This window comes from Kogia breviceps, chromosome 6, assembly GCF_026419965.1.
Source record: "Kogia breviceps isolate mKogBre1 chromosome 6, mKogBre1 haplotype 1, whole genome shotgun sequence".
NCBI lineage: Eukaryota > Metazoa > Chordata > Mammalia > Artiodactyla > Physeteridae > Kogia > Kogia breviceps.
The window spans coordinates 81,674,400-81,818,578 of record NC_081315.1 but is presented as its reverse complement, the minus strand read 5'-3'; the positions used below and the strand labels follow the sequence as shown (position 1 = coordinate 81,818,578).

The following is a 144,179-nucleotide window of genomic DNA, read 5'->3' as shown; positions in this document are numbered from 1 at the left end:
TGAGAAGATCTCTCTGAGGGTGGAACAACTGAGCTGACAGTTTACTCTTAAAAAGAGCCATCCATGAGAAGAGCAGTCCAGGCCGAGGGACAACGGGTGTACGAGCCATAAGGTGGGAACAGACTTGATGTTCTCAGGGAGCTGAAAGAAGGGCCAGTAGTCGGAGTGTCCTGGCAAGGGGCAGAGTGTGGAGATGAGGCCTGAGAGGCAGGCTGGGTCCTGGCTGGGCAGGGCCTTGTCCATCTGGGGAAACGTTTGGGATTCATTCTAAAAGCAGTGGGAAGCTAGGAAGCAGTTAAGCTGGGGAGTGACGTGACCAGATTTACGTTCTTGAGAGATACTTTTCAGAAAAGGTAAAATCACGACTCCTATATTTAAAAATGAACAGAGGGCTTCCCTGGTGGTGCAGTGGTTGAGAATCCGCCTGCCGATGCAGGGGACACGGGTTCGTGTCCCGGTCCGGGAAGATCCCACATGCCGCGGAGCGGGCCCGTGAGCCATGGCCACTCAGCCTGCGCGCCCGGGGACTGCGCTCCGCAATGGGAGAGGCCGCAACAGTGAGAGGCCCGCGTACCGCAAAAAAAAAAAACAAAAAAAAGAACAGATGTTAAAGATTTTATTTAACTTGCTCAATGCCCTCATAGTATTCAAAGGACAATTTGATGTGGAATAAAGGAAGGTTGAATTGAATGTGTAAATGGATTTTTCGTGTGTAAGCTGGTTTTCCCATGAGGAATGTGGGTGAGGGCTGCAAGGGAACCTCTACCAGCCAGGACTGTTTGTACATCTCTCAGTTATCTGAGCTTTCAAAGTTGTAGAAATAGTTCGAAGACAGTGAAAGAGTCGAATCAGGTAACTGGGGACGGTGAGCTGTATGTAGACGATGCAGTTTTCCGATGAAACACAATTTCTTTACTACAGAACTTTAAAAAATAAAACCTTTTAATTTTGACATAATTACAGATTCTAAACTTATTATTTTGAAATAATTACAGACTCACAGGAAGTTGCAAAGATAGTGCAGAGAGGTGCCAGGTACCCTTCATCCATTTCCCCAGTGGGTACGTTTTATGTACCTTTAGTTATGTAAGTGGAATCATGCAATGCACGATCTTTTGAGAGTTTCCACCTACTTTAGTGCCCTTGAGATCCATCCACGTTGTTTTTTTTTTTTTTATTTTTTTTATTTTTTTTGTGATATGCGGGCCTCTCACTGCTGTGGCCTCTCCCGTTGCGAAGCACAGGCTCCAGACGCGCAGGCTCAGCGGCCACGGCTCACGGGCCCAGCCGCTCCGCGGCATGTGGGATCCTCCCGGACCGGGGCACGAACCCGTGTCCCCTGCATCGGCAAGCGGATTCTCAACCACTGCGCCACCAGGGAAGCCCCATCCACGTTGTTTTATCAATAGCTTGATCCTTTTCATTGCTGAGTGGTATTCTACAGTGGATATCCCACACTTTAACCATTCACCTGTTGTAGGATATTTTGGTTGCTTTCAGTTTGGGACTATTGCAAATAAAGCTGCTCTGAGTAGTCCGGTACAGGTTTTTGTGTGGATGTAAGTTTTATTTCTCTGGGAGTAAATGTACAGGAGTGGATTGCTGGTCTTTCTACAATATTTTAAAAGGTTCATTCTGCTTTGTGGACAATGGACTGTAGAGGATCAGACTGGCAGCAGGGTAACTATTTATTTTCTAAACAGTGACTGAGTAAACTTTTCAAAATATAATCATGTTTCTCCACCACCCTCCATCATCTTCCTCCTCTGTAGAGTAAAATCCAAAGACATCCAATTGCCTACTTAAGGGCCCTCAGGATCTACAACGAGGATCCCTTGCCTCTCCGGCCCCATTCCTTCAGTCGCCTCCCTCCCTCACTCCGTTCCAGCCTCGATGGGGTGAACAGGCTCCAAATGTCCTGTGTCAGGATTCTTACTCTTAACGTTCCTTCTGCTTAAAATGTTCTTTCCCCAGATGTCTGTGTAACTTCCTACCTTATCTCCTTCCAGGCTTTGCTCTAGTGTCTTTCTCAGTGAGCCCTTCACTAATCACCGTATTCACAATTGCAACCCAGCTTCTCCTCCCCCATACTCCCCATCTCCCTATCCAGCACCTATCACGGTCTGTCATGCTATACAGACTACATGCTATACAATGTCATGTACATTGTACAGCCAGCCCTGCATGTCCTTGGGTTGTGCATCTGTGGTTTCAACCAACCATGGATTGAATTTCAAAATTTGATCTGCTGATACCTAGGGCTGACTGTACCACTGCCATTTTATGTCGGGGACTTGAGCAGCCATTTGATGTGGGGACTTGAGCAGCCATTTTATGTGGGGACTTGAGCAGCCATTTTACATAGGGTCTTGAGCAGCCATTTTGTGTAGGGACTTGAGCAGCCATTTTATATAGGGACTTGAGCAGCCATTTTATGTAGGGACTTGAGCAACCATTTTACATAAGGGACTTGAGCATCTGAGGAGCTTGGTCTCTGCAGGGCTTCCTGGAACCAATACTGAGAAATGACTCACTTATTTACTGTTTGCTTCTGGGGAGTAGAATGCAAACTCCTTGAGGGCAGGGATTTTTTTTTTTGTCTATTCTGTTCCTTGAGTCTGCAGCTTCTAGAATAGCACCTAGCACAGAGTAGAGGCTCAGGAAACATTTAGTGGATGAATGGGTGACTTTAGGAGGCTCTGGCAGTAGTCCAAATCAGAGCTAAGACTGCTTGGACCAGTGCAGTGGTAGTTCCAATGGAAGAAAGTAGATAAATGCAGAATATATTCAAGAGGCAGTCTGCTCCATTTTATACAGCTTCCAACAGCAGAAAGTTTATCCTTATGTCAAGCCCAAATTTGCTTCTTTGCTTCTTCCAACTGTTGGCCCTTGGGGCTATTCGGAAGAAGTTAATCCTCTCCTTAACCTGGCTTTAGAGTGAAATCTACAACATTTTTTCTTTCCTTCCTATGACGGTTTCTAGGACCTTTTTGAAATGGCTCCATCCTTTTAAACAGCAGAATAGGACAGTCCTCTTTGCTCTAATTACTGTTTTCCTCACTAATAAGATTCTGTGTTCATTAGGACTCTTTCAGTAGCGAGTGACAGAAACCCAACACGAATGGATTAAGCATAAAGAGTTTACAGCTGACATATCCCTGAAGACTAGAGGTAGGGCTAGTTTAGAGCAGGCATGGATGCTCATACGGTATTATTAGGAATCTACCTCCCTCCATTTCTCACCAGCAGTTTTCCTTCTGTTGATCCATTTTCTGGCAGGTTCTTCCTTTGTGGTGTTCATCTGGCCACCAGCAGTTGTCACCTGTGTGAAAAGAGAGCACCTCTTTCCCATCAGCACCAGGAAAATACCAGAATTAACTATCATTGTCTAATTGTGCCTTGATAATGGATTAGTTAGTTTGTTGACCCTTCCAATATTGTGATGTTGAGGCTATTTCTCTTAAGGTGAAGAGAACTAGAGAACAAGGAATTGAAGGAATTTCCCCAAAGTCACAAAGCAAGTCACTGAAGAATTTAACTCAAGTCAAGATTCTTCTGTTTAATCAAAGTAGCACATATAACTTGTCAAGCTTAGTAAATTTAATATTTTATTCTCTATCCTCACTTCCCTCCAATTTCTGAAAGAACATTCCTACCAAAGAGCTAAAATCACCCTGGACAGAAGTATGAGCTTGAGAAATATAGGAGAATCAAGCTGGATATTAAAGCTGGGAGGGAAAAAGGAGGAGCAAGTCATTAAGAGAAAGTTGATGAGATGTAGTAACAGCAAGTTGAACTGTGGGTGATTCAGTTTCTAAAAAGAGTTTGCAGTCTCAACCAGCAACATCAATTTCCTTTCTACCCTCTCTTAATTTCTTTATATAAGTATTGTATTGCAACAGGACACAATCAGTTCCTAATGTTAATTAGTATTCAAGCCAGAATTTTATTCCATAGTACCACAGGAGGACCAACTTCCATGGAGAAAGTTCTGAAATGAGCCAGTGAAATACAATCTTAAGAATTTTCAGTTAAATGTTGAGGTTTTATAACATCACTTATACGCTTTATTGGATTTTTACAAATTAATCTATACCATATGTCCCCAACCAAGAGAGCAACTGGATTTGTCTGTTGTCCTGGTTGCTTGGAGTATTTCATGGTTTGCTAACAGAGCTTCTTTATTTATTTTTAAAATTTTATTGAAGTAGAGCTGATGTACAAAGTTGTGTTAGTTTCTGGCGTACAGCAAAATGATTCAGTTGTACGTATATATAAGAGTTTGCATTTGCTAATCCCAAACTCCTAATCCATCCCTCCCTCACCCTCCTCCCCCTTGGCAACCACAGGTCTGTTCTCTATGTCTGTGAGTCTGTTTCTGTTTTGTCAATAAGTTCATTTGTATCATATTTTAGATTCCACACATAAGTGATATCATAGGGTATTTGTCTTTCTCTTTCTGACTTACTTCACTTAATATGATAATCTCTAGGTCCATCCGTGTTGCTGCAAGTGGCATTATTTCATTCTTTTTTATGGCTGAGTAGTACTCCATTGTATATATGTACCACATCTTCTTTATCCATTCATGTGTTGATGGACAATTTAGGTTACTTCCATGTCTTGGCTATTGTAAATAGTGGTGCTATGAACATAGGGGTGCATGTATCTTTTTTGAATTAGAGTTTTGTGTGTATATATGCCCAGGAGTGGGACTGCTGGATCATATGGTAATTCTATTTTTAGTTTTTCTGAGGAGCCTCCATACTGTTTTTCATAGTGGCTGCACCAATTCACATTCCTACCAACAGTGTAGGTGGGTTCCCTTTTCTCCACACCCTCTCCAGCATTTGTTATTTGTAGACTTTTTGATGATGGCCATCTGACCTTTGTGAGGTAGTTCCTCATTGTAGTTTTGATTTGCATTTCTCTAATAATTAGCAATGTTGAGCATCTTTTCATGTGCCTATTTGTCATCTGTATGTCTTCTTTGGAGAAATGCGTACTTAGGTCTTCTGCCCTTTTTTTTTTTTTTTTTTTTTTTTTTTTTTGTGCTAGGCGGGCCTCTCACTGCTGTGACCTCTCCCTTTGCGGAGCACAGGCTCCGGACGCGCAGGCTCAGCGGCCATGGCTCACGGGCCCAGCCGCTCCGCGGCATGTGGGATCTTCCCGGACCGGGGCACGAACCCGCGTCCCCTGCATCGGTAGGCGGACTCTCAACCACTGCGCCACCAGGGAAGCCCTTCTGCCCATTTTTTGATTGAGTTGTTTGTTTTTTTCTCTTATTGAGTTGCATGAGCTGTTTGTATATTTTGGAAATTAAGCCCTTAGCAATGCTTATTTAAGCACTCATTTTTGAAAACCAGTAGAAATATGTTTTTGCTGCAGAAATTGTGATAATTTTCTAGCTGACTTCTGTAATGCGCAGGCACCTGGGCTTTTTGTATCTGTTTTCTAGGTTAGGAAACAAAAAAGTTTTATTTTTCCCCCCTCTTCTTTTGTCTTCAAAAAGCAGCTGGTAATAAACATTATGTGTTGTATGAAGATCAGCAATAACCCTTTAACTTACTGTTTTCAGGTTAGTCAGACTTCTAGGTCCCCCCTTTCCCCAACAGCTTCAAAGGTGAATGATTACAGAATCATAGACTTTGCTTTTCTGGAAGGGACTATATTAGTTTCCTAGGGCTGTCGTAACAAAGTAGCACAAATTAAGTGGCTTTAACCACAGAAATTCATTGTCTCACAATTTTGGAGGTTGAAAGTCTGAGATCAAGCCAGATTGGTTCCTTCTGAGGGCAGTGAGGAAGCATCTGGTCCATACTCTCACCTAACTTCTGGTGGTTGGCTTGCTGGCAATCTCTGGTGTTCCTTGTCTTGTAGAAACATCACCTCCATCTCTGCCTTCATCCTCCCATGGCATTCTCCCTGTGTGCCTGTCTCTGTGTTCAAATTTCTGTTTGTGGTACTTTCTTACCTCAGCCCTAGCAAACTAATACATATACCATATAGGTAGATTATATGATAGTCTCTAGTAACAAAAATGAATTATGGCAGAAAGGTCAAATATCTGATTTTTTTAAAACAAATCTACCAGAACTTGTATGATTTAATATACATTGATAGAAGACTTATTTGCACACAATAGATATGCACACTTGGGCACAAACAGTGGCTCCCCATGAGGTTACAGATCACAGGGCCAATGTGTAAGTGACGTTAAGAGCAGGGACCTTTGATCATTCCTATCATGCTCTTTGAATTTAATGAATTCAAGCACATCCCCGGAAATGCTGAAGGAGAGTTACACAGGGCTAATGCCTCCGTGCCTTCTCCAACCCAACCCCCAAAAGCATAGTCAGAAAACAAGTTTAATTAAACATAAAAATTATTAAAAGCATGTATAAATATATTTTTAGTCAGCCAATCTTAATGTTGGCTGTCTTAACTTTGCTGGGAGAATCTTCAGATATACTGTTGCCCAGATCCTTCCCCAGACCAAATAAAACAGAATCTCTGGTGTGGGACCTCGGCCTTGGTTTAAGAATCTCTTTGGATGATTTGAATATACGGCTATCTTGAGACCCACTGACTGAAGCAATGGCAGTGTCCCTAGAATAAACACATCATTGTATCAAGGTAGCCATATGGAAGACCAGTATACATTGGGAGGCTTGAGCGTTTTGCTGTTAATTGGAAAACAGGGTGTCTCCCTGTCTTTTCCAGCATAGATAAGTGGCTACAGTTAGAGAGCAATCACATTGGCCTGGAGTTCGGGCTAAGCAAGGATTAAAAAAGGGAAGAGGGCTTCCCTGGTGGCTTGGTGGTTGGGAGTCTGCCTGTCAGTGCAGGGGACACGGGTTTGAGCCCTGGTCTGGGAGGATCCCATGTGCCGCCGAGCGGCTGAGCCCGTGTGCCACAACTACTGAGCCTGCTCTCTAGAGCCCGCGAGCCACAACTGCCGAGCCCATGTGCCGCAGCTGCTGGGGCCTGCGCGCCTGGAGCCCATGCTCCGCAGTGGGCGAGGCCACCGCGGTGAGAGGCCTGCGCACTGCGGCGAAGGGTGGCCCCCGCTCGCTGCAGCTGGAGAGGGCCCACGCAGTGGCGGGGACCCAATGCAGCCAAAAGTAAATAAAATAATTTTTTTTTTTAAAAAGGGAAGAAATGGATTGAATGCAGAAGAGGACTGAGACTAGCAAGACAACAGGTTTATTGGGTATGAAAGAAACTCAGTCCTTTGTAAGAGGGGAAAATACATTCAGCTCAGACAGGCACCTTCTGTGAGAGGTCAAGGCAGCGATTTAAACTTTTAGTCTTTTATATTATGACCCTTTTGGTTGCAAGAGACAGAAATCCAACTCAAACCAGATTAAGCACAAAGGGAAGTTTGCTGGCTCATTCAACTCAGAAGCACGCTAAAATATCTTACAGGAAAGGTGAAAGGACTGCAGGAATTAGAGTCTTTGAGATTAGAAAAAGGGGCTCACTGATTCTCGAATTTTCTCCCTCTCCATCTAACTCTTATCTCTCCATGTTGCATGATAGGTGGCCTCCAGCAGACACAAAGTGTCATCTTCTCAGCTTAAAATCCACAACAGAAAGACAGCTGGCACATGCCATTCTTGGACCAGTCTTCATTGGGAGAGAGGGTTCCAGTATGGCCTAGGCCTGGGTACTGCACGTGGGGAAGTGGTTCCCTGAGGAAGGGATGCAGGTAGACAAAAGCAACTGCTCTGTACTGCATCTTTGAGAGTGAATCAATAGCTCCTCTTTCAACCTTTCATAAAAGCCATTTCTGTGGGCTAAGAATGCTTCCTAAATCAAGGAAAAAGCCTTCTTTGGAAATTCAAGGAAAAACATGAAATGACAAGGGAAGACAATCATCAATGTCAAAAGTGAGAGTCAAATGGTTTTATGCCTAGCTGTTTCTCTTTTCTAGTTAGTGAAATTTAGGAGGATTGATCTGGACGTGTTTGTTCATGGACAGATACACCTGTGCAAACAATGACTTGACTTGCTGTCGGCACACTCTGCTCTGTAAAGCAGGTAATGCATTTTCTGTAACGTGCATGACAACAGCTGTTACTTAGGTTACTTTCTCTTTAAAGAAAGAACCTAGTGGTTTTGTTTTGCTTTTATCTCCCAGTGGGACTCCAGGCTTCTCAAGAAAGGTCATCCATGAATTTGGAAGATAAGAAACAGACCCATGGGTGTGACCTCCACCTCCGTCTTGAACCTGGGGGGCATGTGTTTTCAGCCTGTTGAAACTATCATAGATGTTTCAGATTTCCAAGAGCACCGATATGGTTTCAAGTATATAGATTTGTTTTTCTATGGAGTAAAATTGAAAGAGATGCTATTTTTTTTCTAGAAAACTGTAAGCCTCTCCATGCCCCATGTGTCTCATTTTTGCTAGTAGAAGGGTAGCATGAGCGTTGTTCTGAGTAAAAGTCTGGGAGATACAATGCAGAATTTCAAAGTTGTGGGCTGTGCTAACCATCTATTATCTGTGTGTCTGAGAAGTAGAGAGCATAGAATAGAAGTTAGGGCTATGATGAGCTCTGGAGCCAGTGCCTTGGGTTTTATCTTGGCTCTTCCACTTACCAGCTGTGAGTTCTTGCACCAGTTACTTAACCCTCAGTGCCTTGGTTTGTCCATCTATAAAATGGGGATAATAATAGTGCCCGCTTGGCAGCATAGTTCTGAGGATGAAAGGAATTAATACGTGGCACATAAACAGAGCTTGGCACACAGAAAACATTCGGTAAAGATTAGCTCTTATCATTGTCTGTATCATCACTGGATATAGTCAAGTGAAGTCTTTTGGGTGTATCTTAATCCCAAAGGGACACCTGCCCCGGAGAGGGAGCTGTGAAGCTTACGCTCCTCTGCTGGCCTCTCCCCAAGCCCCGTGAAGAGCACAGACCTTGGAACCAGCAGCCCCGAACCCAAATTTAGGCTCCGCCACTCACTGGCTCTGAGACATGGGCAAGTTGTGTGATTGCAGGCAGGTTTGGCATGCCTGTGAGTCCCATCGTCCTGGGTGGTGAAAGCAGGATGGTCGCACTACACTCACTGCTCTGCTGGGTGGACAGGTCAGGGAGACGGTGTTCGCCAGCTGCCCCAGGCCTGAGGTCAGCAGTGGTGAGTGGCCAGCGGCTCAGGTGCACTCCGTTCTCTCCTCTTCTCCCCACTGGTAATGTTTCAGGAAACGGAAGGCACCTACAATGCACTGTGACTCGTTTTTAACAGTCTCCCGTTTTGTCTCTCTCTTGCTCTCAAGATTTTGCTATTCCGGATTTCAGAAAATAGTTCAGTTGCCAAAACTGGTTGAATTAGCTACTTTTAAAATTAGTCAAGTGATACGAAGTATTGCTTTGCAGAGTGGTTCTAGCAATTTCCCTTCACAGAACAATCCAATAAGAGAGTGTTTGGACAAAAGGTGAGGATTTACAAAATTCCCTTTATGAGCACGCCTCTTACCATCCACACCCGGGAAACTTCGTGTCATAGAAATCTCTTCCCTTCCCTAACCAGAGCATCACGGGAAATCAAGACATGGATCATCATCAAGTAATCTCCATGGGGGTATCCAAAGGTAGACACTTTACATTTATTATCATTATTCACTTCAACGGTGAGGTCCTTCTTGGGCTACTCGTTTGGTCCTATCTGGATGGCCTCAGGTTTTAACCTCAGCTATTTAATTTCAACTCAGTTCAGTAGCTCATGTTTATGGATAAATGAGCAAAACAGTAAAGATCAAAAGCAAAAAATAAAATTACTATGGAATTCAATATTTCAGAAGCTGGAGCCGGGTAAATGTTAGTGAAGTGTGGTGTTCAGAACGAAAGGCCCACACTTATGATAATATGCCTAACAAGGAAATGAGATTGACACAGCAATTCTCTGTTTTTGTTGTCCCCTGAGGTTAGAGATTATGCAGTGCATGTTTCTGTTTTTAGCTTCTTTGGTAATTCCTATGGTGAGAGACTACTCTCTGTATATTTGTCAAGGTTGCACTCCTGCAAGGTGATGGGTCTTTGAGGTAGTGCAGGAAACACTGTTCTTATCTGAGCCTTGAATTCTATCCCTCCCCACCCTGGTTACCCCGTGATCCAGGGCCCCCTTCCCGTGGCTGATTTCTTTATTTATGCTCAGTTGCCAGGGAATTCCAAAGAGGAAACATAAGTCTATCTTAACCACATTGTTGCTGTGAGAAATGTTGAAATGGGTGTCTGGAAGACAAAATGTTTATGTTCTTTATTTGATATCTCATTGTAATCCTGAGGACTTTTAATGCCAATTGAAGGTAGCCTAAGAACAGGGAACTATGGAACATCAGTATGGATTTGAATGAAAAATAAACTAGTTAGCTTTCTTTCATGACAAAGAAACGTGGGTTTGGATCCAGTGCCTCTTTGGTAATAGTTATTGTAGCTGAGTCCTTGGGTTGAAGTGTCATCAATAAATTCAACTCAGGCCAGCTGAAGGAGCAAAGGGCTGTATCAACTGACATAGCTGGTAAGGTTACGGGGGTAACAGACTCAACGCAGCAGTCAAGGCTGTAGTCACTGGCACCAGAGGGTCGGTGCTGGCAGAGCTCCTCCCTCCTCATCCACTCCTCACCGCTGCTTCTCTTGGCTTCTTTGTGAGTCGCCCTTACTCTCTCCTATTGAAGATCTACCCTGTGCACATGTCAGAGCACACAGCCACCCTCAGCCTCAGCTTAGCAGCCAGGCAAAGGGAGCTCCTTTCATCCAGTGCTTGTATGTAAATCCCAGGCAAGGAAGCAGATTCCCTCTACTTTGGGACATAGGCCCACCCCTAGACCAACTAATCTCTGTGGATGGATATTATGATTGGTTGACCCGGGTCTGACGCATACTATTGTAGCCAAGGCAGAGAGTGAGTTCCCAGGAGAAGAGAGATGCAGTAGTTGTCGTTGGAGTCCAGGACAGTCCATCCCTTGGCTGTCTGACATGCATATCTTACAGTCACGAGATGTATTCATTTATCACAACGGTACCCATGTTCAACCAGAGCACACTCACATACTCCCCTGAGAGAAACAACCTATTGTCACATCCAGTGATTACATCTACCTCCAAGGGTGGCATTTCTGGGCAATGCCTTTTCCTCTAGGTCAGGTTCAAGCGTGGCTCTTTATGGTCTGGCAGCCTGTGACTAACCGTCTCCAAATATCCAGCAGATAACAATGGAGGTAAAAGAAGATAACTGCAGTTAAAACTCCTGGTTAGAAAAAGGGGAAAATGGAAAGCAAAATGCAGCAATCACTGGTCCTTAGCCTTTTTCCATACCCTGCTCGGTTGACAAGGATAGCAAGCAGTCCTTTCCCTAGCAGCGAAGCCTCTCCAAAGATCCAGTCACTTCAATTGAAGTGGTTTTACTGACAAGCTTATAGTCAAACAATAGGATGGGTATGGGTGCGTTAGCTTAGGGAGATGCCGAAAACATACTCTGATCTCCAACATCCATGCCATCCTCAAACCGGTCTGTTTATGGGTTGGGTGATGGGCTGGTCGTATATTCCAAAACCCTAACCGAGTTTCCTGGCCTGTGATTCAGGATTTAGATGACAAAACATTAGCTTTGCAGGTACTTTCTTTTTCATGTGAACCATTTGTATTGGAACCTTTCTACAATATAAAACATACTTCTCTGCCTCTTAGAAAAATACGGGCAATCTGTATTCATTGTGAAAAAGGAAAAAATACAGATGAACAGCAGAAATGTCACCTGTAATACCACTATCCAGAGAGCGACTGTAAACACTTGACTTACATTCTTCCGGATGGTCTTTGTTAGTATGTGCATTGTGTTTGTGTGTATGCTTAGCAAAAATGGAATCATGTCAGACAACTTGTCTAAAGCCTGCTTTTCTCCTCCTGCTTTGCTAAAAGGTGAGAGGATGACTCAGGAGAGGAGGGAAGAGAATTGGTCTTTGTAAGCCTGGGTATATGCACATTATCTCATTTAATCAGGACTGGTAACCCAGGAACATAGGAATGAATAGTGGTCCCAGCCCAGGGCTCAACCACTGTGCCCTGCCTGGGCCTCCCTCTCTCCCCTTTCTCATCACTCCTAAGAGTTAGTTCCCCTTGGAAGAAGCTCTCTTCCTCCAGCCTTCCCTTCTCTTTCTTCTCTCTGTGACAGAGACCCTTGATGCTTTCTGCTTGCAGCTTTGTGGGAAGCTCTTTAGGAACATTTTAATGATTTGTGGAGCCAGTGGGATACAATATGTGGAACCATGACTGTCCTGGAACTTCTAGGACCAAAGGTAACACTCAAACATCAGAGTAAGTGCTTAGGTCCTGGTAGATAGGGCATACTTCAGTAATCCCTGGTTCTTTCATCAAGACTGAAGTTTAGGATTTGGGTCAGGTGCAGTCTTTTTGTTTTTTCCTTTCTTCTCCCCTCAGGTTCCCCTTGGTCACTGTACCCCCAAACACTTGCCTGGACCAAAACTGAGTTCTGAGTATGGGCCAGAGGCTGTAGACTCAGACACATGTAGAACCTTGACTTCCTGTGGAGAGGCAGCTCTATACTCCTCCCCGTTCTACCCTGGGCTTCTCTGTAGTATGTTTAAAAAGACAGAATGGCTGTTTTCTGCATCTTTGCAAAATGACCTCCCAACCCAGTCTCGAACATCTCAGTGGGAATATTGAAGTTGAATTGGTGGACAGGTCGGAACTCTGGAAGTTTATCTTCATCTATTTTTGGGGAACTTCAGGTCAAATATACCCAGTGCCTGTACTGCTGCCGCCAGAGGGATGTTTTTTAAAGGGAAGTCGGGTCATGTCACCACTCCGCTCAGATCCAGAGCGGTTTCCCCTCTCACTCAGGCCAAAGACCACACCATGCCTGCCAAGACCCTTATTATCTACCCTTCTTGTTCCCCCTCTCTGTCCCCACCCTCCTGTGCTCACCGCACTCCATCCACACCAGCCTTGCTGTCTCTGGGGCACTTGAGGAGCTGCCCCAATGCAGCGCTGGCTGTTCCCTCTGCTAGAATTCCCTTCCCTGCACATCCACACGGCTTGCTTCTTCAGCTTTTGAAAGTCTTTGAACAAATTCTCCATGTGAGTAAGCGGGCCCTGAGTGAGAGCAAAACCTCACTTCTCGCTGAAACCATCCCCAGCCTGCCCGCACACCCACTGACGTTCTGCCTGCTTTCTCTCCAGACTTTACAACTACTTTTTTCTGCTTGCTACCTTCGTTTGTGGCGTACCTGCCCTCACTAGAAAGGAAACTCTATGGAGACAGAGAGTGTTGTTCATTGCGGTATCTCCAGCACCTAGAACACTGCCTGGCCCGATAAATATTTGTTTGAATGAATGAATTGAAGGCAGTTTCCTCAGAGGCTAAATAATCATCACCTAGAAACCCTTCCCCCACTTTAAAAAATAAATACAGATGTCCACTCATTAATGGAATAGATATCTTTTTGTAAGTTGGCTATAAAATCAAATCTGTTTGCCTCTTGATTTTCATTATGAAATTAAAGATGCATTTCTATGAAAAAAAAAAAAATCTCCCTGGAGATTAAACAAGGATTAGGAAAGCTTCCAAGCCTATGACATTCTGGGTATCATTGTCATGCCGTGTTTACTTGCTGCCTTGGCATTCACCAATCCGTTCCTTCCACTTGCAGCCCATAGTGGCAATTCTAATTAATGCTGCCTCTCTCTCTCCAAGGAGGGTTTTTTTTTTTTTTTTTTTTTTTTTTTTTTTTTTTTTTTTTTAATGCTAGGCTGTCCTCACTCCATGTCATGCAATGTTCTGAGCTTTCCTTTCGTTTCCTTCTCCTAAAGCCTAATGTATAACGGTATTGTCCAAGGTTATCAAGCATACCATCTTACAGTTACAAATGAACAATAGCATCAGTTTAGATTCCCTGTGCTTACCTTCACTTGCACTGCAGAGACCACCTCACCTAACCGATGTTTCTTGGAGTCCTCAAAGGTGAGCCCCACAACTTGAATGTCAGCCATAGACACCATTTGGTGTCCACCATATCCTTTTTCTCTTGCTTTGGCTCTTCTTAGTTGATATGCAATGCCAAAGACATCTCTTGGAGGACTCTCAGCATCATCATCAGTGCAGGTGGTGTCCACTGGGGGCTGCTGCTTCCTGATGCTTCCAAGGCTACCAGTCCTCTAGGGTTCTCACCTCTGAGAAGTGGAGGAACGACCCGGTGCCAAGGGTATTGCTGCATTTGGTCCTCTGGGCATTGTAAAGCACTGCAAGCACTGCTTGGGTTTTTCTTTTGGGTTGCTGTTTTTTTTTTTTTAAATATAGATGTTGGGGGTAAGAGTTTATTAATTAATTAATTTATTTTTCCTGTGTTGGGTCTTCATTTCCATGCGAGGGCTTTCTCCAGTTGCGGCACGCGGGGGCCACTCTTCATCGTGGTGCGTGGGCCTCTGACTCTCGCGGCCTCTCTTGTTGCGGAGCACAGGCTCAGTAGTTGTGGCTCACGGGCCTAGTTGTTCCGCGGCATGTGAGATCTTCCCAGACCAGGGCTCGAACCCGTGTCCCCTGCATTAGCAGGCAGATTCTCAACCACTGCGCCACCAGGGAAGCCCAGGTTGCTGTTTGTTTATTGTCTGCTTGAAGCTTTGGAGTGATGGTTGACTTGACTTCTACCATTCCTACCAATGTTTCAAAAATCTTAAGGTCAACTTTTAATCAGAACTCAAGCCCAAGATTCCACGAGCTTCTTTTTTTTTTTTTTTTTTTTTTTTTTTTTCTCATGGGCCCAGCCGCTCCGCGGCATGTGGGATCCTCCCGGACCGGGGCACAAACCCGCGTCCCCTGCATTAGCAGGCAGACTCCCAACCACTGCGCCACCAGCGAAGCCCTATGAATATATATATAGATTTTTTTTCCACGAGCTTCTTGATGCTATAGGTGCTTGCAAGGATTTGAATTATCCCATTGGGGAGGTTTGGGGAATGAGAGCCTTGAGAAAATGATGCCCATCTTGCTCTAAGGATTGCTACTTTTTTCTTGTGTAGGAGAACATGTTACCCCAATGAAGCTGACTGTTGCAAATATCCATGGTAGTGTCAGCACATAGTTCACATTGTGTTCCATTCATTCCTTTATTCACCAGATCCACTGCGCATTTACTCCATGCTAGAGGTAGGGGAGACAACAGTGAGTGATACAAACATGGCTCCTGCCCACCTGGAGCTCACCTGTGGTCCAGTAAGGGAGGCAGATAGATAGTACACAGGTAAGTGCACATTGATTGCAGATGAGTTAAGACCATTAAAGGAAAAGCCCAGGTTAACTGAGATTGTATGGGGAGGGGTTAGTAGGACAGCCTCCTGGGTTGTGGGAAAGGGGTTCTGGGACAGCCCCCCGAGGACTGACAGAGAGGGAATCCGAGACCTGAAACATGGGTCAGAGTTACATAGGAGTAAAGAGGAGAACAATTTTCCAGGCTGAGAAAAAAAAAAAACAACAAACAAAAAATTTCTTAATATCAAGTTTTCAGGAATCTATAAAATATGTAAAACATTAAATCATCACTAGCAGAGTGGCTGACTGAAGCATATTAACTTCAATTTAAACATGGGTTGTAGTAATGTTCAAAATAACCCATCTAATTCCCAGTGACTCGGGACACATTTTCTTTGCACCTGCTTCCTGCTCTGGCAAAACCTGTGTTAAGTAAATATTAATGAGAATTCCAGGACTCTTTGGTTGAGCAATTTTTTGGTCTAGTTTTGTTTATTTAAATCATTTCCAGGGAATTCCCTGGCAGTCCAGTGGTTAGGACTCTCACTGCCGAGGGCCCGAGTTCAATCCCTGGTCAGGGAACTAAAATCCCACAAGCTGTGCTGCACGCATTTCCCAACCCCCGCCAGAGAAAAATCATTTCCAGAATCTAGTCCTTTGCTTAAGCCATGGAATTTTGTGGTATGTTTCTTTTTTTTTTTTTTTTTTTTAGTGGTACGTGGGCTTCTCACCGTCGTGGCCTCTCCCGTTGCGGAGCACATGGCTCAGACGCGCAGGCTCAGCGGCCATGGCTCACGGGCCCAGCCGCTCCGCGGCACGTGGGATCTTCCCGGACCGGGACACGAACCCGTATCCCCTGCATCGGCAGGCGGATTCTCAACCACTGCGCCACCAGGGAAGCCCTTGTGGTATGTTTCTTAAAGTGGTCATCAGCTTTGTGCTTTGGTTGGCTGGATCAGCCCATGGAAAGTCCCTAAATGTACATATAAAGGAATCTCTGGATCTGACACACAAATGAAGAAAAAAAAGATGTTGCATAAGGAAGATGCAGCAAGAATTTCAGTATGGAGACCTTGGATATAAGACCGCGGTGATGCAGCTTGATGATAAGCACATTTAATGCTCTGTACACGGGTATAAACTGTTTCTGGGAACTGACATGGCCTTTTTGGAAGAGCATGAGGTAGAAGCAAGAAGCCAGGGATCCCCCTTTGTGTGGAGCCTTTGGACCTGGTGGGTTTTTCATGAATCATGGACCACAACCTTGGTGGATGCCGGGAAGAAACATTCAGCAGTAGCCTTTGCTTTTTAAAATTTATTTTGCTTTATTTTATTTTTTTAAATTTTTGGCTGTATTGGGTCTTCGCTGCTGCGCACAGCTTTCTCTAGTTGTGGCGAGCAGGGGCTACTCTTCATTGTGGTTCGCGGGCTTCTCATTGCGGTGGCTTCTCTTATTGCAGAGCACGGGCTCTAGGTACGCGGGCTTCAGTAGTTGTGGCACGTGGGCTCTAGAGCACAGGATCAGTAGTTGTGGCGCATGGGCTTACTTGGTCCGCAGCATGTGGGATCTTCCCGGACCAGGGCTCGAACCCGTGTCCCCTGCATTGGCGGGTGGATTCTTAACTACTGCGTCACCAGGGAAGTCCCAGCCTTTGCTTTTTGATAGTTCCTGAGGCTTGTGAGTAAAAAAAAATAATCTGCATTGATGAGATTCATTTCCACCATTCACAAACCCATCTCTGTTTCTTCTGAATCTAAGCCTAAGACACAAAATTTGGATGTCCAAGCAACTTGTACTCTTGGGTGTTATGTAAGTGATACCCTCCGTGTTGCTTTTTTATGCCAGTTTTGACAAAGTTCCCATATTTGTCTATAGAATAGTATTGACTTACACATCCCAGTTTATTTTATTTTATTATAATTTTTAAACATCTTTATTTGAGTATAACTGTTTTACAATAGTGTGTTAGTTTCTCCTTTACAACACAGTGAATCAGTTATACATATACATATGTTCCCATATCTCTTCCCTCTTGTGTCACCCTCCCTCCCACCCTCCCTATCCCACCCCTCTAGGTGGTCACAAAGCACAGAGGTGATCTCCCTGTGCTATGCGGCAGCTTCCCACTAGCTATCTAATTTACATTTGGTAGTGTGTATATGTCCCCGCCACTCTCTCACTTCGTCACAGCCCACCCTTCCCCCTCTCCATATCCTCAAGGCCATGCTCTAGTAGGTCTGTGTTTTATTCCCGTTCTACCACTAATCTCTTCATGACATTTTTTTTCTTAGATTCCATATATATGTGTTAGCATACGGTATTTGTTTTTGTCCTTCTGACTTACTTCACTCTGTATGACAGACTCCAGGTCTATCCACATCATTACAAATAACTCAGTTTCATTTCTTTTTATGGCTGAGTAATATTCCATTGTATATATGTGCCACATCTTCCTTATCCATTCATCTGTTGATGGACAGTTAGGTTGCTTCCATGTCCTGGCTATCGTAAACAGAGCTGCAATAAACATTTTGGTACATGACTCTTTTTGAATTATGGTTTTCTCAGGGTATATGCCTAGTAGTGGGATTGCGGGGTCGTATGGTAGTTCTTTTTGTAGTTTTTGAAGGAACCTCCATACTGTTCTCCATAGTGGCCGTATCAATTTACATTCCCACCAGCAGTGCAAGAGGGTTCCCTTTTCTCCACACCCTCTCCAGCATTTATTGTTTCTAGAGTTTTTGATGATGGCCAATCTGACCGGTGTGAGATGATATCTCATTGTAGTTTTGATTTGCATTTCTCTAATGATTAATGCACATCCCAGTTTAAAACTACCTCATGAACCATGCATAGGTGTCTCATTCATTCATTTAATCAACACATGTTTATTGAGCACCTCCTATGTGTCAGGTGCTGTTTTATGAGCTGGTGGTGAACAAAACAAATTTCTTATCCTAATGAGCTCATATTTAATTGAGAGGTGCAGTCATTGAATAAATATATACATAAATAGAGAAATATGTCAATAATATAAGTGCTAAGAAGAAAAAATGATAGGGGATAGAGAGTGACGGGGGCAGAGGTGTACTGCTTGGTACAGGGCAGCCAAGAAGATCTCTCTGAAACGATAACATTTTAGCAGAGGCCTGAAAGAAATAAGGGAAGAAACCACGTGGTTTTGTGGGGGAAGAGCATTTTGCACAGAGGGAACAGCAAATGCAAAGGAGCTGAGGATCGAGTATGTTTCACTTGTTTAAGGAATAGTAAGCACAGTAGTGGGAGTGGGGTGGGGCACCAAGGCCGTGGTGCGTAGGAGGGAAGATGTGTTAGGACATAAAAGTCTGAGAGGTAGTCAGAGGCCAGAACAAGTCGGGTGAGGTATGGACTTTGGCTTTTAACCTCTGTGTGAGGCAGCCGTTGGAGGGTCTTGAGCAAGGTCTGACATGATCCCACTTAGGTTCTATTCAAGGGATCCTGGGAGTGGCAGAGACTTTTGTTGTCAGGCTGGGAGTGGTTGTTCCTAGAAGGGCTCCAGGTCTCCCACGTCTCTCTAACCAGGGCAACCTCGCTTTGATCTATTTCACATATTTGGCTTCTGGGTAGATTTTTTTTTTTTTAAAGAAAGGTTCTCATTGTTTCAAAAACTTCCAAAAATTATTGTTTTATATTGCCGGTGATATTTATAAAAATGGGTGGCAAGTGGAAAAATTAAAGTAGTAGGAAATGAGTATCTCATAAATTTTACTCTATTGAGAAGACAAAGATGGAACCTACTTTGAAGACAGGGGTGGTCAATCTGAACCTCAACTGGACCATCTACATTAAAACAGTTGAATTGTTCCTCTGTGTTAACTACAAAGGAAGAGAGCAAAATTAAAAGTGAGGATTATATAGGATATTTATAATACTTTTTAGTAGGGTGGGAATAGAATTCTGTTCAAAACGAGTGGCTTCCTCACATCCATCTTTAAGAACACATGTGTAGTCAAGACAGGGATTCCCTGTGCAGTGCAAAACTGAGGTTTAAAGACATATGCTGTATATTTACAACATTTTAAATAGAACTTGTCATTTTTGCTTCTTTCCCTTTGTATTACACTGATGAATGGAAAAAAATGTAATGTTTGAATTTTTTAAAATTGATATTTCAAATTGATATTTATTTTCATGAATTTTAAAATTCATTATCTCGGAGAGGTGTTGTTAAGTTGTTACCTGACATTTATTGAGTGACAACAATATGATAGGGTCTGTGTTTTTAATGCGATTGATTTAAAAAGACATAAATTCTTTAAAACTCAAAACCTCAGTAAAAGTACGTCCTTATTTAAAGGAAGCCAGCTCTCTGCTAGCCTCTGTGTTGAACATTTTGCGTGCATTAAATGTTTTAATCCCGATAACCACCCAGATCCGGGCATTATTTTACCCACTCCACAGATAAGGAAACTGAATCACAGAAAGGAAAGCGATTGACCCCGAGTCACGAAGCAAAGGGGTGGTAGAGCTGAGCTTGGGAGGTGGATCTGTCAGCCTCACAGCCGGCCCTTCTGCTGCTGCAGGGAACCATTCTCCCAGGAAGGGAAAGGTGGTTTGTCTGGAATACCCTAGATGGGGTCTAGATCTAGGTGGCAGAGAAATTTCACATGCTCCTTGCCTTTGCGAAAACGTATCTTTACTTGAGCCCATGGTCCAGTGACCACATAAATGCTGTTTCTAATGTTCTGGGTTATGGAACCTTAACATATCAGCATTTTGGGGTTCTTTGGGGGATGGAAAATGAAATTTGAAATAGATTTTTTTAAAGTACATAATAAAACCTCAGAGCTTTGATATCCATAAAATAATGCTAATCGTTCTTGCCAGCAAAGTGTGTCGCTGGATGTGAATCCCTGATATTGAGATACGTTTGTCAAAATCTTTCTCCTCAAGGAATCAAGACATCTAGGAATATCAGTCCTTAGGATGTTCATTGCTCTAATAAAGTTATTCCATGGTTCTGCAAACATAAATGCCTAGTCTATAGTCTTTGGATTTTAATGTGTAATAAAAATGGAAATGGATTAAAAGTTAGATATTAACACTAAAGGGGAAGGAACAGACATAACTGTGTGAATGCACTTAGGTCACAATGTGTTCATTAAATGTTGATGGAAGCTGAAGTTCTTCAGATGGAGGAATCAGTCTGAGAAGGGACTAACATAGCCCCAGGGTCAGTTGCCTTCAGTGTCCTCTCTCTGCCTTCTCTGTCTCTGCTGTCTGTCTGTCTGTCTCTCTCTCTCTGTGGCTTTCCCTTCATCTTAAAGAAAAAGAGTACTAGGGTAAGCAACAAAATTACAAGAAGTAGGATAAAAAGTGGGGACTTAGCCCAGTAATTTGAAAACATATTGTAAGACTACAAATAATAAAACAGTGCTTGGCCAGGAATTAGGCAGCAGATAACACATCAAACTAGAAGGTTAAGAATCAGATTTACTTCCAGGTGGGTAAAGGAAATCAGAATCAATCAGGAAGTGACTGGATGGATTTTTCAAAAAATAATTTTTTCTATCATTTTCTAATTCCTTAGAAAAAAAATGACAAAGTATTTTCTCATTGCTTACATCAAAATAAATTCCATTTGGAGGAGATTTTAATGTAAAAACAAAACTCTGTAAAATATTAGAAAGAAAATAAATATCTTAAGATGGTAAAGGGCTTTGAAAGCATAACTCTGAAGTAAAATCAGGAACAGGTTGATCGATTTTATTAAATTTTAATTAAGAACTTGTATATGATTAAAAATATAATACCCAATTGAAAGACATGTAAACTTGGACCAAAATATGCAATTGCATAAAAGTTAGTACCTTTATTATATAGCGAGGCCTTATAAGTTGGAAAGATCATTACCCCAATATCATAGTTTAACAGCATGATGAACATAATGAACAGAAATTACTCTGAAAAAACAACTTTTTAGTAAGTGCTTAAGAAAATACTTTTAATGTCACAAGTAATCAAATAGATGCATGTTGAAATGAAGACTTTTTTTTTTTTTTTTGCTTATCAGACTCTCAGAGATTACAAAGCATAATATTTAGTCTTTTCTGGGGTATAGGAAAATTGACACCATGGATAAGAGCATTATATAATATTTCTGGTGAAAAATTTGGCAGTGTGCATCAAAAACTTTTAAAATGTTTATAGCTTTCAACCCCTTAATTTCACTCAAAGTATTTATCCTAAGGAAATAATTAGAAATGTGGACAAAAATTTGTACAAAATATTTATTTTGGCATTAAAGATCATAAATATTGAATGCTATAAGAAATTGCTCATGAGAAAATTATATGTAAAAAAGATGATCTCAATTTGATTAATTTTCTCCACAGGGATACTGGAAGAAAATATATCAAATTGGTAATAGTGATTATCTCTGGCATTTTAGGTGATTTTTGTTTCTATCTTTAAACTTTTGTGAGTTCTCTGAAATGTCTACAATACTCATGTATTTTCTCCACACTTAAAGGAGAAAAGATTAAATGTTAAAAAAAACAGTTCCTTCTCTTTGGCGTCAGACAGATTTTGAGCAAATCCTCCTTGGATGGCTACCAGTTAAATTATCAATCTTTCATGTTGCAGTGTGAATTAATTTATGTATCTTTTCCTTTGTAGCTAAGAGAAAGGTCCTTGACAAAGTAGTCAGAGAGGGGAGGCAGACTTAGGCAGGCTGCTTTATCCCCTAAGTGCTTTTGCTCTTATGGACCCTTTCTTCCATAAAAAAAAAATCAAAAATTGCATTTTAGAATTGGGTTGATATGTAGAGGAATATAACCCAGGGTAGATTATATTCATTTTTTTCTTCTGATTTTAAAAGAAATTAAAACAATTTTGTGGGCTCCTGAAAGCATCATGGCCTTAAGTGCTGTGCTAACTGGGCTTTAATAGAGAAGTCGGCCGTGGGCCCTGGTGTGAGGCTCAGGGGTGCAGGAACCTGGGGTGGGGAGGGGTGCACAGAGGATTCTAAAAGGCACATTCTACTCCACTAAGTGGCCTTGAGCGTTTCCAATTTATTTTTTGTCTTTGTGAGAAGAATCCAAATTTCAGGCTCCCAGGGAATGCTTTCTAAGCCCTGTAGTGAATTGTGCATGACATGTTCAAGGCCTTTAATGGGAAGGCGTGCTAGACTTCTATGTGACTTTCTGATTGGGGGTGAGAGTGGTTCACAAAAGGCAGGGCGACTCCCAGACTTCTGACCAGGACACCTGGCTCCGTGGTGGTACCACTCTTTGATGTAGAGGTCATGAAGGAGGAAGATTTCTATTTGGATTTGTTGAGTTTTAGTTGACTTGGGACACAAGAAAGAGGTGGAAAGTAAAGTCGTTGGGATGTCCTAGAACTCAGAGGGGAGAGGTGTGCTAGATTCATGGGCTTATGACACCAAGGGACAGGAGGTGGATGATGACACGAGCATGGGTGAGTGACTGGGAGAGCAGTGAGAAGAGAGGTGACATAAGAACAGAGTTCCCAGAATGCTTCCAGAGGATTCGGTGGAGGGCACCTGGGGGTAGGAAAGAGGAAAAGCTCAGGCTAGTGATGTTGACACTGAGAAAGAATATAGTTCCCAAAGGAGGATGTGATTCACAGGTTTAAAAGCCACAAAGAGGCTTAGCAAGATAAGGATTAAAAAGTAAGACGTTTAAAGGTTAGGCAGTTGTTGGCGACCTCGCTCAAAACATTTGGTGCCAGGCCAGATTAAAGTGGGTTTAGGAATATACAGATGGAGAAATAGAAAGATGACTCTTTTGAGAAGCTGGCTGTGAAAGGGAAGAAAGAATTCAGGGCATAGTAGGGTTATTATTGTTCTTAAGCTTTATTTATAAGACAGGAGATAGTAGAGCATGCTTATATACTGAGGGAGTAGGAGAACGTTATGGATTGAGTTGTTTTGCCTGAGATTCATATGTTGAAGTCCTAACCTCTAGTACCTTAGAATGTGACTTATTTGGGTAAAGGGTCTTTGAAGATGTAATTAGTTCATATGAGGTTATACTGGTGTAGGATGGGCCCCTCATCCAATATGACTGGTGTCCTTATATGAAAGGGAAACTCGGACACAGGTCTGCAAACAGGGAGAACTCCATGTGAATACAAAGGCAGAGATTGGGGTGATGTGTCTACAGGCCTAGGACCACCAATGATTGTCGGCAAACCACCAGAAGTGAGGGGAGAGGCCTGGAACAGGTCTTTCTCTAGCACTTTCAGTGGGACCATGGCCCTGGCAACAATTTGATTTCCAACTTCTAGCCTCCAAATCTGTGAGACCGTACATTTCTGTTGTTTCAACTAACCTGTTCATGGTACTTTGTTTTGGGAGCCCTGGGAAACAGAGAGAGAAAAGAGGAGGAGAGGGGAGGGAGGGGGGAGAGGAGTCCTAAATAAATCCTAACTCGAATGCTCTGGCTAGGTGGTATTGTCAGAGCAGCATTCTGCTTAGGGACCACCATAGGAAATATGTCAAAGAATACATGGAAATGCCTCTGAACCAACTAAGTGACATGAAGAGGGCTACATCCGGTGTTTTGGTTGTATCTCTTCAGTTAAATGACCTAGAAGTCATTTCTACACACTGCTGCTGGAGACAAAAATCCTTGTGAGTTTTTTTTTTTCTAATTGATCATTTCTCTATTATATAAGTTCAATAAAATCTAACATCACATAGCATAATTCATAGTGCTCTTAGAGATAATAGTTACAGGAACTTGGCAGTATAAATCTTGGTAGTATTGACAAAAAGTGTTTATGTAGATATTTCCAAATACCTCAACTTGAGCAGAAAAGTGGGAGTGAATAAGTAACAAATTGCACTCAAATTTTAACAAATTGATTTCCACTAAAATCAAAACGAAAAAAGATTCATATCTTGGCTGAATATTAATTCTTATGCTCTTTATAGAGGGCCAAATTAATCTTTAGGGTAAAATTCATAACTCAACCAAGTAAAAACTACATATATCAAGAAAAAGAGCTAGAAATTTATTCAATGAAATGCAGCTGTTTCTCAACTCGATCTTCACTTATTTACTTTTGGGGAACAAATGCATTATCAGACATTTGCTACCTTATTCACTTTGTAAATGACTTTTGATAATGTTGTTTGTGCTAAAAGGATATGAATGCTATGCTGAGCAGGAGAAAGGCTGTTTCATGTTTATGGATTGCCTAGGAAAAGCTGCATCTGAGAAGAGGGCATGTTCCATGCTGGAGTATGAGGTGAAGAGGGAGAGAAAGGAGCAGTAAACAGACAGGGTACAACTTGCTAAGCTTTGTGGCCTTGGGCAAGTCACTTCTCTGGGCCTCAGTTTCCTTATCTCTAACACAGAGTTAATCAGACCTACTTCACTATTGTATGGGAAACATCTAGAGTGTCTGAGGCAGAATAAAAGTGCAGTTGATGTTAGTAGCGTCTCTTTTATACCAGGATCTGTAATGGGAGACAGTGTGGTAGAGTGGGAAACAGGTAAGTTTTGGAATAGGCTGGCCTAGATACAAATTTTAGCTCAGCTTCTTACTAGTGTGTGGTTGACTGTTATCAAGTTACCGAACTTCTCTGAGTCTCTTTTTCTTCATCTTACCAGTCTTATTTTGTAAAGTTGTGTATTGATTAAATGAGATAACCTAAAAGAAAGCATTTGGCATAGTGACTCTCAGGGTCACGGCTGGCCTGTATGACATCTTTATGTGAACTGCAAAAATCAACCCCTTCCCCAAGTGATTTGACTTCTGCCCATTAGAAAGTCTTCCTAATATACTGATAATTAGAACAAAACACTTTACTGCTTACAGTAATTTTCTAGAGCCGTAGCAGAATACCACAAGCTGGGTGACTTAAACAACAGAGGTTTATTTCTCACAGTTCTGGAGCCTGGAAGGTCACGATTAAGGTGCCGACAGGGTTGGTTTCTCCTGAGCCCTCTCTCCTTGGCTTGCAGACTGCCGCCTTCTCACTCTGTCCTCACATGGCCTCTCTGTGTGTGCTCACATCATTGCTGTCTCTTCCTCCTCTTATAAGGACGCCGGTCCTCTTGGATTAGGGTTCCATCCTTTTGACTTTATTTAACTTTAATTACCTTGTCAAGGCCCTATCTCCAAATACAGTTACATCGGCGGGGGGCGGGGTTAGGTTTTCAATATATGCATTTGCAGGGGACACGGTTCATGCCATAACACTACGGTCTAGCAGAAAATTGTCAGGATAAATATGCAAATCTATGGTATCTACACATTGAATGTGGTGCCTTTGTGCAGAGTGCAACTTGGGGAGCCTCCCACAAGGCTGGCACATAGGTGCTGATTTAACGCATATTTCCTCCTCTTCCCTCTGTCTCCTGTCTCGGTCTTCCTTTCTTCCTCCCAGGCATCTGCAGATCTTGCAGCCTTACCTGAGTACTCCTCATCCTGAATAGGGTTGTACGACCCCCTAACGAGGAGTCTCCTTTGGGGGCAAATGTCACTCGAGTTTTCCTGCCTCCACACATACCCAGAGCCAGGGTTGATATTTCTACCCTGTGTTTCTCTTTATCCCGCTGCCTCCTCATCTCCTCAAGCCAATCTGTGAGCATGAAGCTTGAGGAAATCAAAAAGGAGCCCCTTAGCAGGAAAAAGCAAGTGAGGTCTAGGGAGCAGTAGCTAAACAGGGAAGCAGTTGGTGAAGAGGAACTGATGCTGGACAGGTGCTAAAGAGTCTGCCCTTTCAGCTTCGTTCCACCATTCCTACTCACTCGTTGAATACTTTTGTCCAGCGGTCTTTCTAGTCACCTCTATGCTTGTCATCACTGATGACTTCCACTTCTAAGAGCTGATGCATCCAACCCCTGAGCCAGTGACTTTCATCTCCATTCCATTGCAGCTACCAGCCCAGACACCTGGGAGTCATTCTTGATTTTTCTCTGTCCCTTACCTTCCATATCTAATCCATCACTAAGATTTTGGGCTTTATCTCCAAAGTATCTTTCCAGTTAGTCAACATCTCTCCATTTCTACTGCCATCAGCTAAGTGCAACCACTTAGCTGCACCTGGACCACTGCTCTTAACCTGTCTTCCCAATTATATTCTTGCAGCTCTCCAAACCACTTCCCACCCGGCAGCCACAGTTGATGTTATACAATGTGAATTTCATCCTCCCATTTCTCTGATGAAGACTGTTTAGAGACTTTCTGTTGCTTTTGGAATAAAAGCCGAATGCCATCCCATGTCCACACAAGCCTGCCCTGCACGGTTTAGCTCCTGTCATATTTATCACCCTCACTTCATGCCCCCTTTCCCCTCACTCACTTACTCACATCACCTTTCACTTTTCTTCAACATGTGTCCTTTCTTTCTGAACCAGGAAGCAGGCTCTCACCTGCAGACACTGAATCTGCCAGTGCCTTGACCTTAGACTCCCCAGCCTCCAGAACTGTGAGAGAGAAATTTCTGTTGTTTATAAGCCACTGTGTTTATATGCTTCTGTTGTTTATAAACCATGATGGCATTCTGTTATAGCAACCCAAACAGACTAAGGCAGAAATTGGTGCTGAGAGAGAGGTTGCTGTTGTAATAGAGACCTAAAAGTGTGGAAGAAGCTTTGGAAGTGGGTAATGGAAAGAGGCTGGACGAGTTTGGAGATGCACGCTAGAAATACATCTGATTCTGATGAGGATTCAGAAAGAAAAGAGGAGAGCTGTAGAGAAAGCATCAGCCCTCCTAGAGAATACCTAAGTAGTCATGAACAGAATGTTGATAGAAATATGGACAATAAAGGCCTTTTGATGAGGCCTCAGATGGAAATGAGGAACATGTTATTGGAAACTGGAGGAAAGGCAATCCTTGTTGTAAAGTGGCAAAGAACTTGGCAGAATTGTGTTCCTGTTCTAGTGTTTTGTGGAAGGCTGAACTTGAAAGTGATGAAATTGGGTATTTAGCTGAAGCAGTTTCTAAGCAACGTGTTGAAGGTGTGGCTCGACCCCTCCTGACTGCTGATAGTAAATGCCAGAAGAGAGAAATAGTGGAAGATGGAATTGTTAAGCAAAAATGAACTAGACTTACAGATTTGGAAAATTCTCAGCCTATCCATATCACAAAAAGTGAGATAGCATGTTCAGGAAAGAACACTGTGTGGCCAAGTGGCCGCTGGATTAGTAAGTGTTGAACCACGGACCTAAATCAGCCTTCTCGATAGAAGCCAGGTGTTATTCTTCAAGACGAGGGGGAAATGACCCCAAAGGCGACTCAGAGGTCGTTAGGACTGCCTCCTTGGTTTCAAAAGGGGGAACCATCGCCTTGCTTTCAAAAGGCCAGGTGACCTCTTCCCAAAGCTATGGGGGAAGGGCCATCCTGAACCTGGGAGGCCCAACCCCTGCCTGACAAAGTTTCAGGGGTAGGATCACTAGTCCAGTGGGTCCAGAAGGTGGGACTCCTGCCCCAGTGGGTTTGAAAGGCGGGACTTCTGTGCCAGTGGGCCTGGAGCACAGAGAATTGAGCTAAAGAGGATTATTCTTGAGCTTTAAGATCTCATGGAGTTTGCCTTGTAGTTTGGACTTATTAACCCTTTCTTCTTTCCTATTTCACCCTTTTGGAATGAAAATATCTATCCTATGCCTGTCCCACCATTATATGGTGGAAGCACACAACTTGTTTGGTTTCACAGGTTAGCACATGAAGAGTAATTTGCCTCAGGATGAGTCATACCTCAAATCTCACCCATATCTGACTTAGGTGATATTTAGATGAGACTTTGAACTTTAGACTTTAGAGGTGATGCTGGAACAAGTTAAGACTTTTGGGGCCGTTGAGATATAATGAATGTATTTTCATGTGAGAAGAACATGAATTTGGGGGGGCCAGAGGCAAACTGCTATAGTCTGAATATTTCTGTCCCTCCAGATTCATATGTTGAAACTCTAACCCCCCACTGTGATGGTACTAGGAGATGGGGGTCTTTGGGAGGTGATTAGGTAATGAGATTAAAACGGACCCTCGAGAGCTCCCTCACCCTTTCTGCCATGTGAGGACACAGAGAGAAGACAGTCATCTGTGAGCCAGGAAGCAGGCTCTCACTAGACACCAAATCTACCAAATCTGTCAGCACTTTGCTCTTGGACTTCGGCCTCCAGAACTGTGAGAAATAAATTTCTGTTATTTATAAGCCACCCAGATATGGTATTCTGTAATAACAGGCGGAACAGACTAAGACACCTTCCTTGGGGTTTGATACATGCTGTTCCTCTGTCTGGAATTATCTTCCCTTCAATCTTTGTTAGGCTGATTCCTTCCCAACTTCGAAGTCTCTTTGTAAATGTCCACCCTCTGGTGGACAAGAAGGTCTTGCCCACTCTTTGTCAAGCATGCCTCCACCTCTCTTACTCTCTCTCACAACGTGCTGTTCTTTGCCTTCACAGCATTGATCACTATGGTAATTTCATATTTATGTCTTTGTTCTTGTTTATGTCTGGCTCTCCCACTGGACTGTCAGCCCTGTGAAGGCAGGAACCGTGTTGGGTCATCCTCCGTAGTGAGCCCAACACTTAGCATAATGCTTAGCACCTAGGAGACACATTTGTTGAAGTTTTGAATGAATCAGCTGTTAGATTTTGGTTAAGTCAGTTATCAGTTCTGAACTTAAGCTTATTCACCTGCATTCCCTAAGGTATCACCCTAAGATTTATAAAATGATTATGGGAAACTTTATGAGTCATTATGTTTTTAAAATGACATGTTTCCATTTTAATTAGTAGCTATTAATTCCCTGCTAGGAAAAGTGAGGAAATTAGCACTCCCACTTCTGTCTACTTTCCTCACCCACCTCCAGTTTTTGTTAGTTATATTATTTTATTATATATTGGCAAAGTTTGTAACATTTACGCCTGATTTGTATCTCGAATTCCCTCAGTTACTTAATCTTAGCTCTCTATTTAAATGGATTAATTGCTCACCATCTGTATCAATTTACATTCTTGGTTTCAAACAACAAAGGCCAACTTTTGTTAATTTAAGCAGAAAAGGAATTGATCAGAAGGATGTTGGGTGACTCACAGGTGGGAAGGCTGGGGACTCCTGCTCAGAGTTGGGCAGGAACTAAGGGAGACCTGAGCAATGAGCAAACTCAGCTGAGGCCCTGCCATGTGAGCATCGGGTTAGGATGCACCACAGAACCCCCTCCCTCCCTGGACCATCCCTCCCTTCCTTCTTTCTTCCCTCTTCCTTCCTCCTTTTCTCCCTTTGTCCCTTGCATTTCTCCCTCCTCCTTTGCTGTAGCGTGCATCGAAGCTTTCTTGTCATCTCTTTTCATTTTACTTATGCTTAATCTGAGAAGCTTTTCCAACCGGTATCTGCTCTCGTGTCATGTGGATGAATTCCCCTGGACCCGTTCCTTCTACTGTGTCTGAAACCTCATCATTTCCCATTCTGTGTTGTTTGAAGGCTGGGTGTTTTTTCTTTCCACTTTTTTTTTTTTTTTTTTTAAGACTTGGGAGTGAACAAAAAAAAAAAAAAAAGAGGGCAGATGGGGCTGAAGATGTGGGAAATCTCCACCAGAAAACCCATGCTTTGTTTTGTATTCTAATTTTGTCAAGTGTACTTTATGAGAATTCACCCCAGTTAGTTGGGGTAGATCACATTCTCATGTGCGGGGTCCCTGAGCTCCAGATTATTCCACCCGCACAGGTCCTAGATCCACTGAGTGGTCCTAAAGCCTTCATTTCTGGCAGAGAAAATGGGCCCTGGGTGTCTCTTCCTATTTCATTCATCCATCTATTTTCTTTTCTCTCCCATTTCTCTTGGGAGACATTTCTATTCCCTCCCAGTAAGAAGAGGGAAAATATGAAGGTGTACCCTCAATTCACTTCTCTCCTGATTGAGAATAAAGGAGTTGCAGTTTACAATTTTTTTGATTCTCTGTTACTGCATCTGGTGGGCCAGGGGTGGGTGATGGTATGGCTGGAGGGGTTGGAGGCCAAAGGTCATATTTGGGAGCTATGCTAGGTCAGAAACTTCTGCTTCATTTATTCGGTGTCCTCCCCTTGTTTGGTTGATATTGGTGAAATTTCTGCTAATTGTTTGACTTTAAGGATTGAAGGGGGAAAGTCTGTCTATCTTCATTGGTTCCAGCACCCTGATTATATACCCCCTATTTGCTTAATCTGGTTCAAGTTGGATTTCTGTCACTTGTGAGCCAAACTCTACTAACACATGCAGTGCCATAGATGCAGGAGGCAGCCTTCTGGTCAACCTGAGAGACCCAACTTCTATCTTATCAACTCTCTACCCTTTTCTGCTCAGAGGTGGTTCATAGGGAGCCTATGACCAGGAGCATCTCTTTCTCCAGGGGCAACATTGGGTTGTTTCCTTAAATACTCAGTTTGCAATCACATAAAACTATAATGTTAAGCATTAACAGACCCAGTTTAGACTGGATCATTTTAAGAGTAGCTTGACTGTTAATTTTATGTGTCAACTTGCTTAGGCCGTGATAGCCAAATATTGGTGAAGTATCAGTCTTGATGTCTCTTTGAAGGTATTTTAGAAATGTGATTAACATTTAAATCAGTAGGCTTTGAGTAAAGCAAATCCTCCTCCTTGATGTGGGTGGGCCTTATCTAATCAGTTGAAGGCCTTAAGAGAAAAAAGACTGAGGTCCCATGGGAAAGAAGGAACTCTGCCTCCAGACAGTCTTCAGACTCAAGCTGCAGCATCATACATCCCCTATGTCTCCAGCCTGCTGTCCTGTCCTACAGATTTCACAATTTGGGGTTTGCCAGTCCCCACAATTGCTTAAGCCAATTTCTTAAAATTCCCCATATATATGTGCGTGCACACACACACACACACACACACACACACACACACACACACACACACACCCTAATTCAAGTAGCAATTACTGAACACCTCAGTCACCACAGATTTTCAATGTATCTCCTAAGGAGCAGCTAATTTTGCTTGTTGCTGACTCCTGTAGGATTTGCCAAGATGAGTTTGCTGCAGAGGAAACAGGCAGGCTCTGGAGTCAGACCGCTTCAGGCAGGTTTCAATCCCCAGACGCACCACTTACTTGCTGTGTGACTTGACAGCTTCTTCACTCTCCCTGTGCCTCAATTTTCTCATTTGTAAGATAGGACAGATGTTTGGATGTACCTTGTAACGTTCTGTGAGGATTAACTGAGATAATAGGTGCAAAGCATTTATAACAGGTTCTGATACGTAGCAACTTCTTAATAAGTTTTGGTAATTATTACAGGTCCACTGTAGTCCCATATCTGAAGCCTCTACAGAATGTATACTGTGTGTTCCATAACACCACCAGCAGGGGCTGGGTGGCCCCTCTTAATCCAATACACTCATATTTCTGCAGTGAAATCCACTAAGAGGAGTAAATAAAGACCACAACCTATTAGTTCAGGGTCAGTTTTTGCCACCAAATGAGTTCAGGAAATACTTGGTTTTCAGAGCTCTTTAGATTTTGGAATTGTGGCTAAGGAATTGCAGACCCACATCATACGATAATGTTTTCAAGATCCCCCAAAACAAGTTGGCTTGCCGGGTGAGCTTGTTTAATATTTTCCACTTAAACACTGGAGCATGTCTATCATAAAAATAATTTTTGTTTAGGCATAATTGATAAAGAGCTATTTTTTAGGACTCAGCACTGATATGAGTTGCTTCTGGAGACTGCTCCTGGTTTGCCAGATGAAAGCTGTGCCCTCAGGGTAGAGAGGATGCTTGTCTCCATGCTGTGCTGTTCGTCATAGGGTGGAGGGTGTCCTTCCACTTCACACCAAGTCCTCCCTGTTCCTTACACAAGCTGCTAGACTGAGAGACCAGACCTGCCATGTGCTGGGAGGAAGCCAGGCTCTTGGTGGGATGTGGGAGAATTAGAATCATACTCCTTTATCCATTCAACATATGTATTTTTGAGCACTTGCTCTGTGCCAAATATTAGAAGCTCTGTCTATAGAGCATTTTATTATTTATCAAGGGCTTTCACATTCATTGCCTCTTTTAGTAATCTGATAAGGAAGATATAGTCAATGGGGTTATCCTTGTTTTATTGGTGAAGAAGCAGAGTCTTAGAATGTTTGTGTCACTTTAAGGCACAGATGTAGCTGACCTGAGACATAAAACCCGGTTCTTTACTTTCTTCTTGCACTTTGTGAAAATAGGGGTGAATATATATTTTTGAACTCATAAAGAGTAAAATGCTTGGCAGCTGTTGGTGCCCACAGTCAAAATAGGATTTGAAGAGCTTTGGCAAAACGTCTCATGGAACCTGTTTCAGCTTAAGGTGGATAATCAGATATTTCATGTTATATGGGGTTTCCTTGTGCTTTGGCTGGTGTGCTGCATCACCCAGATCGCCTCTTCAGGACGGAAGGGCTTAGTCCCTTAGCTACTGGGAAGGTTGCTGGCTAATGTCTGCCTCTGGGAATTGCCATCAGGTGGGGAGAGAGTCCCACTCCCCCTTTGGGGGCATCCTGCATCCCGCGATGCTGATATAAAAGCCCCGTCCCCTTCCCCTGACTGGGGACAGCTCTGAAAGGCCATTCCTGCTCTAGATTTCCTGTGGGGTTGGCTGAAACCTTGCTGTGAAAGGTACTTGTTGTATGAGAAAATACCCACTTCTGAGATTTCCTGTCTTTGTTCAATAAAAGCGAAAGAAAGGGAAAAAAAAATGACCCCTCTTGAAACTTACCAGGTCTTTTGGTTGAACTAGACACTGCCGTTTGTTGTCTCTTTTTATTTATGAATATTCACTCTAGTTTTAATTTAACTCAAAATACAAATAGCCAAGCCTACCTGAACCAATGTCACCACTGAAATTTTTGCAGGACAGAGAATGACAGGAGGAACTTAAAGGACAAGGCAATAGTTGGAACAGGAAACACAGAACATAATAGCAGACTGGGATACTTTCGGTGATGATGCATGGGGTTGAAATGATGTGAAAGGGAAATCATTTAGCCATGGAAATTGAACAAAGGAGAATTCCATGATAACGATTCCGGACCTCAGTTTTCAGGAAAAGAAAATGGTAGGCATCAGAATAAGGTCACCCGGGCACATGTGGCATTTTGGATCCACTAGTCCATGTGCGTTTGGCAACCTGGTTTATTCTCTGCCGGAGCATGAGTCAGTTTTGAGGGTAAAACACAGGCCCATTTTATAATATACTGCAAGATACCTCAGGGTAAGAGCTATCTTAGGGAAGGACCATTTTCACAAACAAACTGGCGACTCAGTCTGAACCGGAGTTTCCAGGTTAAAACAGTTGCATTTGCTGGAGAAAAGGAAGAGGAGGCAGGGCTGTTCTTGTGATTGTTTTTTCTAATATCTCCTACCAAGCCACTGCTTTGGGATAATAACAAAATGATTTCACTATGGAAAAATGCAGAGAAAAGAAACTGGGGCTGTTTGATTGGCTAATAATGAACAGAAAGGACTTCATGCTTGTTGAATGGCAGATTGAAATCCAGTGTGTATTCATGCAGATCTTATGGGGGTGGTTATTGGATTGGACCACAAATTAGTGCTGGCATTAATGAGATGAAAGCTATAAAATACCGAGAGTTCCACTAACCATGATCTCTGATAGGGCCCAAGTGAAAGCACCCAGACCTTTCAGACAAGTCTTGTGTGAAAGCAGAGCAATCAACAACAAAGAGACATTCAAAATGGGGGAAAACTGGGGATTATATAATGGACTGAAGTGGTGTTAGAAATCTTGGTTAAAAGAACAGAGTGCAGCTGAATGACAAACATAGCCTTGCCTAGAATAATGATTTTTAGAAACAGACACTGTTTAGATGCTCCTCAAATGATCAGGGAGAAAGATTATGCCCCCTCCTTGCAGAGAAGTTCGTCTAAACAGGAACCTCTCTGTGATAATACCACTATTGCTACTACTACTACCTGTACATCTTACATGTGATATGTATTGTGATTTAGTGTTTAGTGCACCCTTGATATTTGTCATCCTGTTTAATCCTCACTATATTTTCACATTGATAGTTGAATCCGTGTCTGTGCACCCAGTTAGCGTTTGAATTCCACGACTGCAGGAACTGGGTCTTACTCATTTTACGAAAATCTTCCTCTTTCCGTTTAATTTTTCATGTATAGGTAATCTGTTTCAAAGAACACTGCAAGGTGGAAAATCTCTCTTTCCCAGAATTTTTGGGATTATCTGGCATATAGAACAAATAACGTTATGACAAAATTATGTCATATGATTAAATGAAGTTGATAAATGAACAGAAAATACCATGTCACGTTAACACAGGTGGATTGAATTTGCACATGGAATTCTTGGATGACCTCAGTCTGCAAAACTCATCCACAGCAACTGTCACTGTATTTCCTTTCTCAAGTGTGCTAACAAGGCCTTGGTGAACATGTGTGCATCTTTATTCAACCTGCTGGTGTCCTAGAACTCCATCAGTAAGTTTTCAGGAATTCTTCTCAGTTTTGTCTCAGGTGAACCACATGGGACCTCTCCTGTTGGTGCTACCCATGCCTGTTTGTTACCCGTCATCCAGTGTTTTATATCCTGTCCCTCTAGGGAAGCCCTGGGTCCTGAAGTAGCTATTGCCTGTCCAGCATGCTTTTTGTCCAAGGAACACATAGTGGTTGCTGTGTTGCTGTGGGGGACGGGGTTGGGTGGGAGAATTTATTTCATTTCCCCGATGGTCACCATCTTGGCTGTGTCCTTCCACATCATTTTCCCATAGAGCTTGAGAGTTATTTCAGTGCCTGTAAGTCCTTCAAGGGTCTTACACCATCCTTTAACCTGCTTTTTGTAGTCTGTCCTTTCTACTAAAGTTTGATGTATTTGTGCCCAGCACAGGGCCTGACATGACAATATATGTTTATTCAGTAAATGTTGAAATGAATGGGACTACTGCCCAGTGAGAGAGAGGCCCTTCCATATTCATTGTACATGTGAGGAACAATTAAACCACGAGAAGTTATATTAACAATCTGAGATAAAAATTTACAGCTGGGAAAACCCTTAGAAATGAACTAAGCCTCCCAATCTCATCGCCACTGTTTATATTGATAAGAAAATTAAATTAAAAGGGAGTTGACTTGCCCAGTATCTAGTAGTTTAGGGGGTGGTTTAGTAAAGTCTAGAACCCTGAGCCATGATCAGTGTCTGTCTCCCCACATGTCTTTCTCAAGGGTAAAGACAGTAGTCGTAGAGATGCTTCTGTGTGCATCATATCAATCTTATCTCAACATCTTTCTGCCAGATATGGAATGCCGATAGATTTGTATTTACGTTCCTTGAGGACTGCTTGTCCTTCCATACAGAGAACTTGAGAAATGTCAAGGAAGCAGAGGCTGGAAGGCTTGCTGAACTGGCTGGTACAGAATCATAGAATCTAAAGGTCAGAAGAGGCTTTACATGTTCCTCAGGCCAGTCATGCTATGAAGTTTGAATCTCCATCTATGACTTTCTGCCAACTGGTGAGCCGGACTCTGTTGGAGCGTTCATGGCCTCTCTCTTTGGGCAGAGCTGACTCTTGAGATCTGACTGAAATTCATCTGCCCGGAGCCTTCACTTGAGGTACAAGTCTACGCCCCTGGGGACACTCAGAACAACTGAATTTTTGGCCCCCAGGGCTGCTCTTCTGATCTGGTGTATCCGTGATGTGCCTCCTATATGAGCGACTTTTTTCTACCAATGTTTCCTAGGCTTTTGAATTCCAAGGCAGATGTTGAAAATGATATTTGCATGGCACCCTGGGGTGAACCCGAGGCAAATTAGGGATGTCTGTCTGGGGAGTAATGAAAAATTCATTACATTTTCTTTATAGCAGTACATAATTATGATAAGAAAATAAAATATAAAATATTAGGAAGGATGTTAAATATTGAATTGATACCTAGCTTCCAAATAAAATCTTTTTGCACGTTTGACAGCAAAACTTAGCTTAATTCCATGAATGTAACCTTCAATATCATGTTTTATGTTTGAAATGGCTACATGTAATTCCCGATCAAGACTTGTTAATGACGGTTTCTTCAAATTTTTGGTAGTCGTGATGGACAAGAAGCTGTGATTTAAAATTTAATGCCCTTTTTACAACCTTCAAAAGTGTGTAATAGTTGAAGTTATAGTTAAAGACTCTCATAGCTTTTCCTTTACTTTCATTGACAAATATAATGTTGACGTTTCTAATGTTGGTGAGAAAGGACTTCTAATCCAATTGAACTTTTTAAGTATTTCAAAATATGCTGAAGCTGTACTTTGCAGAATGCAGGTGCATTGTTAGAGCGCCCACCCAGTGGTATGGATGTCTCCTTCAGGGGTACTTAAGCTACCCGGGGAGGGAAGAAGTTGTTGTATGTGAAGAAAGGCTCTGAACAGCACCAGAACCACATCCACAGGGCACCTGCCAGCCTCCCTCCCCCACCTCTAGCTGGCAGCACCTAGGGTCACACACTGTGCTCTTTGGGCATCTGGAATATGAACGACTTCAGCAGGAGGTCCTCGGTCCCTCTTTCAGGATGGGCAATAATGTGCTCTGCCTCTGTCTGCCAAGGTAGATGTCTCAGGTGGTACGGCACCTTCTTGTCTATGCTCAGTATATCCAGGCTGAGAGCCAGTGCCAAGAGTCACTTCTTGTGCTTTCCCCTGGGGGACTGTGAAAGACATCCTCAGGCCCACTGTGCTTGAACAATGCAGAGCCCTTACCAGGGCTGTCTTGGCCACAGCTGGCTGGCATGGGGCTTTTAGCTGTCCCAAGTCCTGCTCAAGGGCTGAGTGATCCATGTCCAGGTATAGCTTTAAACGATTCGGAGCACACTGGGATGCCAAGGCACACGGATTGGGAAGATAGGCTTTCAGCCATTGATTACATGATGTAGATTCAAGTTCTTTCATCATCGTGGCCTCTCTCTGATGGTTATGTCAGGCTGACTTCCATCCTTTTCACAGCATGATGCCCAGACCTGAACTCCAGGTGCCGTCTAATCCACAAAGGAGACCCCCAGGGACCTTCACCGGTCTAGACAGAGATACCATTAAGACAACACATCTGGTGTCTTCATCATGCCATTGACTTCTATGAAGCTTCTTGTAGCCTTTAAATGAAACCTAAGCTTATTTTAGCCTTTAAATGGCTTAACTTGTTTCAAACCAAGCCTGCTCCCCTGGCTACAAACGACTGGGCCAGTGATTATTGTGTGAGTCAAAGGCAGAAACCATGGTTGAATACAGGGAGAGCAGCTGTCTCTGAGGTGACAAAATTCTTCCACATAGATGGTAGCATCTGTCTCCTTACCTTGATGGAGGACAGCGAGTACAAATGCTAGTTAGATGAAGAGAAGGCATGTTACTCCTTGCAAACTTAAAGGACCTTCTGATATTCCATGCTAAGGAGCTTAAACTTGATTCTATGGGCAATGGGGACCATTACAAGTGTTTGAGAAAGCAAGCAATGCAATCCAGTTGTGCACTTTTATTTCGCTTTGGGTTAGGATTCTTTCTTGCAAATTCTCTTCTTAATGAGCCATTTATATTTGAAGTATGTATAGATAAAAGTGCACCGATAATAAATGTACACCTCAATGCATTATTACAAAATGAACACACAAGTCAATATATAGACCATTACCAGGAATCTAGAAGATTTCTTACTTCCCTTTCCCAGTCACTTCCTCCTTCTCCCTGTCCAGAGGTAAACCACTCTCCTGACTTCAAATGCATAGATTAGTTTTGCCTCTTCTAGATTTTATAAATGGAATCATATAATATATGATTGGCCCTGACAATATATTAAAACTTTTAGAGCAACTCCAGATATTCCAAATTGGTTGCTCAGTGTCGACGATCCAGTTGAAGGATAATATCAGCATCCAGAAGCACAAAATGAGTTAAACTAATAAAAACCGTATAGCTAATGCTAATTTAATTTTTCTATTAGCCAGGCAATTCTATGTTTTTACATTTAGTAATTCATCTCATCCTAATAACAGTCTTGTAAGGTGTTATCATTTCCATTTTCAGGTGAGGAAATTAAGGCTCCAGCAGGTTAAGTAACTTACTTAAAGTTAACCAACTGGAAGGGCAAAACCAGGATGGGAACCCAGGCAGCCTGGTTGCAGAGCTTGTATTATAACCATTGCTTTACACTGTTTCTGCTGAGAGATTCATAGGAAAGAAATACCTGTTGATTATTTTCAGTGGGAATTATTCCCACCTTGCGTCCTGTTAAGGAAAATTTCCTATGTAAATTGTTCTCTGGGTAAGTCCACACATATTCCTAATGGAAGCCTTGCATAGTAGTTGGGTGCAGAATCCTAACCCATGGTGGAGAGGTTGAGAGCATGGGTTCTGGAGACAGAGGCCATGGATTTGAAGCCTTGCTCTGCATCTTATTCCTTGCAACTTTAACAAGTTACATAACATCTCTGAGACCTGGTTTCCTTATCTGTAAATTAGGGATAGTCATTTTTACTTTTACAACATTTTGAAAGTGAAAAAATGTAGAGCACAGGGAGATCAGCTCGGTGCTCTGTGACCACCTAGAGGGGTGGGATAGGGAGGGTGGGATGGAGGGAGACGCAAGAGGGAAGAGATATGGGGATATATGTATATGTATAACTGATTTAGTTTGTTATACAGGAGAAACTAACACACCATTGTAAAGTAATTATACTCCAGTAAGGATGTTAAAAAACGTATATAAAATACTTAGCGTGGAAAGATAATAAATACTCAATAACTGGTAGTAATAGTAGTAGTACTACTAGTGGTAGTGTTAGCTGTGGCACCATGAAGTATCTTCTCTTTTTAGATATATTTCTTTTTTGAAAAACTGTTCATCTCTAGCCCTCTACAATCAGAACCTTTTCTCTTTGGGGCAGTCTTGAGAGAAAACAGACTCCTTTTTCTCCAATACTTACTTTTTTTTTATTACAGTAAAATGTACAAAACATAAAATTTACCATTTTAATCATTTTAAAGTCTACAGTTCACTGGCATTATGTACAGTCACATTGTTATGGAACTATCACCACCATCCATCTCCAGAACACTTTTCATCTTCCCAAACAGAAACTCTGTACCTATTAGACAATAACTCCCCGGTCCTCTTTGCTCCTGGTTCCTGGCAGCCACCATTTTGCTTTCTGTTATTATGAATTTGACTACTGTAGGTATCTTATATAATTGAAATCATACAATATTTGTCCTTTTGTGACTGACTTATTAGCATAATGCTTTCAAAATCTGTTCATGTGGTAGCATGTGTTAGAATTTTCTTCCTGTTTAAGGTTTAATAATATTCCATTGTACGTACATACTACATTGTGTGTACCCATTCATTCATCAGTGGGTTGCTCCCACCTTTTAGCTGTTGTGAATAATGCTTGCTAAGAACATGAGTGTAAAAGTATCTGTTCGAGTCCCTGCTTTCAATTATTTTGGTATATACCCAGAAGTGGAATCCTTGAATCATATGTTAATCCTGTGTTTAATTTTTTTGAGGAAACACATACTGTTTTTCACAGTGGCCACACCCTTTTATATTCCCACCAGTAATGCTCAAGGATTACCAATTTCTCCACACCGTTGTCAACACATTTTAGTTTCTGGGGTTTTTTTGTGTTGTTGTTGTTGTGATTGTTTTTAAACAACAGTCATCCTAATAGGTGTGAAGTGGTATCTCACTGTGGTTTTGATTTCAGTTTCCCTAATTGCTGGTGACATTGAGTATCATTTCGTATGCTTTTTAGCCATTTGTTCTCCAATACCCATTTTTTATTATTTATGAAAAGCACATGCTCCCACTCAACTCTAACATTTCATAAATTCATACTAGGCAAGTCACAATGTAATATACCAGTAATTTCCTTTATATTTTCATGACACGTCCATATCTTCCTAATCAGCACATTTCTGGACTTGTTACGTGTGAGTTACGTGTGATAGATGTCCAATCTCAAATACTAGATGTTGATCTTTTCTACCTTCAGTTTCAGAGGGTGCTTTTTCTTCCGTCATGTTGCCATAGTCTGATGAGCAAGAAAGCTTCTGGTAGGGCTTACAGTGTGAAAGTAGACCCCACGTGTTGAATGAACTCATGATGCCTTCTCAGAAGAAATTTAATGAGTATACCTCGAGCAGCCCTTGACAGTGTTGACCACTTTGTTCTTTTTTTTTTAATATTTATTTATTTGGCTGCATAGGGTCTCAGTTGCAACACACAGGATCTTAGTTGCGGCGTGTGGACTTCTCTCTAGTTGTGGCGTGAGGGCTCTAGAGTGCGGGCTTAGTTGCCCCGCAGCATGTGGGATCTTAGTTCCCTGACCAGAGATCGAATCCCCTGCATTAGAAGGCGGATTCTTAAACACTGGACCACCAGGGAAGTCCTGACCACTTTGTCCTTTTTTGAACCTTTCTTCTCCTTTGGCTGTCCTGACACCATTCTCCCTGGTTCTCACCCTACCTCTCCAACATTCTTCCTGAGTCTCATTCTTTCCTCATCCTTTGTCCATCCATTACAAATGGTGTTTTCTGTTTCTGCTTTGGTGCTCTTTTCATCTTCATCATCTTTCTCCCACACCCACCATTTTACCCTCCATTTATATATGGAGAATTCTCAAACCTGTCTCCTGCCTAAAACTCTGAGCTCCAGGTTCATTTATCCCATTGTCCATTTCTGCTTGGAGGTTCCCTAAGCACTTCAAACTCAACATGTTTAAAATTGAACTCATGATATATCCCCCAATAGTATTTCTTCTCAAGTCTTCCCTAAATTGATGAAAAACACTGTCATCTAAAGTCACAAAACAGGGGTATCGTCCGGCCTTCTCTCTGTCCCTCACCTCCCCACATGTGGTAAGTCACTGTTGATCCTGTCTCCTGTATATCCTTCAGTTCTCCCCTCTGGTCTTGCCCTCTGTCTCTGAATTCAGTAAGATAAGGCGTGCAGTGTGTTGGCTCCATTCCTGGCCGTCTGTAGCATGTCATACATGGTAGCTATTCCTGTTTGTAGGAGTTGCTTCAAACCCTTGTTACCATTTATGTGGACTGTGGCAATCATCTCCTGTTCTCTTGCATCCAGTCTGGTTCCCATCAAATCCATTCCTTAAATACTTTCAATCAGTATGGATTTTTCTCACAGCACAATCTTATCATCTCACTCCTCTGCCTAAAACATCTTTGTGGCTCCCTATTGCCCATTGATTACGTTTCTAAGCTCAGCACACAAGGTCCTCCTGGCTCAGTTGAATCCATCTTTGGCTGCTTCCTCACTGAGTCCCATGTTCCAGAGCAAATGCCTTTGGTCCTCTGAACATACCACCCAGGTGCGTGAGTCTGCGGCTTTGCACACACTCCTCCCTGTACATAAAACGTGTTCTTACCCCTTGTCCTATGACCCCAGTTCATCCTTTGAGACTCACCAGGTGACTTCTACCCGTTGCCTTCCCTGACCTCAGGTTTTCCAGAATGGTTGATCATCCCCTCATTTGTGCTACTGTAACTTACACATTATCACAGGCAATTCAGGTCTCCAATCAATAAGACAGTAACTGCTGACAGCATTTTAGATGGACGTTTTTCCAGCATTGAAAATAACATAAAATTGTAAGGTCCGGTCCTTACTGGCAATTCTGTCACAGTACCATTTTTTTTTCCCAGATTGCTTTATAATTATCTTTTAAAATGTCTGCCTGCTGACTAATGTGAAATACGAAGAAAGGCCTGGGTCAGAGTCTTCTTTGCCTTTGCAGTGCCTGGCATGGCACCTGCTAGCAGGTATTTATTGAGCACCATCTGTATGCCAAGCACTGCTCTAGGGGCTGGGGGTATCATAAGGAACAAAATTCCTGCCCTCCCTTAGGGGAGCCTAGACATTGCTCATCATTTTCCAGTCTCTTTCCTACCCAAAAGGTGATGTTATTCCCCGAGTTTTCTGTGATTAATAATATAAAGGGGGGAAAAATCACTCAGAGAGAAAATATGAACTGTCAGATGAGAATGAAATTATAAGTGGTAAGAGGAGAATTAAATTAAGAGCAATAAACATCATGGATTTATAAAAACAAGTCATGTCAGACAAACTTAATTGCTTTTCCTGATGGAATTGCCAAATTAGGGGATGGCGGTGTACAATATCCTGAGAGCAGTTTCCTTCAACGACCAGGTAATGAATATTATTTTTGAAGTTAGCAGAGCCCTTTGAAATAGTATCTGTTGAAATTGTACAAAATGAATTCAAACTGACTTTGATGTGAGTCTGGTTCTCTGACTTGATGGCAGATTAAAGAGGAGAAGAGCTAAGGCAACTACAAGCAATGTGGCAATAAGCTTAAAGATCTTGCCTAGCAGGAGCTTGGGGGCCTTTATGCAGATGTGTTTATCATGATCATTGTCAGGGTCAAAGTATGATTTTATGGCATTTAAAAGACAGCAAGAGAAAATCACAATACTTCGGGGAAACCATTGCGTGAGGCACAGAAATGAGATGGTTCTATGTCATCATTATAATGGTATGGCCCTTGGAGTGATAATACTCAATATTTTGCATAGTGCTTCGAACCCTTGCTACTCAAAGTGCGGTGTGCAGACATCAGGAGCCTAGGGAGCATCTGGGAGCTTGTGAGAAATGTAGGATCTCAGTCTCCACCCCAGTGAACCTGAACCTGCATTTTAACAAAATCCCCACGTGATTCGTGTGCACATGAAGGTTTGAGAAGCACGGCTGGGTTTATTTCATATTATACTACATCTATGACTTGACTTTTAGACCCTTCTCAGAGGTACAAGACATTAGGTTGTCCCCGTAACCAGGATTAAGCCCCAGTCTCAGTAATTCCACTATTTGCCCCCCTTAGTTTCCTTAAGAGCAAGCATATGAAGCTGATGAAGTTGAACCCTCAGGGAAGTTATTTCAGCTCAGCGGGCAACCCTGTCTTCCTTTGTAAAGAGGGACTGACAACCACTCCCTCCTCACATAGCATCTTTATGTGCCGCAATGCTCCTCATCTGAGAAATATATTATTATTCCCATTTCATAGATGGGGACATTAATGTTTGGAATGTTTATGTAGTTGGCCTAAATTCGTTGTTTTAATAAGTGGCAGAGCCAGGATTTAAACCTAGGTTCTGTGTGACTCCCCCAAGCTATTTCATATCTAACTGTGACGAGGGCTCTAATACACTATGTGAAAGGAATTTCAGAAGCTGGGACCAAGAAGGGGATTCAGTTAAGAAATTTTTATTGAGCACCTATGACGTTTTAGGAACTACAGAGACTATTCGTTAGGGAATAAAATACACCTGAGACCTGCCTTTGTGAGGTTTATAGCAGGGATGGGAAAGTGTGTGTGTGTGTGTGTGTTGTGTGTGTGTGTGTATTGAAGTGGGGAGAGTATGGGGACATTGCTTACAGACTTGTACCATTTGTTGGTATAATGCAGATATCAAAGGTGTTGGAAAATTGCTCTAAATCTAAGGTCAACTGGATGATCGGAAGACATGAGAGTATGGAAGCATATATTAAGATATGTAACATACTATTGGGCTATTAATGATAAACTTTTAGTCAAACATTTTGCCTTTTTAGGATTTATTCCAACCTTGTAAAGAACCTTATTGGGCCCTTAGAGAATTCTGTTATTCAGTGTATGTCGATGAGAGCTTTGGAAAGGAAAGGTGAAAGAGGAGATTAAAATGCCATCTCTGTTATCACTGACCTTGGCCTAGTGTCTAGGTCCCACTCTCTTTTGGTATTTGACACTGAACTAAGAGAAAGATACTTGTTTTCGGTGTGAATCTGGTCTCCAGAAAAGTGCTGGGTGACAAGTATTACAGAAATCCAGAGCCCAAGGGTCCTTAGTGGGGAGATGGTACACTGAGAAATGTGGGGTCAAGCATCCCTCGGATGTTTTTCTTCTAGGAACTCTCCTTCATTCCTCAAGTTTCGCTAAACGTCTCTTCCTCAGTCAGGAAAGGCTTTTCTGTTCCTGCAGTCCAGGTCAGGGGGATGGTGTCCGCCAAATGGTCCTGCACAGCTTTCAGTTTTCCTTCAAAGTCCTCTCATCAATCTCTCCCCACTAGGTCTCAGCTCCATGGGCACGGAGCATGTGTCTCTCACAGTAAATACTGTATTCCCAGGACCTAGCAGAGTACAAGGCATAGAGTGGGTATTAAATCAATGACTCCGTAGTTGTTCTATTAGAATTTGGAAATATGATATTTTTGAAGTCTTTACAGAATTTGTTACAGTACTGCTTCTGTTCTATGTTTTGGTTCTTTGGCTGCGAGGCATGTAGGATCTTAGCTCCCTAACCAGGGATCGAACTCACACCCTCTGCATTGCAAGGCGAAGTCTCAACCACTGGACCACCAGGGAAGTCCCTAAATATGATATTTTTAAAAGTTCTTTTTCCTTTAAAAAATGTGGCTCAATAAATATCTTTTATTATTTTTGTGGTAAAATACACATACCACAAAATATACCATCTTAACCATTTTAAGTGTACAGATCAGTGGCATTAAGTACATCACAATCTTGTCCTACCACACAACATCCATCCACAGAACTCTTATCTTGCAAAACTGAATCTCTGTACCTATTAAACAGTAACTCCTCATTTTCTCCTCCTTCCAGCTCCTGGCATCCACCATTGTACTTTTTGCCTCAAGGAATACAAGGTACTCTAGGTACCTCACACAAGTGGACTCTTCCAGTATTTGTCCTTTGAAAACCTTTTTACTTTTATCATCCTGAGTTAGCAAAAGGGACACAAACTATGTGGTCGTGTTTGTGGGAGTGAGTCTTTTTCCATCAAATTTAAAGAGAAATATGCTTATTCCTGGCCTGCTTATATTGCTAGAGTCAGAGAATAATAGAGAGGAAGAGTCTTCTTCAGGCTCCTGGCTTTTCAACCTCAGGCATAGGGTTTGTTGCTGGACTAAAATTCGAGTGGTGCAGGAATAGACCAAGTATTTCCTCCCTGAATGTCAACCTACTGAATGTGAACATCCAAGGCAGTGTAATTAAAACAGTGTTTCCCCTACACTGCTTATTTTCACATCTTACTCAGACGTCCAGCATAGTATTGGAGGGAGAGCATAGAGTCAGCCTAAGAAAGGCAAATAAGAAATAAAGACAGAATGAATATGGCAGAGATCCTTGGGCGGGTGTTTAATACCTGAATCTGGGGGACAATGAAGGTACGGGCTCTAGTCTCTTTTCTCGAACAATGCCGGGCAAGTCACACGATTCCAGTTTATGCTTTGACTGGAATATACTTAGCGGAAAAATCTTGACGGTTTGGAGATGACAGAAGGGGTTTGCCAAAGGTCAGATCTACACATGCAACATCTCTTGACAGGACAGTGAATTGAGACCCATGTTTAGGTTAGCTGTCTGTATTACTCAAATTGCCCTTTCTGTGGTACTGGGAGGAGGAGGGAGAGAGGGAGTGGTTGGTGGTCTCAGTGCTCCATGGGCTGGGGCTGGAAACAGGAGTCTTCTCTGCGGCTTTGGACATCATGAGATTCTCGGGGACACATGGAACAAAGAGCCGAATAAGACACCAAAGTCCAGTGAGCCGGTTTAGGAGGTCTGAAGTGTTGCAAAATGCGAAGGGGGTCAGAGATCATTGTCGGAACCAAGAACTTGAAAGGTGAGGGTTTATAAGCAACAGTTAAAGCACAAGTGAGCTGAGGTCTGGGGCAACATCGAGGGTGGGGTGATTCCTGTGACCATGGCCCATGATGAGGGTAATCCAGGCCAGCGTAAAGGGCTAGGAAAAGTACAGGCATATAGTGCCCAAATTGCTAAACAGATTGCGTTTATCTTACTTGTTATTTATTTTATTATTGTCCAAGGTGCCACGTCACCGTGTCCTTTCCCTGAAACCTGCCTCCTCCACATCTGAAACCTTAGCCACAGTTTTGTGGCCAGCCTCACACCCCTGTTATGGATCAACCACCCGGACGCCAAACAGTGTACTAGTTTAATGGGGGAGGGGTGTTCTAGCAAGATAGGTTCTCTACCTGCCACGATTCTGCCTGGAATTATAAATGTGCATCCCACTTCGAGAGCCCTGCAGTTGTCGGAGAAGCTTTGGGTCTTACACAAAACCATCTTCATGTCTTTAACACACACATTTAGCTCTTGTGCAGAAGTGATAATGGGCTTCTGTTTATTCTTTCAACTTCCTTTGACTATTGAAAGAAGTAGTTATAGAGTTTGCTGAGAATCTTTGCAGCCCAAGTGCAAGTAAAAATATATATATCATGAATAACATATATATATATATTACATTTATGTTATCCATGATAAGATGGCTTCAGAAATCAGCAGACAAATGTATCTTAGCTTTTGCAACCTCAGGTCCTACTTCTGGACCAGGTGATGCTTTTCTTCTTGGGTCATATGATATGTGCTTCAGTCTGAATAACATTAAAAATATTTCTCTTAGCAGGATGTGGTGGGTTGTTTTCTTTTTTAATTTCAAATAACACCACTCCTTGAACTGGGAACAAACAATTCACTTGCAGCTCAGCTCTGCATTTATTTGTAATTTTCACATAAATCAACTTATATGAAAATGTATTCATAATTTGAGCTTTCTCTATAGCGATAAAATGTTTCTGCTTCTGTGGTAGAAAATAGCTTATTATGCAAACAACATTGCCACTCTTACATTATGCATGGGATTTACCTGGAGAACATCACAAAAGCTTCAAAAAATAAAAAAGAATAGAAAGGCCAGGGGAGGGTGAAGAGTGCTTCATTTACTGCACCATTTACCTATAATATTAGCTACAAATGAGCTAATATCTGTATTTAGCAACTTATTTAATATTGCTTTGGTTAATTCAGTGAAACAATGGAAGGAAAAGAAAAAAATACAAGGGAGGTCTCATGACAAATGGTGCCTTTCAGGATGTCAGCCCAATGAAAAATGAGATCTGGTGGTCTCAAACTTAGGCCAGTGGTGGAGAGTAATTAATGGCCAACTCATTTGAACCTGGGTGCTTGATCTAATTTGGGATATTGAGAGTTCACAGTGATTTGCCTTTAAAAAGAATGTCACTGTCAAATAAGGTGATTGTATAAGATTGATATGGAGAGCTCTGACTTGGATGTATAGCACATTTTTATATTTAGAAAGGCAGCAGCAAACAGTATTCTTCCTAACTGTGTGTGCAGTGGGACCACCATTTCTGGTGGGAAAGCTGGTGTCCTTTCTATGTAGGATCCAAGCAGGGATCACTCCGGGTGTAAATGGTGTATGGAATTTATTTTTTCAGTCACATAACAAACATATTTTGAATGTCTTTTCACTGTGTTCAGGCCTGTGGATAAAATAATACAATATGGCCTCTTCTCTTATGTTACCTCCATTGTAATTGGGGAAGGCAGTGGGTAGGAAAGAACTTGTAGCACAAATAAGAGTGATAAATGCTATGAAGGAAACATACAAAGAGCATGATTTAAGGAGCATGGGGTGTTCCATCACCTTTAAGATATAGAGTATAATCTTTGACAAATGATTAACCTCTTTAAACTTAGTCTTTGTAAATTATTAAAGAAGATGTGTACATGAATTATCATTACTTTACATAGTTATATACAACCCTACACAGTTACCCCTCATGGATCTGCCATCTTGAATCACTGTTCGCGTGGTCCATTTGCTCCATCTGGATGATCCCATTTCAAAGGACCAAACACCAAGGAGATCATTCTGTGGTTGTGGCTTCCCAGCACTTCATAGCTCTTCTTTGTAAGGCTTGTGACTGTTCTATTGGGTGTTCTCCAAAGGGTGACTCTCTTTTGTTGGTCCTGCTGTAGGATTTCTGCTCTCTTTTGTTTAGGTCAGGATTTCAGGCTCATCCCTCGAGAGATGATGTGGTACATGGTAGACCAAGGTCCAGGCCTGGAATCAGAAGACTGGTGTTCCATTCCCAGCTTCATACCATAATAGTTACTTGACTTTAGTCAACCTGTACATCTACTCCTTGCCATGTTTAAAAGTTGTATAACAATAATACCCTCCCTCCAAAAAGCAAACAAACAAACAAAAAATACCCTCTATCATAATATCTAACAATACCTTTCTTAGTTTATAAAGTAAAATTATGAAGTAAAATGAAAATTCCTATGATATTTAAATAATTTCAGGCCGTAGGAAAAAAAATGGGCAGTTCCTGAGTTCATTTTATAAACTAATGTAAACTGATAATAATATATTGATTTCACTTATAAATATGGATGCAAAAAGTCTAACTAAAACATGGGTTTACCAAATCTAGCCCTGTATAAAATGAATTACACACCATGACAAAGTAGGGTTTATTTCTGTAATGTAAAGGTGTTTTAGTATCAGAAAATCTACATGAAAGTTCTTTAAATCAACAAACTAAAAGACAAAAAAAATCATAGGATTAAATCATTAGATACTATAATATAATTTTATAAAATTAAATAATTATTCTTGACAAAACTATAAGCAAAATAGGAATATAAGGATATTTACTTAAACATGAAAAGACTATCAAATCATTTTAGCAAATATAATAAGCAGTCCAATGTTGCAGTTATTTTGTTTCAAATTAGGAGCAAAATAGGGCTCCCCTCCATGAACACAATTATTTACATCAATTGGAGATACTAGCTAATGTAATAAGATGAGAAAAGTAAGTAATGGATATAAATATTAGGAGAGATAAAGTTGTTGGGTGATATGATTGGTTAACAAACCCAGGAGACTAAAAAAATACTAGATTTGATAAGAGCTTTTGATAAGGTGTTTGGATATTTGATAAATATACAAAATCTGTAATTTTTCTTTTTACTAGTGTCAGTCAGCTAGAAACAGACTTTGAAAAAAACCCCATTTATAAGAGCAACAAAATTTAAAATACACAGGAGTAATTTTATAAGATTTGGACCCCCCCCATTAAAAAAACCTAAAACAACTATTTAAATAAATGGAGAGATGTACAATCATCTATATGGAATACTTAACGCTGTACAATTTTCTGTTCTTTCAAATGCAATAAACACATGTTTGCAATTTCATTCAGAACTTTAATGGGTTTTTTTGAATAAAATAATTTAACTTTAAATGGAAGAATAGTTATCTTAAAGTACAAAATGCAAAAGAATAATAAGACATACTTACCTCGCTAGATATTCAAACTAACTTTAGAGCTGTTGTAATCAAAATGTCTTGTTATTGGCATCAAATCAGATGAATAGATTAGTGAAACAGAGTAGAAATTCCAGAAAAAGATCCAGGTGTTTATAAGAACTTCCCATATGTCAAAAGTGGCATTGCAACCTATGAAAAGGGTGGTTTATTTAATAAATGATGCTGGAAAAATTGGCTAAACACGTGGCAGAAAGCAGAATTTGTAATCCCTACCTCCTCATACAAAAGGTAAAATCCAGATAGATTAAAGAAAGTAATATGTCAATATCTATTAAAATGAGTAATGTACCTAAGCTCTGACCTTGCAGAGTGAGTGGGATTCTAGCCAATAGAATTAAAGCACCAGTATGTAAGGACATGTGTACTAATATTTATTACAGCAGTGCTTTTATTGGCAAACAAACAAAAAACTGGAAACAACCTCACTTTCCATCAACAGAACTATTGAATAAGAAAATCCATACATTGGATTTTGATGCAGTCATTTAAAAGAATGAGTTCCACTTCTAACTGTTGGCTTGGAGGGATGTCTACAATGTAATTAAAGCAGAAAAGCAAACTGCAAAATTATGTGAAGGGTATGATTCAATTTTTGTATCTATATATTATATACATACAAAAAGGTTTAAAAGTGTATAGCTGGCTGTTAATATTGGTTTTCTCTAGGAAGAGAGTGAGAATGGAAGAGAATGTAAAGAGAGATGCATAATTTTTTCTTTATATGTTGTTAGATTGTATCATTTGTTACAATGAGCACATGTTCATTTCAAAATTTAAAAACTGATTTAAAGTATTTAAATGACCAAATGAAATAGTGGATGCGAAGTGCCCTGTCTGACTGGCATTATTTCTTGCCTCTGCCTAATTTTTTTCCTCCAAGAATAGAAAATCAGCCTATTGAGAATGGGCCAATTCTCCTCTAATTAGGTTATATTTTTCCAAACACAGTCTATGAAGTAAGACTTCCCAAAGAGTCCTAAAATCTCAGATCCTCCAATCCCGATTACTTCCCTTCAGACTCAAATTACTAATGTTAAAAAAAAGTACACTGGACAGTAAGAACAATTTATAAAAGGTATAAAAGCCCTTTGGCTGGAAAATGATGTGGGGTCAGTCTCCAAAGGGATGAATCCTAGGACCTGCGGAGTTCTGAAAGGACGCTGGTGTCCCAGGCCATAATGCTGGCCCCCCTCACGCCTGACTTAGAATATGGTGTTCTTTCCACAGCTCCACGCTGCCTTTCAGTCTGCACAAAGGGCACCAAACCTATTCCAAATGGAAATGTTTTTATCTCCCACCAATTTTAGAAGACCTTTGAACCGTAAGTATCACGCAGCTCTGAGAATGGTCGGCTTTTTTGAATTCTTTGGTTTTTGAGACACTGAGTAAACAGAAATTTTCACAGGCTGGCCCTGACCATTTCCTTCCATACATGGCATGACAGCTACAGTCAAATCGATGCCAACTTCTGCCTGTCTTGTTCATTTTACTGCCGACCCAGGGAAAGTTAGAGACGGTTTGCAACCTGGTGAGAACTGAGAGCCTCTTGGTCCAACACCACAATTCCCTAGGTTTCTGACGTGGGCCAAGTTAGCTAAGAGAGGCAAGCTGGTGGAATGATTGAAACACATGCCTGGGAATTAGAGAGCACAGCAGCCCAGGCTTGTGTGTGTGTGTGTGTGTGTGTGTGTGTGTGTGTGTTTGCAAGGCTTCGAATTGCCTCGATAATGATCACAAGCACTTCCTGATGTTTGCAACCTGTGAACAGATGCCAACAATTGACTGACTGGCTGAGCTAGATGAGTGTCCCAGAGGATGGGCCGCTGGCAGCTGTTCTTGGTGTACCTTCAAGCATAGTTACTTGTGAGAAAAGAAAGAAAATTGGATCAAGAGAACAGCTTGGCTTCATTCCTTTAGCGGTGGGAAGGGGTGGTGACTCAAACTCATCTGCCTGTATCCTGATGTTAAGAGTAGCTCAGATGTAAATTTCAAATTAAATAAGAAAGTCTGAGAGAATGCCTTATGAGCTCAGTGCTCAATGAACAAAATAGAAAAACTCCCTTGGCCAAGGGAGTTAATTTTATCCTGGGGATGAGTTTCTGTTTTTCCTCTTTAAGCAGGCTTGGAATTCAGTCCTGAGGGTCAAATATTGGCATTTACAAGATGACTTCTTGTATTATACAGCATTGGGAATGAATAACTGTAAGTACAGTCATCCCTCCGTATCCACGGGGGATTGGTTCCAGGAGCCCCCTGCCCTCGCCCCAGCTACATGCAATATTATGAACAAATCGCACAAACATAATGTTAGCCACAAGAAGCCAGACACAAACGAGTACACTCTATGATTCCATTTAAATAAAACTCAAAAACACGCAAAACTCATCAGTGGTGTTGGAAGTCAGAAATGTGACTGTCCCTGGGGGCAGGAATGACAGGAAGGGGCGTGAGGGGCGTGCTGGTCCCAGTTTCTCCATATGAGTGTGTTCAGTTTCTGAAAATTTCATCGACCTGTATACTTTTTTTGTGTGTGTGTGGTACGCGGGCCTCTCACCGTTGTGGCCTCTCCCGTTGCGGAGCACAGGCTCCGGACGCGCAGGCTCAGCGGCCATGGCTCATGGGCCCAGCCGCTCCGCGGCATGTGGGATCTTCCCGGACCGGGGCACGAACCCGTGTTCCCTGCATCGGCAGGCGGACTCTCAACCACTGCACCACCGGGGAAGCCCTGACCTGTATACTTCTGATGAGTATATTTTTCTTATATGTATGTCAATAAAGAGTAAAAAGAAAAATCAATTTCATGTGTCTTTCTTACCTGCCCTTCCTTAGTGTCCTTGGTAGATGGCAACTGTTCTTCTTTCCCCATGACACTCCCATCCTATGAGTAAATCTTTAATGAGGGCTACGATTGACTAGTGTTACAGTCGGCCTTCTGTATCCTCTGCATCCGAGGAGTCAACCAATGTCGGAGTAAATACATTTGGGGGAAAAATTCCAGAAAGTTCCAAAAAGCAAAACTTGAATTTGCCCCACACCAGCAACTATTTACATAGCATTTACACTGCATTAGGTATTATAAGTAATCTAGAGATGAGTTAAAGTATTCAGGGTTCGGGGGGACTTCCGTGGCGGTGCAGTGGTTAAGAATCCACCTGCCAATGCAGGGGACATGGGTTCGAGCCCTGGTCCGGGAAGAACCCACATGCTGCGGAGCAGCTAAGCCTGTGCGTCACAACTACTGAGACTGCGCTCTAGAGCCCGCGAGCCACAGCTACTGAGCCCATGTGCCACAACTACGGAAGCCTGTGCACCTAGAGCCTGTGCTCCGCAACAAGAGAAGACACTTCAGTGAGAAGCCCGCGCACTGCAAGGAAGAGTAGCCTCTGCTTGCCGCAACTAGAGAGAGCCCCCGCGCAGCAACGAAGACCCAATGCAGGCAAAAATAAAATTAATTAATTTAAAAAATGAAGTGTTCGGGATGTGCACAGGTTCTATGCAAATTCTTACACCATTTTATGTACCGGGACTTGGGCATCCTTGGCTTTTGGTATCCGTAGGAGTCCTGAAACCAATCCCCTGTGGATACCGAGGGATGACTTATAAACTGTTTTGAGCCGTTGACTACTTAGAATGAGTTCATTTATTACAATCTTTTCCACCTTATATTTTACTGAGGGGGCAGTCTAATAATAGAGAGAACAGGTGCAGACAGCTTGAAATAAATGTTAGGCATGAGGAAAATAAGACCCATTAGCTTCACACAGTGAAGGGTGCTGGAATTGTAGATAGAAAGGCAGCTTTCATCCTGTTCACAAATTGCCTAGGGCCTGGTCACCTAACGAAGCTCTTAATCTTTGTTCTGGGTAGTTTGTTCATTTACTCTCTGTAGAGGCACGGGCATCGACTGGGAACCCTCTGAAGATCTTTTCTGCTTTTTCTTTCCGATAATTAGTCATCAGGGGCAATAATCATGAATGGTAAAGCTGTAGAATCTTTCAAGCAAGGTTAGGAGATGAGGATAACACTCTCATAAAAGTAAGACCTCCAGCATCCCAGGGCCGTGAGTGGACTGCTTCTGCTGTGGGTGGTCCCAGGCAAGAACCACATAGGAGTGAATGAAGGCGATGATGAAATCTGGTTGGCTGCTAGGTCAGGACATCTTGCCTTCAGCTCATAGCGTTGCTTCAGCGCCTACCCGAGCCCTTTCCTCCTGAGTCCACCCAAGCTGCCATGGCCACACTCACCTTTGGTTTGTTTGCAAATCTTATTTAACCCCTACTTGCGTTGAGATCTCCTGGTACTCACTCTGCACGAATCCATCTCTCACCACTGAATTATGTCCCAGGCATCATTTTGAGTGGCTCCTGTCTGTGCGGGATGGACATCCACTTAGCACTTGGCTAACGTTATGCTCACCTCTTTTCTCCAAGAGGACTCCACCCCAGCTTACCTTGGAATGTTTCTTCACTGGAGCTTGTACTGTCCCTTCCTCATCTATCAATGACCCTTAGCGGGCACTAAACAGACAAAAAGGAGAAGGAGGAGGTGGGGAGAAGGAGAAACTGATACAGGTGCTTGAGGGTGCTTTAGTTCAAGTGTTACTTTCTTACTGAAACATTCTCTAACCTCCCTTTCTAAAGTGACTCCATCATTTTCTATTATATTACTCTCTTTTGTGTTCTTTGTTACTACCGAAATTATCTTGTTCATTTGTTTACTTGTTTGCTGTCTAATTCTCTACTTCCCCATGACTGTGATCTCTGTAAAGAGATACTTACCTTTCTCTTTCACTGTGATATTCTAATGTGAACAGGTAGGACTTAACTAATGATATTAACTTAACTAATAACATTCATTTTTGAATGAATAGATGAATCACCTGATTCACTCACCCAGAAACACTCTAAAACGTGAAGAAAGTTTGAGTTACTCTCACTCTGAGTATAATATATAAAAATTTAAATAGCCTCGATCAGTGAGGTGGTCTTAGTGATTTTGTCTTGCAATATCCAACTGGCCAAAGACTGTAGAACACTCACTTGGGTTATGATGCTGATGTAGAATTTCTTGGGATAAATTGTAGATTATTGGCCTATGGTGGGGAGGTTGCTTCTGACTTTGGAGGAGAGTATGGCTTTCAGTCACCGAGTTGGGAAAGCATGCAAGGTGAATTCTGAGTTAACTTTAGGATTTGACTCCCTAGGGAGACCTAGAAATGGCTAAGATCTTACATTAATATGTAACCAAAATTTAAACTCGTCTTTCAGCAAGAAGGAATAGTAAATAATGCATTGCTTCATGAAGATTTGCTTAGTTTATTTACTTACATTATTTATAGGTTATGTTGGGAATAGACTTGGCCTGCTCTGCTTTGTTCACAGTAACATTCCATAAATATAACAGCAAGCAATAAAATAGCATTGATTCAGAAGTGAGCTCATAGCTTCATATAACATCAAACATAAAAGTTGTGTTACAATGATAAATACTAAATCTTTAAAATATCTTTAAATTATCATTGGCTTTTTACTGCCATTACTTATGCAGTGTGTATTTCAGATTTTCCTATTCAGTATTGTATATGAAATGTACAATACTATGAGTTATATCCTGAGCTTTTGGTGCAGCCTGTACAAAATAGGCATTTTGAAGTTGTGGATGGGTGGCAGAACTTGGTTCAGGTTCAAAAGACCATCCTAGGGCTTCCCTGGTGGCGCAGTGGTTGAGAGTCCGCCTGCCGATGTAGAGGACGCGGGTTCGTGCCCCGGTCCGGGAAGATCCCACATGCCGCGGAGCGGCTGGGTCCGTGAGCCCTGGCCGCTGAGCCTGCGCGTCCGGAGCCTGTGCCCTGCAACGGGAGAGGCCACAACAGTGAGAGGCCCGCGTACCGCAAAAAAAAAAAAAAAAAAAAAAAAAGACCATCCTAAATTGTCCAGGAAAATCTCAGGAAGAGAACAAATGGCAATAAAATATATTGGCTTTTTTCCCCCCTCTGAGTGTGAAGTTTAGATTCAGGCAAAAAAAAAAACGAGAGTTAATAGAAGTCTTTCATTCTTCCTGTGGTAGGAGATGTCCTTGTTTTCCTATTTGGTGTCTCCTTGAGTTTTCTCAATATTCTGGAGTCTCCACGTGGGCTCCTGTTGGTCTGAGGTAAGCCAAGATGGTGCTTTGCAGACCATGGGAGATGGGTTTGTAGTAGTGCTAAGATCTGGACCTTGCAGTCAGGTAGATCTGGTGCTGGCTCTGCTATTAACAAGCTGTGTGTTCTTGGGCAAATGACCATTTGAGCCTCAATTGTCTTGCCTGTGAAATAGAGATAATACCGTGTTCCTAATAACGAGATTATCCAATAAGGTAATGTTTGTAGAGCATAGTGCCTTACACATAGTGAGGGTCTGTAAATACTGCACTGCCTTGCAGATGTGCTCATGGAGAGGAGATGAAGGTATTGTGGCTGTGTAACCAAACTAGAATTTGCAAATTACCTGGTATTTATGACAGAAATGAATTCTATGAAATGGTCATAATTATACACTGAAACCTCACCTTAACACTGTTTGGCATAAGGCATGTCTGTCTTGGACCCTTTTTTTTTTTTTTTTTTTTTTTTTTTTTTTGATACGCGGGCCTCTCACTGTTGTGGCCTCTCCCATTGCGGAGCACAGGCTCCGGACGCGCAGGCTCAGCGGCCATGGCTCACGGGCCCAGCCGCTTCGCGGCATGTGGGATCTTCCCAGACCGGGGCACGAACCCGTGTCCCCTGCATCGGCAGGCGGATTCCCAACCACTGCGCCACAAAGGAAGCCCTCTTGGACCCTTTTTAAGGGAATTTTTAAAAACTGGTATAACAAAAAGGCCTGTCATGCAGTGGATTTATGCATGTCTATTTCCGTGACAAAGGCCTGAGGGCAGTGTGAATGTATTTTAAAAACACAATCTGTGGTATAGCTGAATCTGAGTGTTGCATAATTTTGTGATTTTTTTCAAAGCCCTTATGAAGGTGCAGCTGTGTTTTTGATGTAGTGAAAGACTGAAGTGGGGATGGAGAGGATGGAGTGGAGCGAGCCCAGGGAGGGACGAAAGGTGAGGAGGGCTGACAAATGGCCCCCAAACGGAACCAGTCAGAGCAAGCCTCAATATCTATGGGGCACCCCTTTCTACCCTGCAGTCGGATAGGTCTGTTTTTGACATGCAGATCGGAGAACAGTGGCTCCGGTGGTTAGATCCCCTTGTGAGGTGATCTGAATTATAGCTTCCGTACACTGAGACATGAGGGATTTATTACAAAATTATCTTCTATCTCATATGGAATCCTCAAGATTTACTTAATCCCCTCTCAAAGTTTGAAGAATACATAAGAATTATGATATCTTGTTGGGAATATCTTTGTAAAAAAATTTCACCTTTTAATTTGCAAAGTTTCCTCTACTGCAAAGTTCAGGAGTGATGCAGTGAACTGCCACGTCTTCACCTGGGTCAACCTGTTGTTATTATTGTCCCACATTTGCTCTGTCTATGCATATCTATATGATATATGATATGTAATTTATTTTATATATTTGTTTCTTGCTGAACCCTTTGAGAGTAATTTGCAGAGGTCATGATGGTGGCAGCAAATGTTTCCTAAGGACATTAAAGTGCATCAGTATCATGAACCCATCATCTAGGGGATTTCACATTGATCCAAGGCTATTATCTATTACACTGTCCATGTTCACATTTTTCTACTTGTTCTAAAAGTATCCTTTCTAGCAACTGTTTTTCCGCTCCAGGGTCACACATTGTATTTAGGCATCATGTTTTTTTTAGCCTCTGTTAATGTGCAACTTTCCTTGGACTTGCTTTTTTATTTCCTGACATGGACATTTTTTGAAATGTACTGGCTCCTCATTTTGTGAAATGTCCCCCAATGTGGGTTTGTCTGATTGTTTCTTTTTTAAAAAAATATTTATTTATTTATTTGGTTGCGCCGTGTCTTAGTTGCGGCAGGCGGACTCCTTAGTTGCGGCTCGTGGGCTCCTTCGTTGCGGCTCACCGGCTCCTTAGTTGTGGCATGCAAACTCTTAGTTGTGACAGGCATGCGGGATCTAGTTCCCTGACCAGGGATCGAAGCCGGGCCCCTTGCACAGGGAGCGCAGAGCCTTAACCACTGGACCACCAGGGAAGTCCCCGTCTGATTGTTTCTATATGATCTGTTTCATTTTTGTCAGGAATACCCCTGAAGGGAGGCTGTGTCCTTGTCAGTGCCTCATCACAGGGGATATGCAGTGTCAGTTTGAAAATTTTCATTGGCATTAAAAAATATTTTTAATAGTTTTACTTCTTATTCGTTCAAATGAGGACTCCGGAGTATTTCTTAGTTGGAAAAATCTCCTTGAAAATCTTAATACATGAAACATTAGAGCCGTAAGACTTGCCACCGTTTCTTGGAAAAATGGTTGCAGAGTCATCCTTCCGGTCTTTACCACTAGAAATAATGCTGATGCACTTGAATGCTTAAATATCTTAGGGACTTCGCCAAGATGCCTTGTTATCAGGAGAATTTCACTGTGTTGGAAGTCTGAGGGTGCTAATTAATCCCTCTCCCCCTCCTACGGGTCCTTAACACAAGGAGTAAAATGCTGATCAGCTTTTTTACTAGTAAAGCTGGAGGATGTGGCATAGCCTCTATACCTCCCTCTCCAAAGCAGAATCTTTGCTACTACCCCAGCCCTGACCTCTTCATGCTCAGCTCGTCTTGGAAAGGTTGAGACCTGGCTAGGCTCAATTTGTCCACCGACTAGTTCGGAGAGGAAGGAGCTATCCATCTTGCTGAGCACGTGCAGGTCTGAGAGGCCGAGTGCGAGTGAGAAGGGTAGGCCAAAGCTAGCCCCGCTCCCGGGAATGGCCCCGGCTCCTGGATAGTGTGGCCCATGAGCGTTCTGAGGAGTCAGTAACAGTGAGAGAATGATGAGATGTGCCTCAGCTCACACTGATGGGGCAGGAGGTCATGACCGGACTCACTCTGGCAGGCCTGTGCCCTCTGGATGCTGGGCAGTGCTGGGCAGCTGGGAGCCTGCCCCTTCCAACCCTCCTGCTGAAGCCCCGGTCAAGGTGCTGCCGTGCACTTACCTCCTCGACCTCCTTGGAGAGATACGCCTCGATCGGGTGTGGGAGGGGATTGATTTGGGACTGAGGCCAGTCTCTGAGAGGAGAGGCTGGGGTCTCCAGGAAGATGGGTACTTTAATAGAAATGTGCAAACCTGAGGGTGCGGTTCCCGGGAAGGACTTAACTCATCATATTATCCTCTGGAGGTGGCACCTGAAACCCCTTGGCTGCCTTTTGTGCAGCCCTTCTTGCTTCAGGTCAGGAGAGAGAGTATCCACATTAAAACTCTTTTTCTTAAGAAGAGATGCCAAGGATCACGGCGTATGCGCTTGTATTAAGGAAGAATAAATGACATAAGTGGATTTGTTATTAGGAATTCTCCTCTCTTGATGCCTCTTAGTATCATTAGTGAGAGACTTATTCCTTTGTTTAAGATCTAATGGGATTTTACCTGGCCAAGCTTTGTCAGGGGCAGAACTCTAATGGTATTAGGCCTTGGGGAAAGCAAGGTTCCCTGTGGGTCTCTCAGTTTTTGTATTAGGAGAGGTTGGGGGGTAGGAGAAAGAGAGAGAGAGGGAGAGGGGGAGAGAGAGACGGGGAGATTGGGAAAAGGAGAGGCAGTGGTAGATGTAACAGCCTGTTTTTTTGTTTTTTTTTTTTTTTGGCTGTACGCGGGCCTCTCATTCCTGTGGCCTCTCCTGTCGCGGAGCACAGGCTCCGGACGCGCAGGCTCAGCGGCCACGGCTCACGGGCCCAGCCGCTCCGCAGCATGTGGGATCTTCCCAGACCGGGGCACGAACCCATGTCCCCTGCATCGGCAGGCGGACTCTCAACCACTGAGCCACCAGGGAAGCCCAACAGCCTGTTTTTTCATTGGAGTATAGTTGATGTACAATATTATGTAAGTTACAGGTGTACAATATAGTGACTCATAATTTTTAAGGGTTAGAGTTGTTATATAATATCGGCTGTATTCCTTCTGTTGTGGAACAGCCTTTTTAAGAAGGGGAGATACATTTTACTGTCTTCTTTGTGAAAAACATTTTAATGTCTTCTTTGTGACATTTCACATACATGATCTTATTTATTCCTAATGACAATCTTATGATGTCAGCAGTGTGATTGTTTCTTTTCTATAGAGAGATAAACAAATTAACCAAGAGAATAAGTAAATCTCCAAAGTCACATAGCTGGGCAGTTGTGGAAACAGTCCCCTGCCTTTAGTCTTGTACCTCGCAAGTCCATTCTTTCTACCGCTAGAGAGAATTAGAATGGAAGGTTGCTGGGAACCCACTTGTGACATGGAGGAGTTCTCCTTTTCTTCCTATTTGTCTTGGTGTTTCTCTGACACAGTAGACTCTGTTCTGAATGAGTTACCGGGTGAGAACGAAGGATTGAGGGGGCCACTGAGCCCAAAAGGGGTGGGAGGAAAGGAGTTGGTTCATTTGTGTTTCACACTCTCATATGGTGAACACAAAATCCGTTTGGGTTTAAGAAAAAAATCTTCCTTAGGAAATAAGAGAGAGTGAGTTTGTGTGAAAAACATCTTCCTAACCTAATAATGTCAACGATGATTAGAAAGCAATATGGATAATGCACTGGTGGGTAATCAAGAGTGAATATTGCACAAGTCAGTGTAATGATCATCATTTTTTAAAAAAATAAATTTATTTATTTTTGGCTGCGTTGGGTCTTCGTTGCTGCACGCAGGCTTTCTCTAGTTGCAGCGAGTGGGGGCTACTCTTTGTTGCGGTACACAGGCTTTTCATTGCAGCGGCTTCTCTTGTTATGGAGCACGGACTCTAGGCATGCGGGATTCAGTAGTTGTGGCATGTGGGCTCAGTAGTTGTGGCTCACGGGCTTAGTTGCTCTGTGGCATGTGGGATCTTCGCAGACCAGAGCTTGAACCCGTGTCCCCTGATTTGGTAGGCAGATTCTTAACCGATGTGCCACCAGGGAAGCCCTGATCATCATTTCTTGAATTTCAAGGAGAGAGTACTTTCTTGGAAAACATGGGAATATTGGCTCAAAGGGTTCTCCCTACTGCATCTACTGCATGCTGTTTTTTTTTTTTTTTTTTTTTGGCTGTACGTGGGCCTCTCACTGTTGTGGCCTCTCCCGTTACGGAGCACAGGCTCCGGACGCGCAGGCTCAGCGGCCGTGGCTCACGGGCCCAGCCGCTCCGCGGCATGTGGGATCTTCCCGGACCGGGGCACGAACCTGCATCCCCTGCATCGGCAGGCAGGACCCCAACCACTGCGCCACCAGGGAAGCCCTGCATGCTGTTTTTGCAGTCAGAGAATACCCTCTGTGTAAAGGAAATTTGGGGCTGGGGAAGGAGAGGACTATGCTAACCCAAGATCTTTCTTTATTACTGGGTAAAAATAAGAAAGAGAGCATGAGAGGAATAATTGTTGACAGAAAAGTTTGTTCAGGAAGAAACACGAAGCCACCCCTAGCTCTGTCTGGACCATATCATGCCGAAGATGTTTAACCTTCAGACTGACAGGACATGGGGCAAGACAAGCTAGCCCATGTATAATAACACTCTTGTCCCATGCTCAATCACATTTTGAGGTCTCTGAGGTTTAGAGAAGATCCCACTGCCCTGGTAACAAACTAAAACAGCACTATACTTCCTAGTAGACTTCACTAATGCCTACTGATATTTCCAGTTTCCTCCCCTCCTTGGACATAGGGAAGACTGTTTTCCTGCCCCTCCATAAGTTTGGTGGAACAGTGTGACTAGTTCTAGCCAATAGGCTAGGAATAAAAATGACGTTTGTTCCTTCTGGGAAAAGCATTAAACCCTGGTGTGTTATTTTCCACCTTCCTTCTCCTAGCATGGTGAACCAGGAAGCATCATGTGGAGATGGGAGGTGCCCAAGATTGAAGCCTGAAATGGTGAGCCACTACGTGGAGGACAAATGTGCTGAAGAGACACCTGGGTCTGCAGTGGATTTAGTGTGAACCAAAAGCAAACTTTTCTTGTGTTAATGCCTGGAGATTTGGGGTGATACTTGTTACCACAGCCTACCCTGGCCTATCCTGACTAACATACACACACACAGAAGTCAAGAAGAATAAAATACACCTTTGGTTCTGTGTCTAATTATATCTTCTAATTCAGACAAATTGCACAGATGATGGGGTTTCAGGTGTGAATCCTCTCCTCTGCCTTTTGCCATCCACTACTCAGCTGGGGTACCTGTAACCTCAGCTCTTAGGGCCACCTCCTGTGCTTACTTCTCAGGTGATCATTGCTTGCACCCAAACTCTTTGTTCTAACTCCCCTCATTCAAGGTCTGGCAGCTTCTCCTTCTCACCTCTGCATTTCAGTCATTCCACTTTGTCCTGAGGATAAGACAGAAGGTACTTAGGATTCTTGTGTAAGGATCATCTTTTTAAAAAATTTTATTTATTTATTTACTTATTATTTATTTTTGGCTGCATTGGGTCTTTGTTGCTGCTCACGGGCTTTCTCTAGTTATGGAGAGGGGGCTACTCTTCGTTGCGGTGCGCGGGCTTCTCATTGCGGTGGCTTCTCTTGTTGCGGAGCACAGGCTCTAGATGCACAGGCTTCAGGAGTTGTGGCACGCGGGCTCAGTAGTTGTGGCTCGTGGGCTCAGTAGTTGTGGTTCACGGGTCTAGAGCACAGGCTCAGTAGTTGTGGTGCAGGGGGGGCTTAGTTGCTCCACGGCATGTGGGATCTTCACGGACCAGGGATCGAACCCGTGTCCCCTGCATTGGCAGGTGGATTCTTAACCACTGCACCACCAGGGAAGCCCAGGATCATCTTTAGGAGAGTCAGAATTTCCCCATCAGGATGTCGCCTCTTAGCAGCGATTCTAAGAGTTCTGAGGCTGAAAGAATCCAGTATCTGGATAGTCTGTACGTTGGTCTGTACTGTGTTTCAGGAACAGGTGTTTGTGTGTGTGAGGAGAGATGGCAAGAGCAGGGAAACAGACCACCTTTCCTGCCACACTGAGAGACAAGAAAATGAGGCTCATCTCTGCTATGATTCTATGGATGCCCAGAAAATGCTGATAATGATGACACCCGGCTTTTCATATATAAATAATTTTTATTCATTTTCTCTTTTTGTTTCTGCTCTAACCTGAATGTGGTGTCAAGGGAACTATTAATGACTGCTCTTCAGGGACATGTGACTTGGTATTTATATATTACCTGCCCACTTCATAAAGTGCTAATGAATGTTTGCAAAGCTCTTTGAAATCCTCTGGTGAAAGGTGCAACATTAAGTGAAAAATATTATTATTATTATTAGAAGGTAATAGACAGCTTTGAATGATTGGTCATAAGAGTAATTGACATAGCATTAGAAGAAACGCCAGAAATCATCCAGACCATTTCAGCTCCTCCAGCCCCATCAGCCTCCACATTACATATATTACACTGTTTCCCTGACACCCATCCTAATAACCATATAATTCACACATTAAATCATCACTTCCAGGGAAAGGTTGAGTTCACTCATAGCTCTATTGATAGTGACACTGAGAGGGTATTAAGTGTTGAAAGGTCTAAAATGGAGAAGTGCTTCTTAGATGGAGAGGCCAGATCTAGCCACTGAATGGCTACCACATTTAAGAAGAGATGAGAACGGAATGAGTCAGAAATATCTTGGAAATGGAGAGGAAACTTTAAAATAGGTGTGAGATTGGAAAGCCATGAAAGCAATAAAAATCTAAAGCAAGATTGCCTATTCATAGCAATATTCTTTATTGTATGCACTCTCTGGTTTGAAAAATAGTGGCAGCACAAACTGATTTTGGTTTCCTAATTTCTTTAACTTGGAGTTATTTAGAATTCCTGTCTTCTGAATAAAATGCTGTCTTGGTCAGAGTTGGCGAGTTGGTTCCAACCTACTTGCAAGCTCTGGTTGGAGGGCAGCAGCTGCCTGAAGTACAGTGTTGAGAAGAATGATGGGGGTGCATGGCTGCAAAGCGTGCTATGATCCATTAGCAATGTCTGCCCCTGGAGAGGGAGGAGGAGTGCTGGCACATATGTGGGCCAGGCATGACCAGGTGTGAGGATGGCTAAAAAGGACAGCTTGGATGTAGTTCAAGGTTGCTTTTATTCTGACTTTTAACCAAAGGTATTAAAAAGCAGTCTAAAGGCTTTACTCTTGGTCAGGGTATAAGTGGGAGGAAATGGCTTCTCTCTGCCACCCTTGTCTTTCTCATAGAGCACTACTTCAGTTTGGTGGCCTTGGCAGCCATGTGGAAGAGGACAACCCCAGGCCACTCAGAATAACCCGTTGTCTTTTATGCCCAGAAACAACTTATGCTACCTCCTAAGGCTGTAATCCTGCCAGTCAGCAAGCTCGCCTCCCAGGCCTGGTTTCTGGGTTCTGGGGCCTCGGCTGCAGGGTCTGGGCATTTTCCACTTATGTCCACTACCTGTGGGGGGCAGGCCTGACTGTGGTCCTCCCCACTTTTCACCACAGAGTGTCTGTGTCGCAGAGTGGCTTCCAGGGTAGCCTCCGGGAGATCTGCGAGCCTCCTTTGGATGACAGCCTGCTTCTTGAGGACTTATTATTCATCATGAAGGGGTTTCTAGTGCAAACAACTTCTTTTTTAGATTAGAATTCTCTGATTTCCATTTGATTTAGAAAAATGGATGGCTGCAACAATGTTTCATCAGTAGAGAAAGGAGCAGGGGAGCAGGTGGCCTTTGGGGATAATTTGCTCAATAACCTTTATAATAATAGTAACAGTTAACATTTATTGAGCACCTAACTGTGCATGAAGCATCATTTTTCTAAATATTTGTTTATATTACCTCACTTAATCCTCTCAATGGCTGGACTGTCCATTTTACAGACAGGAGCACTGAGGCTTGGACTTTCTCAAGCTGCATAAGCAGGGAGTTATGGTTGGTTTTGAACTCAGCTCAAGTGAACTGTCACTCACTGCAGTGCACCCCTCCCGTGTGCTGACCTGAATCCTGTTGCAGCAGATAAGGCCACCTCCTTCGACCCACCCCCAGTGGTTATTAAACAGTCTCCACAGAGAATTAAAATAAAATATTTTAGTTGTCTGTTCTCTTCCTTTGAAAACTTCAGTCTCACGTGTAACCTTTGGATAATGTGACTACTGAAAATGTCACATTTACAGCTCGTCCCAAAGGGCTTTGGTTTAAAATAGTGGATAACATTTCCCTGTGTTTTCCATTATTTGGTTTAGAAAAAATCATAACAAGACCAAAAAAAATTGGTAACCTCTATCATCAATAAACTTTTGCTTGATACCAGGCATCTCTTTTATTTAAGTTAATACATAGAAGCAACATAGATGTTAATTCTCTTCCTTCTTTAGGCGACATATTGCCATTTAAACCAGCATGTAGTTCCATATCCTTTCTTATTAGCATCGTAGATTCTTGCCAACCAACTTTGTTGCTTCAGTGAGCAGACTCTGGGTTTGGGGGTTTTATAGCTAAGAAAGCACTGAGCACTTTTATAGTTTTACTATGCATTCTCCTCAAGGCAAAACTGTTATGCCTATACTGACATGCACTGACTATGGGACATATCATTAAAAATCACTAGTCACAGAGGAGCTGAATCTCAGAATAGAGTTGCTAATTTATCAAGATTCTAGTGAGGATCATGGAATTGCCTTCAGGGATTTCATAGCTGGGTTATGGATGCCTTTTGACTGTGCAAGGTTAAAATGGTTGAAATGTTTTTTCTTTAATTTTATTTATATTAGGCTGCATTGGGTCTTCGTTGCTGCGCGGGCTTTGTCTAGTTGCGGCGAGCGGGGGCTACTCTTCATTGTGGTGCACGGGCTTCTCACTGCGGTGGCTTCTCTTGTTGCAGAGCACGGGCTCTAGGCGTGCGGGCTTCAGTAGTTGTGGCGCACGGGCTTAGTTGCTCCGTGGCATGTGGGATCTTCCCAGGCCAGGGATCAAACCCGTGTCCCCTGCATTGGCAGGCAGATTCTTAACCACTGTGCCACCAGGGAAGTCTCAAAATGGTTGAAATTTGATAGCATGAAAAGTCATTGGCTTACTGAAAATTGGCCTTTTCTTGGATTCTCTCAGGTTCCCTTGAGCCAATTCCACTAGAAAATCATTAGCATGTTTACGTGAATAATTTCAAACCGCCAGCAGGTAATGTGGAGATCTCAATCCAGTTTTTTTTTTTAAGTGGAACTTAAAATGTATGTCTAGATACATTCTTCTCTTATTTTCTCCCATCCTGATGCCTGCCCTGTTTGTCTCTACCAGACAGATAGCAGGAAGAGAAACAAAGACAGAGGAAAAGAAAGGGAGCCAGTTCATTCCTAAAAACCTTGAGGGGCTGCAAAGAAGCTGTAACTCACAATGTACAGAATATAGTTGGAAAGCCTCTTTGACTTAACGGTCGTTACTGAAATCTGTGTGGCATCAAATAATGTAGAGCAGGAAGTGATCTTAGAAGTCTAGAAAGTTTCAAGTGATTAGACAGTTGGAGAGTGAGGGTTCACGCTGGATCATTCACTTCAGGTGAGGTCCGGGGAGTCACTCAAGTCCCTGACAAGAGCTTTAACAGTCTCGTTTGGGCTCCTTGAAGACAGGAACCAGGTCCTAATCTTTTCTGCATCTACAGCGAATCGAGTACTACAGTAGTAGGTGCTCCATAAATATCTGTTGGATGATTGAACTGTTGGCCCCTAATGTCACCAAAGGATGAGCAGCAGTGTTCCCACACAGCTGTGGTGCCCATGGAATCAGTGACAGCAGTTCAATTATTCAGTTCACTCTAAACCTGGCTCATTGGACGCTCTCAACTGTGTATTTGGAACCTCCTTTTCCTGTTCCGTAGTGTCTCCCATAGGACTTCTCGGCCTCATTCCATAACTTATGAGTCACGTTTGGTTACTAGAATAGTTCCTATTGTATTATTCAAGACTCAGGGCTCTTCGTTTAAAAAAGTCAGGTTTGCATGTGATTCAGATCTTATGCCCTCCCCTCTCTCCAGCATAGCCTAGAGCTCTGGCTAGTGACTTGGAGTACAGGTAAGGGTGTACGTATGCACGACTGTGTAAACTTGTGTAAGTTTGTATAAGTGTGTGTGTGAGTGAGTGTGTATGGATGTGATAAGCGTGTTGTGTGTGTGTATTTATGGAGGGGAGTTGGTCTTCCTCTTGGACATCTTTTCATCCAAGAACTCACTTCTCCAAGGTGCTGAGGGCAAGGGAAGGAAAAGGCCAAACATCTTCCTGCCATCCCGGGCAAGTTTCATCCTCTACTGACCATGGGCTCACTCCCAAGCTGTCCCCTAAGAATTAGCAAATCCTTTCAAGACACAGCTGCATCTTACAGCAGACCCCTGGCTCGTGGCCCATTGCATTTCCCTGATGTATGCACCTCACTGTCCTTCATGCTGTGACAGCGCCCAGTCTCTGCTACCAGAGCTAGCTCTTTAGCAGTGCAAGTTCTATCCTCCGTACCTTCCTCCTCCAGGGTCTCAAGGGGGTGGTCCTGGCTTCCTCTCTCCTGGCAGTCTCATGCCTGCCTCTCCCTCCCTGCCATGTCGCATTTCCATAATTCTCTTTCTCATGGTCACAAGCACTGGGGTCAAATCACAAGTCCCCTAGCTAAGCAGTCATCTAACTAGGAAATGAAAGCTTGGTCTCCGCTTCCTTCAGCAGCCCTTTTCTCGGCCTCAGTGAGGGCCCTGTTAGGACGAATAGGGGGAACAGTGTCAAATACTTCCCTCTCCCTAATGCCACCTCCTCACTCTTAAAATCCCCCCTTAATATGGACTAGGGTGATGTGAAGGGAGGCAGTCGGGGGTGGAGCCAGTCCAAAGATACTTCTTGGCGATTCTTATAAGCCCTGAAGAGAGGAGACCATCTCTAAATAATGGCATATGGACAATGTGGTGAATTGGGCCTTAGCTCCAGTTCTAGGACACTTAAGAAAAGTTCTAGTGTATTTTAAAAAATTAACTAATTAATTAATTTTTGGCTATGTTGGGTCTTTTGTTGCTGCATGCGTGCTTTCTCTAGTTGCGGCAAGCAGGGGCTACTCGTTGTTGCGGTGCGCAGGCTTCTCATTGCGGTGGCTTCTCTTGTTGCGGAGCATGGGCTGTAGGCACGCAGGCTTCAGTAGTTGTGGCACGTGGGCCCAGTAGTTGTGTCTCGCGGGCTCTAGAGTGCAGGCTCAGTAGTTGTGGTGCACAGGCTTAGCTGCTCCACGGCATGTGGGATCTTCCCGGATCAGGGCTTGAACCCGTGTCCCTTGCATTGGCAGGCAGATTCTTAACCACTGTGCCACCAGTGAAGCCCAAGAAAACTTCTAGTGTATTTTTGCATAGGCTTCAGATGAGCATTCTAACTCTTTATTTACAGCCAAACTACACTTACCTTTAAACTTAACAAAGAGCACAAGCTAAGAACTAAAATAAGAGGCAAAAGGTAAATAAAGAATAAAATGAAACAAATTCAAAGTATAAAGCAAAATGTTTAGTACAAGTATAACTTCTTTTAATAATAATAATTATAATAATATAATATAATAATTATAATATAATTATAATAATAATTATAATAATAATATAATAATTATAATAATTATTATATTATTATAATAATTATAATAATAATGGCTTACTATGTGTCAAGCAGTGTTCTAAATTGACCTGTATCATCTCATTTAACCCTTGCTATAACGATGCTATAAGTTCTTTTATTATTAGCATTTTATAGATAAGAAAATGGAGGCATAGAGAGATGATCTGTACTCAGACACAAGTGAGTGCACCAGCAGCAAGTGTATTAAAAAGATATTGAGCTGGGGACTTCCCTGGTGGTTCAGTGGTTAAGACATTGCACTCCCAATGCAGGGGGCCCAGGTTTGATCCCTGGTCACGGAACTAGATCCCACATGCATGCCGCAACTAAGAGTTTGCATGCCACAACTAAGGAGCTGGCGAGCCACAACTAATGAGCCCGTAGGCCACAACTAAGACCTGGTGCAAGCAAATAAATTAATTAATTAACTTAAAAAAAGATACTGAGCTGATTTTTGTAATTAGCATTCCATGTGTGCCAATTACAAAAACAGTTTTTAAGGCACTGTCACAAAATCTAGAAATTTAAGGTGTTTAGCATCATATCCTCCCAAGAGGCAGCACAAGTGTAGTGGTTAAGCGCACAGATTCTAGAACCAGATTATATAAGTTCAAATCTTGGCTGTCCTTTGTACTAGCTGGGTGGCCATTTACAGCTGGCGTCCCTGTGTCTCAGTTTCCAGTAAGTGGTATTTAGCCTAAAAGGTTACTGGCAGAGTTAAGAGAGTTGGTATGTCTAGAGCAGCACTGTCAAATAGAATAGCATGTGAGCCATCTGTTTAATTTTAAATTCTTTAGTAGCCTCATTAAAAAGGGGGGAGAAGGAACAGGTGAAGTTAATTGGAATAATACATTTTACTTAACCTGATATGTCCCAAACGTTATCGTTTCAATGTGTAATTAAAATAAAATTATTAATGAGATTTTTACATTTGTTATTTTTTGTTCAGAGTCTTTGGAATCTGATGTATATTTTACACCTATAGCACGTTCAGTTTGGACCACCATCATTCCACGTGCTTAATGCCCATGTGTGACCAGTGGCTTCTGGAAGGGGCAGTGCAGCTGCAGAGCACTTAGAACACTGCCAGGCATATAGTAAGTGTTATTCAAAGGTTACTGATTATTTTACCTTCCAAATATTTTTCAAGTCAATCACTTCTCTCCTTCTCCACTGACATGCCTTAGACCAACTTATCATCATCTTTGCCAAAAAAGATGGATTAGCTTCCTAACTTGGCCTCCCCGTATTCACTAGCCACAGCCCTCGGCCATCTATTCTTCATACTGAAGACCAAGAAATCCTTTCAAAATATGTATCTGATCATTTCCTCACTCCATGACCCCTGAGCCTTCCCTGTACCATATTCCTGCCTCTCTGTGCTTCAGCCACTAACCTTTGTTCTGTTCCTTGGACTGTCTGGTTACTTGCTGAGCCCATGGACATGAAGCCCTTCCCTCCGGAACCCCCATTCGTACTTCCTCTGGCATCCCTGTTTGTACTTCCTCCCTCCTTTATATCTTCCTCAGGAAGCCTTTTCTGGTGGCTTCTAGTCTCTGTCAGATGAGTTTATTAAAATGCCGTCATAGAATCATGTTGCTTTTTTCTTTTTTCCAAAGCTCTTATCTCTGTAATTTTGCTTTCATAGTGCAATAAATTAATTAACCTGTCTACTGCCCCATCTAGACTGTAAATTCTTTCAGGGCAGACACTGCATTTGTTTTTGTTCACCATTTTGTCCCCTATACCTAGCCCAATGCCTGGCACCTTGCTGACCATCATGAAATATTTTTTAATAAATAACTGAAGTAAGTAAATATGCAGTTATTGCTCTATGAGACCCTAAAAAATCAGAATGAAGGGAATATAAAACCAGGAAGAAAGTGCCACAAGGCCAGCTTTTAGTTTAATTTAAATTCGTTTTTTTTAAAAATGTCTTTATTGGAGTATAATTGCTTTACAATGGTGTGTTAGTTTCTGCTTTATAACAAAGTGAATCAGCTATACATATACATATATTCCCCATATCTCCTCCCTCTTGCATTTCCCTCCCACCCTCCCTATCCCACCCCTCTAGGTGGTCACAAAGCACCGCGCTGATCTCCCTGTGCTATGCGGCTGCTTCCCACTAGCTATCTGTTTTACATTTGGTAGTATATATATGTCCATGCCACTCTCTCACTTCGTCCCAGCTTACCCTTCCCCCTTCCTGTGTCCTCAAGTCCATTCTCTACGTCTGCGTCTCTATTCCTTCCCTGCCCCTAGGTTCTTTGTTTTTCTCTTTCTGACTTTCTTCACTCTGTATGACAGTCTCCAGGTCCATCCACCTCACTACAAATAACTCAATTTTGTTTATTTTTATGGCTGAGTAATATTCCATTGTATATATGTGCCACATCTTCTTTATCCATTCATCTGTCAATGGACACTTAGGTTGCTTCCATGTCCTGGCTATTGTAAATAGAGCTGCAATGAACATTGTGGTACATGACTCTTTTTGAATTATGGTTTTCTCAGGGTATAGGCCCGGTAGTGGTATTGCTGGGTAGTATGGTAGTTCTATTTGTAGTTTTTTAAGGAACCTCTATACTGTTCTCCATAGTGGCTGTAACAATTTACATTCCCACCAACAGTGCAAGAGGGTTCCCTTTTCTCCACTAAATTCTTAAAGGATAAGAGCAGAGGAATTCTAGACTAGAGTAACTCCCCATGTAATAAGATTCAGAAAATTTCACAAATATGGAAATAACAACGTTTAGACTGACATAAGACAAAGACAAGCATGGATTGTGCCCTTAACCACCCCAAGCATGGAAAACCAGCCTAAAAAAGTATAAAAAGGAGACGGGGAACAGGAAGGAATATTGTGAGCCACGTTTTACTTCTCATGTGCCTGAAAAATTAAGTATGAGTTGAGCATGGAGAAGCATTTGTGGTAAAGGAGGCCTGGGAGCCAGCTTTTATGTGATGGTCCTGTACTATTTTCTTGCAAATAGTTGAAATATCATGGAAATTCTACTGTCTCAGCAAATAGCAATTAAATGAAGTTGGTCGATGAATCAACAAGTATTTGTCTTCCATATTCTATGTGCTGAGAATACAGAGGAAAACAAGGCAGCTGTGGTCTCTGTATTACAGATTTAGGGATGCCATCAGTTCTTCTTTCCTTCCCTCTCAGTCCTACGTCAACTAAGCCCAGACCTGAGAACTAGATTAGGATTAAAGTACAGTGTCAGGACATGTAAAATAAGTGACAGTAATGGTGGTTCAGTGAATCTCACTAATAAGGTAGGTAGCTCATTCTTACCAGTCACCTTCTAAGAGATGGTGGAGAAACTGAGTTGAAGAGTTCTCCAGCACTGCTCCCTCCTGGAGTGTACAGTGCATGACTCCTCCTCTCTAAGAAAACATGAAAAATAGATGAGCACGTCTACTCATTGCTAACACTGAGTTTCTAGACTTATCAGTTGAGTGGAGAGAGAACACTAGAAAGAGGAGCAGGTTGGAAATGGGAGGAGGAAGAGAGATCAGATGACTTCCATTCTGGATGAGCTAAGTTATTCTCCGATAATAAATTAGTCACAAAATTCTCAGCGGCTCACCTCAGCAAAGTTTTAGTTCGTGCTCACACCATGTCTGCTGTGCATTTGGCAGCTTGCTAGAGCAACTCCCCTCCAAACACTGAAAGAAAGCCGCTCTGTGGTCTCCCCATGACTTCCAGATTTCCAGGTGATTTCTAGATCGCAGTGGAAGAGAGAGCAGGCATTCACTGCCTCAGCCCGGAAGTAACATTCACGTATGTTCACAGTCCATTGTGCAGAGATAGTCACATGACTTTCCTGCAAAGAGGGCTGTAAGGTGTTGTCTTCTATGTGCCCAGGAAGGAGGACAACTAAACGTTCACATACATTAAGAATGTTCAGGGCTTCCCTGATGGTACAGTGGTTGAGAGTCCACCTGCTGATGCGAGGGACACGGGTTCGTGCCCCGGTCTGGGAAGATCCCACATGCCGCAGAAAGGCTGGGCCTGTGAGCCATGGCCGCTGAGCCTGCGCGTCCGGAACCTATGCTCCGCAACGGGAGAGGCCACAACAGTGAGAGGCCCGCGTACCGCAAAAAAAAAAAAAAAAAGAATGTCCATCGCACAGTTGATGCATTTAAGGTACCCCTGAAATGTTCAAGTAGAAATATCCTATAGGCAGTTGAATACATGGGTCTGGAACTGTCTCAGACTTGACTGTGCATAAGCGTCATCTGAAAAAGATTGTTAAAAATTCGGATTCCTGGGTCCTGCTCTCAGAGGTTCTGCTTTGGTAGGTCTGGAGTTAGACTATGGAATATGAACTTTAAAGGCTCTGCGGAGACCATAATTTGATAAACACTAGTCTAGAACTTTAAAAATTCAGCAGCATAGGGATGGTACTAGCTGCCACTGGGGGAGATGAGATCACCTTGAGAAAGAATCTTCAGAAGAAGGTAGGGTGAGAAAAAGATCCAGCCTAAAACCCCAGGAAATTCCAAGAGTAGAGACTGTTTTGAGAAAGCGAGGAGTGGGTGGGACACCCGTTTATGGAAAACACTGCTGATAGATTGTGAGAGATGAGGACTGAAAAGATTCGTTGCGTTTAGTGACAAGGAGGTGATTGATACTCTTAGCAAGTCCTGGAGGCTGACACCAAATCTGTGTTCAGTGAGACTAGAGGAACAGTGTGGACCAGTTTTTGAGGAAGTTTGGCTGCAAAGAGGAGAGAGGTTGGTAGCTGAAGGGGGTGGGAGGGAGAATTTAAAAAGTAAAGGTGAGACTGAACATGATTAAATGCTAACTGGAAAGAGCCAATAGTGAGGGTTAAGTTGAATAAAGAAGAGACAAGAGGTCATCAGTAGATTTCCTGAGAAAGTGGGAAGGGATGGAATATTGAAGAACAGTTAGGAAGGCTTTGCTTTCGCTCGGCGGAGGGAACAGCACTTCAGGAAAGACGGGTATAGACTGGTTGTCAACTTTGGGTGTTCGCTGGAGTCACCTAAGAAGCTCAAAAATATATACTGTTGCCTTGTCCCAACCCTGAGATTCTGTTTTAATTGGTCTGCTGTGCAGGCCAGGCATCGGGATTTTCAACACACTCTCCCAGATGATTCTAATGCATGACCAAGGAGGCCGAGGTTTTCACTGGATTAGGAACAGGCTTGCTTATAGTTCATGTAGATTCTTAAGTCACAGCTTAGACAGCACTTTTTAGAGAAGACTTCCAGGACGCCCACTAAGTTAGGATCCTGGATGTATGTTCCTATAGCACTGTACTTATAGTCACGTCTTTCAGTTAAAAATATATTTTATAGGAATATAGTTGATACACAACGTTATGTTAGTTTCAGATGTACAGCATAGTGATTCAGTTGTACATATACATATATTCATTCTTTTTCAGATTCTTTTCCCATATTGGTTATTACAGAATACTGAGTAGAGTTAGTTCCCTGTGCTATATGTAGGTTCTTGTTGGTTACCTATTTTACATATAGTAGTGTGTGTATGTTCATCCCAAGCAAGACGAATGGAGAAAGAAGATGTGGTGCATGTATACAATGGAATATTACTCAGCCATAAAAGAGAACGAACTAATGTCATTTGCAGCAACATGGATGGACCTAGAGATTATCATACTAAGTGAAGCAAGTCAGACAGAGAAAGACAAATGTCATCTATCACTCATAATGTGGAATCTAATTTTAAAAACGACATAAATGAACTTATTTATAAAACAGAAACAAACTCACAGATTTTGAAAACAAACTTACGGTTACCAAAGGGGAAGCATGGGAGTGAGGGATAAATTAGGAGCTTCTTTCACTTTTCATTTCTAACTTAATGCATGTCTTCCTCACTAGACTGTAAGCACGTAGCAGCGGCCCCCTCTGTCCTATTTCCTGCGGAACCCTCAGCTGGCAGAGAGCGAACATTCCATAATGTTTTCTGAACAGAAGCGTCAATCAGACCATAAGACCGCAGGAGAGGGCACAGGTAGAAGAAGCAGTGCGGTGACTCGGGAAACTGGGCCCAGGTGGGCTGTGACTGTGTCTGGCCATGGTTGTGTGGGAGCTGCTGTGTTGGTGCTCGGCGCCTCTAGATGTAAAACTCACCCAAACAGCGTTAATGTAAAAGCCCGTGGAATTGTAGCTGCCGGGCAAAGTTGATTGCAATATAAGGTGATAACAATATTGAGCATTTCTTGTATAATCAAGCATAGTTATTTTGTCTGTAATTAAAGTTGTTTGAGGTTCAAGATTACTTAATTATAAAATTCTGGTTTGTTTCCAGGGGAGTACGGGGACTAGGAAAAAAGGAGCCGTTTCATGAGACTATTCGAAAGAATATAACTCCCTGAGGAAGCATCAGAATCCACATGTAAGTTTTTGGACCTAAATTGGTAAAGATAAACTGCTTATAGCCACACATCTGTTATATCTTCCGCCTTCATCCAGCAGAGTGCATCCACAGCCCCACCCCTTTTATCTAGTTGCAGGGTGGTTAGGATATGTGATGCTGGGTCCTAATTATATAACCCAGGGATTTGCACATTTTATTTATAGACACTTAATGTTTTGTGGGCGATACAGTCTCTGTTGTAACTATTCAACTCCACTGCTGTAGCCCCAGAGCAGCCATGGACAATACTTTAAAAATGAGGATGGCTGTTGTATTGCTTTTATTGCTGTGTAATAAATTACCACAAACTTAGTGGCTTAAAATGGCAGACATTCATTATCTTACAGTTTCCATAGGTCAGGGTTCAGCTTAGCTGGGTCCTGTGCTCAGGGTCTCACAAGGTTACAATCAAGGTGTTGGTAAGGACTGCAGTCTCATCTGAGGCTTGGGATCCTCTTCCAAGTTCAAGTGTTTGTTGGCAGAATTCGTTTACTTGCAGCTGTCTAATTCATGGCAGCTTACTAATGATAGACAAGCTATCTATCTCATTTAACTCATCTCAGCCGGAGGCTTAGGAAAGGCCTATGCCATCTTTGAAGTGCTCACCTGATTAGGACAGGCCCACCCAGGGTGGTCTTTCCTTGGTTACCTTGAAATCAACTGATTAAAGGCCTTAGTTACATCTGCAAAATCCCTTTACCTTTGCTATCTAAAGTAACATAATCATAGGAATGATACCTCATCGTATCCACGGGTCCCACCCACACTTGAGGGGAGGAGAGATTTCACAAGGCATGTATAGGATAGGGGGTTGGGAATATTGGGAGCCATCCTAGAATTCTGTCTACCACATCTGTGATCAAATAAAACAGCCCATGGACACTGAAATGTGAATATCAGAAAATAATATTTCTGATATTCTGTCACAAAAATAATATTTTTTGATTATTTTTTTTTCGACCCTTAAAAACAGTAAAAACCATTTTTGTGGGCTGGAAAAAATAAAAACCAAGAAACAGGCACCTGGCTGGATTTGGCCTGTGGGGTATAGTTTGCCATCCTCTGATATTAATCTGTAAAGTGGAGTAAGATAGCACTGGTAGCTTGGTTAAGAAATGGTTTCCAGTACCAGATGCTGGATCTAGAGGGTATGGCTTTGCAATGTGTGGGAGCAATGCTGGAGTTTAAGGGTGACCTGCTGGGTTATAAAATGCTAGATCCCTTCTCTCAGAGGTTGTTCTTCCTGTGACTTGGAAAGGTCTATGCCTGAACGGACCAAAGACCAGAGCCACTGCCCTAAGTGCACATCCCATATGAGGACATGGGGAAACCTGAGAAGCTGGGCTACCAAACACCCCGAAGGCCCGTACCTCCCAGTTGCTTTATGAAGGTGTCTCCTCTGTGCTTATTCATGCAAACTATAGCTTCTTTGCATTTTTCTGTTCAAGTGCTCGATCAAATCCTCTGTGGGGCTACTACAGCTTCACACAGTCAGTCAAAGAGCAGCATGCTTTTTAGTGTTACTGAAAATGTAATTCTGCTGAAATGGAATTTATGACATAGGAAACAATCTTTTGCTTTTCACATCACAAGACACAATTATAATTTCAGATAGTTGGGTTGTACATCTAGGCTAATTTTCATATTGTTCAAATCCAAATTTTCATCTGCACAAACCAAAAGATTAAGGATGTGAAAAACATTCTTGCTGCAGAAGCTCAAGAAAACTATAATAGTACTATGTGAAACATTACATCTTAGAATCATGATATCCTGGTGTAACCACAAATGTACTTATCAAATGTTTATATGGTGCTTACTGTGTGCTAGGCACTGTTCTAAGCATGGCACAAATATTACTTTATTTAACCCTCACACTAACCCTTTGAAGACAGAATTATTATTGTCATTATCCTTGATAAGGAAACAGAGGCACAGAGCACAGTTAAGTAGTAACTTGACCAATATCTCCTGCTTAGTAAGTGGCTGCCCTGGGATTTGAACCCCAGCAATTTCATTCCAGAGTCTGTTCTCTCAACTACTAGCCTATGCTACTTCTCCAGCATATAATAATAATTTAAAAATGTTTCTGGAATATGCTGATGTAATTCATGGTGTACAAATAATAAGATATTTTAATGAAAATACTGAAATTAGTGTGAAAGTTCTTGAAGGTGACATCCTGCCAGGTGACTGAAGTGGCCAATTGAATGACCATCTTCCCTCCAGTCTAAGCCTCAGCAGGCTTGTTGATTAGCTTGTCAGCATGTCATCCAATATTTCTAACACCAGCTTTGAGATTCTTTTCCAATAATGCCAATATCAGAATCTCAGTAAGGATCAGTTGCATGGCACACATTTGCAACAATTGTATTAATAATTCATCAGAGTTTTTCAATTGATGTAGAAGTTTTTATTGTAAAATTATTCAAAATTTGTTACATTTCTATAATACAAGTGAAGATACTGAAATAACCATGTGATTTTATCAAAGACAAATTTGGTTCTATTCAAACATAAGATTTCTGATAGAGATGCCTGTTCTCAGAAGAATACTAATAATGTTTCAACTACCAGAGGCTTAGTTTTTATCAGTTGAAAGAGTTCCATTGTCAAGACATTTTCCAAAGACCCTAAATCAAAACAATGCCATTGCAATTTTCCGTGACACTTTTTTCAAAATGAAGGGGCAGAATATTTCTCCATGTGAATGTTTGCATTTTAATCAGAAGTGAAGAGAAAGATAAAAAGTGAATGGTTTAATTCTAAAAATAAAAAATATTTTAAAGAAAATTACTAGTAATGTTCAATATTCATCGTGACGTGGATTTAGTGAGACTGATAAGGGAACAGGAATTAAATTACCTACCTTTAGAGGAGATATATTGAAAAGCCTTTAACAATTTTGTATTATTTGGAGAAAACAACAAAAACTTGTTAAAAAAATGATCTGAAGAAAGCATGGAATAATTTCTAGAATATTTTATTTTCTATTATTATGAAGACTTTCAAAATGAGATCCTTACCTTTAAATTATTGCTTGAATACGTGTTTGCTGAGTAGAAGCAGAAGAAAACAAAATTCCTCAGGAACATTTTCATGGAAAAACATATTAATAAATACTTCAAGATTTCACACTTCCTGGTACGACTCCAGTTCATCAGATCATTCTTGCTAACAACTTTTGGGAATTACTAAAGTAATTGATAATCCAAGTGAATGACTCAGACTCTCCAAGAGATGTTTGAAAAGGTAAAGAATAAATTCTCACTTCGCAAGTTGAATTCTACAAATGAGCTTAAAAATGGAAAACTTTGTCAATCAGCTTCAACAGGGATGATGAAAATGACAAAAATTGTATTAACCCAACTGTAATTTTTGGCAGAATTTTGTATTCAGTCTCATGTACATTTACTCGTCAGTAAAAAAAAGGTGATTGGTTAAATGTATAACTTACAAAATTTAACTTTTCTAATGTTTGAGACTTTCTAAAATTAAATTCACAAATAAAAAGCATGATTTGTCAGAACATGAATTCAAACTTGGAGCTTGTTGTAAATATGGTCACCATATGAGTGTTCCGGACCAGAAAGAAGGAAGCCAAGAAGGAGTCACAGTGAATGGAAATGAAAGAAAAATGAAGTGTGGGTGATTTGAAGATTAATGGGGCCTATTTTTCTGACCAGAAGAAAAACATTGCAGACATAAGACGATTCTTGATAAGGTAATAATCACTTACTATAATCAAATTCCAAGTACTTCAGCTAGAAACTACTGAGCACTAGGAAAGAGCTATTAGGCATTGTTAAAGCAATTGATCACTTCCATCATTGTTTGTATGGCTGGAACTTCACAATCAGAACGTATCATACTGCATAATGAGGCCTGCTGAAATTCACAAATTTGGAGGGACAAATTGGCTGGATGCTTACAAAACTGTAAGGCTGTCATTTCCAAATTGAATATCGACAGAGAGTAAAAAAACATCATAATGTACATACATTATCTAGGCACCCCGTGTCGGGATAACGCTTATAAATCTGACATTAGGCATGAAGAAAAGAAGCAAGTAGTCTTAAAGATCTGGTAGTTAGTGTTTTGGAACAAGCAAAGGTTTCTGGCTGGGGCGGTGGAAAACATGCCTATTTCCTGAATAGAAAGTTATGAAATGGTTCATTCATTTGTCCAACAAATATTTATTGAGTGCGTGTATGTGCCAGGCACCATTCCAGGTGTGAGAAAAAGTGAAAAAGATGAATCATAGGGCTAAGGGTCCAGCAAAGCCACAGAGAGTGAGGTAAAAATATTGTGTGAAAGCTGGATTGACTTTGTAAAAAAGCAACACAAACTTTATTTACCCTATGTATTGCCACTATTAAGTACTACTGGATGTCATGTAAATAAGTCAAACTTCTAATTAAAATTTCTTTTGCCTGGAAGTTATTTTTGACTAATATAGGTTATGCCACGGAATTGCACGTGCTTCTTTTAAAAAATGTAATATTTAACGATCGCACAGTCCCAGAATTCTGTTCATCTACTTTTTCAAGAGAATTTTAGGCTGTTATACATAATCAACCAAATTAAAAGTGATCTGCAAAAAAGCAGATTTAGCATATATGACCTAAGAAAATTCCAACTTTGAAGAAAACACAAACTCCATACAGCTCTACTTTATACTTTCCTATAGTTTAAAGTGTTTCCAAGGAATCCACACATTTGAAAAATATTTCCAATGTACTAAATTTAAGATGTTTCCATTATTTCTCACATGTACCAGGAAAATATTCTGATAGTTTTCTATAGACTAGTTCTGAAAAGCAAATAAAAATTTCCAAGTATTTCACACAGTGCTTGGCACATAATAAGAACTCATTTAATACGTATAGACAAGAGCAAGCAAATTGTGTATGACAAGTTAGCATCACAGTAATTAAGTAGTGATCAGATCCAGTTTTATGGAATCTGAAGCTTATCCAATTAGGGGGTCCCTCGTTAAAAGAAAGAATACAAAATCATACATATAAAATTAGCAATGAGAGTGAATATCTATTTAGAATAAGAAAATAAATTACTACAAATTATAATATTTAAAATGATAGACAATTACAATGAATTTCTAAAATATGTTTTGACTCCCACCAGAATGTTTCATTTCATCAAATGCATTTTTTAGAAGGCTGCTATGTTGTTTTGAGCTACATAATTGTGTAACCAAATTATTCCTATTACATGTAGTAATTTAAGAATTTTGTCACTGGAACACTTGTTCTGCCGTTTTGCTGTGCTAGAGGCAGATTTGTGCACCACTTCATATGGAGCTGCCAGACCTCATGGGGACAAGATGTATCAGATATGGTAAGGTCTGATCTGGTAGACACTGGGGTACGTACAACATGTGACTTCACGCACAGGTGTACTCACTGCTTATCGTACCTTATGTACCTTATGAACATGGGAATTCTATTAAATTCTGTTTAATGAGATCCCATCAAAAGATAGAACTATGTATGTTGTGTTTATAATTGCATATACTGCATTATTGAACATATGTCTAACAGAATGGGACTCCCATTTTGACTAGGCACTGTTGAGAACTGAATCCCCTGCTTAAATTAGACATGTCTGACAATTGGAAAGCTTTTCCACAGACTAGCTATATTTTAAATCTTGTTTTTCATGCACTAGCCACAATCTACCAGGTCTGGATGCTCTAGGACAGGTTTCTTTCTCTCTCTCTCTCTCTCTTTTTTAATATTTATTTATTTATTTGGCTGTGCTGGATCTTAGTTGCCACAGGCGGGCTCCTTAGTTGTGGCTCACAGGCTCCTTAGCTGTGGCATGCGAACTCTTCATTGCAGCATGCATGTGGGACCTAGTTCTCTGACCAGGGATCGAACCTGGGCCCCCTGCATTGGGAGCGCGGAGTCTTAAGCACTGCACCACCAGGGAAGTCCCGGACAGGTTTCTCTTAAAATTCTACCCCTGAACCTGGACTTTGTGTCTGACACTAAGTGAGCCAGCACAGTGCAGGTGGAGTTGGAAAAGGGTCAAGTGGCCTTCTAATTTTAGGTGGACCTGTTTATTCATTTGTTTCCAGACTTGGGGCCAAGTACCAATGTTTGGGTTTCATAGCATTCGGCTGGCTGCTTGTGAATGGTACCAACCGCTGTTAAGACTAGCTCCCTTCCCCAGACCTGCTCACTGGCCAAGAGAACTTTACCAATGGGTTGGCACCTAACGTTGACACCAATTTTCACAATGGTGCAATAAAAGGCATCCTTCAAGTCCTTTTTCTTTGTAGCTTATCAATAAAGGGGAATCAGGCTTGTGGCAACTTGGAGATGGAGACAGCCTGTCAACAGGGATTGTACCTGGGACCTTGATGCAGACTCATGCAAAAGAGGGAAGCTGTCAAGAGGGCTCTCATGCTGAATCATCTCCCACCCCTGGTACAAGTGTTATGCCCTGAACCCTTTGGCCCAGACCTGCCAATTCTCTCCCTGTCAGGGCTGGATCCTACTACCCATCTTCCAGTCCCTGACTGGGGTCCTGTTCCATCCTGAATGCACAGCCTGGACTTTAGAAAAAGCATCACCCTCTTGTGCAGCAACTTGTTTAGCTCGCCCTAACCTCCAGATCCTTCCAGAACAGATGGAGCCCGAGGTCTCTGCACCCTTGGGCAGTAAGATCAAGTGGCGCCTTTTGCCTCCCTATAGAAAGCAGACCTACGAGCGAGCTTGCCTCCAAGCTTGGGCACTGCCCTCCTCTTCCTCACCGGGCACTGTTGAGGTCACGGGATCCCTGGTGTCAAGATTGAGTGGGTTGTCATGGGATTCCTGGCGGATTCCCTAACTGCCCTCCTCACACCCAGCCCGGGGGGGCTGCGCACTGAGAAAGATGACGCAAGACCACCTAGACCCAGGCTTTACCTTCCTGAGGTCTACGTGGACAAGAACAGGCACGCGCGCGGGCACAGGAGGACCGAGGCCGGAGAGGGGCCACCTGCCCAGGGTGCCATGGGCGATGCCCCCTGGGGGCTGGTGAGCCGTGATGGTGGTGATGGCACTTTCCTGGTCCCCAGGTGGTTCAGGTAGGAGGGCCAGAAACAAAAAACTCTGGGGATATCCAGCACTCCTGTTTTCGTGGTTCTTGTGATTACACATGGTGTGTGCACCTGTCTTATAATTCAAAACCGGCCTTGTAAAATATACCCATTATAGTTACACACTGTTTAATAAAAAGTGCCGAGAGGCAGTGTGATTCTTTCGGGTCCTTGCTCCTTCTCCTGACAATAAGCAACAGGTGCCACTCACTTGAGACTTTCCCTATCACTCTGCCTGGATTCCAGGGGCAAAGGCGTGTCCTCATACAGCACACTAGCTTTCTCTCCTGTGTCTTTCTCCTCTGCCTGCGGTACACTTTGTCCCCTTCTTCATCTAGCTCATTCTTCATCCTTCAGAATACTCCTCGTCTATCACCTCTTCAAGAAAGCCTCTTCTGACACCCCTGAAGTCTGGATTTGGTCCCAGCCTGCATGCTCCTGTGACAGCCCTGCCTGACTCTGCCGTGATGCTCAACCCACTGCCTTTCTAGGCTGACTGCCCACCCATCTGAGTTCCCAATAACTATGACATCTTGAAAAGAGGACTTACATCTTTTATCTTTATATTTCGGTGCCTAATGTCCAGTAAATATGCAGTAGGTGTTTGTTGAATGAATGAATGAGATTTATTGACTTTTGGAGGCATCAAACCATTCCAGACCCTAGTGATCTCAAATCCATCATATTCTGCAGAAACTGATTGAATATCGATCCCTTGCCATTGCTTCATATTTTAAGGAAAGGTCTTTTGAAAATACGATATCCAGCTGTAAAACAACAAAACTGATTCTACAAGCCACACATAAATATCAGTCTCATTATTTTATAATCGTCCTTTGTAAGTGACTAAGAAAATTTGAAATGACTGAGTTGCACTCAGATTTGAACACATGCTTCAAGAATCATAACTTTGCTTAGTATAAAACTTAATAGTTTCAATTAAAATTGTTGGGAAGAACCAGGCTGGCAAAGATTTGCAAATAGGATTTAATTTCATTTCTATCATAACTTGACCTGGTTTATTCCTATGTCCTAACTTTCAAATTCTGTTTCTCAGTGAAATCTACACCCGTGTCCTTGGAGACTCTCATCATTGACATAAACCTGCTGCACACAGAAGACTCTATGCAACTTATTCAGTTCCACAAAGTGTATTGAATACTTGCTAGTCACACTGTGCCATTACTGTGATAAGGTCACGGAGTCTGGATATTTGTATACAATATTTTTTGTTTTTGAATCCTTCATTTCTTTCTTTTCTTTTCTTTTTTTTTTTTGCGGTACGCTGGCCTCTCACTGTTGTGGCCTCTCCCGTTGCGGAGCACAGGCTCCGGACGCGCAGGCCCAGCGGCCATGGCTCACGGGCCCAGCCGCTCCGTGGCATGTGGGATCCTCCCGGACCGGGGCACGAACCCGCATCCCCTGCATCGGCAGGCGTCCCCTCAACCACTGTGCCACCAGGGAAGCCCTGAATCCTTCATTTCTTAATTCCACAAACATTGTCACACTTTCATATGAGTTCATCAGGCACTGCTGTAAATGCCATGGTGGTAGGGACAGGGGAGATCAATACGTTCCTGATTTCAGAAGAATTACAGTTTAGCTTGGGAGATAAAATACACAGATGTAACATGTTTAACATCAACGCTGAAGTTTAATAGCAACAGGAGCTGATAACATAACAAACATCCTACGATTAAGTCCCATCTCTCCTGTCTCTCCCTGGCTTTTGGGGTTCACCCTCACAGCAAGCCAGGCTGTGCTAGAGAGACAGGGGTTTCAGACCTAAGCTGGTGTTTGAAAACAAGGGCAAGTTACTGGCTTCAGTTGCTTCCCTTGTATCTAGTGTGCATAGAATTATTGGGAAGAGTACACGTGGAAAAGCAGGTAAAAGTGGTGGTAGAAAACTCTCAATTCCTATTCTCTTTCTTATTCTAGTTTCTAGACGAACAAAGTACAGCCTGTGCTAAAGCAAGTTCCCAACAATCCAGGTGCCCGCCGCGCCTTCCTCAGGGTTACAGGTGACACCAGCACCAGCCCCGACACAGTCAGCCGAAGACAGCACGGGTTGGGGGTGAGAGAAAGAGTGGCCAGATTCTTCAGTCTGTAGAGGGTGGTGTTGGTGACAAGATTTCCTCTCTTCTCTGTGGAAGAAGGAAATGGGGGCCTTTGCCCACCCCTAAGCCTAACTGGAGGGCAGGGGCCTTTGAGAAACTCTTGTTTAGATTGGGGGTGTCTGCACCACAGGTAGGAAGGCATCTCGCTGCCCAGCTGAGCTGTCATTGCCTGCCCCAGAGCTACTACTGGGACAGAATAGGGAGTTTGAAGGAGTCCTCAGGGGAACCTGAACGTGAGGGTTGTAGTCAAACATGGAAATTAATGCCACTGTCTTCACGAAGTAGGAAGAGTCGTGAGCAAACCTGGGAGGGAAAGGATGAAGGCAAGCCCACTTGTGTTCCCAGAGGCCTCTAGAGGGTTTGGAGGAGATGGGGCAGGACCACACTGCTGCCCACGGCCCCCAGGAAGGGGCGGGAAGTAGAGGAGGGGCCCCGGTGACTTCTGGGGCCAGCCAGGCAGTGTCTTTACTCAGAGAACTGGCTGAAGGCGTGGATTCCTCGTTGGGCCAAGTCATGACTGCCTCTTTGAGATAGTCCTGGGGACAGAGGAGCTGGGGCGAAACTGAGCAGCACCTCAAGAAATCTACTTCCGTCGTCTATAAGGAAACTACCATATAAAATCAAACCAAATCAGAATGAGGTCTGAGAGCCGTCCTCCAATGGTACCACTCTCCCAGCAGAGAAAACAGCTTTGACGGGGAGGAGGCTGGAAATGTTTCAGAATGACACCAGGCCAGCACCCTGATGCTCTTCCCCTGCCAGCGCTGGAAGAAAGGGCAAGAACTGGGATTTAAAGCACCTTTCAGATAAGCCCGAAACTGAGCTGGGCTTTTATAATCAAAAAGGATGTCAAGTTATAAAAATCTGCCCAGGACGTCACTGGGGAACAAGGAAGGTGATTTGACACAGCACAGCTGGAGTAATGACGGGAAGAAATGAAATGGATTCATGTTTATCCCACTACTAAGCGTCCTTAACAAACTCCAGGCCCACGCAGGGACACACATGAGCAGAGATGCTCATCCCCAGGGAGTTAGACAGGAAGCTTGTCCTCAGGGACAGTGCTGGTGCCTCCCCTATGCTCACCCCCTTTCCACGTCTGCTCAGAATATGACTCCCTACAACTCAAGCAGGAGGAACAGGAACCTCCAGCTTAGGAGGATGAGGGCTTAGATCAAATTAGATTGAGCTAAAAAGGGCTGCCTGCATAGTGTCTGGAGCCAGAATCCTGTGTCCTCTTGGTTAATTTTTTCAACCTCAGCTTCTCCACCTATAAAACGAGGATGAATAAAAAACCTGCCTTTGAAGGTTGTTTTGGGGTTCTTTTGAAAAGAAAATGAGTTTATGATTATAAGGCACTTAAAACAGTGTCCTGCATGTAGTAAGCATTAAATATATGGATATATCTATTTTTGAGATGTTTCTTGCCTGTGCAGATTTTTTTTTTTTTTTTTTTTTGACGGTACGCGGGCCTCTTGTGGCCTCTCCCGTTGCGGAGCACAGGCTCCGGATGCGCAGGCTCAGCGGCCGTGGCTCACGGGCCCAGCCGCTCCGCGGCACGTGGGATCTTCCCGGACTGGGGCACGAACCCGCATCCCCTGCATCGGCAGGCGGACTCTCAACCACTGCGCCACCAGGGAAGCTCGCCTGTGCAGATTTATGAAGTAAAAATTATGCCTCCAACTTCCAGTTTCCTGTTTGGCATGGAGGAGCTTAGAAGTTACCACTCCATCCTAACAAGTAAAAAACTAAACAAACTGGAAATGAACAACTCTTCTTAGGTCTGTCAGAGAAGTGAGGTCACAGGGCAAGCCGCAGTCCCCCAAATTGGAGAGATAGGCAGATGCGGAGAATCACAACTTACCAGAGCAGGAACCCACAAACAGAAACTTCTGAAGGAAATTAAATAACATGAATTTAGTAAGCAGCACAGGTTCATTTTGAACCCAGACTGTCTTTCCGCATAGCATGCTTTTTTCATGCAATGAACATTTATTATGTGCATAAGTGCCAAGCTCTGATACAAAACAGGTTAAGATGGTTATGCTCTGACCTTACCTGTGTGGTTGGTGACCTTGATGTCTCTCTGGGGAGATCCTAGAGAGGCTGTGTTTAGGAAGACAAATTCCCTGGAGAAACACGAAAAGCAACTGGAGATACTGGCCATGTGCTGCCACTACTCTTACAGGTGAAATCTGTCTGATTCCCAGGGCTGCAGGTACACAAACTGATGTCCTTGTACGAGAGTCTTCCTCCTTCCACTTGTGTCACCTAACCTAAAAGGCATGGCTGTAATGGAGAAAATGAGCATCTGCCCTGAAGGAGCTGAGATAACCTTGAAGGGAATAAATGATCGTGCATATTGATGGACCAATTTGAGTACTTATTGATTCCTGGCAGCTGGTGCCTGGATTCTTAGCTCATATAATAGGTGGGAAGGGTTACTTATAATTAAGGCTACAGAATACTTTTTTCTAAACCCAATAAACCCTTGGGGGATCTTTTTATTTTTGTTTATAAATACTCAATTGATGGAGAACGCAGCGTGGCCTGTGGCTTTGTGGTTATTGATTTACAGGCCTAATTAACAGAGCCTCAAAACCGATAGGTGGGGCTTCCCTGGTGGCGCAGTGGTTGAGAGTCCACCTGCCGATGCAGGGGACACGGGTTCGTGCCCCGGTCCGGGAAGATCCCACATGCCGCGGAGCGGCTGAGCCTGCGCGTCTGGAGCCTGTGGTCCGCAACGGGAGAGACCACAACATGAGAGGCCCGCGTACCGCAAAAAAACAAGCAAACAAACAAAACAAAACACCGATAGGTGGCTACAGAGGCAATCCTGAGCAGAGAGCAAACATGATTCCCTTTTGGGAAATTGATAATGCAAAAAAGCTTCTTCCTGGAAGAATCTACCTCACTCTAAGCTGGATCAAGTGCAAAAACCAGGATCAAGAGTGAATGTGATATGTCTGGGATTCTGCTTCTCTTTCTACTCAGTCACACACAATTGTTAAGTCACTTGCATTTATTTAATGTCTGGCACTCTCAAAATAGCCTTCCAAGATCTTCCTTCTTTTTTTCCATCACCATCATGCCATGAGGCAGACAGAAAAATCATATTCTTGGCTATGTAAGAGCAGAATGAGGCTGAGAGTCCATCGGTGGATTCCAAGGGAGTGGACACTTAGTAATATTGCAGATGGAACATCCATTTATCTGTCCGTCCATCCATCCATTCATCTATCTATGCATCCATTATACATTTACCAGACATTGTGTTTATATCTGGAGATACATAGATAAACAAAACACAAATCCCTGACTTGGGAGCTCACACTCTCATAGGGAAGAAGGGAAGACAGCTGTGCAAGCAAATGTAGACATCCTCCTTATCCAAATTTAATTTTTTTTAAGTGTTGGATTGCATATTTTCAGATAAGGTATATTTCAATATACTCTATTGTTTTAAATTGGAAAAATGATGTGTCCCCATCCCATTCAAAAACCCCAATTAATTTCTCCAAAAATCTCTTAAAACACTTGCAAACACCTATACAACTATCCACTAAAGATTTCTGATTTCATATAAAACATCTAAATACCAATCAGCTAATTTTTTAGTACTTAATGAACTCCTTATGGTTTTGTGTAGTATACAGTGATATGGAAGAGCACTGGATAGGAATCATGTTTTACTTCTATTGCAAAGGACGAATCCTCAGTGCAATCCCATTCTGATTGTGGCCATCAGTCCATTGCATGTGGTCTTTCTCTAGATTTAAAAGAATCTTGCCATGTCCAGTGAAGCATTCCAGAAACAACAACACTTGTAAAATTTTTCTGCATTGGTCGGGATTATGATGGTGGAGTAGAAAGATTCTGAGCTCCCCTCTTTGCATGGACACACCAAAACTACAACTATGTATAAAACAACTATCTGTGAGAACAACCTGAAGGCTAGCAGAACAGATCTTCTACAACTAAGGCTATAAAGAAAAGGCTACACTGAGATGGGTAGGAGGGGCTGAGACTCAGTCTCATCAGAACCCACATTCCCAGTGCAGTGGCCCATAAACAGGAGGACTATCACAGCCTTGGAGGTGCCCCCTGAGGTGTGAGTTGTCTGAGCCCCACGTTGGGGTCCCCCAACGTGGGTCCTGGGGGACCTGCACTGGGAAGATGAACCCCCATTATGTCTGGCTTTATAAAACCAGTAGGGCTTATATCTGGGAGAGTCGAGGGCTGTGGGAAACTGAGATTCCGCTCTTGAAGGACTCATACACAAACTCACTCACTCCAAGTCCCATCACAGAGGCAGTAGCTTGAAAAGTACCTGGGTCTTACCAAAAGGAAATTCATTAGTTAATTTTAGTGCATGTGCTGGAGGGGCAGGGATCTGGTGGAACTTTCTTCAGGGATAGAAGTGCCGGCAGTCACCATTTTCTTTTCACTCTCCTTCCACCTACTTGTCCTGGTGCTGGTGAATGCCATTTCTAACACTCTCCATCAACCTAGATAACACTGTGTTCCCCATCCCAGTGTTCCCCTGAGGACCCACCCTGTCCAACCTTCCCACCCTAGCTGGCCCCTACAAACACTCCTGCCCTACTCCACATGGTGGGCTGCCCTGGCTGACAATGGTGCCCCTCCAAAGTGGGCACTCTGGGGGCCTAGCCCCACATATGAGCACACCCACAACAGATGCACCTGGGCCTTGTAATTAGTCATGTTGAGGGCCAGTCATGCACATCCACACACCTGCAGCAATTGCAGCCCAACCACAACAGGAGGGTACACATAGCCCACACAGGGGATACCCCCAGAACACCTGGCTGTGGTGACCAGGGGGTACTGTACCCTTGAGCCCCACATGATGCCTCGACACAAGACCATTTTTTCAAACCAAAGACATCACTGACATACCTAATACATAGAAACAAATACAGAGAGGCAAAATGAGGAGACAAAGGAATACTTTCCAAACAAAAGAACCAGACAAAACCTCAGGAAAAAAACTAAATGAAATAGAGATAAGTAATTTACTAGATAAAGAGTTCAAAGTAATAGTCATAAAGATGCTAACTGAACTTGGGAGAAGAATGGATGAACTCACTGAGAACTTCAACAAAAAGACAGAAAGCATACAAAAGAACCATCCAGAAGTGAAGAAACAATAATTGAAATGAAAAATACACTAGAGGGAATCAACAGCAGATTAGAGGATGCAGAAAAATGGTACAGTGATCTGGAAGTCAGGGTAGTAGAAATCACCTAACTGGAACAGCAAAAAGAAAGACGAATTTTTAAAAATGAGGATAGTTTAAGGTACCTCTGAGACAACATCAAGTGCTCTAATATTCATGTTATAGGGGTCCCAGAAGGAGAAAAGAAAGAGAAAGGGATGGAAAACCTATTTGAAGAAATAATGGGGCTTCCCTGGTGGCACCGTTATTGAGAGTCCACCTGCTGATGCAGGGGACATGGGTTCGTGCCCCAGTCCAGGAGGATCCCACATGCCGCGGAGCGGCTGGGCCCGTGAGCCATGGCCGCTGAGCCTGTGCGTCCGGAGCCTGTGCTCTGCAACGGGAGAGGCCACAGCAGTGAGAGGCCCGCGTACTGCAAAAAAAATAAATAAATAAATAATAATGGCTGAAAACTTCCCTAACTTTGACCAAGGAAACAGATATTCAAGTCCAGGAAGCACAGAGAGTCCCAAACAAAATGAGCCCAAAGAGACCCACACCAACACACATTGTAATTAAAGTGTCAAAAGTTAAAGAGAAAACCTTAAAAGCAGTAAGAGAAAAACAACTATTTATGACAAGGGAATCCCCATAAGAATATCAGCTTATTTTTCAGCAGAAACTTTACAGACTGGAAGGGACTGGCATGATATATTCAAACTGCTGAAAGAGAAGAACTTACAGCCAAGAATATTCTACCTGTCAAGGTTAACACTCAGAATTGAAGGAGAGAGAAAGAGTTTAATAGATGAACAAAAGTTAAAGGAGTTCATCATCACTAAACTGGCCTTACAAGAAATGTTAAAGGGACTTCTTTAAATGGAAAAGAAGAAACCATCACTAGAAACAAGAAAATTATGAAAGAAAACATTCTCACTTTGTAAAGGCAAATATATAGTAAAGGTAGAGGACCAGCTGAGGTCAGGAAAATCCTGGGCTGAAAATTAGGGGACCCCACTTCAAGACTAGTCTGGCTTTGGGACTATAAGAGAATAGAGGCTGTAGGATCATGATACCCCTAAAGACTCCACCAAAAAACTATTAGAACTAATAAATGAATTCAGTAAATTTACAGGATACAAAATCAATATACAGAAATCTTTGGCATTTCTTTTTTTTTTTTTTTTGCTGTATGCGGGCCTCTCACTGCTGTGGCCTCTCCCGTTGCGGAGCACAGGCTCCGGACGCGCAGGCCCAGCGGCCATGGCTCACGGGCTTAGTTGCTCCGCGGCATGTGGGATCTTCCCGGACCAGGGCACGAACCCGTGACCCCTGCATCAGCAGGCGGATTCTCAACCACTGCGCCACCAGGGAAGCCCTCTTTGGCATTTCTGTACGCTAATAACAAACTACTAGAAAGAGAAGTTAAGAAAGCAATCTCATTTACAGTTGCATCAACAAGGAAAAAATAACTAGGAATAAATTTAACCAAGTAAGTAAAAGACCTATACTCTGAAAACTATAAGATATTGATGAAAGAAATTGAAGACTACACAAATAAGTGGAAAGATAGGCTGTGACCGTGGATTGGAAAAATTAATATTGTTTAAATGTCCATACTACCCAAAGTAATCTACAGATTCACTGCATTCCTTATCAAAATAACAATGGCACTTTTCACAGAACTGGAAAAAATAATCTTAAAATTTGTATGGAACCACAAAAGACCCCATATAGCCAAAGCTTAAGCAAATCTTAAGAAAGAGGAACAAAGCTGGAGGAATCATGCACACTTATTTTAAACTATACTACAAAGCTATTGTAATCAAAACTGTATGGTACTGGCACAAATACAGACACATAGATCAGTGGAACAGAATAGAGAGAACAGAAATAAACCCATGCTTATATGGTCAATTAATTATGACAAAGGAGCCAAAAGTATACAGTGGAAAAAAGACAGTCTCTTCAATAAATTGTGTTGGGAAAACTGGACAACTACATGCAAAAGAATGAAACTAGACCACTTTCTTATACCATATACAAAACAAACTCAAAATAGATTAAAGACTTAAATGTAAGACTTGAAACTATAAAACTTCTAGAAGAAAACATAGGCAGTATGCTCTTTGACATTGGTCTTAGGAATATTTTGGCCGGATCTGTCTCCTCAGGCCAGGGAAGCAAAACCAAAAATAAACAAATGGGACAAAATAAAGATAAAAGCTTTGGCACAGTGAAGGGAACCATCAACAAAATGAAAAGGCCACCTACCAAATGAGAGAAGATATTTGCAAATAATATATGCAATAACAGGTTAATATCCAAAATATATAAAGAACTAACAACAACAACAAAAAGAACTCACACAAGTCAATATAAAAAGAATCTGATTAAAAAATGGGCAGAGGACATGAGTAGACATTTTTCCAAAGAAAACATACAGATGGCCAACATACACATGAAAACATGCTCAACATTACTCATCATCAGGGAAATGCAAATCAAAACCACAATGAGATTATCACCTCACACCTGTCCGAATGGCTACTGTCAAAAAGACAACAAATAACAAGTGTTGGTGAGGATGTGGAAAAAAGGGAACACTTGTTCACTGTTGATGAAAATGTTATTTAGTGTAGTTACTATAGAAAATAGTATAGAGGTTCCTAAAAAAGTAAAAAATAGAATTACTATAAGATCCAGCAATTCCACCTCTGGGTATGTTTCTGAAGAAAATGAAAACACTAACTGGAAAAGATATATGCACCACTATGTTCACCACAACATTACTTACAATAGCCAACACATGGAAGCAATCTATGTTTTCATCTATAGATAAATGGATAAAGAAGATGTTGTATATGTAGACAATGGAATATTACTCAGCCATAAAAAAGAAATCTTGCCATTTGCAACAACATAGATGGACCAAGAGGATATTATGCTAAGTGAAATAAGTCAGAGAAAAACACAAATACCATATGGTTTCTGTCATATGTGGAATCTAAAAACAAAAAAAATCCCAAGCAAACAAACAAAAAAAACTAAAAACAAACAAAATCCGAGCAAACAAAACAGAAACAGACTCATAAATACATACAAGCAGGTGGTTGCCAGAGGGGAGAAGGGTGGGGGGATTGGATGAAATAGGTGATGGGATGAAGATGTACAAAATTCCAGCTATAGAATAAATAAGTCACCACGGGGATATAACGTACAGCATAGGGAATATAGTCAGTAATATTGTAATATCTTTGTATGGTATCATTGCATATCAAGTATACTTCAATAAAAAAATAAAAGGGAAAAATTTTTTTTCTGTATTTTTCATGCATAGAAAAAATAGTATGCATAGTAGATGGGGATGTATGCACGGCCAAACCTGGGTCCTTTGTGTGTTTACCTCTCTCAATGTTCTTTATCACTTATAATGTATGGACTTTTCCAGGCATCTTACATTTATCTGCTCTCTCTGATACTTCTTTGGTGACATTTTCACTTAAGATTGGGGGAGGGCTTCCCTGGTGGCGCAGCGGTTGAGAGTCCGCCTGCTGATGCAGGAGACACGGGTTCGTGCCCCGGTCCAGGAAGATCCCACATGCCGTGGAGCGGCTGGGCCCGTGAGCCATGGCCACTGAGCCTGCGCGTCCAGAGCCTGTGCTCTGCAACGGGAGAGGCCACAACAGTGAGAGGCCCACGTACCACAAAAATTAAAAAAAAAAAAAAAAAAAAAAAGATTGGGGGATACCTGAGAACAATAATGCATAGTACAGAACAACGGAAGGTCGTGATAAGGTTGTTTTGGGAGAACAGTTGACATATGACCACAGGGCACTGTGTTCCCTGTTGCCTGCATCTCCATGCAAGCTAAATATGCAGATTTATTGTGATGGGTTTCTGATTTGGATAGAGACCGATGGGGGAACACTTTTGCAAGTCATTACAGCAAATGTTCATATGATGAGTCCTCAGATAACAAGGGATACATGTAATTTCAAGAGGGGTGAGTATAAGGTAACATGGTCACGTAGAGGAGAGTGATGAGCTCTGCCTGGGAGGGTCAGGGAGGGCTGCTCCAAAGGGAAGCAGGGCCAAGGAAGAGCTGCAGGATGGCAGTTCAGCACATAGGCCATGTGGAGAGGTCCAGTGGAGGGCATTTTAGGCAGAGAGAAAGACATGAACAAAGTCAGAAAGGTTAAAAAAAAAAAAAACCCCAAACCCCAAACCCATCATATTGTGTTCAGGGAACTGAAAAGATTTCCATATTGCTGAAGGGTAAGGAAAAAGGAAAATGAGACTGGAAAAAGTGGCATCAATCTGAATGGAAAGGGCTTTGTTTGGACTTTATTCTGGAAGACGCGGACCATAACTGAAGGCCTTTAAGCAGGGGAGTGTTGGCATCACTTTTGAAGTTTAGAAAAATACTCTAGAAACAAAACAGAAACAGAATCTGAGGATCGAGACCTGTAGCTAGAGATGACAAGGATCTGAGCAAGGGTCATTGCAGAGACGATGATAAAGAGGATGGGGTGGACCGCTGAGGAGGCCGGAGAGGCGGGGTTGATAGGAATTAGTGATCTCTGTGATGGAGAGGACAGCTCTTTTTATCTCAGTGTCATAGATTAAGAAATTAAGATCAGGAGGTTGTGTCTTTTACATTAAGTATCTCCCAAACCTAACACAGTTCCTGGCAGATACCCAATACATGGTAAATGGATAAATTCCATTGTTTAACCAACACAGCCTCAGCAAGGTCCTGAGAGGATGAGTCAAATAATGAATCAGTGAGTGAGTTAATAAATGAAAGTCTGCTTTCTTGGTAAGGCCTGATGGTCTCCCATAGCATTCTGGCTTCTCTTTTTAATTTCTACCACCATTCCCATCACATGGGAGAGCAGAAGTCTCAGGGCAATATTGCAATATCCTCCGAACTGATCCTACAGACTCTATTCCCTTACACTCCCAAAGCCAGACTGGTCTTGAAGTGGGGTCCCCTGATTTTCAGCCCAGGATTTTCCTGACCTCAGGTGGTCCTCCCCCACTCAACATTTCCCTCATTTCTCTCTTCCTGATAGAAATAATGATCCTTATTCATCCACCTCAAACAAATGTTGGACAGATTAATTAGTTAATGTGCAAAAGTTGCTTTGAGGATGAAAAGTGCCGATTATTATTATGTTGTTGTTGTTGTCTAAGAGAAATTCTCTGCCTTTTAAAGGGAGCTGCAGAATGGTCACTGACGTTTCATTTGAATGCTCTGCATCTCACATGTGGAATATTTATTTACCAATAGAGAAAAATTTCTCCACATAGAATAGCTCCCTGAAGCTTGTTCCTCTGTTTTTAAAAGACGTGACCCAATTGCCATTGTGGAATGTAATTGGGGCGACTTGGTTAAGGTCAACGTCTAAGCTGTTGTCAGCAAGGGGTTTGCCATCTTATCCAGAGGCACTGATGCTTTGCCTTTTGTCAGCTATCTGTCACCTCAAATGCTACTGACATCAACCTAAATCATATATAGGGTCTCAGAGATGTATATATAATTTTCTCCCTTCCAGAACACTTTGAACTTACAACCTTTCACCTTGGCCAGGAGTGAATAGTGGTTTCTCAGGGACATCTTTTTTCTTTTCTTTTTAAAAATTTTATTACATTTTATTTTTATTTGCTTTATGTTTAAGAGCTATCATGTAATAGTTTAGTTAGATGTAGAGGTGACTATTTACAAATATTGAGATGATGAAAACAGAAATTGCAAACTTGAGTTTTAAAATTTTTTACCTCTCAAAGATGATAACATTATTTCTATGAACCACTAAATTAATTAGCACTTTAAGGTTATATACTTCTACTATATTTAACTTCTAATGCAGTTCTCATCTTGGTTGATTATTCTTTAAATTCTCACCAAACCCCAAACCAATTAGATAAGAATCTCTGGGGTGGGACTCAGGCATCAATATTTTTTAAACCTCCCTAGGTTACTACAGTACACTGGTTGAGAACCAGTGTTCTAATTCAGGAGCATCTTTTTTCATTTGTTTCTATTCTGGGGTGATTTTTATGCATATACCTCAAAAAGTCCAGTATTGAATAACAGCAAAAAGAACAACAGAACAACAACAAAAAACAAGTGAATATTTTGAGTTTCCTTTTTTTTTTTTTTTAAAGTTTGGGGCTTGATATAAAGTCAGGGAAAGTTTTAAGAAAACTTTAAATTATATTTAAACACCAGGGAAAAAAACCTTTAATTTGAGGTGTGTGAATATAGAATTGATAACTGATGCTGGTGGCTTGATATTCCAAGCTTGATTTGCTGCTACTTTTCTTCAGCAACTTGGGCTTTTTTTAGCATGATTAATGCCTAAACTTGAAGAGGAAAATTTATGAACTGCATTAAGTGCTAAGGAAAAAACATAAAAATCAGTAATTTGAGAGTCCGGAGAAGTAGAATACTGTGTACAAATAAGCTAAATGGAAATAATAGGCTAATAGAGGCATCAGAGAAAAGCAAATGGCTTTCTGACATCAAGGAACCGGAGTTTTGGGAAATTCTTTAATTACCATCTAATTGGCTGGATGAGATAGTGTTGCTAAAGGTACCTGAAATCAAAGAGCTCTCATTTAAAAATGAAACAGGCTTGGGTAGGGAAACGGAGACATGTATGGCAGAGTTTCGTGAAGGTGGTCAATTGGACCAGAGTGGAATATCAGAGAACCTCCATCTTAGGACTTTGCCGAGCAGGTGGCAGAAGTGAGACTTCAGGACCAAGTATGTGTGCTGCTGGGCCAGGATCTGTCTTCTGAGCCTTGTCCCTGTGGCTGCAGATGCATTATCCAGACGGTGGGGTCTGGTTGAGCAAGCCTCTGGAGCCATCTTCTTAAGATAATGAATGTCATGTGTCAGGCTTTTATTGGGGGAACAATAAGAGGAACAGGAACAGCTCTTATTGGGCCTGGTCATTCTGCACCTTTGTTCTTGCCTTTTCCCAAATGTGAGCCGCGCTCCTTTCTCCCGCTGTTCCATTTCCCACAATTCCTCTGCCAGCCATGTGGTCCCCTGGGCATATCTATGTAGTTTCCCTCCAGCCTTTTCTCTTTATTGGAGAGAAGTTGCTCTGGACACTCTGACCTCTATTCTCTTTGCTGTCCACAAGTGCTAATAGAATCAGCAGCGGATGGGGGAGTTAGTGTGTCTGGTGCTGAGCTAGGAGTTTCATGTCCACCCTTCTCACAACACTATGTGATAGATCCCTTTTTCCCTTTTGACTGATGAAACTGAGGCTCCGAGAGAATAAGGAGCTTGCCTATGGTCCACAGTAAGTTTTGAAGCTGTAACGTGTTTTTTTCCTCTCAATGTTTCTTGATCCTTACACCAATTCCTGCGGCACCTAGATTCCCTGGCATCATGAACATTCATGATCTCAGGAAAGGGTTTTACAGGAATTGGACAGGGTCTCAGAGCATAGAAAAACTTGATGACTCAGGGCAAGGTGAAACCCTTGCGCCAGTCCTCTCAGGCTAGGTAGAGATTCTCTGGGTATATTAGTCAAGGTTGTCCAGAGAAACAGGATAGATAGAGGATAGATAGATGACAGACAGATAGATAGATAGATAGATAGATAGATAGGGATTGGGTGGTGTCCACCCATCCTGGTGAGGCTGATCTTCTTTACTCAGTCTACTGATTCAAATGCTAGTCTCTTTAGGAGACACTTGCAGACACACCCAGAAATAATGCTTCACTAGCTTTCTGGGCATCCGCTAGCCCAATCAAGCTGACACATAAAATCAGCCGTCACAGCTGGGGTGGGGAGAACAGGAGAAGAAGGGAAAGTGAGGATGTGGTGCCTGGGAAAGGAAGGACCTTATGCCTCATCCTCCAGGTGGGCTGGGGGTGAGGATGAGAGGAAAACAAGAGCCCCTCTAGTTTTAGTGGGGGGCAGGGTCCAAGTGCAGAGCGATCTGTGATCCTCCTTCCAGATAGGGGTGAGACCCCCAGGAGCATGGCTGTGGTGTGCCTTGGCAGCTGTGCCTGGGGCAGCCTCGCTGGATTCCTCAGCAACAGAGTGACCTCCCGGGCTCAGGAGAGGCAGGGGTCCTGCAGGGGAGGACCAGGCCGGAAGGAGTCCCCGAGAACACAGAGGATGTTCAGCCGTGACTGTGTAGTGACGCAACTGAACACCGGACGGAAAGGGGAAGGCTCAGTGGATGTGCCACAGGGCAGAGGTAACGATCGAGACCAGCCACCAGCTTGCCATGCTGTGACACCACACAATCCCCTTTCCGTCCCCATCAGGTGCCAACGTGGAGGAGCTGTAATTTACTCAGGTCACGTTTCTGCCCCCTGGTGGAACAGGAGCTCATTACAGAAATTAAGCTAAATTAGAGCAACTAAAAAGTTCGTTTCCTGTTTGTGGACTGGGATCTGTACCCTCAAGCAGCATCGAATCCAGGGTTTTCTGGCTCCGAGAACGGGTCATTTCAAGCAGGAAGCAGCATTGACAGATCCAGGATTTGACATAATCAGAATCAACTGCTATCTCTGAATTATCTAGATGCCTAATATTATTTTTAAAATATTCCACAGTTCAAACTAAGTCAATCCAAGGTTCATTTTCCCCACATCATTTCCATTCAACTTAATTTTTATTTATTTATTTATTTATTTTTGGCCGCACCGTGGGGCATGTGGGATTTTTATTTCCCCAACCAGGGATTGAACCCACGTCCCTCGCAATGGAAGCTTGGAGTCTTAACCACTGGACCGCCAGGGAAGTCCACATTTCTATTCAACTTAATGAGATTTTACTCAGTATTTTATAGAGGCAAATCACCAGGAATCTCTCTTAAAATATTTTTAGTGTGTTATACAAAAAGAGGTACTCTCTATGAGTAAAAAATATTATTTTCCATGAAGACATGAATAACTTCAAGATAACACATAGTTTCCAATCACACCATACATCAGGGCTTCTCACATAAGAATGATTCATCTATTTGAAGTGAATTTTCACACTTTAGTGTCATTCAATTGTTCTCAAAATTCAGCATCATATTCAAGCAAAAGGAAGAGTTCAAAAGGCATTCATAACAGGATTTTATTGCCTTATGCACCCCTAACCCCCAAGCTGCTGGTGCAACATTCCCAGGATATACTCAGCCTTCATTTTAAAAAGTTACCTGACTTGCCCAGGATCCTGAGGGTTGCTGGTGGCATTGATCTTAAATGGCATTGATTAGTCCTCCGCCATGGTTTGTGCAACCTTGGAATAAGGGGAGTGAGGTGGTCTTGTAGGGGTTACAGAGATTCACCTTTTGGGCAATAATGGTTCTTACCAGCACGGAAGTGAGGACCAGCCACACCGTGGGTTTGCAAGGCTTTTTCCTGGTTGAATTCCTCCGCAGGGGGCTGAGCTGTCCTCTGCTCTGGGGTCGTCCCAGGAGAGAGAGGCATCTTCACAATGGTTATTAATGCTCACTAAACTTCATACAGCCCAGATATTACTATGATCAGCAGTACTGGCTTCAGCTTTGAATTACAAAAAAAAAAAGAAGCCGAAAATAGACCTAAACTTTGCACACATATCCTGAGAAATTGATGCTCTCCAGAATTTAGCCCAGACAAGAGCGGCTCTAATGTACCCAGTTCTCCTGTGTGTAGCTGCAATGGAGACAAACTTCCTCTAGAGGGCACTCACAGCTTCTCCATGAATCGAGAACTCTCGAAATCGCAGTTTTACAGAAGGGGCAGACTGCAAAACGAGATTCATGTAAACAGATGAATGTGGTTGTGCAGATTTTTTTTTTTTTTTTTGATTAGCAAATAATACCTCTTTGTCTTTTTCAGATCGGCATCAGTGAAAATCATGCACGTGTGGGGAATGTAAAATACGGACAATTTCTTTTGGTTTCCTTTGTGAAAGAATACCGAATCCTCACCTCTAAGGGAGTTTGCTGTAGTTCACTGCTGTGTCATATTTATAATTATCAGGAGAGGGGGGGAAATTGAAAGATTCAACTGCTTAACTCTTCAGCAGTTGAGCTGCCAGCCCTGGGGACACGCGGGGAACTTCAAGTTCTGGCGGAGCTCTGTGGAAATCCTCAGGAATGGCCCTTTGACCTCTCACTTGGCCACCTGAGGAAATCAGCTTTGGTTAGATTAGATGGACCGTAATTGGCTTTTGAGTTGTTGAAGCACATTCTGGGTGCACATTTCTCCGTGTTTTGAAAGGCGTGTGTTTTCCTTGGATCAGACCAGTGTCAAGGGGAGTCAGTCACTGCTTGGGCGGGTGGATGGACAAGAATGTTGTTTCCTGAGAGACCTGCTCTGCCTCTCAGCTTCCCCGGGGACAGGGTGCCTGCTGAGCCCCTCCATCCCCTCTGCCCCCTGCTCCTCAGGGTCAGGGAGAGGGGTGAGTCACTGTGGGTCTGCAGTATAATTTGCAAGGGAAGTTTTGGTCTGGATGGTCTTTAAGGGTTCTTTTCAACCCTTAAGGTCTATGGCTCCATGAATTTGCAGACTCTGAAGTGAGGAGAACATAAAAATGCGTCAGTGTGACTTCAACATTATAAATGGTATGACTATATTTTCCTTGCCTCTAGTCATACCTCTCCCAAAACCATTCTCCAGCAACCAGGGTGATCCTTTAAAAATGTATATGGACCATGGTTTTCTTTTCTGCCTAAAATTCTTCAGTGGCTCCATACTGCCTTCATGAAAGAGCCCAAACTCCCTAGCACGCACAATTGACAAGACTCTTCATGATCTGCACCCTCAGCCCTTCCTCTCGAATGACGAGCAGCTCTCCAGTGCACTGTTCTCTCTCTCTCTTCCGGGTCCATGCTGTCCCTTCCTCCTGGAACTTCACCCTCCCGCCCCCCACCCCCACCCCAACATACACGCTCCTTAGCTTGGCTGATGTTTTTCATGCTTTAGGTCTCAGCTTGGGTGCTTCTTCCTCTAAAAAGCCTTACTGTTGCAGGAAGGGGGACCCCTTCCAGGGTCCAAGAGTGGGCTCTTATCTAACACTCAGAAACGAATTGTCCAAGGAGACACACGTACTGACAAAGCCAGAGACTTTATTGGGAAGGGGTACCCGGGCAGAGAGCAGTTGGGTAAGGGAACCCAGGAGAACTGCTCTGCCACGAGGCTCGCAGTCTCAGGTTCTATGGTAATGGGGTTATTTTCGGGATTGTCTCTGGCCGGTCATCTTGTTTGGCCCATATTTGGTCTGACTCAGGGTCCTTCCTGGTGGCACGCACATCTCTCAGCCAAGATGGATTTCGTCATGAAGCATTCTGGGAGGTTGGCAGGACATATTATGGGCTGGCATGTCCTTTCTCCTTTTGGCCCCTCCCGAATTCTCCCGGTTAGTTTTCAGCACCATGTTCCTTATCGGGACCTCCTGTTGTGAGACAAAAGGCGGGCAGTTTCGGTCAACGGTTCCCTAACTTTACTGACTCTCAAAGACTGGGTTGGCTACCCCTTCCGTTGTTATCTTTGCGTTCTGTTCTATCCTTAACCCTGTGGACATAGGGTTTGCCCTCAGAAGCTGAAAGGGCTTCTGCGAGGATACCTCACAGTGCTTTGAATATTCAAACCCATCTAGAGCAAAGTTCAGACAGTCTTCTTAGCTACCTCAGAACCAAAACTCTCTACCCCTGCGCTCAGCCTGGACTCTGAGAACTGCAGCCACTCTTTCCTATCTCCATGAACATGACTTTGTACTACTCCTCTGCCTTTCTTAGCATGACTTTATTTTTCCGGGAGTCTCCTGTCCAGGCAAATATATTGATTGTTCACCACAGGAACTTCCCCAGAAGATCTTCCAACTCTTCAGTGGAAAACATCAACGGACAGGGAGTGCCCTGAGAGTCTTTGAATCCCTTGCCTCAAAATTCTTGCCTTGCTATTTCCACCAATTCTGGACTGTTGTGTCACGATCTTTATCCAGTGCTAACAAGCTCCCTGCTTTGAGAGACCCGCCTCAAAGTTCTAATTCTCAATAAACGATTACCGTGCCTTCCTCCCTCAGAAATACTGTCAGACTGTTGCAAGATGACATTCTCCCTTCGTGTGGAGGTGACAAACTCAGCTTTGTCTTATGGACGGGTTGTGTTAGTAATGTCTGGGGAGCCAGCTTTTGGCAAACCTCTGTAATCGGGAGGGTTGGGCGCTTACCCCTTAAGAAAGGATAACGAGCCCTGTTGAGCTTCTGAAAAGCAGTTTGGCTGGATTGGGGTATTTGAGTTCTGAACCTAGAGCTCCCAAGGGATGGCTCAGGAAATAATAATCTGGTAAAGCCAAGGGTGCATGGTCTCTGTCACCTTCAAAAGCTTGTTCTCTACTTACTCACTAGCTTACTATACCTGTAATTTTTTAAATGTTCCAGTTAGAGATCTTAGTAAGGGGCAAGAATTCATCCCCATAGCTTTATTGAAAGTATGGGGTAGGGGAACCTCTTGCAAACCAAGGACAGCCAGTCTTAATGGAACTGGAAAGTTATGAAAGCCATGCCAGACATGTGTCACCCACCAGGACCACGCGGTCTTTGGGCTTTGCTTTTCTTGTGGCATGTGCTCTATTCCTTCTCCACCTCCTTGTGGTTCTGGGGCAAGTGCCTGAAGTTGTATCTTACTAGGATGCTGACATTGGGCCAGACTCTACCTGACGTCTGAGGACCAGTATCTACTGTGGTCTGGCTCTCATCTCCATGTCTTTGGTTCATATTCATGAGAAACTTTGATTAGTCAGTGACCAGCCAGTAGAAGCTGGCTGGAAAGGGATTTGGTCCAATCATATCTTTCAGGGGTTTAGGGTCACCTGACCTTTTACCGTCCCAGCAATGGTTGCAGAAGACAGCAGGCTGTGAAGGTTTTATGACTTGAATAGTCAAATTTGCTGATGTAACAGGGATTCTACTTGTTAGAATATATGAATGTCTTGTTTCCTCTTCACCCCCTTGAATGGGCCTTCCCAGTATTTGGCCAGAAGCACCCTAGCAGGAATCTAAATATAAAGAAGGAATCAGTGTTCAGCTTTGACTTTAAAACAAGATCTTGAATTCCATAATCAAACAATAGTCTTGAAAGGCAGGCTTTGTTGAGAGAAAAAAGGGATTTGTCAATTACAAAAGCTTCTTTTACATATCAAGAGTAGAAAAGGGGATGCATTCGAACTGGTGATCTGAACAGAGAGTTTTATTTTAAACCAAAGAGGGAGACAACTCAGGATGTGCCATAAGCAAAGTCCTACCAGCCTTGGGGGCCAGAGGGCAAAAGAGGGATCTGTGAGAGGGAAAGAGAAAAGCTTGAAATTCCATGTGAGGGTCCTGGCTCCCCTCCGTGGGGGAGGAGCAAGGGATAATAAAATACAGTCCAGAGAGGAGTGAGCTCCTAGTATAGCAGCTCTTGTTCCTTGTTTCTCAGGGATAACATGGAAAATTGTCAGCCCCTTAGAGGAGCTCTGTGTTTAGCATGGAGCTGGAGCCTTATGGAGCCACTCAGGGTGCAGTTAGAAAATGGTTGAGGGAGGTATCAAGGTGAGAAGCCAGGGAATACGTGCAAGCTGTCTCTAAGTCCTGGGTTGCTGGGGAAGGGTGGTGAAGAAGAAAGAGTCTAGGATCAGAATGGGCCTGCAGCAGTTGGGGGTCACTCCACGTGATACTCAAGATAACCAGATGGAACCCGTTGGCCTCAGTGAGGACCCACAAGGTCCGAGTAGACCAGCCGCACCACAGCAGGGGCCAAGGACTGTGGGACCATCATGGGGATATGTGAGCTTCCCCTGGCACTCAAGGTGGACCTTTGGAGAAAGGATATAGCCCTGAGGGAAGACTAAGGATATAGCCCTGAGAAGAACGAGTTAGGTTGAGAGGGTCTGTTTGTTTTTTTGTTCTGTTTTGTTTTGTTTTTGCGGTACGCGGGCCTCTCGCTGCTGTGGCCTCTCCCGTTGCGGAGCACAGGCTCCGGATGCGCAGGCTCAGCGGCCATGGCTCACGGGCCCAGCCTCTCCGCGGCATGTGGGATCTTCCCGGACCGGGGCACGAACCCGCGTCCCCTGCATCGGCAGGCGGACTCTCAACCACTGCGCCCCCAGGGAAGCCCGAGAGGGTCTGTTTTAAATGAGAAGGGATTGAGTTATTTTTAATTTGCAAGTTTCTTTTCTACAGTCAATTGGAAAGGGGCTCAAGATCACGATATGAACAGTAAAAGAGACAAAAACAGATGATATTTTTCACTGAGGCATCCTGTAAACTTTGCTTTTATTAGAGTCTTTGGATCTACTAAACCCAAATCCTCTACCCATCATTATTTAAATATATATAATGGGATAGGCAAGGAGTGTGTACTCTTATTTTTTCAATCAATCTTTGTTGAACAAGTACTATGTGTTGCCTGTAGGAGCATAGCATGGAATGAGACAGGTGTCAACTGAAAAAGAAAAATACAATGTGAGAGCTGTGAGTTCAGTTTTATTTGGGGCTCACTGACTATAGTCCAGGAGACAGCCTCTCAGCTAGCTCTGAGGAATTGCTCCAAAGAGATGGTGGAGGGTGGGGGGGTAGGTCAGTATATATGTGAAGGGGGTACATGCAGCCATCTCAGTAGGAGTGATAGGGACGGAGTAAAGGGACAAAGTAGGTGATTAAATAGTTAACCCCACTAGGGGATTGTAAGTAGAGAAAAAGTATGGGAGACTCCTGTAAATTAATGATTACTCAAGAAAGCAGGCTTGGTTAACAACAAAACCAAGCAACAGAAGCATGAGACATGCCCCCCAAACAATAAAACAGTGGTGGAATGAGACCCACATCCTGCCCAATGAGGTCAGTAAGTTAATAATTCCTAGGACATGCTCCTCTGTGCACACTAAAAACAAAAACATAGAGAAAAGATGACACTATACTGAAACCGGAGATGATTTACCATTTTTTAGTGTATATTACCACCCTTCTGCTGATTTGAATAGTGCCAGGACAGTCCTAGTTTGACCCTATAGGGACAAGAAAACTCTCCTGCCTGACGATGCAGAGGAGGAACTGATAATGGCAGCTTGATGTCTACTTGAGAACGAGAAAGAAGGTGGTCTCTCCCTCCCCACTTTTCCCTTGATTATAAAACTATAGCCCATTAAGTTCTTGGGGTGGCACTCCCTCGCCCACCCGTTTGTATCTCTCGCAAGCATCCTATACTAGTAAACTCTTTCCTTACCTGTAACTCTGCCTCTCGCTGAATTCTTTCTGCACCGAGACAGAAGAACCTATGCTTTACTAAGTCCTGAGACGCGTTCTGCAATCTCAGAAGGCTGCTGAGAGTCACAAGGAACAGTTGTCTCTGTTAATGATTTTAACGCTTTTCTAGGTATGAGAATATGCAAGAATTTGGGCTCAGAAAACTTTCTCCTGAAAATATCTAACTATCTGAAGGCCTGTGCTGCCAGTTTTTCCCCAGAGCACAGAGGGCCTCATCCCTGATCTTTCCCTTGAACTTTCAGGGTGCATTGAAGATCGGTGGCTGCAGTGGCTAATGACTTCATGCTTGTAGAACCAGATGGTGAGTGACATTCTTTAGTTGGCACAGGGATAGTCCTTTCCCTAAGGAACTGGTTTGGAATAAGGGCGGGGCAGGTCATTCTTCTATCTGGGTGAAGATTTGTCATTGTTCTTTGCACACAGAGGCCACTTGGAGGTATTTTCTGACCCCACTATATTAGAAGGAGTACAATTTATATATTGGGCAATATGGGAAGGCAGAGTTAAAACTCCAGTTTAAAATTCATTCCAACACGAATTTGTTGGAATTCATGCTTTCTGAATCATTCCAACATGTATGTGTTGACTGATCATTATTTGCCCAGCAAATATTTGTTCTGCTCCACTTTATAGGTGCTCAGTTGCCAGAGATACCGAGGTAGATGAGGCCCTTTCCACCTTCAGTTTTTGACTGTCTATTGGGGGACATGAATAAATCAATAAACATGGAAATGGGAATGCAGCTACCTCTGCCTGAGTTGTGTGGTGGGGAGAAGGCAGGTCTGCCATTTATGTTGTGCAGGATGTGCACTGCACAAGGGTGCCAAGCCAGGGGGACAGAAATTCAGTCCGAGGACCCTGGTATGGGGCTGCATACACCCAGCTAAGGGTTGTATTTTTATGCAAACCCAACTGGAAGCTAGAGACCGGGGAGGCTGGGTGACACATCCATACAGGTCAACCTCCAGGGCCCCAGAGATGGTGAGGGGAATAGCAGGGTGGGGCATGGATCTGATGGCAGAGAGAATAGCTGGCTTCCCCCAGCCTGACTTGTTCTTAGAGACTCCCAGCCCCACCCACAGCTTGAAAATCATGATGCTCTGCAGAAAGAGTTGCAGGATGAGGGGGGAAAAAGGAAGAAAGGAAATAGAGGACACCTTTATATTTTCTGCCTTACAGAGCTCAGTGATTTTTTTGCACCTTTTGTGTATCTCACAACAACTTTGTATTTCTTGCTCAAATCTTATGTAGTGGAATCAGGCCTTGATTTGACCTTCTGTCTCTAAACTCTTCTCTTTGCTTTGGGTGAGTGTCTTTCAAGCTGTGGGTCTCAAGGCATTGGTGAGCCTTAAACCCATTCAGTGGGTTATGACCAACATTGGAAAAATTATGAAATAGGATGGAAGAGAATAGATTAGAAGACTTCAGAGTTTATTACCTGTAATAGGGGTAGATATTGTTTCTTGAAACTCATTTCATTTGTGTACACACACACACACACACACACACACACACACACACACCCCTATATGCTTATGTGTACTAGGTTGTGATATAACATATGTTTCTCCCCGAGGTGTCTGTTTGAAGAAGTCTGAAAACACTGCACTGAACCATCATACCACTCTTCCCACTCTGTGATAAGTTTGTTTTTTCTTTTATTCACTTGTTAATTCATTCCCGTTTATTAAACACCTTTTATGTGCCAGATTCTGAACTCACTCTCACCCTCAGGTGTGCATCTCTTTCAGTGCAAATTCCATCTCCATTCTCTCCTTACTCTTCCTTCTTCACTACTCTCACTTCCCTGAACAATCCATGGTCTTTCTTCTTAAGGGTCTTTGCCAAACTTCACTCATTCCTCTCTCCTCTCTCTTTGAGGGAAAGGATCCTGCCTCTGTCTTCAAAGGCTGGCTTTGGTTCTTGAAGCAATTTTTAAAGAAGGCTACAAATTCTTTGATACTTGCTCCATAGAAGGGATGAGACAATGTCACCTCCCCTTGAGTCTGGGTGAGCTGGTGACTGATTCAGCCAATAGAATAGGGTGCAAGTGACTTCTAAAGCTAGGTCATAAAAGGTGATGTAACTTTCACTTTATTTGCTGGAAACACTCACTTTTGGAGCCCTGAGCTGCCATGTGAGAAGTCCAAGTATCCAAGGCCACCATGCTGGAGAGGTAACATGTGAGTGCTTCAGTGGACAGTTTCAGCTGGACCCAGCCTTCTGACCATCTTTGCCAAGGTGCCAGGCATGTGACTGGACTGTCTTGTACCCTCCAGAGGAGCCGACCCACCAAATGTATACCAGTTAGTGGCCTCCGTTGATGCCATGATTAACAGTATCACGCAACTGAGTGCATTTGTGACCACAAAACCATGAGCTATAATAAAACAGTGGTTGTTTTAATGTACTATGTTTTGGGGTGGTTTGTTATATAGCAGTAGATAACTGCAACAATTCTCTCTCTCTATGCTTCTACAGCCTTCTATCTTGTCCTTGCTGTAGAGCTTACTGTACTGTAGCTTAATTTCCTAGTAGCTACCTGTCCGTCTTTCCTAGTAGAAAATATGAGGCCAGAAATGATGTTTTGCTATTATATTTCTTTTTTTAAACTATAAATTTTATTTATCTATTTATTTACTTATTTTAATATCTTTATTGGAGTATAATTACTTTGCAAGGGTGTGTTAGTTTCTGCTGTAAAACAAGGTGAATCAGCTATCCATATAAATATATCCCCATATCCCCTCCCTCTTGCATCTCCCTCCCACCTCTCTATCCCACCCTTCCAGGTGGTCACAAAGCACTGAGCTGATCTCCCTGTGCTATGCGGCAGCTTCCCACTAGCTATCCACCCTATGTTTGGTAGTGTATATGTGTCCATGCCACTCTCTCACTTCGTCCCAGCTTATCCTCCCCCCTCCCCATATCCTCAAGTCCATGCTCCAGTAGGTCTGTGTTTTATTCCCGTCCTACCCCTAGGCTCTTCATGACATTGTTTTTTTCTTAGAGTCCATATATATGTGTTAGCATACAGTATTTGTTTTTCTCTTTCTGACATACTTCACTCTGTATGACAGACTCTAGGTCCACCCACCTCACTACAAATAACTCAATTTCGTTTCTTTTTATGGCTGAGCAATATTCCATTGTATATATGTGCCACATCTTCTTTATCCATTCATCTGTCGATGGACACCTAGGTTGCTTCCATGTCCTGGCTATTGTAAATAGAGCTGCAACGAACACTGTGGTACATGACTCTTTTTGAATTATGGTTTTCTCAGGTTATATGCCCAGTAGTGGGATTGCTGGGTCTTGAAAGTGTGCTTTAAGCCAGGTGTCCCCAAGCCCCGGGCCACAGACCGTTGGTGGGCTGCAGCCTGTTAGGAATGGGGCGGCACAGCAGGAGGCGAGCGCCGGGGAGAGCGAGCAAAACTTCATCTGCAGCTCTCTATCGCTCCCCATCGCTGGCATCACTGCCTGACCCATCCTCCCCGTCCCCCGCCCCCCTCCCTGGTCCGTGGAAAAATTGTCTTCCACAAAACCGGTCCCTGGTGCCAGACACGTTGGGGACCGCTGCTTTACACCACTTTGCTTTCACCAAAAACCTACATTAGTACCCGTTTTCACTAACCGAAAGAAACCTGAAGAGGATTTTCATTTATAAGAAAAAAGTCAAACAGTGAAAATAGCATTCAGTGCTTCTTTTGCACTGAGCAGTTACAGAGACAGCATGCACCCCCAGCACCGCCAGCCGCCAGCCGCCAGCCTCCTTCTCCAGGGAACTATGCTCATCATCAAACCACCATAGCTTTGGACTGTGTCTGTGAGCATCTGTGCTTTATCTTGATTGATTTTGTGCATCCATTAGCAAGACGTGTCCTAAGGTAATTGCTTCTTCGCTTTACACCATTTCAGCTTAAGAAAGAATTAATAGGAATGCTCTGCTTTCGGAGAGCAGGGGAAACCTGTATCTGAATCCAGGCCATCAGATGCCAGAGCCACTGCTCTTAGCCCTTACCCCAGATTGCCTCCTTATCAGGGAAACTGGCTCAGTTCCTGAGCCCTGGTGAGGGTCCCACCCCTACCCTTGGGGAGCCCCGGAGTGGGGAGGAGCTAAATTCCCGCACGAGCCGGTGATCAAGAAAATCGCTGAAATCTGGGCATCTGTGTTAACGTGACCCCATCTCTTCCTTCAGCCTAGGGACCCTCTATGTTTTTGGATTTACTGTACATTTGCCTGGGACCTGGCCCACACTTACAACTCAAGAGAGGGGTCTCTTTTCAGTGTTATGGATGATTGGTGAGAACATGGAAACCCTCTTAACTAAACCGGTGTCTCTGTGGCCTCTCATTGAGCCTGTCCTCTCCTGTGACCTGGTTTGAGCTCCACAGGGCACCGGAAGGAGACCAGGGAGTGGGTAATTGTCCCCTGGCATCAGGCCATCAGAGAAGGCTGTTGACTGCCTATTGGCTGGGGTCTCTGGCTGCCTTCCAGAAGATCCCAAGGCCCTGGGAACATGTAAAGCAATGACCAGATACCGCCCATGTGCATGGAGCCCCAGAACCACCATCCTGAGCCTTAAAGGGCAGTTTTACAGAATCCCATATGAATAACCACAAATTAGCAAGTACCTTCTATTCCTTCCTTCACAGAAAACCATTTAACCCATGTCCCTGACACTGAGATGCTCTCTCTCTTTTCCGTTACTCTATTTTATAACTTTTTGAGTGTATACGGTATTATTTTTAATGTTTGGGATTATCAAAATTAAAATGACATCTCTCCTTTATATATGATGTTAAAATTTTTTTTTGTCATGCATGGATTAAAAATAACTTGGAGAAAATAATAGTAAAGTGCTAACGAGTCTGTGGGTGATGCGATTATGGGTTATTTTAATTTTCTTTTCTATTCTCAGTAAGCATGTTCTGCTCTTGTAATATGAAAGGAAGAGGAATTGGTTTGTATGTGTGGGTGTTTTTAAAATATTTTAATTTTTAAATTTTGAGATCAGTTGTCTCCTTCAGTATGGTACTGACAACTTTTATTTCGAGTAGGTATGATGTTTTTGTTTGTACTTCATTTTACTCCTGGGAGAATTCCTCCATGGCAGATTTGTCCAACTGGGACAGAGGTAGATTAATGACCAAAAGTACAGACCCAGCCAGCTTCTCATCTGAGAGTTGAATGGAAAGAGCTTTGGACTGGGAATCTCAAGGGTGAGTTCAAGTTCTGACGGCACCAAACATTGAGGGCCGCCTCAGTCTCCTTGTGGACAAGTAGTCTACTACCCCTTCCAGGACTAAGCTTCAGTGAATCTTTGGTGCCTTATGGGAGTCAGTGGGGGAATAGGGCAACCATTAGCCTACAGCTGACTTTGTTAGCTTATTGATTTAATTACCTGGGAATTTGGTGGTTCAAATTAAGTATGAGAGTAGCTCTTCTTACTGCTGAGTAAAGGAAGTAAACTCCGGTGGTGGCCCTCTGGCAGGGTTTCCTGGAATTGGTATTTGAAGTGATATTTTTAAGGTCGTGAGGGACATGGATGGATATGGATGAGGGAAGACAGCCTAGGACTCGTGGGTAAAGGGGTAGCGGTGGCAGCAAGCCCATCACGTGTGGATGATGGATGGGAGACAGAAAGGCAAAACCCCAGGGAGGAAGCCTGAAATGTCCCTAGCTGGAGGGAAGCCCAAGGGCTTGGGAGCCCATCTTCTCATCATGGTGCCCTGTGGTAGCCCCTCAATGGCAGTCTCCATATATCCTGTGATGGTTACCTAATAAATTCTGTTTTTCTTTAATTTAGCTGTAAGTTTAAAGTAAATATTGATATTTTCTAAGATACAAAACCAGTCACTCATCACAATGCATTTCAACAAAACTAAACAGTTTGGTGCCCTAGACTTACAGAGGTTTCTCTAATTGGATAAATAGATGAGGTCTGTGCTTTTTCATTTGCCTGATTAATTACTGCTCTGAAACCCTTGAAAACAGACATGGTCTGTAAGTAGTATCTGTTATTTAATCGAGGACAGATGTTTTCAGAAACCTTTTAAATAGGCCTGGAGAGTTACCGACTCTCAAGCGAAGTGAATCATTGAACTGTATGTTTTTAAGACTGTAACATGCCAGCAAAAAGCAATTTTTACTAATTGTTCCAGTTGTGGTCACTCTAACTGTGGTTTGTCCTAAATCCAACAGCATCAAGAAGCGGCACAAAGATAATGATAGAAAATGGCATCACCACCCACCCAGGGGTCTAGGCTAAAAATCTAGCCATTGCCCACAGCTTTCTCCTACATGCACTTCCCTCTCTGTCCCTGCTGTGTCCAAGTTGTCTTGTCAAGTTCATCCCCTAAGCATCTCTCCAGGGATTTCCTTTATTCTATTCCTACCACTACTACCTAAGTTAAGGCAACAGTATCAATTGGGTTTGATATTCCTATCAAACATATAAGCTCACCTCATATGGTCTGAATAAAGACTTTAATGGGGAGACCATCTCTGGGTGTGTGGTCAAGGCTAAGGACACAAACAAGGGAGAGGGGTACCCAGGGAGCAGGAATGTTGGATGCCATTACCACTCTTAGGCCAAGGGGCCATGGGAGGACGCTGTGTTCCCAAAGCCCGGGGAGAGCCCCGAGGAAGCTGCTGTGGTTGAGGAGCGGGATAGCTGATGTGATGCAGCACCGGAGCTGGAGCCGGGGAGGCGGTAAATACTCCCACACTTTTCTCTTCCTCTTCTCCTGTTTCCTCTTGGCACCTTCTACTGGTCAAACCCAACTGAAACCCTGTGCTGAGGGAGCCCCTGAGATGCAGTTTTCAGGGTCAGCCTCCTTAAGCACAAAGTCAAGGCTAGGAATGCTTTTGCCAGTGATTCTCTCAAAATTTTTTTCTGAGTTTTACAGACAAACACAAACAAACAGAAAACAAAAAAGTGGCAGGGAAGCACATTTTTGTCATAGAAAGATGAGATAAAGGAATGAATTTTCTTGATTGACTAAATGAAAGAAGACTGTTGAAAACATGGTCAAGAAGACCAACTAAGATTTTATTCCATACATATTTCCCCATGCATAATTTTAGGGATTTAAGCAATTCAACGTTTGGACCAAAGTGTATATTTAATAAAACAATTTATAGCAAATATCTTGGTGGCAGTGTATTGAAATGGATATGTTAATTTCCCCCAATCTTTCTAAGTATGTCAGATTAAACAAGGTGTCCTTCATTGAAAGCATTTGTACGTTTAGTAAAATTTGTATAATTAGTGGTTAACATGTAAGTCCTAAGAAAGTCTTTTGAGAGTATGTCATAACCACTGAGAAAGTGAACGACTAATGTTTGGGTACAATCTTTATGCAAATCTGATGGTTTCTAATTCTTTGCATTTAAGAAAATTACAATAGAGTTTAATTGGGTTTTCAATTGATAGGACTTTTAAATTTAGCTTTGATAGTGGCTTACTCTGTAAGTCATTAGCATTTACTTCAGAAGAAGTTCGAAGAATTGAATGACATGGCTCTAACCAAATTCCTTCCATTCACATTCATGTACATTTCAGGGCACCCTTTCTCAGCACATGTATCTGTTATAAACAAAGAAGAAAATAAAATGAATAAAATTGAGAAAAAACTTTATGAATTTTTTAAAACGTATTTTATTCTAGTCCACCCATGTGTCAAAATTCATTTGGGACATCTTCTCTGTATCTGTCTGTCTCTCTCCATAGTTGCTGTTAATTTGGACATACACGTGTGGGACCGTGCCCTTAAGTTTTTTAGGAAACTGATTGTCCAGCCAAAAGGATCTCATCCTAGACCAGGGCTACTCAAAGATGCAGCATCAGCTTCATCTGCAGCCTGTCCAAAATACAAGTTCTTAAGCTCCTCCCCAGATCTACCGACTCAGTCTCCAGGGCTGGTGCCCAGGTGTCCATGTTAACAGGCCTTCTAGGTGACTCTGGAGCATGCTGAAGTTTGTGAGCACTGTACCATATAAGGATGCCACCTTCTTTCTTTTAGAGATTGGTCATTACCCTGAGGACGTGGCTTAACTGGCAGTGCCCAGGATTGGTTTTTATTTCCAAGATGTATCTTGATGACCATATCCTTTTTTTTTTTTTTAAAATTTAATTTTATTTATTTTTTTATATAGCAGGTTCTTATTAGTCATCCATTTTATACACATCCGTGTATACATGTCAATCCCAATTGCCCAATTCATCACACCCCCACCCCCACCCCCTGCCGCTTTCCCCGCTTAGTGTCCATACGTTTGTTCTCTGCATCTGTGTTGATGACCATATCCTTGACTTGATCTTTGTTTCCAGGCTGTGTGGTACTTGAGAATCTTTAACTGGCTGGAAAGTCTGGCAATGAAAAACAGTTTTATTTTCCACCCAGGTAATTCTGAGCTCTCTACAAGCCCTCTAAATTCTGCTTGCAACCTCACCAGTTCTTCTCTGAGAGTACCGTGTCGTATACCGCTGAAAGCAACCAGCTACCTGTAATCTTCTGCCTGGCAGCCTCCTTGCCCAAGTTCATTAGATACATTTTCTAAGTTAACTTAGGTGACAGTTTTACCAGATGTTCTATCATTGCATAATATAGGTGACACTTTCCTAGCCTTTATAACTGTTTCCTTGCTACTTTTTCCAGCCTCTATCTGTCTTCTAAGCCCAAAGCTAATACCATGTATTTTAGGATTTTATTGAGGCACCAATGTCTGCAAGGGTTTGATATTACTGCATACCAAACCACTCCAAACTTAGTGCTAAAACAATAATATTTATTATTGCTCACATGTCCGTGGGTTGACTGGGCTTCAGCTGATAGGCTCGGCTCCACGTGCCTCACATCCTCCTTGGACCAGTGAGCCCCCTGGTCCGCATTCTTTTCATCAAAACGATAGATGTGCAAGAAGGCAAGTAGGAATATGTGACACTTCTTAAGTCCTAGGCTCCGAACTAGCACACCATCCCTTCTGCCCACCTGCTGCTGACCAAAGCAAGTCACATGGTCAAGCCTGAAGCCAAGGGACACCCATGATGAAACCATGACAAGAGTCTGGATACAGGGAGGTGTAAAGAATTAAGGACAATACTTCCATCTGGCATCGCTTCCAGCATAAAAGTAGGAATCTCTCCTATGTGCTGGCCAAACTCTTACAATTTTCCTCCCAGAGCATTTGTCATTGTTTTTTGTTTCATTCTCTCACCAATTAGACTGAATTTCAGAAGAGCAGGGTCACGTCACCATTGTGCCTCCAGAGCCCAGACAGTGCCGGCACACAGTAGATGCTCAATAAATATTTATGGACCAAGCAAATGGCTAGATACAGGAATGAGTGCTTTCTTAAAGGGCAGCTTGCCAAGTTAGAGCTATAGAGACTAGGAATTAAGTCCTGATTTGGAACATTGTCTAGACAGTTAATTTGAACCTTCGAGATTTTCATTGGTATGTCTTCTTAGGAAAATAAAAGCTTACCTTTGCATTTGAACTTCATAGGAGCAAAGTGATGCTTAGCCTTTGAAAGACACCATAAACTGAAAAAGTAATAAAAGAAATAAAAATGGAACCAAAGAGAAATTGTTGAAAGGGAAGAGCTGATGATATACCTGTGTGGGTTTTCATGCTACTTTCTCCCTTTTTCTCAAACTTTTTCTTTCAAAAAGGATGAGTGAGGGAGTTCTAAGTAGCTGTCTCAGGGGTGCCCAGCCTGTCACTGCTTGTGTTTTGTAATCTGAGCCAAGAATCCATCGTGGAGGGGGATAGTGGTGTAGTAAAACCTCCCTGTGAAATCTTGTTGGCAAGCTGTGTAACAGCATCGGTGGGCCACGTGGGACAGCGTGATGTCTGCCAAACCTGTCCACACCACCCTTCCCTCTGCTCTCACAGCTTGGCTGTCACCGCCAATAACAGCGACAATATTTCTCCCCTTCGTAACCCACTCTTGTCTGTTCTTCTCTTTCAGAATTTTATTGTTACAAACATATTGCAGTGCTTGCGGCTGAAAGGAGAGAGAAATATTTAAATTCCACTTGACTCTAAGATCCATGCAAATCAGATGACTCCCTCTAGCTGGACAGTCTAAGCCTTCTCTGCTTTTCAATACAAGTCCTTTCCTTTGGTTAAGTGTCATGATTTTGCTCCTGCTGTGCCTGGCCTTTCCTCCGAGGTTCAACAGAACTCACCCCATCCAGCCTTCACGTGGGGAAACATCATACAGACCACCGGTGAAAGGATGATCCTGGCATGGATTCAGATGCCAGCTCTGCTGTTTACCAGCTGTGTTACTTTAGGGGAGTTATTTAACCTCTCTGAGCTCCATTTTTTTCACTTGTGAATGAGAAAAGCAGAGGATTGTTGTGGGCGTTAGATATCACATAATATTTAGCATAGAAAGTGCTCAGTGAGCAACATTTTTAAATAGGGACTCGTTCAAGGGCTCTGCCTTCTCCTTCCTCAGACTTCTCAGGCAGAATTTGCCATCTTCGGGGACTTCCCTGGTGGCGCAGTGGTTAAGAATCCACCTGCCAATGCAGGGGACACGGGTTTGAGCCCTGGTCCGGGAAGATCTCACATGCTGCAGAGCAACTAAGCCTGTGCTCCACAACTACTGAGCCCATTAGCCACAACTGCTGAAGCCCATGTGCTGCAACTACTGAAGCCTGAGTGCCTAGAGCCCATGCTCTGCAACAAGAGAAGCCACTGCACCGCAATGAAGAGTAGCCCCTGCTTGCTGCAACTAGAGAAAGCCTGTGCGCAGCAACGAAGACCCAACACAGCCAAAAATAAATAAATTAATAAATTAATAAAAAATAAATTAAAATGAAAAGAAGCCCTTGAGTGTGCTGTTGGTGGGGATGTGAAATTGTGCAAGCACTGTGGAGACCAGTACAGTGGTTCCTCCAAAATTAAATGTAGAATTGCCATATGGGGACTTCCCCGGAGGTCCAGGGGTTAAGACCCTGCGATTCCAATGCAGGGGGCGCAGGTTCAATCCCTGTTCTGGGAACTAAGATCCCACATGCCCTGCAGCGTGGCCAAAAATAAATAAATTAAGTAAGTACGTAAGCAAATAAATAAATAAATAAAAATAGAGAGCTGCAATATAAAAATCTACATTAAAAAAAAAAGAATTGCCATACGATCCAGCAATTCCACTTCTGGATATACACCTAAAAGAATGGAAAGCAGGGACTCTAACAGATATTTGTACACTCATGTTCATAGCAGCATTATTCACAACAGCCAAAAGGCAGAAACAACCCACGTATCTATCAGCGACTGAGTGGGTAAACATAATATGTTATGTACATACAATGGAATATTATTCAGCCTAAAAAAATGAAATTCTGACACATGCTACAACATGGATGAACCCTGAGGATATTACGCTAAGTGAAATAAGCCAGTGACAAAAAGACAAACATCGTACGATTCCACTTATAGGAGGTACTTAGAGCAGTCAAACTCGTGGAGACTGAAAGTAGGCTAGAGGTTGCCAGGGGCTGGGAGGAGGGGAAACAGAGGGTTATTATTTTAATGCCCAGAATTTCAGCTGCAGAAGTTGAAAAGAGTTCTGGAGATGGAAGTGGTGGCTGTACAACAATGTGAAGGCACTTAATGTCACAGAGCTGTCCACATAAAAATGGTTACAATGCTAAATTATGTGCTATGTGTATTTTGCCACATTTAACAACAACCAGAAAGAAAAGGCAAGTGCTGGGAGATGTCCCTTTAGACCTAGGGGTTACGGGTTAGTCTGTCCTCCTCTTTCCCTGTGCTCAGAGGGCAGGGATGAGCCCGGGGTCACACCTGAGAAGATTCAGTTAGCACCCTCGTGGTTGGTGTGCTTGGTGGGTGTCACACTCGGCCTCAGGGCCTAGGCTCATCCACAAGCAGGAATGGTTCCCTCTTCCATCCGGATCTCAGTGCACTTGGAACCAGTACAGGACCTGCAGACGCCAGGTTCCACAGTGGAGTCAGGAGGGCTGGGTTGGGAAGGGGATGAGAAGCTGGTAATCGGAGGCAGTGACCTTTCCCTGCGCGAGTGTGGAAATGCTCATTTTCCACCCAAACGTGGAAGCAGAGCTCTCCCCCAGGTCGTCAGGACCCTGCTCTGGAGAAGGTCTGTCAGCGAGAAAACAGCAGATGTGCTGAGGAAGGAGGCCAGGCTCCTGGAGAAGGTTGTACCCTCACTCAGCCTTCCTAGTGGCTGCACGCGGGGGCCCAGAACCTACTGCATCTCTCAGGTGGGCCCTGAAACCAGGGCTTTAAAGGCTGCTGGGCTTTGAGTCTCCTCAATTTTCCCTCAAGATAAGATGGGCTTTGTGAGGCTTAGCATGAGCGGGTGCTTGGGGTGAACTGACCCCTTGGAAGAGACCAGGAGGGCTGAGATTTGCATCAACTGCTAGGTCCACAGCAAAGGTGGGCTTCACCGGAGCTGCATTTCAGGAGGCCTAAGTTGGTGTACAGCGTCTGCTTCTGTGGGCACCAAGTTCTAGACTTGCCCTTTAGGACTCTCTAGGACCAAAGAGCATTCTTGACGGTAGATTGACAGACTCTGGGAAGAAAAGATACTCACACTGCTGCAGTGGCTTGCCCCAGGTTCATGCATATTTTATTTAACCAGCACTTCCCTAGCACTCCCCAAGTGCTTTATGAATGTTAACTTTTATAATCCTCCTAACAACCTTTTGAGGGATCTGTCCCATTGTACAGATGCGGAAGCTGAGGCACAGAGAGGTTAAGTAACTTGTTGAAGGTGACCCAGCTTGTAAGAAGTGTTGCCAGGTAAACCTGATGTCAAATTTATTCTCCTAGCCACCATGCTCTACCGCCCTTCCCTTTGGACAACCAGCTATTATACGGGAGGGAGGAAGACTTGGAAAGTCCGGCAGAAGTCCTTCTGTGTCTGTCTTTAAGAGCTGCAACATTTGGTTCCCTCTGACACGTCCACTGGGCTTTACAAAAGCAGCCACAGGGCTTCCCTGGTGGCGCAGTGGTTGAGAGTCTGCCTGCCGATGCAGGGGACACGGGTTCGTGCCCCGGTCCGGAAAGATCCCACGTGCCACGGGGCGGCTGGGCCCGTGAGCCACGGCCACTGAGCCTGCGCGTCCGGAGCCTGTGCTCCGCAACGGGAGAGGCCACAACAGTAAGAGGCCCGCGTACCACCAAAAAAAAAAAAAAAAAAAAAAAGCAGCCACAGCTTCAGCGCTGAAGGCTTACTTTTCTGAGGCTCGACACACTAAGTCCTCCTTCTGAGAAAAACGGAGCCAGCACATTCTGCTTTGGTCAGCCTTTGGTGGAGCAAACAGCCAGGCATCTTGGGGATGGAGGACTGTACGGTGGGGCTGAATGGTGCGGAGGCTAGCACAAGCCTGACACTCAACCCCCAGGTGGCAAATACCTGATTAATGCTCATTAAAGAGACTGACTGCTAAAGGGAGACCTCAGTTTCTTGCAGGAGCCGAATGATGTGATAAGAAGAACAAAGTTTGGAGATAGAGTCCCAGCTGTGTGACCTTGAGTAAGTCACCCTATCTCGGTAAGCCTAGTTTTCTTGTCACAGAATGGAGTCAGTAGGTGTGTCTGAACAGACTGAATGAGGTAATATATGGCTGATCTGCCAACAGATCTGAGACAGGCAGCTGGGAGAGGTGACGTTCCCAGAGGATGTACCATAAGAAGACTGGGAATCTGGAGGTGCGCTCTGGGACGGGAACATTCCCATAAGAGCAGAAGCTGAGTTTGCTGGCTGGGTGGTGCAGTTGAATGAGAGAGGAGGAACTTGGGAGCCAGCCACTTCTGGGTTCAACTCCTAGCTCTCTGCCACTTACTAACTGTGTGACCTTGGAAAAATATCTAAACTTTCTAAGTTCAGTTTTCTCATTAATAAAATTGGCATGTTAATACACAACTCTCAGGGCTGTCAACTTTTATGAAATAATGAATGTAGAGGGTGTTAAAAATGCTAATTTTCGGAGACCCTATAGTCTATAGCTTCATGTAAAATAACAGTAATAATATCATCTCTGAAAGTTTAGAGCAGAAAAGCACCTATCCCAGTGTCCATTGTACCTATGGTGGCTATGATTTTTAGCCATAAACCTTGTTGAACCACTTATAATTGCAGAAGGAGGGAGGGGAATCACACACAGTGACTAGACGTCATCAGAGGCCACTCTAGCAACCAAACATTGGGGGGATATTTCCAGTTTCCCTCTTGTCAAAGTCATTCCTACGTGTTGATGGCATATGCTTAACCTTTGTATAAGGACTTGGAGACCCAGGTTTGGGGGAGGACAGAGCCAAGCATGTCTCTTTCCTTCTCTCCTATCTTTTCCTCTATAAAACCACTTCTTGACAACATCCTCCAGTTTTGACCCCAAAGGGGCGCACTTCTGTTCCAATAATACAAGAATCTCTAGTGGGTCCATGAATGGGTTTGAAACGGGGTGCATGGACCCCTGAAACCGGTTTACATTTCTCTAGTTAGAGGATCCACAGCATTCGTGAGGCTCCATGACACCCCTTCCCTGACAAAGGCTAAAAGCACTGTTCTGAAGGAAGATGGATGCAGAAATGCTACCCTATTTGGGACCTAAACACAATTTATTTCTGCAAAAGGATGGGAGGCAGACTTCATTGGAACATTTCCCACTCTCTTTAACACAGAAGTTGTAGCAGTAAAAAAGACCTAAATCTTTTGTGCAGTTTCTTTCCCCCTTAGTATTTATTTTTGCCCTCAGGGGAGGAAGTCCTGTGTCTCTGGCCCAGAGTACCCCCATCTCAGGACCTGCCTACAGGCCAGGTAAACTTGCCTTTTCTAGGAGATCTTTGTCCTTGTAACCCTTAACTCAGTGATGAATGTTGTCATTAAAAGTCCACAGCCAAGCAGAAGCCCTCCTGGACGCTGAGTTATTGAGATGTTCTGCCTCTGTCAGATGGTTACTGGTTAGGTGGCTCTGGGTGACCCTGTGAACTTCCCATACTACCGCCAACAGCCTTGCCCAACACGCGTGAGCTCCAGATGCCAGAAATCTAGTTGCGTCATTCAACGAGATTTCTTCTTATTCAGCTTCCAAAGGGTCCTAATTTGTGGCTTTTTAAAGCAGTTGGGCTCCAAACAAGCACTGCAGACTGATTGGCTCTCTTTGGCATTTGTTTCCCATAAATCCAGCCCAGCTTAGGTGAACCTCAACTTGGACTGGAAAGAGAAGTTGTTTAGTTATGCTGGGTTGTAGGCATGAACTACATTGGGCCATACTATCACTTTTCTTTGGTAATGTAAACAAGCCCACAGACTGCTCAGCTTTTGTCAGGGACTGTAATCGCTCAAGTCTGCTTGCTGAGCTATAACTCAGAAGGAAAAAGTCCGATAACTTAGACGGAGCTTCACCTTTCATGAGCCATCAGTTCATACATCACCCATGACATAAAAAGGGCCTCATTCCCACAGAGTTAGCCCCAGAAGGTTTTGCCTGGTGTTAAGTTCTTAAAAATAGCATCTGTGCTTAGGACATTATTCTCCAAAATTTTACACAAGTGCCAATGATTCTACTAAATCAGGCTTGCAGGATAATTCCTCAGGCCTCCTTCTGTTTGTTTAGACCAGAGTGAATATTCAGGGAAGTAATATTTTGCAGGTCAATATTCTATTGTTGGATCCAGCCTACACTATGTATTACACCTTGAACACCAGTCAACAGGGGCTCTGAGGGTATAGGTTTGTCTGCCTGTCTTTTAGAACATTAGTCATTCACCACGTATTTATTGAACATCTACTCTGTGCCAGGCACAGTATCAGACACTGCGCTAAGGCAGAGACAAGGGTGGGCAGGCTCTTGGTCTTGTATTTGTATGGAGAGGATGGACCAAGTAAACCAAACAATTATGGATAGGTAGTAGAACTATGGAGGAACCAACTAGGGTGATGTAATAAGGAATAATGAAGATACGGAATGTCAAGGAAAGTTTCTCTGTCACAAGACATCTCAGCTGACCCTGAAGGATGAGAAGGGGCCAGTTGAGCCAGAGGGGAGAAGTCAGCCATCAAGGGACCGCTTCATCATCTTAGGATTCCTAGATAGTGATCATTCATGGCTTCTTTGTCCACCGGATTATTGGAAACCTGAATTTTTGTCTCGCTTAAAATATTGCTTGAAACTAGCTAGTTGTGGTATTTGGAGATTCAAAGCATTATCCTGAGTAACTGAGCAGTTTTAGAGAAGAATCCCCTTCTGCAGACCTCCTGCTGGAGCCTGGGGGGTGCTCTGCCCCCAGGAAGGGTGCACCTAGGTCACCTGCTGCCTAGTTCACAGCAGCCCAGGGAGAACACCAAGAACGAACTTTGTTGATCCATAGGCTCCCAGTGGAGAGATTACTTCCTGGTGGTAAACTAGTCACCAGGGGGAGTTGGTTTTCCTTCCAGAGGTCAGGCTTGCTGTTTAGTACCGAGATTCCCAACTTGCGGAGAACTGGGACGTCCGAATGTCATTTGTTAGAGTTCATGGTTACCTCATGCTCAGAAAGCGCTGTGAGGCTTGTGCTTGTTTTAAATATTTAACTGGATATAAAATTCACTTCATTTTGAGGATTTTTGAGAAACTGATGAGACCCCCAGTTGTTGCAAAACCATTTCTAAGAACTGAATAATGCAATGATTCATTCAGGACCTTAACAGCCAGAAAGAATAACTAGTTTCCTAAGATGCTTATGTATCTCAGGAAGGGAGGCAATCTAATTCTCCGAAATAAGGGAAACTGAAGAAAAAAGAAATCTGAGGCTTACATTTGAATAAAATATTTGGGTAAAGCGGTGGGTGGTCCGCCTTACCTTTGAGAAGTACAGACAATGCCTGGGTTTATCAACACTACACCTGGATAATTCCCAGAGCTGCTGGTCACTGCTGAAGACAGTGGTGACACTGGGGCCCCCATTTCCCCTTCCAGGGACCTAGAGATGCTGAGACTTCTTCTCCCACTCCTTCGTGAAGCCAATCACAAGATTTCCTGGGAGAGGCTCAGTGAATTTTTCACTTACTCACTGTTGTGGGTTGAATTGTGCCCCTTAAAAAAGATATTGAATTTCTAAGCCCCATTACCTGTGAACGTGACCTTATTTGGAAATTGGATCTTTGCAAATGATCAAGATGACGTCATTAGGTTAGGCCCTAATCCAATGTCTTTATAAAAAGTGGAAATTTGGGCAGAGGGCAGCCATGCATAGAGGGATGACAATGTGAAGTTACAGGGAGTCTACAAGCCAAGGAACACCTGAGGCTACCGGAAGCTAGGAAAGAGGCGTGAAACAGATTCTCCCTCACAGCCCTCAGAAGAATCAACCCTGCTGACACCTTAACTTTGGACTTGCAGCCTCCAGAACTCTGAAACAATAAATTGCTGTTGTTTAAGTCACCCAGTACTGTGTTATGGCAGTCCTAGGAAACTAACACATTTACCAAGCATTTTCTCAATAAATATAATGTAAACACACACTTGGGACAAGAAACATCCTAGACCTGCCTTTACCTTAGGTTCAGAGGGTCCTAGAACTCAGAAGTCTTTGTCATCACTGTCATCATGGTCATTATCATTATTTAATCTGTGCCAAGCTCTGTATTGAGTGCTTTTTTTATTAATATAAATTTATTTATTTATTTTTGGCTGTATCGGGTCTTCATTGCTGTGCACTGGCTTTTCTCTAGTTGCGGTGAGCCGGGGCTACTCTTCGGTACAGAGCACAGGCTCTAGGCGCGCGGGCTTCTGTAGTTGCAGCACACAGGCTCAGTAGTCGTGGCGCACGGGTTTAGTTGCTCCGCGGCATGTAGGATCTTCTGGGACCAGGGCTCGAACCCGTGTCCCCTGCACTGCAGGCGGATTCTTAACCACTGCGCCACCAGGGAAGTCCTGTATTGAGTGCTTTACTTCTATTATTTCATTTATTTCTGAAAAGGTAGATAACAATATATCCATTTTGCAAGACAGTAAACTGAGATCACCCATCTGATTAGTGATGGGACTTGAGTTTTAACTACTATACTAAGGGTGCCAGGACCTTGGCTTCTGGACCTCTGAAGGGTTGAGAGCTATTTGTCATATTCCGTATAGTAAAGGAGTCTTAGGGGGTTGGCCCAAGAATCTATCCACCAAAAATAAGATCAGATGTTTGGGAAAGTATATTCTGAGTTTCATATAACTAATGAATCTTTAAAACATGTTCATTAGTTCATTGTGGTCTTTTTATAGGTTGACTGAGTCACTAAGTTGAAATGTTGCATTACCTATAACAATTATTCAGAATTTTGAAAAATATGCAAATGTATGCTCTATTTTTTTTGCTAAATAATGGCAGAAGATTTAAAATATATTTTTTCACTTTTTTTTTTTTTTTTTTTTTTTTTTTGGCGGTACGTGGGCCTCTCACTGTTGTGGCCTCTCCCATTGCGGAGCACAGGCTCCGGGCGCGCAGGCTCAGCGGCCATGGCTCATGGGCCCAGCCGCTCCGCGGCATGTGGGATCTTCCCGGACCGGGGCACGAACCCATGTCCCCTGCATCGGCAGGCGGACTCTCAACCACCGCGCCACCAGTGAAGCCCTAAAATATATTTTTTCTCCCTACTGGATGAAGCAAAGTGATAATGGGATTATTTGATTACAGATTAGCAAGATGGGAACTGAATTGAAGGGTGCAAGGTTTTAGTTCATACAGCACTGGCATTTACAAATTAAAAATAGGAGCGGCAAGAAAGACTGTTCCCACGAAATCAAATAACCACACTTTTTGGATTGGTGAAGATGGCCCTCTTCACTCTCTTTTCTCCTCATAAACATTTTATACAGAATAAGAAGTATAATCATCATTAATTAATGTACAGAATAAGTTTTTTCTAAAACCTTAGGAAACCCCATAATTAGAATTACCCAAGAAAAATTTAATCATAAAGTTGGTGTATACATTGATTAGTTATAAAAGATACCTGATAGATAGTTAAGAAATGATTTTCTAATTTTCTTGGTCAACACATTTTGGGAGATACTGTATTAATCAGATCTTAATGGTATGCAAGTCTAAGAAGTTTAAGTCAAACTAACTTAAAACAATGTGCACGGAGAGGAAGGAAGTGGAATTAATCAAGGCACCTAATTGAAAATTCTAGTGTAATCTCTGTTACTTAGTAAACACAGATGTATGAACCTCCTAAATAACCAGTCTCACCTGTTGCTAATAAAAATGTGGTGTGAATGTAAATCTAAATTTCATAGTTCTCTGTACATTATCTTTGGATTTTATGAGTTTGAAACCACCCAATGTCAGTGGAAGAATGGCAGCTTAAAGATAGACTGTCAATTTCATGTAATTTTTTTATGACCATAAATATGTTGGTTGCTTTTGAATGCCTAGAGAGGCATTTTTACTTTTGAAAAAATTTAAATTTGATGGTAAGCGTTATTTTATCTTTAAATGTTAGGAAGAATGGAAAATGGGTATCAAGTTAACTGAATAACTCTAGCACTTCCAAATAAAATATCCAGTATATCCCCAGATAGTACTTGACCTTCATCATGTGCCTGAAAATGGCCAGCTTTTAGGAGAATGCCTCTTCTCTGTCTTACCTTTAATGTCCCATTAATGTGATATGAGTTTTATACGCACGTTCCTACATGCTGGGGCAAGACCTAACTTCCATGCTGTAGATTGAAAGATGGGGAGGCATGAGTTTATAGGTAGATTTTGCTGTGTGAGGGGGGAGGAAATGCCTTTCTCAAGTAAAGATATTTTCTTTTTTTAGAATCATGGAACTTAAAAAAAAGCCACATTCTAAAGACTCCATTTCTCAAAATATCTTGCTCAGGGTTGATAAAAACTTTACTAGTTAGTGGGAGACAGCGCGATGCCATGGAAGAAGTGCAGGAATGGGAGCCAGGAAACACAACAGTCTTGGTTCTAATCTCCATTCTTCCATCACCTTGGAGGCTTTTCTTGAAGGATGGTGATGCCATTCACCAGGGCAGAAAGCATAGGAGGAGGAGCAAGAGGGAGTCATGTAATTCCACATCCACAACAGAGCTGCCCAAAGTTCCATCTCATCTCTGCTTGTGCTTGCTTGATCATCACGGCAATGAGGTCATTCAACAATCCTGTTAAGAGTGGTAGTAACAAGGCTCTCTCGCTCTTATATTACACTCAGCCAATGGGTAACCAGAGGAAAGCCGCCATTGTTGAAAGTCTGACCAGTCCTTCAAAAATTACACACCCACGGATAATCACTCCAGCGCAAAAGCCCATGCCTGGGTGGCTGTTGTGGATTTCAGTATAGGCTATTCAGAGGCCTCCACTCACCTAGGCTTTGGTGGGAACTCTAACATTCTGAGTGAGGCTTTCTGAATAGAAACGACATGGTATCTTTCAATAGTGTGGTCCCGGTAGGGCTGAGACCAGTCTATTGCTTTGCATCTTCCTGGTAATGAGGACAGGGATTCAGAGTTAAAATTCCTTTTCTCCAGGAAGTTCAACCATGCTTAGGAAATCTGTGTAGGCACGTACACATACATTAAAAAATAATGTCACTCCTCCTCATTCACCATCAAGCATCTAAGTTCCCAGCGAAAAGGGTAATGTTGTGAGAGGTAATTCCCAAATCCACCATTGGGGCCACCAATGGCCTAAAGTCCAGCAAAATTATCCTCTTACATTTGTTTTCTGCCTCAGAAATTCTTCACATTTGGCAAGTGTGATGCTGATGAGGAGGGAAATTAGACTCTTTCAGGAGAAATGGCACATTTCACTGCAATGTGGTTACTCCAGTTTTCTAATCTAGCTGTATACCCACATGCTCTGGCCTAAGCAAATCCTACAGCATTTTTTAGAGTTAATAATGACCGTAACATTGTAAAAGCTCAAGCTGGATTGACAGGGCAAAGAAAGAAATGTCAAGGTCTTCAACAGGACACAGGGTAGATGATTACTCTCATGATAATCATGTAACGAGAGGCATATGCAAAGACCAAGAATGTAACTGCTCATTGAAAAAATTACACAACTCTCTCTTATTTCTTCTCTCCAGACCATTGAATAAGGTGGTGACCCCAGCTGTATCTCGTGCGTGTGTGGTTTTTGTTGTTGTTCATTTTCCTTTTCTTGTTTGATGAGCCTGTTCCATTTCTATAGAATTCTCAGGAAACAAAGTAGCAGGAGGAGATTATAGTTGGAATCACGTCCACAGGCAGAAGCCAGGAGTATGAGCACAGACTACCGCTTGTTAGCTGTGTGACTTTGAGCAAGTTATTTATCCCTGCAAAATGAGGATGATGGTATCAAACAACCCATGTGGTGATTGTGAGTATCAAATGAAATTGTGTATGAGAAAGTGCTGTGTAAAACAGAAAGCAGTGAGCAAATACTACCTGTTACTCCTGGTCAACTTGCAATGGAATATGATTCTATGCACTTAACTCCCACGGGCTTTCTCGGTCCCCCCTTTAGGATCACTATCTTCTAGTAGCCACTGACAGGTGTGCCCAAGCATAGACATGATCTCATCATCACCTACCATAGAAATGGTAGGGAAGCACCCAGGCTCTCAAGAACACATTTGTAGTAACTTTTCTGGGCTTCCTATCAAGGTGAGAACTCACATCAAAGACCTATGCTTGACAAAACTGTTTTTTCTCACTCTTTTCCAGTACCTAAAAAGGATCATATAGTCCTAATTAGGGCTAGAGAGGCCCACAAAAGAAACGTGTTTCCAAGAGCTTTGGATTTATGAACTGAAAACTATAGGCTACTGTGTATTTTAATATATTCAGAGAGACAATTAAGATAACTTTAGTTATGATTTTGGAAAACAGTCCAGGCAGCATTCGATGGAACATATAGCCTTTCTCTGTCAAAAACCAAACTGAAGTGACATATTTGGAATCAACTCACGCTGTTAGAAGCAACCAACCATCTGAAAACACTCAATGAATTGGAATAAAGTTGTACAAAGTTTTGTGATCCTCCAGAGAGGAACAAAAATTTGGAAGTAAGTTTAGCTGCCAAACTTCAGGAACAGACAATTCACAAAGAAGGGAGTTAAAAGGCCTACAGCATGTGAAAAAAATGTTCAACCTCACTGAAGAAAGAAATGTCAGTTAAAGCAACAAAAATGCCATTGACAGAGATAAACACAATTTCCAGTGCCCAGTGTCAGCCAGGTTCTGTAAAAAACAGGCACTCTTGTACGCTATGGTTGGGAACGTAAATTAGTACAATCTCTTTGGATTATAATTTGGCAAGATCTAAAGTGAAACTTTAACTTCACAATTCTGCTTCAAGAACTTTGTTCTAAGGAATTTATCATAGATTTCTTAAAAATTATGAATAAAGGTGTTCACTGCAATCTTATTCATAATGAGGAAAACTGGAAAAACCCGAATGTTCAATAATAGGAGAACAGTTACATATGCTGGGGTACAGACATCTGCTATGACCTGCATGTTCATGTCTCTCCATTCCTGTGTTGAAACCCTAACCCCCAGGAGGATGGTATTGGGAGGTGGGGCCTTTGGGAGGTAATTAGGTCATGAGGGTGGAGCCTCCATGATATTAGTGCCCTTACAAGGAAAGGAAGAGGGTTAGCTCTTGCCTTTCCACCATGTGAGGATGCAGGAGAAGACAGCAATCTATGAACCAAGAAAGAATTCGCCAGAACCCAACCATACCGGTATAGGTATCCTCTGCTTTTCAAAGTGCACTTTAGGCCACTTCACTTTTACAAAAGACCTACATTAGTACCTGTTTTTTGCTAACCAAAAGAAATCCTAACAGGCTTTTCACTTTTATGAAAAATATGAAAAAAGGTGATTTCTTCTTCGCTTTACGCCATTTTGGCTTATGAAAAGTTTTCATAGGAATGGTCTACTTTTGACAGAGGGGGGACCTATATCCTGATCTTGGACTTCCAGCCTCCAGAACTGTGAGAAATAAGTTTGTTGTTTCAGTCATTCAGTCTATGGTATTCTATTATAGCAGCCCAAATGAACTAAAACACCATCCATATATATAACGTGTTATGCAGTCTTTAAATTTTATTATTTTGAAATTTGCTTAATGATGTGGGGAATATTGTTCTATAATGTTAATTATAATAAAGGAGGATGCAAAACTGCACACAGTGTGTAATGCCTATCTGGGAAATCTATGTATAGAAGAAAAGTGAAATACAATATAAGAAAATGTTAACAATAGTTACCCCTGTTAGGTAAAGATATACAAGGCTTCTATTTTCTTTTAAAAATATTTTTGTACTTTCCAAAATATAAGTAAGTAATATATATTAATATTTTAACAATAAATAAAAATGTAGTATTAAAAAGAGTAAATATTTGGTATCCTCTCAAAACATAAAGCTGAGACAGCTTGAGCTGACAGTGGAGCCTCCACCTGCCCAACAAGGAGCGTCAGCCTGACCTCTGCTCTTCCTGAGAAGGATTCCAGGAGCAGGAGATGTGTCATCAAAGGGAACACACGGGCCTTTTAGTTCTGTCAACCATCAAAATCCTATTGAGTACGTACGACAAGAATTAAAGAGGAAGAGGGTGAAAAAAGTCCCCTTGTAATATTTCTGTTATTTTCCACGTTTTTTCCTTTCCCTTCAGTATAAATTCTGTGAAGTTTTATTGTTACATTCTGCTCAACAGATAATCTGAAAATGGAAATAAAGGAACTGAGACATTTAGAATTTTCCTGACAAGGTTAATTAAAGTGGCCTGGGAAAGGTATGACTGAGATTTCATTTAGGTGTAAGATGAGGTTGTGTGTTTCTAGCGTATAGTGGTACACTTGTGAGTCTAGTTATTTCTAGTTTTGTGGGTTAAAAAAGAGGCTTTCTCCTTTAGACCAAGAAGAAAATGACTCAAACTTGTCTAGTACATCTGAAAAATAGGCTCCAAATCACAATGCACAATCAAGAAGAAAAAAGCTAGTTGTTGGCTTCTGTGCTGGATGTTTTCCATTTGTCCCTCCAGACATTCTTCGCATCTCTCAGCACGCTCCCTGTCTGAGAGGACCACCATTAAGGACTGCATCTATGGTCCGCACACTCTGAATTCCACCTAGGTTTGGCCAATGGGAGTCAGAGGCAAGAGAAGGGCAAAGGTCTTAAAGAACTTGCTCCCCTGGGGCAGCAGCTGCATCCCCGCCCCCACCCCCACCCCCCACCTTCCCCTTCCCTTCCCCTGGGACAGCTTATTCCAACAGCTACAGCTCTCTCTGGGCTCCAGTGGCTGATTCCTTGCTCACTCCTTCAAGAAGTAGGTAGGGGGCTTCCCTGGTGGCAGATTGATTGAGAATCTGCCTGCCAGTGCAGGGGACACGGGTTTGAGCCCTGGTCTGGGAGGATCCCACATCGCGGCGGATCAACTGGGCCCGTGAGCCACAACTACTGAGCCTGCGCGTCTGGAGCCTGTGCTCCGCAACGAGAGGCTGCGACAGTGAGAGGCCTGCGCACCGCGATGAAGAGTGGCCCCCGCTCTCCCCAACTGGAGAAAGCCCTAGCACAGAAACGAAGACCCAACGCAGCCAAAAATAAATAAATAAACAAATAAAGAAAAAAATAAAAGCAGCACCAGGCTGCTTTCCAGATAATTTAAAAAAAAAAAAAAGTAAGTAGTATCAACTTCCTGCTGGTGCTAGCCCCTGGGTGTGGTACCATCTTTGCTGGTTTCCCTTAAACCTGCCCCAGCCTTTTAAACAGTGCCTTCGGGGCTTCCCTGGTGGCGCAGTGGTTGAGAATCTGCCTGCCAATAGGGGGAACATGGGTTCGAGCCCTGGTCTGGGAGGATCCCACATGCCATGGGGCAACTGGGCCCGTGAGCCACAACTACTGAGCCTGCGTGTCTGGAGCCTGTGCTCCGCAACAGGGGAGGCCGCGACAGTGAGCGGCCCGTGCACTGCAATGAAGAGTGACCCCCGCTCTCCGCAACTGGAGAAAGCCCTCTCGCAGAAACGAAGACCCAACACAGCCAAAAATAAATAAATAAAAATAAATAAATTTATATAAAAAATACAGTGCCTTCATCAAACTCTTAAATCTCCCTTTTTGAATTTGCCCTCTGTTTCCTGCCAGGACCCTGAGCTTTAAAACATCTTAGGGGACAGTGCAACTTCATTCTGTGTCATGACTATACATGAGAATATTCTGATGGCACACTGGACAGAGCCCACTTTTCATAATTACTATGATTTGCAGAAGAGTTTGCAAACATCTCACACTGTGACAGTGGTCAGCCTTAAGCCCTCAGGGCCTATAATAATGGACCTTAGCAACTGGGTTTCACAAAATTCTGGTGTGTCAAAACAGATGTATCCTGGAGTAATGTGTTAGTAATAATGAATAACTGAGTTTTGTGCATTAAAAATTAATGAGTGGATGCGTTATTTTCATCATTATGCCATTTTATTCATAGACATTCCAGTATGCTTTTTTGAGACATAGGGAAAGGAGATAGAGAGTTCCAGCAAATGTATCTGAAATGGCCTGTAATCTGCATGTAACCTTAGCTGCATGCCAGTCCGTAGGAATGACCCTGGGAATATGTCCCACATGTGATATCACTCAGCTTATGTGTAGTGGTAGAAAAAAAGGGGAGGCAGGCTATTCTTGGGTCACATAGCCATTTATTATGGGAATTCCTTTGACTTAGCAGCTCTATTCTTTGTCCTCTGATTTTTCTCATCAGTCTGCAGTCTAAAAATTACTAATATTTTAATTAATATTTCACTAATAAGTATCTTAGATCTATTATCTTACTTAATCCTCATAACAATTCACATTTTACCAACTAAAAATTCACTAGTAGGCTGAAAGTGAGTCAGGCTTTGGAGCACATTGCATATATTCATCAAAGAGCTCTCTCTTGGGTCTCGTGGTACAAATGAGAGCTGGGTAATACTCATAGCACTGTTTCCTGCTGAGACTGTAACTAATAGATCTCAAACAGTGAACAGAAAAAATCAGTTAAAATCTCTTCCTCTGGTCAGTTTAATTCAATTCAATTGTTAGATCTTGGGGATACTGAGATGAATGAAACACAGTTCCGTCCTCCAGAAATCTAAAGTCTAGTTGGTAGACAGAAGTGTAAATAAATAATGAAAGAATTGTAGTAAAATGTGATTAAAATGATAATAGAAGCATGTTTAAAATTTATTGGGGAAACAGATGAGGGAGCAATTACATCTTTGAGAGGTGGAGGGGTGTCATGAAAAATTATGTACCAAAGGTGATGGTTAAGCTTGACCTCGAAAGGTGTTTAGGAGTTCAACATTTAAACTGATGGAGAAAGAGGTGTTACAGCAAAGGGCCCAGCAGGGGTCTTTCTTCTCATTCCTGCCAAGGCTTAGATTCTCCAGTTGCTTTTTCAACATTGCACTGCCTATGACCTGTCTAGATTTTTCACTTAGTCCTCTTTGAGTCTAAGAGATTAAAGTACCTTTGGAAGAGGGGTACTAGGAGAGAGGAGAGCTGGCTGGCCTAGAGTAAAATTGTAAAATCCAACCACTGATCTCGGTCTCAGCAGGAGCATGTACCAACTACTTGAGAAAACAGCTAGAGACCCCTGAGTCTGAAATCTGACAAAAACATCCAGTCTGAGATGCGTACCACGATTCCTGGGGCCTGGCTCTGACCTGCTTTTACAGATAGCCTTGAAGACAGCGATCTATCAGAGATTCCTCTGGCCACATGGAGTTTGGATTATGAAAGTATTAGGGAAATATTAAGAAAGAATTTATAGTAGGAATTTATCAACTCAATACTATTACTCATAAGTCTACTGTATTATATCAGACCAAGAAGAGGAAAGAGGATTTAGAAGACTGTCTAAGATGTCACAAAGATTGATAGAGTTTACTTGACTGAGTAAAACAGACCAGTTAAATCCAATTTAAGATTTTTAAATATGTGAGAGTCCTGAAACTTCTTATCTTTGCCCCCAGACAGATGTGAATTCTTTCTTGCTAAGACCTGAAGACCTTATTCACCACTGTCTTATGTCGTCTTGTCTTAAACCTTAGACCTACTATTGTTTCTTATTCTCCCAGCATGGTCGATAGAGAGACCCTCAAGTCATGAGACTAGGGAAAGGGAAAACAAAATGGGGGTGGAAAAGAATATATTATCCTTATTTAGAACCCAAGATCAAGTGCCTGGATCAGCTTGGCTTCAAAAAGTAATGGGATGGGGCTTCCCCTGTGGCGCAGTGGTTGAGAGTCCACCTGCCGATGCAGGGGACACGGGTTCATGCCCCTGTCCAGGAGGATCCCATATGCCGCGGAGCGGCTGGGCCCGTGAGCCATGGCCGGTGAGCCTGTGCATCTGGAGCCTGTGCTCTGCAACGGGAGAGGCCACAACAGTGAGAGGCTCGCGTACCACAAAAAAAAAAGTAATGGGATGTAGCAACAAAAAAGATACAACATTTAAGAATAAACTAAAAATAAATGTGCAGATTTTATTTGGAAAAAACCTTTAAAGCACTCTTGAAAGACATAAAAGTAGACTTAGACGAATGGGAAGAAATCCCTGTTCTTGGATAGGATGGTTCAGTATCACAAGTATCATAGAGGTTTAAGCTCTTCTTAAGTTAATGCGATTCCCAACAAAAATACCAATAAGCTTTTTTTCTGGAACTAGGCAAGTTGATACTAAAGTCCATAAAGAAAAACAAAACAAGGTATGTAGGAATAATTGTGAAAAACACTGGGGGGAAGAGCTATCTACCAGATATAATCATACACTACAAAGCCTCTATGATTAAAACAGTGTGATATTGGCACTTGGATAGACAGTCATACCAATGGAGTAGGATAGAAAGTCAAGAAATAGACCCAAATATATGTGGAAATTTAGTACATTATAAAGATGGTACCTTGAACTTTTTAATAAATGTTGGGAGGGCCACTGGATAGCCATATACAAGAATAAACTCCAGATGGATCAAGAATTAATACCACCAGTGTTAGGGGAAAATGTGGGTAACTTTCTCTATAATGTAGGTGTGAGGAGATGCTTTGTAAATACAACTCAAAATCCAGATGTAACAACAAAAAAGACTGATAATTTGAACTCCTTAAAAATAAAATATATTTGCATGGGAAAAAAAATCATGACAAAGTCCTAAGACAACTGGGAGAAAACATTTGAAACATATATCACAGTTAAGGAGCCAATCCTCCTAATACATGAAAAGTAATTGGATGTGGGAGGTGAGGATGCTTCTCAGGCTTTTCCCTGGCTTATCCTTCTGTCTTCACCCTGGGTTTTCTACAGAGGCCACAGAACTTAGCTTGCTATTGGGTTGGTCTGACTTAACATTTCATGTCCACTTTGTTGTTATTTTTTACTAACTTGTACTTTCACTCCCTGGGACCTCTTTGATTTATAAGTGTTTTCCCAGATCACATTCTGTGCTGGGCTCTGCACCTGGTGTTTTCCCTGGGCCAGCAGCGATGACTGGTTTTCTGGGCTCTCATTTCGCTGAGGTTTCCTAGTGAGATCTGCCCCTGTGTGGGTGGGAAGAGGCTCAAGGAAGGGAGTGGATTGAGGGTATTCTCTGAGATTAATACATCCCAAAATACACTTAGTGTACCGTCTTGGGGATTTTCAGGTGTTATATAGACACAGAGGGTCCTTTATGGTATCCCAACAGGAATGGATTCATTTTCAAAGGAGGGGGGTAAAATAAATAAGTTTTAGGTTATGGATATCTAAACCTTCTTCATTTTCATCTTTGTTACTTGAGGAATCATAGTTGAATGCACACAGACTAAATCTCATTGTCATCTAATACATTAAAGTGTCATGAATGGACAAGAAAAAGAGAATGATGCTTTGGAATGTGAGAATGTTCTGGAAAATTAAAGGAATGATACCCAAACTGCCCCATCTCCACCCCCTCGTGATGCTGGGGAACAGCCTTAACCAGAAATTCATGTTCACATCAGGACAGACGAATGCCTTTCCTAGAAGCGTATTCTTGGAGATCATGGGTCTGGATTTTGAGCTAGATTGACCCACAATTGATGTGCTAATACCACTACAGCAGCACTTTGCTTTCTGCTTTTTGAAAGCATGTATTTCACATCATTGACCTCATTTGCTCTCCACACAGCTCTGTGAAACAGGCAGGGGCAGATATTGCTGTCCTCATCTGCAGGTGAGATAACTGGGGCTGAGGAAAGCGAAGAGATGTGGGGAGAGCTAGTGGAGGAGGACTCTGGATAAGGAATTAGGGCATCTGGGAGAGATTCCCATCTGTCCATTTACCACATGTGGTGTCTTGAGCAAGTCAGTTATATAAAGGTCTCTGAGCCTCCACTCCAGCTTTAATTAAGAGAGGTTTGCACAAGATGGTCCTTGAGGGCCCTCCCAGGGTGAATGTTCCAGGATTTTATCACTTGCTGGACTTCACCAGGAATTAGTCAGTGGATGAGAAACAGTATACAAGCCCCCTGAGATGCAAAATTCTCCACCTCCTTCTACCCCACACAGTGTAGAACCGAGGACTCACTTGGGATAGCGGGGAGACTTTTTCCTTCTGCAGACTACAGATGGATTTCCTGCCTAATTACAGGAAGTTTTTAAAGTTTATTTTATTTTCTTGTAATTTTTTTCTATTTCTCCTATGTCTTTTTCTATTATTATTTTCTAGCTTTACTGAAGTTTACTTTGCATACCATAAAAGTCACCCATTGCAAGTGTATAATTCATTGCTTTTTAGTAAATTTATGGAGTTCTGCAACCATCACAAAGGTTTAGAACTTCTCCTTCACCTTAAAAAATACCTTTGTGCCCACTTGCTTCAGTCTGCACTCTCCTCTCCAGCTCCACGCAACCACTGCTTTCTGTCTCTATAAATCTGCCTTTTCTGGACATTTCCTATAAATAGAATCATATAGTATATAGTATTTTCCATATGGCTTGTTTAACTTACCATAATGTTTTCCAGGTTCATCTATGTTGTATTATGTATCAGTACTTCATTCCTTTTTATGGCCAAGTAATATTCCATAGTATGGGTTTACCACTTTTTTTTTTTTTTTTTTTTTTTTGCAGTACGCAGGCCTCTCACTGTTGTGGCCTCTCCCGTTGCGGAGCACAGGCTCCGGACGTGCAGGCTCAGCGGCCATGGCTCACGGGCCCAGCCGCTCCGCGGCACGTGGGATCTTCCCGGACCGGGGCACGAACCCGTGTCCCCTGCATCGGCAGGCGGACTCTCAACCACTGCGCCACCAGGGAAGCCCCACATTTTGTTTATCTGTTCATCTGTTGATGGATATTTGGGTTTTTCCACATTTTAGCTATTATGAGCAATGTTGCTATGAGCATTCATGTACAAGCCTCTATGTAGACATATATTTTTTATTTCTTTTGGGTAAATTCCTGGGAGTAGAAATGCAGGGTTGTTTTCTTTAGTTTTTATATAGTATTTGAATCTCTACTTTTAACCTTTATATCTGAATAAAAGATTCATAGAAAATGTGTGGGAGAGTAAATGTGTAACTTGTTTTAATAAGCTTTCTTAATACCTGGTGATTTGTCTTGAAGTAATGTAATTATACAGAGTAGTGGTTTTTATGGACTGAATTGTGTCTTCCCAAAATACATGTGTTAAAGTCCTAACCCCCAATACTTCAGAATGTGATTGTATATGGATATAGGGCCTTTAAAGAGGTGATTAATGTTTAATGAGGTCATAAGAGTGTGGCCCTAATCCAATATGCTTGGCGTCCTTATAAGGAGAGGAAGAGACACCAGGGGTGCCCCCACACAGAAAAAAGACTACATGAGGACACAGCAAGAAGGTGGCCAGCTGCAAGGCAAAGAGAGAAGCCTCAGGAGAAGCCAAATCTGCCCACACCTTGATCTTGGACTTCCAGCCTCAAGAACTGTGAGAAAAGGAATTTCTGTTGTTTAAGCCACCCAGTCTGTAGTATTTTGTTATGGCAGCAACAAATGAATACATGGGTCTATATTTTAAGTAATTTGTTTTTCAATGACACTGGAAGAGTGTTTCTCTCATATTAATTGCCTTCACACATTGTATTCTTTGTTGCCCTTCATTTACCCTGTCACGGCAGGTCTCTCTTCTGTTCCTCCACGTGGTGGGCTCTTCCTTGCATCGCTCCAGTTCACGGTCACATCTGCAGTCACTCCCCATGGCAGCCCAGAAGCTACCTCCTCCATGAGCACTTCCTCCCACTAGGAAGCAATTCTCTAAATCCCACATCTATTTCTCTCTGCATCTCCCTATGGCACAGGCTCTATCTACACTGTATGCTGGCTAGTGGGTATGTTTTATCTCTCATGCTAGACTAAGAGCTCCCTGTGTACAGGGAAAGTGATGTTTGTATTTATTGTCCCTCTAACCTAACCTCTGGCTCAATGTCTGACACAAAGTTGGAACTATTTTAATTAATTAAAACTGACAACTCCAGCTACCAAAATATTTATGAAGTTTCAGAACTTTGTGAAGACTCATAAAACACTGGTTAGTGAAGTGTGAGTAGAAAAAGGATGGCTACAAATTTGGGAATAGCTAAGTGCATATGTTGGAAAGTCACTGCTGGTGACCTTCAGCCAACTCACTTCCCTGCTTCCAACCTCAGCTTCTTTATCCCCATAAGTGTTGATCTAGCAAAGGCCTGCTGAATGGTGAACATTTTACCTCCCTAAAGCTCTTGGTGAGTTCTGCAGGATTCCTCTTTTTGAAGTGCCTCATTAGTTATGTGGCTGGCTGAGGAAGTTCAAGGTCTAAATTACACTGCAACTCAATTAAAATGAACTTAACATGAATTTTGAGTTTCTGTTTTCCATGGAGAGCTTTTGCAAACAGTAGAATTTAGAAGTGCTAGTCCTTGCCTTCTGGGGGCCTAAATCCCTAAGAGGAGATGAAGGCATAGGAACCTACATTACCATCCTTTTGACAATGAACAATTTTAAAGAAATGCACACGCACACAACCAGCTTGGAACCATAGAGCATCATGTTCAAATCAGACCCCACTAGGAGAATGGTTTGTGTGGGAATTACACCATAAAATAAAACAAAACACAAAATTCCCCGAATGATAAGAAAAAAGAGCCTGTGTGGTAAACAGCCCCAAAAGGGGCTGTTGTACTTCTGTACAAGTGGCCTCTGACTTTCTTGGCCCAACTTTTCACTTCTCCCTTGGGTTTCTTTAACTTTTTCCTCCACTCTTCCTACCAGTCTCCAAGGATTTGTAGATCTTTATTTCTTTAGGCAGAGGCACATACAAAAATTCTTTTTTCCTTCCTTCACTCAGCAAATTAAAAAAAAAAACAGCTAAGAGAAATCAAGAGAGAGAAGGCAGGACAGAGGAAGAAAGTGCCACTGGGCTGAGAATGCAGTATATGGGTCTCTGATCCCAGGGGGATTAAGCCCTACCCCAAGCTGGCAGGCACTGCTGGCAAGGCCATAGACCCATGATCCTTTTCTCCCTACTTGCGTCAGCCACTGTTCTACAATGCTATCTCCCTGCTTAAAATGAATCCACTTAATAAACCTGAATCATCAATAGCAAAGTAAGACCAGTTATATGACCTTTAGGAAGTTCCCTGGGCCTCAGGGACCTCGCACCAAATTGTTTTTTAGCTTCTATTTATAGCTCTTGTTTCATTGGCTGAGCATTCATAATTGATGCCATTAAAATCCCATCCCTTTCATTTTTTTCTCAGCTGCACACAACAGTTTAGATGTTCTGGTTTGCAAATGGTGGGAAAGAGCAGATTTCCAGCCATGATCCTTATGGCAAGACTTGACTTCCTTTTCCCCTTACCTATGTCTGATGGGAAGGCTCTCCTTGGTAAAGAATTTGGGACATTGTTAGTAAAATAATGTCTTGAGGGCTTCCCTGGTGGCGCAGTGGTCGAGAATCTGCCTGCCAATGCAGGGAACACGGGTTCGAGCCCTGGCCTGGGAGGATCCCACATGCCGCGGAGCAACTAAGCCCGTGCGCCACAGCTACTGAGCCTGCGCGTCTGGAGCCTGTGCAACAAGAGAGGCCGCGATAGTGAGAGGCCCGCGCACCGCGAGGAAGAGTGGGACCCGCTCACCGCGACTAGAGAGAGCCCTCGCACAGAAACGAAGACCCAACACAGCCCAAAATAAATAAATAAATTTATAAATAATAATAATAATGTCTTGAGGTTAAAATAAATAGATGCTCAATATTTGGAGGAAAAAAACGTTTGTCTTGCTTACAAGAAAATGTTAGTAGTTCTTCAAGTTCTCCAAGTGTGTTCCCCAAACCGGCAGCTTTAGCATCACCTGGGAGCTTGTTAGAAATGCAAATTCTCAGGATCCTCCTCAGGCCTTCTAACCCAGAAACTCCGGGGATACACTGGTCTGTAGTTTAATAAGCCATCCAGATGATTCTGACACTTGCTCTGAGCCATTGGGTTAGACAATATCCATTCTCTTCTTTTTTCCCCATAATAATAGAACAATCAGGGCAGCAATGTGTTGAGCTAAAAGGTAACATTCCTTATCATCCTTGCCGATAGGGTGGCTCCAAGTAATGTAAGCAGAAGTCCTTAGATGAGGCTTCACGGAAACCTCATTAAAGGGGGCTGCCTCCATGGGCAGAAATAGCCTTGCTGTGTTTGCTCCCTTCCTTCTACTTTCCGCCCGGAACTAGAATTCCAGCAGCTGTCTTGGACCATGAGGTGACTTTGAAGATGGAAGTGACAAACTAAGGAAAGTGGAGAAGAGAGATTGAAGGAGCGCTGGCCCCTGATAACGAGATGCTACCATATCAGCCTGAACTGCCTTCCTTCAACTTCTTTAGAAGAGAGACAGAGAAATCTCTGTCTTGTTTAAGCCATGTGGTTTTCTGCTGTATGCAGTTGAATCCAATACTGATACATTTTGTATTACAGTTGACCTTTGAACAATGCAGAGGTTTAGGGGTACTGACACTCAGTAATCAAAAATCTGCATTTAATTTTACAGTTGGCACTCCTTCTCTGGGTTCCTCATCCACACCTTCAAACAACCTCAGACCATGTAGTACTGTAATACCTATTTATTGAAAGACATCCACATGTAAGCGGACTCATGCAATTCAAACCTGTGTTCAAGGATCAGCTGTATTTTGAATTGCTTTGGTAGTACTACTCTGAAAAATATTCAGAGCTAAAAGCCTTCTTCAACAACACATGGTGAAGATGAGATGTTATTCTCTAGGTGAGGCATGGACCTGAAGGAAGGGATGAGGAGGAGAAAAGATGGAAAGGACAGTGGGGGAATAAAGGAAGGTAAGACCAGAGAAACAGTCATTCTCAGATGCCCACCCAACAGGGGCTCTTCATGGACTGGAAGTTGACTTCAGAAGTAAAAGGATTATTTCTCACCATCCTCTGGACTTTATATATATCAGCTGTTGCCTTAAAATAAATAAACGGCCAGAAACTTCTCCAGCAGAGCTGGGTTTATTTGGGATAAGCAGATAAATGCAATTTGGGGTCCCTTAATGATTTTTAATTTAAAAAGAGGAAGATAAAGGATGAACAGAAAATCGGAGATGAGGAGAGAAGGCGGGAAAGAATAGTTGGGAACAGGAATATAGTTTCTTAGAAGAAATCACAGAGCACAGCCCTTTGAAGGAGACTCAAAGTTACAAATCTTTATTTTATTATTTTATTTTCTTAAAGCTAAGAAAATTAAGCAATTAAAATATTCATATTAAAAATCCAAGGGCTTCCCTGGTGGTGCAGTGGTTGAGAGTCCGCCTGCCGATGCAGGGGACACGGGTTCCTGCCCTGGTCCAGGAGGATCCTACATGCAGCGGAGCGGCTGGGCCCCTTGAGCCATGGCTGAGCCTGAGCTTCCGGAGCCCGTGCTCCGCAACGGGAGAGGCCACAGCAGTGAGAGGCCCGCGTACTGCAAAAAAAAAAAAAAAAAAAAAATCCAAAGTAAATCACAATCATGAGCTCTTAATCTATTTTTTTGTTTTGTCTTGTTTTTCCTCCCTCCAAATGTAGAATCACGTTTCATGTCATTTCCATTGAAATCCCAGCAACAAAATTGTTTTCCACGGAAGGGAGGCTGGGAGGGGGTCTTTTCAAATAATGTCCCCTCAGACAGAGTCCTGAGAAGATCATGTATGGAGGGGTTTTCAATTAAATACAACAGTAGAAGAAAAGAAAAGCTGTCAGGAAAGGGGTATCTCTTTACTCTGACCTGGGCAAGATGTCAATCATGTGGTATGTTGACTCTGTAAACAAACAGTAGGGCCTTCCATGGAGGTTGTAATGAGGTAAGCTCAGATTGCCAGAGCAGGTGGGAGACCTGAGCAGGGGAGGGGAGGATCTCACCAATGGTCAGGAGGAAAGGAGAACAGGGCTTTCTTCTCCAGGAATCCTCTACCAGCTATTCATCCACCTGATGCATATATAGGAAAGAAATTGCCAGTTGTCCCTTCCCACAATCAGTTTCCACTGTGGTTGCAGACATTAGATGGTGGGGCTCAGGAAGGAGCAGTGTGATCAGGGTGAGAATCAGGGCTTCTCCAAGTCCTGTTTTATGTACCTTTCTCACCAGCAACAAACTGCAGTCTGGCTTGCCATCAGAGTTCAGTCACCCAGTACATTTTTTTTTTTTTTTTTTTTGTGGTACGCAGGCCTCTCACTGTTGTGGCCTCTCCCGTTGCGGAGCACAGGCTCCGGACACGCAGGCTCAGCAGCCATGTCTCACGGGCCCAGCCGTTCCGCGGCATGTGGGATCTTCGCGGACCAGGGCACGAACCTGTGTCCCCTGCATCGGCAGGTGGACTCTCAACCACTGTGCCACCAGGGATAGCCCTCACCCAGTACATTTGAAGACCACCTTGACAATTTCCAAATGCCCTTGAATCAAGCCAAATTCTCAAGAGGCTGCCAACTTAGACTTTACCGTCCTCCACTGTTTTAATTAAAGTGTTCTAGTTAAATTTCTCACCACCTTAGAGCATGTGGTGTGGGAGTCAGATTTCATTTGATTTATTAAAGTAATGTGCTGCTGAGTGAAATTTATTTCTGTCTCTAGATTTGTCTGTAGATGGTTCACTCTGAAGCTTGACCAGGAGAGGGCTTTTCCCTCCTGTCTTGCCTCAGAAGCACAGGCTATGTAGCCTCCTGCTCCAGCTCCCTCAGGGAAACCAGGATGGAAGCCAAAGTAAGAACTGAAGCAGCAGCAATAACAGCAAGGCCAGGGATGCTGGAGGAGAGCCAAAAAACCCCAAGGGACTATGGAGAAGGGACGACAGAGGGAAACCAGAGAGGAGACACAAAGTTAGACTCAAGGCGAAGAGTTGAGAACTCTTCCACCATCTTCTGGATTTTGTGCTTAGCCTGAGTATCTCACAGTAAGATTTTCTGTCTGCCAGTGGACCAGATCTTCCCAGCCTTATAGCCGTTAGGGTGACACCAGGTCACATGCCAACCCCTAGAGCCGGGCGAGTGGTCTATTGTCAGGCCAATTCATCGCTTCCTTCTATGGGTTAGCCTTCTTCTCTCCTCCTTCATTTGGTCCTTTTAGCTCAGCAACCCCAGTGGGAGGAAACATCACTCTTTTAATATCCATTTTACAGTCCCAGGAAAGCATTCTGTTTGGCATTCTTTGGGTAATCCAGCAACAATAGCTACCAAAGTTCACTGACCAGTGAGGAGACCAGCACTGTACAGCATGGTAATTATAGTTAACAAGACTGTATTACATACTTCAAAGTTGCTAAGAGAGTAGATCTTAAATGTTCTCACCCCAAAAAAGAAATGGGAATTATGTGAGGGGATGGAGGTGCTAGCTAATACTGTGGTGGTAATCATTTCACAATATATAATTGTACCAAATCAACATGTTGTACACCTAAAACTTACACAGTTTATATGTCAGTTATATCTCAATATAGGTGGGGGGAAAAGAGGTTTGGCAAGTTTCCACCCACCGTCCTGAAATGTCCATCCCCTGCCACAAGTAGAGCATGCCCCAGGTAGCCGTTACTACTTTAGTCCCGTCAAAGAGTGAAGAGCAGACCTCAACCCAAAGTCCAGCCCAGTCCAGCTAAGCCCAGAGGAGATCAGCTGAGCTGCAACTCATTGGCAGACCTCTAATTATGAAATAAATGCTTGTAAGCTGCTGAAATTTGAGGATGTTTCTCACATATATTATTACAGAAGAGATCTGACTAATGTTCAAAGGGTAGGGCAGAGAATTACAGCTTGAATGACTGGGAGAATGAGGGGCTGATTGTAAATAGAACTTGGAAAAGAGAAACAGAGCAGATCTGGGTGACAAGAAAAGCAGCATGATTTTTGTTGTGTTTTGATTTGATTTATAAGTAATTGATAGTGTCCTTACCTGAAGTTCTACTGAACGATCAGGTCTTGGAGAACAGAAGTGGTATTTTGATCGTCACTGTGCTTCAGGGCCTAGCATCGTACTTGGCACATCACAGACACATGACAAATATTGGTTAAACAAATGAAAAAGTGAAAAGTGGCATGATAACAGGATATCCAAGAGGAAATTCTCTAAACAGAAACGTGAATCAGAACTCAGCTGAGAGGACTGAATTTAATATAACGAATCAATTAGTGTAGAGGTGACAGTTAAGCTGTAAGAGGCTGCACAATCCAGAGGAAGAAGTGTAGGGACAGAGAAGCAAACAGGTAATGACAGGTTCCTGGGGGTCTAGTATTAGAGGATGGGGGGACTTAGTGGGGGTCTGTGATAAAGATGGAGAAAGAGTGATTAAAGAGGGAGGAGGAGGGTGAGGGCCTTGTGAGGTCACTCACACCAAAGGAGGGAAGGGTTTCAAGGGTCAATAATATCAAACCCAGGAGAGAGGTCAAAAAGAATGAGACTGGGGACGAAACGTAGAATTTCTCTGACAGTGACTGACCAAGGCAGTCATTGGTCAACTTAGAGAGAGATGCGTTCTATCATGTGTGAAATTTCTATTAACGTCCAACAGAAAAGATATAAAGATAGCTGAAATCATATAGATATTAATAAACTGTAGAGGCAGAGGTCTATTGATTTAAGGCACCAAGCATAACTGAGAGCAACTTTGGCTTCTAGGGTCATTATCAAGAAAATGTCTTATGAAACTAGATGCACAAAAATCATTTTAAAAATAGAAAATCAGACACCGTCACCTCCCTCAAATACACTGTATTTTTAATTTTTTCATTCTTTTTCCCTTGGAAACAAAGAAAACAGCTACAGAGAATTCCTGCAGAGAAAACATATATTTTCATCTAAGCCAAGTATTTGGAAAGCAGAGGACAGCTAGGCTCCGTTAACAATGTATTAATTCACGACAGCAACAGGCTTCATAAATAATAACTGATGTCAACGGGCCCCTGCCGTGACCTAGAACTGAGAAGAAAAGCTGAGAGTGCAGTGTGAAGCTTGTTAGTGAAAATGAACTTGGGGTTCCACTTTAAATGGGGATTACTTACTTGGTTAAATGTAGTAATTAACCAAAGAGTGATCATGGGGTCTAAGGGATCCGTTTATTGGGTAGAGAGTAAGAAGCCAATTTCACTGAGCTTTGTGATAGATGCTAAAGAAGCATAAGGTTGTCCAATGCTTGCAGGCAAACTGATACCAAACTTTCTTGTGAGCAGTTAACTTCAGATAGACTGCCAGGAGGCTCTGAAAAAATACTCTGTTGAAACAACAGTAAGAAATTCTACAGCCTAATAAATACCGTAGGGAGAAAGGAGTTAGAAATAATGATAGTTTAAAGATCAATTATAATGAAATTATTAGTAAGTTAATAGTAATAGAGAAGGAAAGAAAACAGTAACTCCTTAAAAAGGATTGACCAAAATATCCCAGAAGAGCAATATAACATGCTCATTTGTTTTTTGGTTTCTTATCGTTATAAATGATGGACTATCGCAGCAACAGCAAACCCATGAATCAAGACTGTAAACAATTAAAATCTCTTTCCAGATCCGGGAAAGCATCAGAATGATCAAGACAGTGCCAAAAAAAGGAACATAAATTTCAGCCAGCTCTTTGGATCTGGGAAGTGTTTAGGCTACCCAGCCAAAAAGTCAGAGAGCAAAAAGTCTAAACTAAGCTGATAACAACTGATCATTAATTAGAACTAAAGCCAACTATCTCAGTCTACAGAAATGTCTTGGCTACTCAGCTAAGAGCCAGGAAGCCAAAGGTCCAACTTGGTTCATGATGATTAATCACAGGCAAATCCAGAAAAGCCCCTATTAATGAAGGGCCGCCTTTGAGAGGAAGCAGCCCCAAGAGAGTCTGGCAGGGACCCCCCTAGGGAAAGGGAAGAAAAGATAGGGGATCTTGTCCACTCTGCTTAGGAGCTCAAACTAAGGCTGAAGTCCTGGAATGAATAATCATGTATAACGAATTCCAGCATAAAAGGCAAACTGAGCATCTGATAACTCATCTTTACTGCAAGGATTTTTTTAAAAAATGAGATTCTGGTCTTTGAATACCATTGAAATAGGAGGAAGGTACAGGTAGGAGAGCAAGGGAGCAATAATGGTTATTTAAATAAAAAGTGTCCAAAAGGAAATTAAACTCTGATGGCACCAAAAGTCAGATACCAAATGGAAATACGTAAAAATGACAGAATGTGACGGTGGGAAGTGACTTTTTAGGGGTAATTTAGAGGGGATTGAAGAATTGGATGTCATTTATAAGCTCATGCATACTGACATTTAAATTCATTTTGGCATCTATAAAAAAGCATTTATCTAATCAGAGAAGGCACAAGGACCTTCTTATGCACACATCCATTTTCCTTATAATAATTTCGTATTTCATGGATTCTAGGCTGCACATTATTTTTACATTTAATATCTCTGAAGTCAGTGCGTATCTTGCAATCATGACATGTCACGA

General features: G+C 42.7%; 1 long non-coding RNA gene across 1 annotated transcript; it reads left to right on the top strand.

Annotated features, from left to right (window-relative positions):
• The first annotated feature begins 74,042 nt into the window (after positions 1–74,042).
• LOC136794370 (uncharacterized) lies at positions 74,043–114,264 on the top strand. The gene is made up of 3 exons (XR_010841075.1): positions 74,043–74,169; positions 74,467–74,553; positions 114,219–114,264. It is a non-coding gene; the product is annotated as an uncharacterized lncRNA (long non-coding RNA).
• The last annotated feature ends 29,915 nt before the right edge of the window (positions 114,265–144,179 follow it).